Source organism: Carcharhinus amblyrhynchos, chromosome 10 (assembly GCF_965287045.1).
Source record: "Carcharhinus amblyrhynchos chromosome 10, sCarAmb.v2.hapA, whole genome shotgun sequence".
Classification (NCBI taxonomy): domain Eukaryota; kingdom Metazoa; phylum Chordata; class Chondrichthyes; order Carcharhiniformes; family Carcharhinidae; genus Carcharhinus; species Carcharhinus amblyrhynchos.
The window spans coordinates 102,926,447-103,070,625 of NC_137333.1; the positions used below are offsets into that span (position 1 = coordinate 102,926,447).

Here is a 144,179-nt window from a genome sequence, read left to right on the forward strand (position 1 = left end):
AACACTACATTCTGCACTCTCTCCTTTCCTTCTCTATGAACGGTATGCTTTGTCTGTATAGCGTGCAAGAAACAATACTTTGCACTGCGTATTAATACGTGTGACAATAGTAAATTGGATCAAAAAGAAACACATAACATGGGAAAGGGACAGGCCCAAGAAGGTTGGGGTAAGAGAAAATTGTGTGAAAATTGGGAACCAGTTGTGTTTTTAATAAATCATTCTCTGGTGCCATGTTACTAAAGGAACTCAAGCTACGGAGATAGATTCAAGTAGTTGGGATTGCTTTCCTTGGAGAAGTGAAAGTTGAGATAGAATTCGATGGAGACATTCAAAGTTATGACGGCTCAGGATGGTGTAGATAGAGAGATACTGTTCTCATTTAAGAAAGGATCAAGAACAAGAGGGCACAGATTGAAGGTAATCGGCAAAATAAACCACAGAATCCCTACAGTGCAGATAGAAATCTTTTAGCCCATCGAGTCTGCACTGACTCTCCAAGACAGCATCCCTCTACAACCCCATACATTTAGCATGTCTAATCCACCTATCTCTGGATGCTAAGGGGCAATTTTGCATTGCCAATACCTCTAACCTGCACATCTTTGGAGTGTGGGAGGAAATCGGAGCACCCGGAGGAAACCCACGCAGATACGGGAAGAACATGTCGGTCGTCACCCAAGGCCAGAATCAAACCCAGGTCCCTGGCGCTGTGAGGCAGCAGTGCTAACCATCGTGCCACTGTGTCGCCTAAAACAAAGTGGCCTGAGGAGAAATGTGGAGCACTTGGGCTCTGGCTGAGAGTATGGTGGAAGCAGCTTCAATTAAAACAATTCAAAAAAAGAGAATGAGACAGTTAACTGAAAGGGAAGAATGTGTGGGGTGAGGGGGAGGCAGAAACTCGCTGAGTTAATCATAAGAGAGCTGGTGTTGCCATCATGGACTGAATGTCCTCCTCGTGTTCTGTAACAACTCTATATCTCTGTGCTTCAGGAATTAATATATTTATTTCAGTCAAAAATGGTGCATTTGGCTGTCTAGTGTTTTGGGACATCTGGAGGCTTTTGGAGCTCAAGAAATTTCTTACTGGTCATCATCCAATAACTTCTAGTGGAAAGTGTGAGACCGGAATGCTGCCTGGATGGAATATTTTAGCTATAAAGAGAGGTTGGATTGGCTTGGGTTGTGTTCTCTAGAGCAGAGAAGACTCAGTAAGAAGTCTGACAACACCAGGTTTAAGTCCAACTGATTTATTTGACAGTAAACTCACTAGCTTTCAGGGTTAGCCCCTTCGTCAGGTGAATGGAGAGTTCTGGCCTCCAGAACTCTCCGTTCACCTGACGAAGAGGGAAACCCCGAAAGCTAGTGAGTTTACTGTCAAATAAATCGGTTGGACTTAAACCTGGTGTTGTCAGACTTCTTACTGTGTTTACCCCAGTCCAACGCCGGCATCTCCACATCATGACTACTATCGACGCAGAGAAGACTGACAGGGCAACCTGATTGAGGTGTTCAAGATGATGAGGGGGGTGGACAGAGTGGATAGGGAGCGGCTGTCCCCCTTAGTTGGAGAGTCAGTTACAAGGGGACACAAGTTAAAAGTGAGGGGGTGGGAGGTTTAGGGGGGGATTTGAGGAAACGCTATTTTATCCAGAGGGTGGTGAGGGTCTGGAATGCGCTGCCCGGGAGGGTGGTGGAGGTGGGACGCCTCACATCCTTTAAAAAGTACTTGGATGAGTACTTGGCATGTCATAACATTCAAGGCCATGGACCAAGTGCTGGCAAGTGGGATTAGGTGGGCAGGTCAGGGCCTTTCATGCATCAGTGCAGACTCGATGGGCCGAAGGGCCTCTTCTTCACTGTAGTATTCTGTGATTCTATGATTCTGGGTAACTGATGAGAACGGTATCAGGGAATGGGGGCGAAAACTGGAAAATAAACTCAAAGGTCAGCCTCTTTGCAGTGGATTGTGGAAGGGAGGAAGTTTCTAGAACATAGAACACTACAGCACAAACAGGCCCTTCGGCCCACAAGTTGTGCCGTACATCCCCACCTTCTAGGCTTACCTATACCCCTCTATCTTACTAAGTCCCATGTACTCATCCAGAAGTCTCTTAAAAGACCCTATCAAATCCGCCTCCACCACTGCATACAGCCGATTCCACTCACTCACCACCCTCTGAGTGAAAAACGTACCCCTGACATCTCCTCTGTACCCACTCCCCAGCACCCTAAACCTGGGTCCTCTCGTAGCGACCGTTTCAGCCCTGGGAAATAGCCTCCGAGAATCCACCCGATCAATACCTCTCAACGTCTTGTACACCTCTATCAGGTATCTTTCTCTGTCTGAGAGAGTCAGATAGTGTGGATTGTGAAGTGCTGGTGGAGTTGTGGGGGGGTGGTGGGGTGTGATATAGCACGCAAACACTTGCTCAGCACACTCCCAACTGGGACAACACACGGGTCATCAGCTGAGTGTTTATTAACTGTTCGCTAAATGGGGGCCTTCCGTGCAAATCTCCATTACAAAAGCTGTCACCGGGTGATTAATTAGTGAGAAACAGCTGTCCGAGGTTTGCTATTCCTCCTCACTGTTTCATTAAATCCCATTGTCCACTCTTCCCTCCTCACCTCCCATCCCCAATCTGTCCTGCTGCATCTGTGCTCTGTATCTAACCTGGGCGACACATCAGCACTAAAAAGCCACCAGCAAAACCCCTTGTTTCCATCTCTGTAACACTGCCTGGCTTTGTCCCAGTCACAGCTCATCACCTCCTGAAACTCTCATCCATGTCTTCATTACCTCAACTGTTCTAATGCACCCTTGAACATAAGAACATAAGAAATAGGAGCAGGAGTAGGCCATCTAGACCTTCGAACCTGCCCCGCCATTCAATAAGATCATGGCTGATCTGAAGTGGATCACTTCCACTTTCCCATCTGCTCCCCATAACCCTTAATTCCCTTATCAATCAGAAATCTATCTACCCGTGACTTAAATATATTTAGCGAGGCAGCCTCCACCACTTCAATGGGCAGAGAATTCCAGAGATTCACCACCCTTTGAGTGAAGAAGTTCCTCCTCAACTCTGTTCTAAACTGAACCCCCCTTATTTTGAGGCTGTGCCCTCTAGTTCTTGTTTCCTTTCTAAGCAGGAAGAATCTCTACCTCTACCCTTTCCATCCCCTTCATTATCTTGTAAGTCTCTATAAGATCCCCCCTCAGCCTTCTAAACTCCAACGAGTACAGGCCCAATCTACTCAATCTCTCTTCATAAGTTAACCCCCCTCATCTCCGGTATCAGCCTGGTGAACCTTCTCTGTACTCCCTCCGAGGCCAATATATCCCTTCGCACCACAGTTGGCTGGTTTCCCACACATCCGAATCCCGGGTGTCCTGTGTCTTAACTCACAGTAAATTCCATTCCCCTACCTCCCCTGCTCAATGTGTAGGTTTAGGGGGATTAGTGGGGTAAATATGTGGAGTTTCACAGATAAGATGCTCTGTCAGAGAGTTGGTTCAGATTCGATGGGCCAAATGGCCTCCTTCTGTACAGCAGGAATTCTACGATTCGAGTTTGTTTCTGACGTGAAACCTTGTCGTGTGATCTTTACAACTGGTGACTGGAATTCAAAAGTGAAGTTTATTTATTAGCGTCACATGGCAGCTTATATTAACACCGCAATGAAAAACCCCTAGTTGTCACAATCCAGTGCTTGAGTTTGGGTACACTGAGGGAGAATTTAACACGGTCAGTGCAGCTAACCAGCACGCCTTTTGGAGGAAATCCAAGCAGAAATGGGGAGAATGTGCAAACTCCACACAGACAGTGACCTAAGCTGGGAATCGAACCCAGGACCCTGGCTCTGTGAAGCAGCAGTGCTAATCACTGTGCCACCCAAAGTTAGCGATAGTTCTATTAATATATAAATGATGAAGCATTTTCTATAACCTGTTATGAAATATTCGTAAATGTATTTGATTTTATTCATGGGGTCACAGTGAGTGAACAAACCCTGATTCCAGTCTTATAACCCATTGAGATGAACAAGGGCCCCTCACACGGCCCACTCTCTCGCCTAGGGTGCCTGGCACTGCCTTGCAGAATGGAATTTGGAGGAGATTTGGTGTTGGAATCTCGAGAGGCCCATAATATTTAAAAAGATATTTGAATTCCCGTGACCAGTTGAAAAGATCGCACGACAAGTCGTTTCACTGTCCTATACAAACTCAAATCCTAGAATCCCTGCAGGTTAATTTAGCATGGCCCATCCACTGACCCTGAACTTTTGAAGGAAACCAGAGGAAACTCATGCAGAGACAGGGGAGAACATACAGATTCCGCACAGACAGTGACCCAAGCCAGATATTAAACCTGGGTCCCTGTGAAACAGCAGTGCTAACCACTGTGCCAGTGTCGGAGAGATGTGGAGATGCCGGCGTTGGACTGGGGTAAACACAGTAAAAAGTCTCACAACACCAGGTTAAAGTCCAACAAGTTGGACTTTAACCTGGTGTTGTGAGACTTTTTACTGTGTTTTCCACTGTAAGAGCACAGGAAGGGCAATGGGTCATTCAAACTCCTCAGTGATCGATGTCTCAACTTCACTTTCTCGTCACTGCCCCCAACAAGCGACTAGGCCTGAAAGCCTGAGTTAAACTCCAACACCCAACCTCCCAAATCTCTGCAGCTTTCTGTGTTAGCTGCACTCATTCAGAAGGGCAGCATGATGCCACAGTATGTGATGCGGGCAGCATGGTGTCACAGTGGTTAGCGTTGCTATCTGCCCCTGGAGACTCGTTTTTCAACATCTCCAATACCTCCTCCCTTTCTATCTCAACATAGGATAGGGGCAAGGGTAGGGCCTAGATGGGATGCTTTTTCAGGGAGTTGGAACATACTCTATGGGCTGTATGGCCTCCTTCTGCACTGCACATGAGGTACATGAGGAGATATTAGGATGGGCGACTGTAAATCTGGATAAAGAGGTAGGTTTTAGGGAGTGTTTTGATGGGAAGGTTTCATGAGGGAATTTCAGGCCTTCGGCCTACGCAGCTGACAACTCAGCTGTCAACAGTGGAGCAATATTGGCCTTGGAGGGAGTGCAGAGAAGGTTCACCAGGCTGACACTGGAGATGAGGGGGTTAGACTATGAAGAGAGATTGAATAGATGGGGTCTGTACTTGTTAGAGTTTAGAAGGCTGAGGGGGGATCTTATAGAGACTTACAAGATAATGAAGGGGATGGATAGGGTAGAGGTAGAGAGATTCTTCCCGCTTAGAAAGGACAGCAGAACTAGAGGGCACAGCCTCAAGATAAGGGGGGAGGGGCAGTTTAGATCGGAGTTAAGGAGGAACTTCTTCACTCAAAGGGTGGTGAATCTCTGGAATTCTCTGCCTGTTGAAGTGGTGGAGGCTACCTCACTGAATATATTTAAGTCACGGGTAGATAGATTTCTGATAGACAAGGGAATTAAGGGTTATGGGGAGAAAGCAGGAAAGTGGAACTGATCCACTTCAGATCAGCCATGATCTTATTGAATGGCGGGGCAGGCTTAAGGGGCTAGATGGCCTACTCCTGCTCCTATTTCTTATGTTCTTAATTCAAACTGGGCCTGAGCAAAAGAACAAGAATTGGGGAGGTGCGGAGATGGGGGAGGATTATTGGGCTGGAAGAGGTTATAGAGTTGGAGGATACTGAAGAGGAGGAGAAACTTGGAGAAGAACATCTATGGAAACACAGCTGCAGGAATGTGTTGTGTGATAGGTTTACCAGCCAGGCTGTTTACCTGTTGACATTGTGTGGGGGACACTCTCAGTACTGGGAGCCAAGGTGTTGATTTTACTTCTCAGAGGGCAAGAGGCAAAAAATGGATTTGGAACCTCAGGAATTTTGAAGGCAGAATATTGCCTGAATGCTGTCAGGCGCGCGACAGTTTGATGATTGATCAATTTGCGCTGTCAAAATGGAGAAGTAATAATTGACATGTGTGAAATAGCATTTAATAGTTTTCAGCTGGAAACAGAATTTCTGCTGGAAATCAATCCCTTTCCCGGCCTGTTCTCATCCCACAGAATCCCACAAACTATTTCTGCTCGTAATTTTATTGTCTATTCTCATTGTTCTTTCTTTTTGTTTTAATCACCAATGGCAAGGCCAATGATCTCATCCAACTTTTGACAATCTTATGTGTGAGCTAGACTCAAGGTAACGAACAAACTAGGCAGAGGCTGAGGTTCTGAGTGCCGGTGCTGAGGGAGTACTGCTTTGCTGAAGGTACTGTCTCTCAGGTGAGATGTTGCACTGATGTAAGAGATTCCGTGGTCAGTGTATGAAGATGGGTAGGGTGTAGGAGTTGAGTCGGCACGGTGGTTAGCACTGCTGCCTCACAGCGCCAGGGGCATTGTTCGATTCCGGCCTCGGGTCACTGTCTGTGTGGAGTTTGCACATTCCCCCCGTGTCTGTGTGGGTTTCTTCTGGTTTCCTCCCCCACTCAAAGATGTGCGGGTTAGGTGGATTGGCCGTGCTAAATTGCCCCTTAATGTCAGATGGTCTAACAGGGTAAATATGTGGGGCTACAGGGATAGAGTCTGGGTGGGATTGTTGTCGGTACAGACTCGATGGGCCAAATGGCCTCCTTCTGCACTCATTCTATACATAGGAAGCCATTCGGGCCACTGACTCTGCATTTCTATGTATGTGTTTGGGATACAGAATTGGGGGGTTGCGGGGAGATGTGGACAGATTTTCCCAAAATTTGTCAGACTGAAAACAAGTATGTATCTCTTCAGAAACACAAATGAGTAGAGTTTCTGCCACTCTGCACCATTAAATGTCTGCGTAAAGGCCTCAATATTTCCAGAAGACTCCATCAGTGGGGGCAGTTTAGATCAGAGTCGAGGAGGATCTTCTTCACTCAAACAGTGGTGAATCTCTGGAATTCTCTGCCGGTTGAAGTGGTGGAGGCTACCTCGCTAAATATATTTAAGTCACGGGTAGATAGGTTTTTGGCAGACAGGGGAATTAAGGGTTATGGGGAGAAAGCAGGAAAGTGGAACTGATCCACTTCAGATCAGCCACGATCTTATTGAAAGGTGGGGCAGGCTCGAGGAGCTAGATGGCCTACTCCTGCTCCTATTTCTTATGTTCTTATGTTATCTACACTTCCTGCTGCCTTGGCAAAGCAGCCAGTATAATTAAGGACTCCACACATCCCGGACATTCTCTCTTTCACCTTCTTCCACTGGGGAAAAAGATAAGAAAGTCTGAGGTCACGTACCAATCGACTCAAGAACAGCTCTTTCCCTGCTGCTGTCAGACATTTGAATGGACTTACTTTGCATTAAGCTGACCTTTCTCTACACCCTCGCTGTGACTGCAACACTACATTCTGCACTCTCTCCTTTCCTTCTCTATGAACGGTATGCTTTGTCTGTATAGCACGCAAGAAACAATGCTTTTCACTGAATGTTAATACATGTGACAATAATAATTCAAATCAAATCAAATTTACCCCAAATCCTCAAATTGTGACCCCTGGTTCTGGACTCCCCCACCACCAGGAACATCCTCCCTGCATCTACCCTGTCTGGCCCTGTTAAAATTTTATGAGTCTTTATAATCCTTTATGGGATCACTTGACTGCTGCTATGGGTGGGAATTTACTGTGTGTAAGTTGGGCCGCGTTTCCTACAGTACAACAGGGACTAGAGTTCGAAACCCAATTCATTGCCTGTAAACTGCTCAGGAATGTCTTGAGTTCATGAAATGCTTCATAAAGCACCTGACTTGGAACTGAGGGTGCAGGGTTGGATTCTTCCCAGGAGCTGAGCTTTGGAACAGGATTCCTGTTGGAGATGACGGAGTGTTGTGCCTTATTCAGCCTTGGTCAGTTTGCCGTGGGGTCAGCTTGTGTCTAACTTTACAGTTGAATGCGTCTCACCCTCACATTCCCCGCAAGCACCTGCTGACAACTCCCCCTACCCCCAAACCCCAACTATTCAGGTCAACTTGTGGGAAAAGGTTCTGTTATTCCTTCACATAAACATTCCTCCAATTTGACACAAATCATTCAACAACAACCTGCATTTGCGTAGCACCTTTAACACAACACCATGTCCCCCAAGCACTTCGCTGGAGTGATTATCAAGTAAAATTTCACATCAAGCCACGTAAGGTGATATTAGCACAGGGATCGAGATCTTAGAGCCATAGAACCCCCATAGTGCAGATTGAGGCCATTTGGCCCATTGAGTCTGCCCTGACTCTCTGAAACAACACCCCGTGCAGGGCCTTCCCTTTGTCATATCCCTGTAACCCCCCCACATTTTCCATGGCCAATGCCCCTAACCTACACATCTTTGGCCTCTTTTAAGTTCAAACTAAACAAATTCAAGTTAAATCAGGACAAAGTAAAAGGGGCAGCTCCCCAAGAGGAGGGGGAACAGCCCGAACAAAACCAAAAGGAAACCTGAAAACATCAAATTATAATGTGATTGTTAGGGTTGATAATGCACCCCAGCCCCTGCGGTGCCCAACGGGCACGGAAGGCATCAACTGTACCCATGGACACTGCATTCTCCCTCTCCAGGGACACCTGGCCGCGAATGTAGCCGTAGCAGAGGGGAAGACAGTCAGGGTGGACGTCCCCCTCGGTCACCCGCTGCCTGGACCCGTAAATGGAGCACTTCTCCAGATCCAGGAGCAGGTTCACGAGGAGGTCGCCATCCCAGCCTGCCCCTCTCCGCACCGGACGTCCGTCGATCAGGAGCGTGGAACTGAAGTGCAAACGAAACAGTAATAAAAGGTTCTTCAGGAAAACGAAAAGGGAGCGCAACCTAAGACACGAAACATAGACTTGGTCCACGGACTCCACAAGGCCACAGGAGGGGCAAGATTCAGAGCCCGTGGACCAGTGAATCCTACGGTTGTGGGGAACTGCTGCACGTATCAGTCTCCACCCCAGGTCCCCGATGTAACTGGGGGAGATCCCTGCGTAAAGGGAGCTCCATTGGAGACCTCCACCGCCCGATGGCAACAAAGCCCGCCAAGGTGTATCCGGGCGACAGGCGAGGACGCGGTAGTGGAAGGTGTGCAGCAGCAACAGCCCTTTGGACACAGGGGCAATTTAGCATGGACAATCCGGCTAACCTGCAGCGGGGCACACGGTCATCAATGTTGGAAGAAATAAAAACCAGTATTGTAATTTTTAAACCTGTTTGTGATTTTTATCTGTTTGTAATTTTTATTAATGATCTGGATGAGGGTATAGTTGGGTGGATTAGTAAATTTGCTGATGACACCAAAGTCGGAGGTGTGGTAGATTGTGAGGAAGGGTGTCATAGTCTGCAGGGAGACTTAGACAGGTTGCAGAGCTGGGCCGAGAGGTGGCGGATGGAGTTTAATGCGGAGAAGTGTGAGGTAATTCACTTTGGTAGGAATAACAGATGTGTCGAGTATAGGGCTAACGGGAGGACTTTGAATAGTGTGGATGAACAGAGGGATCTAGGTGTATGTGTACATAGATCCCTGAAAGTTGGGAATCAAGTAGATAAGGTTGTTAAGAAGGCATACGGTGTCTTGGCGTTTATTGGTAGGGGGATTGAATTTAGGAGTCGCAGCGTTATGTTGCAACTGTACACAACTCTGGTGCGGCCGCACTTGGAGTATTGTGTGCAGTTCTGGTCCCCACATTACAGGAAGGATGTGGAGGCTTTGGAGAGGGTGCAGAGGAGGTTTACCAGGATGTTGCCTGGTATGGAGGGGAGGTCCTATGAGGAGAGGCTGAGTGATTTGGGGTTGTTTTCGCTGGAAAGAAGGCGGCTAAGAGGGGATCTTATTGAAACATATAAGATGATTAGAGGTTTAGATAGGGTGGATAGTGATAGCCTTTTTCCTCGGATGGAGAAATCTAGCATGAGGGGGCATGGCTTTAAATTAAGGGGTGGTAGTTATAAGACGGATGTCAGGGGTAGGTTCTTTACCCAGAGGGTGGTGAGGGATTGGAATGCCCTGCCTGCTGCAGTTGTAAATGCGCCTAGTTTGGGGGCGTTTAAGAGATCCGTGGATAGGTTTATGGACGGAAAGGGATTGGTTTAGGTTAGTGGGTCATTGTTTTGTAACTAGTCGGCGCAACATCGTGGGCCGAAGGGCCTGTTCTGCGCTGTAATGTTCTATGTTCTATGTTCTAGTATTCGTGAGAGGCCAGAATTGGAAGAATTCAGAGTTCTCGGGGGGGTTGTAGAACTGGAGGAGCTAACAGAGATAGGCGGGGTGTTCGGGGGGGGGGGAGGCAGGGGATGGAACTGGAGGGATTTAAAACGTGGAGTTTCCTTTGTCCGTTGCTGGAATGGGAGCCGGCAGATCCGGCAGTCTTCCCACGTCCATGTCTTTGGGAGAACGGGATTGTGGGTGTGTGGAGGGGCAGAGGGCAAAAATCTTCAAAAGAAAATAAAAAGGCGAGCAGTGCGGGTTCAAGGTTCTGAGCATAGCAAACACTGAGCCTATTAGTGAGGGGGAGCCATTAGCTGTGGGAATTGAGAAAGTAGGGAAAGGCCTGCGATAGACTTGAAAGGTATTTCATTTGAGTAATCCGCAATGTTGAATCAGTCATTTAGATAAACCATTAACAGATCATGTTATGCAAAGGCACAGAACTGGGCCATTAAACGACAATGCATTGTGTGTATGTATTACCCAGGACACGTTTCCATAGAAACTAATGGAGGAAAAATTTCAGCTTTGAACAAACTGAACATTTAAGTAGGATTATACACTGACAAAGGAGAACACCTCGAGAGAATTTCTCACCATCAGACTCATTTCAAAGTGGGAATGGAGGAAGGGGCTTGCTTTTGTATCACACCATTCCCAACCCCAAGGCAACTCTTTACAGCCAATGAGGTACTTCAGAAGGGTCGTCACTATTGGATTATGGGCATCGCAGCAGCCAATTTACGCACAGCAAGCTCCCACAATCAGCAAATGTGACAATGGCCGGGTAATCTGTGTTTAGTGATGTTGACCGAGAAATAAACAGTTAGAGCAATGGCAGGAACTGCCCTGCTCCTCTTTGAGCTAGTGTCTCGGGATCATTGGTGCCCGCCTGCAAGGACCTCCGTTTAATGTTCCATCTTAATGATAGCATGTCCGACAATGCAGCACTATCTCAGTGGGGAGAAATGGGAGCATCCAGAGGAAATCATAATACAACAAAGGTTCACTGGAAAACCCAGGCACAGGGAGAACGTGCAAATTCGGCACAGTCACCCAAGCAGGGAATTGAACCCAGATTCCTGGCTCTGTGAAGCAGCAGTTCTGGGCTGCAGAGGAACCTGGAGTGGGAGGGTGAGAATCCGGTCATTGTAGTACATGTGGGTGCCGATGACGTAAGCAAAATGCAGACTGAGGATCTGGGGAGGGAGTATGAAAAGCTGGGAATGGAATTAAAAAGTAGAACCGACAAGGTGGTCATCTCTGGACTACTGCCTGAACTGAGTTCTAGGTTGCTTTGATATTTGTACCTATGCATTTAGAGTAGAAATGAGAGCAGTAGGTAGGGTTACAAAACTGAGGCTGCTGGATGGGGTTGAGAAACATAATCCTTAGTTCCTTAGTGCCCAAAGATGTGTAGGTTAGGTGGCCATGGTAAATGTATGGAGTTACAGAATAGGGTGTGGGAGAGGGCCTGGGTAAGGTACACTGTCAGAGAGTTGGTGCAGATCCAATGGGCCAAATGGGATTCTATGATTCTAGGATAATTGAAAGATGGGGCAGGCTGAATGGCCTAATCTTTTCTGGACCTAGGTCAGGATGATATGCCTGAAGATGGGAGTGTGGAAACACTTGGCATAATCCCTGAGATTCCAGGTGAATGAGTAATTTGCCCATTACCTCCATTCTGGCCAATAACATATTTATGCAGCTATCTAACTAGCGAAGGTACCAAAATCAGAAAGGACATAGGGACAGAGAAATCAACAGAAGAACTCCAAAAATTCTGAAAGCCACAAACCCAGGTTGTATTTTTGAGTGATTGAATTCTATTATATTTTTGGTTAATGAATGGATATTGTATTTGTTTGAACAACATTCCAGTAGAACCTTAATTTATTCAATATATTACTTGTTTAGTTAAAGCCCTGGGTTAGTTAAATAAATAAATTGTTACATATTCATTTTAAAATGAGTGTAAGATATTTCTGTTAGTTACTCGCTAAACATGACTGAAGAATAGTTCACCTTCCCACACACGTTTAACAGATTACGAGATGAGGCATTCCTCTCTGGGGTATTTGGCGTGATGTCTCAAAAGGAGACAACCTCTGTGTCTTAACATCCCGTGTTTTGGATTCCCCAATCTGAGGAAACATTTCCTCAGTAACAGCCTGAGCAAACTCCTTGAGAATTTTATGTTCCAATTCAATCCCTCCTCATTCTCAACTCTAGGGAACGTGGGACGAGTTTACTCAGTATCTCCTTAGAAGACAACTCCTGTATCTGAGGAACTAGTCTGGTGAACCTTTGTTGCATTATGCAGACATACAAAATAGGATATGAAGTAGGCCATTCAGCCCCTCGAGCCTGTTCCATTCTATACGATCAAAGGTCTGTTTGTGTTCTGAGTTTCACATTCCCATCCCTCCCGATAACCTTTGGTTCCCTTCCTAACAAGAATCTATCAACCCTCACCTTAAAAATATTCAATGATCCCGCTTCCATTGCTTTCTGAGACAGAGGGGAAAATTTTCCCACCACGGGAATTGTAGTAGGCATGGAATGGGCCATGCAAATGTCCGCTGACCTTGGGTGGGGTTTTCTGGTTTTGGGGCGAACACGGTCGGATAATCCTGCCCAGAGAGTTCCAAAGTCACACAACCGTCTGAGAGAGAAAAAGATTCTCCTCGTCTCAGTTCCAAAAAGGGACCTCTAATTTTAAAACAGGGCTCTGGGCTGAGAAGCCTCGATAGAGAGGACTCGGAGAGGACTAGAACTCGAGGGCACAACTGCAGAGTGAAGGGATGGTCCTTTTATACCGAGATGAGGAGAATTTCTTCAGCCAGAGGGTGGTGAATCTGTGGAACTCATTGCCAGGTGGAGGCCAGGTCATTCAATATCTTTAAGACAGAAATGGTGAGGTTCTTGAACAGTAAGGTGATCAGGGGCTATGGGGAGAAGACAGGAGAATGGGGATGAGAAACATATCAGCCATGATTGAATGGCGGAACAGACTCAATGGGCCGAATGGCCTAATTCTGCTCCTAAATTTTATGGTCTTATGGACTCACCCGTAAAGGAAAACATCCTTTCCATGCCCACCTTGTTCAGACCATTCAGGGTCTTATATTATTGAATGAAGTCACCCCTCAATCTTCTAAACTCCAGTGGAAACAAGTCTGTCCAACCTTTCCCCATAAAATAACCCGGTCATTCCAGGTATCAATCCAGTTATCCTCCTCCATTCCGTCTCGAGTAAGGATATCTTCTCTCAGAAGGAGACCAAAACTGCATGCAGTATTTCAGGAATGGCAAGACCAAAACTCTGTGTTATTGTAATAAGATTTCTTTATTCTTATCCATCAATTCCTTTGTAACAAAAGTTAACATTACATTTGCCTTTCTAAAGAGGGTGCAGAGGAGATTTACAAGGATGTTGCCTGGATTGGGAGGCATGCCTCATTAAGATAGGTTGTGGGAGCTCGGTCTCTTCTCCCTGGAGAGACAAAGGTTGAGAGGCGACCTGACAGAGGTTTATAAAATGTTGAGAGGAATAGATAGGGTGGATTCTCGGAGGCTATTTCCCAGGGCTGAAATGGTCGCTACGAGAGGACACAGGTTTAAGGTGCTGGGGAGTAGGTACAGAGGAGATGTCAGGGGTAAGTTTTTCACTCAGAGGGTGGTGAGTGAATGGAATTGGCTGCCGTCAGTGGTGGTGGAGGCGAACTCGCTGGAGTCTTTTAAAAGACTTCTGGATGAATATATGGGATTTAATGGGATTGGGAGTTACAGATAGTTCTTTGGCCTGGTAAGTATGGATATTGTTGGCGCAACTTGTGGGCCGAAGGGCCTGTTTGTGCTGTAGTGTTCTATGTTTTATGTTCTAATTTCTTGCTGTATCATTTTGCATTCAATGTAAGTCTGATACATAACTGATCGAAGGCTGGCAATAAGGGTTTGGGATCCGTGATGCCAACTTCCACTGAAAATCCTGGTTCTGTGAACAATACTGAGTTAATGAGCAAAACATCTCAGATAAGAACATAGCAATTCGGGGCAGAAGTAGGCCATTTAGCCCTTCTCTGACACTCAGTTAGATCTTGGCTGATCTGGTTGTGGTCTTAGCTCAATTTCCTGTCTGCTCCCCACAACCCTTGACTCCCTCGTCTATCAAAAATCTGTCTAACTCAACTTTGAATCAATTTAATGACCCAACCTTTCTGGGGAGAGAATTCCACAGAATAACAAGAGAAAACCTCACCTCCATCTCAAATGGTGGGCCACTTATTCTTAAACTGTGCCCCCTGGTTCTAGTCTGCCCCACAAGTAGAAACATCCTCCTGGTGTCAACCCTGTCAAATCCACTCCGGATCTTGTAAGTTCCAATAAGCTTAATTGAAGGATGTGTATTGTTCAGGACACTGGGGAGAATCCTCTTGCTTCTCAAGTGGCATCACGGATCTTCTACTTGAGAAGGCAGATGGTACCTCGGATTAATGCCTCATCCAAAGACAGCGTTATAAGAACATAAGAAATAGGAGCAGGAGTAGGCCATCTAGCCCTTCGAGCCTGCCCCGCCATTCAATAAGATCATGGCTGATCTGAAGTGGCTCAGTTCCACTTTCCCGTTTTCTCCCCATAACCCTTAATCCCCTTGCCTACCAAAAACCTATCTACCCGCGTCTTAAATATATTTAGCGAGGTAGCCTCCACCACTTCAACGGGCAGAGAATTCCAGAGATTCACCACTGTTTGAGTGAAGAAGTTCCTCCTCAACTCTGTTCTAAACTGCCCCCACTTATCTTGAGGCTGTGCCCTCTAGTCCTGCTATCTTTTCTAAGCGGGAAGAATCTCTCTACCTCTACCCTATCCATCCCTTTCATTATCTTATACGTCTCTATAAGATCCCCCCTCATCCTTCTAAACTCCAACGAGTACAGACCCAGTCTACTTAGTCTCTCTTCATAGTCTAACCCCCTCATCTCCGGTATCAGCCTAGTGAACCTCCTCTGCACTCCCTCCAAGGCCAAAATATCCTTGCGCAAGTGCGGCGACCAAAACTGCACACAGTACTCCAGCTGCAGCCTCACCAGTACCCTGTACAGTTGCAGCAAGACCTCCCTGCTTTTATATTCTATCCCGCTCGCTGTAAAGGCCAGCATCCCATTCGCCTTCTTGATCACCTGCTGCACCTGCAGACTGGGTTTTTGCGACTCATGCACAAGGACCCCCAGGTCCCTCTGCACCGTAGCATGCTGCAGCTTTTTGCCCTTTAAATAGTAATCCCTCCTACTATTATTCCTGCCAAAGTGGATAACCTCACACTTGCTAACATTGTACTCCATCTGCCAGGTCCTCGCCCACTCGCTCAGCCTATCCAGATCCCTCTGCATTGAGTTATTCACTCAAGCCTCTGGAGTGGGGCTAAACCCCACTCCCCACCCCACCCCACAAACTTTTACTTCAGAGGTGAGGGTGTTACCTACTGTCCCTGAGAAAAAGAGGGAGAGAGATGCACAGAGACAACCCAAAAGACGGATAACCACAAAAAATGAGAGAGGGAAAGTATTTTGAGAGACAGATTGGGAGAGTAAGTAGCCTCACAACACCAGTGCGCGGGTGAGATAGAGACAGAGAGAGAGTGAGACAAATATCGAGACAGATTTGGGGTGGCCCATTTAGGACAGAGATGAGGAGACATTTCTTTAGCCAAAGAGTGGTGACACTGTGGAATTCATTCCCACAGGGAATAGTTGATGCCAAAACATTGAATGTATTCAAGAGGCGACTGGATATAGCACTTGGGGCGAATGGGGATCAAAGGTAATGGGGAGAAAGCAGGATTAGGCTATTGAGTTGGACGATCAGCCATGATCGTGATGAATGGTAGAGCGGGCTCGAAGGGCCAAATGGCCTCCTCCTGCTCCTAATTTCAGTGTTTCTATGAGACAGGTGATCAAAAAGACAGAAAGATGTAGGGAGGTAGATTGAAATGAGTAAAGAAAGCAAATAAGAATGTGCATTTATGTAGCTCCTTCCACATCCGCTGGACATTCCAAAGCATTTCACAATGAAATACCTTTGAAACGGAGTTGCTGTAGTGACGGCGGCAGTGAGTCTGTGCCAGGTATTGTGTGTCTCCCCCCCTTCACATCCATGGAGGGGTGTAGAACCCAGCCCCACGGAACCCCGGTCCTGGCACTTCCTGCGTCTGGAAAGCAAAAAGAAAAGAGGAAAGAAAGACAGAAAGGAATCAAAAAGGAAAGACAGACTTGCATATTTCCTGACCACTGGGATGCCTCGAAGTGCTTCACAGACAATGAAGTACTATTGAAATGTGGGCAGGATACCAGGAGCAACAACTTCCCAGCAAGGTGAGAACTTGGAAAATGCCTTCAAAAATAAACAGCCTTTCCCAGTCAATGGTCAGTGAAAGCGGTGAGGCTGGGCATGGACAGAAAGCCTATGTTGAGTCTGATACCCCCTCTCTATCCGGGAAGAACCCGTGGCATTAGTAGGCCGGGCGATGGTTTAGTCTCCAGTTGGATTGAGAGGAGGGCTGGTGGGACAGCTGCCAAGCCCGCTCCAGGTTGCCTTTCATCTCTGCGATGGATTTTGGCTCAGAGTTCAGGCTCGAAAAAGTGGCCCGGTTTTGATATATGAGACTTGGCAGCGACGGAGACAGTGCACCTCCCAGACACCACCGCCTCCCACTGCTCATTCCACCAAAGCACTGAGGCTCGTGCTCAAAAACCGGCGTGGTTCTGCCTGGCAGATAGGATACTTTCTGGTCGTACGTAATGCTGGCTGCAGGGCGGGTGGGGAAGTGATAGCATCAAGGCCAAGAGAGCCTTGTGTTGGGCCGCCTTCATGCCTGGTTGCCATGGCTACCCTGCCCATCTGGACCCAATGCTGGCTCTTTATCTGAAACCGTAAGAGGAAGGGAAAGGGAGAGAGAGAGAGAAAGAGAGAGACCACATGGCGCATTTCGCATCGGAACATTTCCCTTTCATCTCTGGGATCTGGGTTCCAAATGTGCAGGATGATGAGATGGAAATAGTTTGATCCTTTGATGTCTGTGACAGCTCTGAAAAGAGACAAGTGTCTCAAGCCTGACCCTTCCCAATGCTGCACCCTTTACTGGCATCAAGTTGGCCGTCATGGAAAAGACACACAGGCCAACAATTCTTCCTAATTAGGCAGGCCCTCGTTAGGAGTCTGGCTTTACCCTCCTTCCATTTCGACTGTGGCCAGAGACAGAGAGCGAGCTGTCCAATGCGTGCCTTAGCTTCGTTTGTATTTTCAAATAAAGAACTTAAAACCTGGGCGACACTAAACATAGAAGGAGCAGGCCATTCAGCCCATTGGGCAGCACGGTGGCACAGTGGTTAGCACTGCTGCCTCACAGCGCAAAGAACCTGGGTTCAGTTTCCGATTTGTGGGTTTCCCTGCTCTCCCCGTGTCTGCGTGGGTTTGTTCCCACAGTCCGAAAGATGTGTAGGTTAGGCGGGTTGCCCCTTAGTGTCAGGGGGACTAACTAGGGTCAATGCATAGGGTTATGGGCATAGGGCCTGGGTGGGATTGCAGTTGGTGCAGATGCGATGGGCTGAATGGCCTCTTCCTGCGCTTTGGCGAATGTGCTTGGCTGAGGAGCCAGTGGTGCGAAGCTACCATCCGTGGGATTGTGACTGAACACCTCGAAGTCAGAGTCACGGCCAGAAGTATTCTATGAGAGAGCCAGTTAGATTATGACTGATGATGACCTCAATGCCACTTTCCCGCATTATCTCCCTCGACGTCATTCGTTTCCAGAAATCTATAGATTTTGGTCTTGAATAAGCTCGATTCAATGGTCGCCTGGGGCAGAGAAACCCACCAGCGTCTGAGTGAAGAAATTCCTCCTCATCTCAGTGTTAAATAGCCTCCTCCTTATTTTTATGTGATAACACTCCTGTTCGTGGATTTTTACTGTACTAACGGCACTGTTTAAATGCAGCATATTGTTTTGTAATGAAATCCTTATTCTGAAATAGGCTGAATATCCTGGCCTTGGCCTTGGAATGGAGAGATTTCTGTTGCTGCATTAGGGTACGGGGATGATGTATGGTTGAGATTAAGTCATATCGGGGAAGATTAGTGGGAGCATTCCACTGCACAAAGAAAAGATCCTTATATGTACTGCAGTGCTTTTAATATTCTTACAATGTTCCAAAGTGCTTTCCCCAATGAATGAGATGTTCAGGATGGTAAAGAAGGCATTCTTCACGGGATGTGGAAGTCACTCTCGGGACCAGCATTTATTGCCCATCCCTAATTGCCCCTTGAGAAGGTGGTGCTGAGTCACCTTCTTGGACCACTGCAGGTACGTCCTGTTAGCTGTGGGCGACTGAGTTTCAGGATGTTGACAGTGAAGGAACGGCGATATATTTCCAAACCCGGATAATGTGCGATTTGCTGGGGAAACGGCAAGTCGATGGTGTTGCCATGTATCTGCTGCCCTTGTCCATTTAGGTGGTAGAAGCAATGGGTTTGGAAGACGCTGTCCAAGGAGCCTTGGTGAGTTGCTGCAGTGCATCTCGTAGATGGTATTCATTGCTACCAAAGTGTGTTGGTGGTGGGGGGAGTGAATGTTTGTGGATGGGGTGCCAATCAAGCTTTGTCGTGGACGGTGTCAAGTTTCTCGGAGCTGCACCCAGGCAAGTGGAGAATTCCATTCGACTCCAGATTGGTGCTTGTTGATGGTGGACAGACTCTGACTTGCCACCGTATTAATATGACTGGTCCAGTTTGTTTAATTATTAACGTCACAAGTAAAGCTTACATTAACACTGCAATGAAGTTACTGTGAAAATCCCCCAGTCGCCACTCTCCGGCACCTGTTTGGCCACACTGAGGGAGAATTTAGCACGGCCAACGCACCCTAACCAGACGTCTTTCGGACTGTGGGAGGAAACAGGAGCACCCTGGGGAAAACCCATATAAACACAGAGAGAACGTGCAGACTCTGCTCAGGCAGTGAACCAAGTAGGGAACCCGGGTCCCTGTGAGGCAGCAGTGCTAACCACTGTGCACCATTTGATATCTGGTCAATGGTAACTCCCAAGATGTTGAAGGGGAAGAATTCAGCAATGGTAACCTCTCAGGGAGAGACGGTTAGATTCTTCCTTGTTAGAGATGGTCATTGCCTGGAGCTTGTGTGGTGCTAACCTTACTTACTAGCTATCAGCCCAAACCTGCATATATTTCAGGCCTTGCTGTGTGTTGACACAGACTGTACGTGAGAGGTTTAATGACTAATTTGAAAGATGGTACCTCTGTGAGCAGGACACTCCCTCAGCGCTAACACTGTGAAGCAACAGTTTAGACTGTACGTTCAAGTGGAAAATGAACTTACAATCATCTGACTCAGGGACGAAGGGGGGATTTTTCCGTCCCGCCCACCATAGGCATTATAGCGGTGGGGAGGGGCGTGGACCACGCAAAGGTCCATTGACCTTGGGCAGAGGTTTCCAGTTTGGGGGCAAGCGTGGCTGGAAAATCCCATCCCAAGTGTTCCTCACCGAGCCACAGCTAAACATCTGAGACAGACACGATGCCAAGTTGACAATAAAAGGTTTCCAAATGGAAAGAGTTCATTGCCGATGAAATGGAGCGAATGGGATTGTAAAACTACATAAAAACATCTGTCTATTATTCTGCATAGATTTGGTTCAGTTGGAAAAAAAACCTCTTTTTGCTGGTTGCTTGCAGCACAGAGATGCACCCTGAATACTTCCAACTCTGGCTTGGATGTAGGAGGCTGTCAGACTCTAGGTGAAAGTGCAAACCCTGAAAGCTAGTGGCGTTTACTACCAAATGAACCTGTTGGGACTTTGACCTGGTGTTGTGAGACTTCTGACTGTGTTTACCCCAGTCCAACGCTCCACATCAAGACTCCACATTCCCACTGGAGCAGTTGGACTGAGTTCCATCACGTTCCGAATCGCTTTAACCCCAGAACAGGGGCTGTGCTAGTCAGTGCCCATTAGGGGGAACTGGCAAATTCAGAGCAGCCCAGCATGGGCCATACTGTAGCAATAGTCAATGTGTGGCTCAGAACATGTCCCCGGGAAGCAGAGGGGCCACGTAGCTGTCACAGCTATTCCTCAATCACAGCCAATTCATTTTCCTACACACTTACTTGGCAACGTGCGTTTCACAGGGTGGACGACAGTTCCTCGCCATGGCAACCATCCAAAGGTTTAAACAGTTTTCAGCTGTGATGTAAATGAATACTGACACCCGGCACCCAAATCCCTTTTGTGTGGCTTGATTGATGTCCTTGCAGTGTTGTAGCAATCCGGCTCCTTGACACTGGCGCGAACCCCATGTTTTGTTCCATGCTGTCCCGGTGTATACACCTCATTAACCTCCCTCCTCCTCCCCCAGTCTCTCACTTCCTCACCCCAACGCTGCTGAGTCAGCTAGATGACATTTCGTCATCTTGGAGACGCAACATGATACCTTTCACAGAGGTTTCAGTGCTCCCTTTCACCCAGTTTCACTCTCTCGCCATCCACATTGCTCATTATTCTTTATTGCTCCCCGCACTCCTGTTTAAATGATCAAATCAGTGCCTAAGGTCCAACATCTCAAATCCCTCAAAGGCATCAGTCTCGCTGGGCTCCTAACTTAGTGTAAACGGAGAACGGAGTAACCTAGTTCAAGGAGAGTGTTCAAATAGTCCTCGCCAAACTCACTTTTATTGCAGCAAGTAACCCTTGCACCCTTTCTCTAACCCATCTTCCAAAGTGGCTTCCTGGAACGTATGGCGAATATCTCTACACTATCGCTGTTGTTAAGCAAATTATTCATCTCCAACATCAGGGCACTCACACCACTAAAAATCAACATGAAGTGTTTATATAGTGCCTTTCATGTGCCAACCAACATTCTGGGGGTTACCATTGACCAGAAACCGAACCGCGTAAAATATAAATATTGTCGTTGCAAGAGTAGGTCAGAGGTTTGGAATCCTGTGGTGAGTAACTCACCTCCTGACTCCCCAAAGTCTGTCCACCATCTAAGAGACGATGGAATGCTCCCCACTTGCCTGGGTGGGTGCAGCTCCAACAACACTCGAGAAGCTCAACACCATCCAGGACAAAGCAGCCCACTTGATTGCAACTCCTTCCACAAACATTCAATCCCGTCATCACTGATGCACAGTGGCAGCCGTGTGTACCATTTACAGGATCTCACCAAGGTTCCTTAGACAGCACCTTCCAAACTCAGAAACCACCACCACCTAAAAGGACAAGAGCAGCAGATACAAGGGAACACCAGCACCTGGAGATTCCCCTCACCATCCTGACTTGGAAATGTATCGCCGTTCCTTCACTGTCGCTGGGTCAAAATCCTGGAACTCCCTCCCTAACAGCACTGTGGGTGCGCCTACACAATGGACTGCAGTGGTTCAAGAAGGCAGCTCGCTACCACCCTCTCGAGGGCAATTAGGGATGGACAATGAATGCTGGCCTAGCCAGCGGTGCTCACTTCCCATGAATGATCTTTTTAAAAATGACCTCATCACACCCCAATGTGCTTCAGGGGAAATGAAGTATTTTTGAAGTTTACTCGCTGTTGTGATGTAGGAAACATCACCACCATTTTGAGCACAGCACGATCCCGCAAGCAACAATGACCAGACCATTTGTTTTAGTGATGCTTTAAGGGATAAATTGTGGTCTCTGCACAGAGGACAGCCAATTTGCTGTTGTTCAAAATCATGCTATCAGTTTGTAATACGGACTGGGAGGATAGAGAAGGCCCCGGTTTAACACTTCATCCAAAAAATAGGATTTTATGACCACGTGGTCTAACAAAGAAAGCATTTTTTCTGGTTGTGTCACAGCTTGGTATGGGTTCCTGCTCTGCCCAAGACCGCAAGGAACTACAAAGGGTCGTGAATGTAACCCAATCCATCAGGCAAACCAGACTCCCATCCATTGACTCCGTCTACACTTCCCGCTGCCTCAGCAAAGCAGCCAGCATAATTAAAGACCCCACGCACCCCGGACATCGTCTTTTCCACCTTCTTCCATCGGGAAAAAGATACACAAGCCTGGGGTCACGTACCAACCAACTCAAGAACAGCTTCTTCCCAGCTGCCATCAGACTTTTGAATGGAACTACCTCACACTAAGTTGATCTTTCTCTACAACCTAACTATGACTGCAACACTACATTCTACACTCTCTCCTTTCCTTCTCTATGAACAGTATGTTTTCTCTGTATAGTGCACAAGAGACAATACTTTTCACTGTATATTAATACATGTGACAATAATAAATCAAATCAAATCAAGGGCTTCATACAGCTGGAGGAAAATTTCTTTCCCAGATAGAAAACAGGGGAGAGTTATCAGAATGGAACAGGGATTAGTTACCGGGGGGACACTAGAGGAACAGGTAACGTTCTCTTGAGAGGAAAGATAATTAAGAAGAGGTTGGATTGAGGTGCTCAAATTCAAAGAGGTTTTAATCGAGAGAGACTATTTCCAGTGGCAGGAGGGCTGGAACCAGAAGGACACAGATTGAAGATGATTGACTCCAAGAACCTGGCGTTGGGGCAAAGGGAAATGGGATGGTGCGGTAGCACAGTGGTTAGAACTGCTGCTTCACAGCTCAGGGACCTGGGTTCGATTCCCGGCTTGGGTCACTGTCTGTGTGGAGTTTGCACATTCTCCTCATGTCTGCGTGGGTTTCCTTTGGGTGCCCTGGTTTCCTCCCACAGTCCAAAGATGTGTGGGTTAGGTTGATTGGCCATGCTAAAAATAATTGCCCCTTAGAGTCACGAGATGCGTAGGTTAGAGGGATTAGCAGGTGAAATGTGTAGGGATATGGGGGTAGGGCCTGAGTGGGATTGTGGTTGGTGCAGACTTGATGGGCCGTATGGCCTCCTTCTGCACTGTAGGGTTCTATGATTCTATTTTGAGGAACAGACATTTTTGATGGAGCATTTGAATGAGCTCCTGGCAGAGTGACAGGGGCAGAATCAGCAACAACTGCCCAAAGAAAATTGGATGGGTGCTGAAAAAGGAAGAGATCTGTGGGATGATGGGTGGGGGAGCGGGGAGGGGGGTGAGACTTAATTGGGTGGTTCTTTCAAAGAGATGCCACAGACATAATGGGCCCAATGGCTTCCCGCTGTGGTGGGTGATTGTCTGAACTGCGATTTGGAACCTGGGCCAATTTCTATCCCCCTGAGGCCAATGGCTGTGCTCGATTCACCTCTCCAACTCAGTTACTCACCGGTGACATTCGCCGAGTTGTTGAGGGTGGTGCCGTGGGGGGCGGGTATATTGGTGAATACTCAGTTTGAAGAGCGCTCTCTCAGGATGATGTTTATTGCTTTCAGCCTGACCCTCCCTGCCCGACCCACTTGAAAAATCTCGCCTCCACGCTGAAACCTGAGCCCTTCCTGTGGCGCCTTCTCAGTCAGAAGATACTAGGTGGCAAAGCAGCCCAACCTGTTCACCCCCTCATAGCAACAACTTCCTGCCTCTGTGTCCCCGTTGACTGGGAGCGCACACACCTCTCGGTGGGAGTGCTGCACTGCCAGAGGTGCCACCTTTCCAATACAACGAGCACTGGGAGTCACCTCTGCCCCCTCAGCTGGATTTGAGAGATTGCGCAGACATTATTTCCAATTAAAGCGGGGCATTCTCCCCCAATATGTCTGGCCAACATTTATCCCCCTGTCAACATCGGTAACAGGGATGACATGTTCGCTATCACATTGCTGCCTGTGGGATCTTGCTGTGCGTAAAATGGCTGCTGCATTACAACACTTTCTGATGTACTTCATTGGATAGAAAGATCTCTTCCCTTCATCCTCACCGAACGATTCTGCATCCCTGTGCTTAACAACCTGGTTTTGCATTGGTTAATCTTGTTTTCAGAACTCTGCCCAGTCTTGTCCCAGCTCGGAGGAGGGAAATCTTTATCAACCTGATGATTCACCCTTTCTGGATTTTAAAATTCATTCATGGGATGTGAGTGTCGCTGGCCAGACCAGCATTTATTACCCATCCCTAATCGCTCTTGAGAAGGTGGTGGTGAGCTGCTTTCCTGAACCACTGCAGGGACAGGGATTGAAAATGATTCACTAGAAGAATCTTATAGAGACGTATCAGATAATGAAAGGGATGGATAGGGTAGAGGTGGAGAGATTCTTCCCGCTTAGAAAGGATAGCAGGACTAGAGGGCACAGCCTCAAGATAAGAGGGGGGGCAGTTTAGATCAGGGTTGAGGAGGAACTTCTTCACTCAAAGGGTGGCGAATCTCTGGAATTCTCTGCAAGTGGTGGAAGCTACCTCGCTAAATATATTTAAGTCACGGGTAGATAGGTTTCTGATAGACAGGGGAATTAAGGGTTATGGGGAGAAAGTGGGAAAGTGGAACTGATCCACTTCAGATCAGCCATGATCTTATTGAATGGCGGGGCAGGCTCGAAGGGCTAGATGGCCTACTCCTGCTCCTATTTCTGGTGTTCTTATGTTCTTTAAGAACTGAACGTGGGGGTAGGTACATCCACAGTGCTGTTAGGAAGGGAGGTCCCGGATTTTGACCCAGCGACAGTGAAGGAATGGGGGTATATTTCCAAGTCAGGATGGTGAGTGGCTTGGAGGGGAACTTGCAGCTGGCGGTGTTCCCAGGTATCTGCTGCCCTTTGTCCTTCTAGATGGTAAAGGTCACAGGTCTGGAAGGTGCTGTCTAAGGAGATTTGGTGAGTTGCTGCATTGCATCTTGTAGATGGTACAAAAGAAAGATGGATATGTCTTGATTTGGAAATATATCACTATTCTTTGGCAGTCACTGGGTCAATATCACAGAATTCCCTCCCTAACAGTGTTGTGGGTCAACCCACAGCACGTGGACTGCAGTAATTCAAGAAGACAGCTCATCATCACCTTCTCAATGGCAACTCGGGATGTGCAATAAATGCTGGCCAGCCAGCGATGCCCATGTCCCACAAATTAATAACAATAAAAGATGCTGGTAGAAACCAGGGCGTAGACAAAGAGGTAGATTTTTAGTTCAATAAATTGCTGCAGTGTTCCTTATCGATGGTACACACAGCTGTCACTTTGCGCTGATAGTAGAGAGAATGAGTAGTGAAGGTGGTGGAGAGAGTGCCAATCGGATATGTTGCTTTGTCTGCATGGTATCGAGCTTCAGGATTATTCCCCACCAGTCAACTATCGAGGCCTTTTCCTTAACATCTCTCCCCACCGCCCCCACTTAAAACAACGAGGAGAGACTTCTTCATGGGGAGAGATGTGAAACTTTGGCTAGCTGTGGATGTTGAATCATTGAATCTGTGTAAGATAACGATTGGAAGTGTGGGTGCTGATGGAATCGAGGAGTACGGTGTAAGGGATATGAAGGACTTTTTAAAAATTCTTTTTATTCATTCATGGGACATTGCTGGCTGGCCAGCATTTATTGCCCATTCCTAGTTGCCCAAGGGCAGTTGAAGCCACATTGCTGTGGCTCTGGACTCACATGTAGGCCAGACCAGGTAAGGACGGCAGATTTCCTGCCCTAAAGGACATTAGTGAACCAAATGAGTTTTTCCAACAATCGACAATGGTTGCATGGTCATTCGTAGATTCTTAATTCCAGATTTTTTTTATCAAATTCAAACTTTTTAATCAAATTCCACCACTTGCCGTGGCAGGATTTGAACCTGGCTCCCCAGAACATTAGCTGAGATTGTAGATTAATAAATCCAGTAATAATACCACTAGGCCATCACCTCCCTCCTTCAGCGCCACTGGTATCCACGATCACATTAAATGGTGGCAGAGGAGCTAAATGGTCATTTTTTCCCAATCTATCTAAAAAATTATCTCTTTATCTACGCCTAGGTTTCTACAACATCGTCTGCACATAACCATCTTTCTTCTGACGTGAAGACCTTTGAATCATCCCTTTTCCATGTCATCAATCACGGGATTAGTGTTAGGTTCTTGATGAAGTAACAGAGTGTTGGTGGAGGTCATTCAGTGACAGATCTTTCACAGAACCAGCAGAGGCGTGTTGGCCCAAACGATTGCACCCTGGGAGACGCTGTGATGTTTTGAGCGCAGTCTGACTGTACTCACTGGTTGTAATAAAGAGTTAACTCATCAACTTTTCTATTTCACAGAAAGTTCCCTCTCCTGGAGCGCTGGGATTACGTGAGGTTTTGATGATGTAATTCTTTGATCACCGCAGTATCAAATCCGAACAAATCTGTAAACAAGATTGGTTATCACTCTAATGGTCACTTCTCGGTAGAAATCTCGCTCTTTGTAATATAATAACCACTTCAAAGAGCAAATAATGAAAAAACAATCAGGAAGACTGCACTGACGTAACCACACACTGAGAGGTTAGTCTGCATAGCTGAGACACCTCTGCCTTTATCTTCTTCAGAGCAGCCCAATGCCTTTGGCAGCTTTGAGAATGTTGGTGACAGTAAGGGCTTCTGAACTTTGTACCTCCCTTGTCGAAACCACCCCACTACGCTCTCTCGTTACTTTCAAATGCGCAAGTCTTCACTTTTTTACTTGTTCACAGATTGGTTGATTGCAATTCTCTTTCTCCGTTTAGTGGCACACTAAGGCGGACTTTTGTCTGTTTCAATATCTAATAATTCCCGGAACAGGTCGCCCAGTCTGTTGCCCGGTGGTTAATTCCTTGAGGGGTGCCAATTCACATCAAGCGTGCCTGACGAGGAGTCTCTCCCGCTCTCACCGGCAGCCACTGGCGTGTTTGGAAGGATTTACAGGTTGACACTTAACCTGTTTGACCGTGTTACGAACGCACCTTCCTTGGCCATCAGGCTCTGGGAGTACCTGGCTCAGAGGCAGGGACACTAACCCCACTGTACCACAAGCCCTTCTTTACACTTTGGGAAAGGCCAGTATTTATTGCCCTTTTCCCTTGTGAAGGTGATTCTGAGTGAACTCCTGAAGGACGACCAAATGTCTTATTACGAGTCAACCATGGATGATCAGCCATGATTGTAATAAGTGGGGGAGAAAGCCTGAAGGACTGAATGGCCTCCTCCTGCTCCTATTTCCCATGTTTCCAATCATTGCTGTGGGTCTGGAGTCACACATAGACCAGACTGGGTGAATTTGACAGACTGCCTTCTCTAAGACATTTACAACAATCTGGTAGTTTCATACCTACCATTATTGACAATTATTTTTTATTTCAGAGTTACTTAAATTGCCCCACTGCTGTGATGGGATAGAAACTCCTGACTCAGGATCGTTCATAGCCACTGTGCTGTGCTATTCATTTATTGTCTATTATCATTAGTCACAAGTATTAACACTGCAATGAAGTTACTGTGAAAATCCCCCAGTCGACACATTCCGGTGCCTGTTCAGGTACACTGAGGGAGAAATTAGCACGGCCAATGCATCCAACAGTGGTGAGCACTGCTGCCTCAGAGCGCCGGGGACCCGGGTTCAATTCCGGCCTCTGGTCATTCTCTGTGTGGAGTCTGCACATTCTCCCTGTGTCTGCATGGGTTTCCTCCCACAGTCCAAAGATGAGCGGATTAGGTTGATTGGCCATGCTAAATTGACCCCCGTGTCAGAGGAATTAGCAGGGTAAATATGTGAGGCTACAGGGATAGGACTTGGGTGGGATTGTGGTTGGTGCAGACTCGATGGGCCGAATGGTCTCCTTCTGCACTGTCGGGATTCTATGATTCTAATCAGCACATCTTTCAGACTGTGGGAGGAAACCAGAACACCCGGAGGAAACCCACACAGACACGGGGAGAATGTGCACACAGACAGTCCTTGTTCAAATTCTAGTTGCATCCGCTCCAAATTTGGAAACACATTGAGGTGTTTCTCTGAAGAAAGAACAAGCAGTGATGCGCAGCATCTTATTTCAATCTCCCAAAGCACGCCACAGCCAATGCTTCAGTCTTTAAGCCCAGCTGCTATGAGTTATCCACATCTGGCAGCCATTTTGTAGGCCTCACAGAGGTCCCCAAAACATCAGTTGAGAGAATAGATTTGGCCATTTGTTTTTGGTGGCAATGATTGAGGAAGAATGTAAAATAATCTTGTGAATAGGGCCCGAGCCATATTTGCTCACCTTTTAAGTTTAACACCGATAGAGAACACAGCAGAGCTATCACACTGACTAACAGCTACCCCGATAAGTGTTACACAAATAGGCAAGGCTGCCACTTTCAGACCTGAAGAGTGCCCAGTCTGCCCCAGTTTACCCTGACAGGGCGAGGTATCTCATTTCAGCAATAGGCAAAGCGCCAGGGACCCGGGTTCAATTCCCGGCTTGGGTCACTGTCTGTGCTGAGTCTGCACGTTCTCCACAGGCAACTCCCCAAGCTGGGAATCAAACCCGGGTCCCTGGCACTGTGAGGCAGCAGTGCCGACCACTGTGCCACCGTGCCACCCTTCATTAGCTTTCCTCGTCACTTCCTCTACCTGCATTTTGTGATTCATGCATCAGGACACCAGATCCCTCTGCATTTCAGAGCTCTGCAATCTCTCACCACTTAGAGAATAAGTTTCTTTTTTATTCTTCCTACCAAAGTGGACAACTGCAAATTTACAGAGGGATGAATGTGGGAAACTGGCCAAGATGGATCTCAATACAGATAAGTGTGAGGTGTTGCTTTTTGGAAAGTCAAACCAGAGTAGAACTTACACAGTGAGCGGGAGGGCCCTGGGAGTGTTGAGGAACAGAGGGGCCAAGGAGTAAAAGTACATAGCTCATTGAAAGTGGCATCACGGATAGACAGGGTGATGAAGAAGGCATTTCGCACACTGGCTTTTATCAGTCAGGGAATTGAATATAGGAGTTGGGGTGTTATGTTACAGTTGTTTCAGTCACTGATGAGGATGCAATTGGAGTATTGTGTACAGTTTTGGTCACCCTGTTATATGAAAGGCATTGATAAACTGCAAAGAGTGCAAAGAAGATTGACGAGGACGTTGCCAGGAAAAGTGGGCCTGAGTTACAGGGAGAGGTTGGCCAAGCTAAGGCTTTATTCCTTGGAATGGAGGCGAATGAGGGGTGACCTTACTGAGGCGCATAAAATCAGGAGGGGCATCGATAGGGTGAACAGACAGGGAAGGGAAGGGGAGTTGAAAACTAGAGGGCACAGGTTTAAGGTGAGAGGGGAAAGATTTAATGGGGACCTGAGGGGCAACTTCTTCACACAGAGGGTATATAGAATCATAGAAACCCTACAGTGCAGAAAGAGGCCATTTGGCCCATCAAGTCTGCATCAACCACAATCCCACCCAGGCCCTACCCCATATATTTATCCGCTAACCTACACATTTCAGGGCAATTGCTCTAAGGGACCATTTTAGCACAGCCAATCAACCTAACCTGCACATCTTTGGACTGTGGGAGGAAACTGGAGCACCCGGAGGAAACCCACGCAGACACGAGGAGTATGTGCAAACTCCACACAGAACAGTGACCCAAGCCAGGAATCGAACTCAGGTCCCTGGAGCTGGGAAGCAGTAGTGCTAACCACTGTGCTACCACGGCCAGAGAAATGACTGGAACGTGTTCAATAGCAACATTTAAAAATTATTTGGATAAATACACGGATGGGAAAGGATTAGAGGGATGTGGGCCAAACACAGGCAATTGGGATTAGCTGGGAGAGCACCATGGCCAGCATGAACTGGTTGGGCCGAAGGGCCCATTTCCTCACTGTATTGTTCTATGACTCTACAGGAGGGGTTTCCTGGCCGTACTCTCCCCGAAACCTGCCCGAGGTCAATGGACCTTTGCATAGTCCGCACCCCGCCCACTACGATTCCCATGACGGGCTGGATGGGAAAATTCCTCCCTATGAGTTGGAATAGATGAGTCTAGAGGCAATAGAGGAAGGGATCAGGGATTGAGCTGTGCTGGAGCAGAGTTTGGTGGTGTAATGGAGGAGGAACAAAGCATTCTTGGTGACGGAGTCCTGAGTGGTCAGAATCTTACCTCAAAGACCCAATACCAAAATTCCTTGGAGTTCAAGCTCGCGAACGGTGCGGTTCAGCCTCAACGCTGCCAGGGTGAAGAGTGGCTCAGGCACAGCTTCGATAGCAGGGACCAAAGGCAAAAGCCTTCTCAATATTTAGTTGGAGGAAGTTTCTGGCAGATGAACAGAGCTAGAGGGCACAGCCTCAAAATAAGGGGGGGGGACAGTTTAGAACGGAGTTGAGGAGGAACTTCTTCACTCAAAGGGTGGTGAATCTCTGGAATTCTCTGCCCGTTGAAGTGGTGGAGGCTGCCTCGCTGAATATATTTAAGTCACGGGTAGATAGGTTTTTGACAGCCAAGGGAATGAAGGGTTATGGGGCGAGAGCAGGAAAGTGGAACTGATCCACTTCAGATCAGCCATGATCTTATTGAATGGCGGGGCAGGCTCGAGGGGCTAGATGGCCTACTCCTGCTCCTATTTCTTATATTCTTCCGGTGGGCCAGCAAATCAGAGAGCAATTTCTACCAGTCAGCTCCCGGAAATCTGATTGGAACTTTGACAACAGGCTTGTGATGTAAACATTGGCGTTACAAGTGGGAAGAGGATAAAAAAGCAACAATACAGTTTAGATATAACGTCAGTTTCTCACTGCTATCATATGTTTCACCCTGAATAGGCAGGAAATGATAAAGGAGGTCCCACCTTGTAACAGTTACACTTCCTTACGCTCGGGAGTTAGACAATGGCAATACACATAAAGAAACTTCGATAAAAGACTTTTATCTATTTTCATGCAACAACATTTCATTTCTTTTACAGGGGGATCATGTTACAATCCAGCGTGTCATTGTCATCGGTGTTCACAAGCTGTGATCCTCTCCAGCCAGAAAGATTAGTCCAGCCTACCGAAGGATTTTAGGTTTTCTTTTGGGTGGTTTTTATTCTATATATTTAAAATCCTGCCCTGTAGGTTTATAAAATGTTGAGAGGAATAGATAGGGTGGATTCTCGGAGGCTATTTCCCAGGGCTGAAATGGTCGCTACGAGAGGACACAGGTTTAAGGTGATGGGGAGCAGGTACAGAGGAGATGTCAGGGCTAAGCTTTTCACTCAGAGGGTGGTGAGTGAGTGGAATCGGTTGCCGTCGGTGGTGGTAGAGGCGAACTCGCTTGGGTCTTTTAAAAGACTTCTGGATGAGTATATGGGGTCTAATGGGATTGGGAGTTACAGATAGTTCTATGGCTTGTAGGTATAGATGTAATTGGTGCAACTTGTGGGCTGAATAAACTAGGCTTGTACTCATTAGAGTTTAGAAGGATGAGGGGAGATCTCATTGAGACGTATAAGATGATGAATGGGATGGATAGGATAGAGGTGGAGAGGCTCTTCCCGCTCAGAAAGGACAGTAGAACTAGAAGGCACAGCCTCAAGATAAGGGGGGGGGGGGGGCGCAGTTTAGAACAGAGTTGAGGAGGAACTTCTTCACTCAAAGGGTGGTGAATCTCTGGAATTCTCTGCCCATTGAAGTGGTGGAGGCTGCCTCGCTAAATATATTTAAGATGCGGGTAGATAGGTTTTTGATAGGCAAGGGGATTAGGGGTTATGGGGAGAAAGCGGGAAAGTGGAACTGAGCCACTTCAGATCAGCCATGATCTTATTGAATGGCGGGGCAGGCTCGAAGGGCTAGATGGCCTACTCCTGCTCCTATTTCTTATGTTCTTAAGGGCCTGTTTGTGCTGTAGTGTTCTATGTTCTATGTAACACAATGACTTGTGTTTATGTAACGTGGGAGATTTCCCTATGCAAATTGATGGCTACATTGCCTTGTCTTACAGCTCTGGAGAGAGCGTGTATACTGTACAGTTGCTGTGGTAGTGTGGCCCCTTTAAGGGACCATGATGTGGAGATGCCAGCGTTGGACTGGGGTGAGCACAGTCAGAAGTCTCACAACACCAGGTTAAAGTCCAACAGGTTTATTTGGTAGCACGAGCTTTTGGAGCGCCGCTCCTTCATCAGGTGAGTGCCGGTTATTTCCTGAGGGTCACATGATCGGGCTGGACCCTATGGCGTGTCAAGGCAGAAAGTTGAACCAATCAGGGAAGGGGGGACGTATCCCGGGTCGGGGAGAATCCTCAGTTGGAGTCGGGGAGGAGAATTGTATATTCGCAGAGATAATTCTGTCTGACTCTTTTATTGTAAATACTTATCGTTGGCAATAAATCCTTTGTTATTTTGAGCCACATTGAGTCGCCCTCGAATTATTACAGATCCCTGAAATTTATATGTGGCTGGAATTGCCAACCCTTCAGGAAGAGCCTGGAGTCTCCCAGGATTGAGGATCAGTCTCCAGGACACGGCTGTGCGTGATCCTGGAGGAAAATCATTGGGACAGCAAAGAAAAAGTCATTTTCTTTGAATATTTCCCTTTACCAGATATGTAAATGTTGAAAATGGGGGCAAAAAAGACCAATTGGCTGACAGTCCAACATCATCCAATTGGCTAATGAGACCTGTTGCGTTCCAGTTGGTGTTGGAAGGGAGCGTGTTACAAGGATGGATGTGTTGGTTGACTAATGGTTGAATTGTGGGAGAAAGCCATGTGACAAAACCTCCAGGAAGACACTCCATCACAGTTGATGACCTCAGTTGTGGATAATGCAGCCCAGAACTTCCTACAAACTGACTACACCACGGGATATTCTGTTTCCCACCAGTACAAGCTAGTTGGGGTATCTGATTTGGCCAACTTGTCCAAGCCGGGAATCGAACCCGAGTCCCTGGCGCGGTCAGGCAGCAGTCCTAACCCCTGCGCTACCGTGCAAGCGGCAGGATCTTCTGGGGGCCGGAATTCTCCGCCCTCGCCCGCGGCTGGGATCATCCAGTCCCGCTGCTGTGCACAGAAATTTGGCCGAGTGCCAAATTCTCCATTCTCACCGGCAGCCGGTAGTGGGGCGTTCGAGACTGGAAAATTCCGGCTGGGATTTCCCATCTCCCCGGGAAACCCCTCCCCGGGACACACTGTCGGCGGGGCTGGAAGATCCTGCCAGCCGGAAGAGCCGGGAGGTCTCTCCCAGTGTAACAGCCCACAGCGAGACAGATACTTGATTCTGTGCTTCACATTCAAGACTGGAGCTATTCCCTTCCATTTCAAACCAATAATATTATCACTAAAAATGATTATTTTTTTGTTTAAATGAGTTTCTCTAACACAAATAAAAATAGTAATTGAAAAAAAAACAAAATTAAGAAATAAAAAAAAACGAGGGCTCGTCCGGGATTTGAACCCGGGACCTCTCGCACCCTAAGCGAGAATCATACCCCTAGACCAACGAGCCGGCCGATGTAACAATTCCCGGCCTCTCTTACAAACAACCCACAGAGAGAGACAGAGTGAATGAGGAAATGGAGGGTGGAGGAGGGGGTCTCTCTGGACTGGATTCACTCAGAGGGAGAGGGGGGATTCCGGCCTCACTCCCCCCCTCCTCAGGGGGAGGGAGGGGGACCCTCAGGCCCGGAGGGGAGGCGGTGAGAGCAGCTCCTGCAGCCTGGGCTCAGTCTGCGATGTGTCATTTCCTCTGGCAGCAGCTTCCAGTCCCGCCCCCTCTCAGCACACACACTCACTCACACACACACAGAGCACTCACACACAGCACCAAACACTCCCTCTGAACTCCCAGACTGAGTTGCACACAGACTCCCCCCTTCCCTCCCACAGCACATAAACCCCACCCCCACCCACCCACCCAGCACACAGACCCCAGCACATAGCACCCCCCCCACAGCAATTAGACCCTAGCACAGAGACCCCTCCAGCATGTAGAACCCCCCCCCAATCACGTAGACCCCCAGCACATAGACCCCCCCAGCACATAGACCCCAGCACATAGACCCCCCCAGCACATAGACCCCCCCAGCACATAGACCCCAGCACATAGACCCCCCCAGCACATAGACCCCAGCACATAGACCCCCCCAGCACATAGACCCCCCAGCACATAGACCCCAGCACATAGACCCCCCAGCACATAGACCCCAGCACATAGACCCCCCCAGCACATAGACCCCCCAGCACATAGACCCCAGCACATAGACCCCCCCAGCACATAGACCCCCCCCCAGCACATAGACCCCAGCACATAGACCCCCCCAGCACATAGACCCCCCAGCACATAGACCCCAGCACATAGACCCCCCCAGCACATAGACCCCAGCACATAGACCCCCCCAGCACATAGACCCCCCAGCACATAGACCCCCCCAGCACATAGACCCCCCCAGCACATAGACCCCCCCCAGCACATAGACCCCCCCCAGCACATAGACCCCCCCCAGCACATAGACACCCCAGCACATAGACACCCCCAGCACATAGACCCCCCCCCAGCACATAGACCCCCCCAGCACATAGACACCCCCCAGCACAGAGAACTCCCCCAGCACATAGATCCCAGCACATAGACCCCCCCCAGCACATAGACCCCCCCCAGCACATAGACCCCCCCCCAGCACATAGACCCCCTTCAGCACATAGACCCCCCCCAGCACATAGACCCCCCCTCAGCACATAAACCCCCCAGCACATAGACCCCAGCACATAGACCCCCCCCCAGCACATAGACCCCCCCTCAGCACATAAACCCCCCAGCACATAGACCCCAGCACATAGACCCCCCCCCAGCACATAGATCCCAGCACATAGACCCCCCCAGCACATAGACCCCCCCCCAGCACATAGAAACCCTCCCCAGCACATAGACCCCCCAGCACATAGACCCCCCAGCACATAGACCCCCCAGCACATAGATCCCAGCACATAGACCCCCCCAGCACATAGACCCCCCAGCACATAGACCCCCCCAGCACATAGACCCCCCAGCACATAGATCCCAACACATAGACCCCTCTCCCCAGCACTCAGACCCACCAGCATAGAGACCTCCCTCCCCAACACATAGATCTCCCCAGCACATAGACCCCCTCAACACATAGACCCCTCTTCCCAATCCAGCAAATAGATTCCTCCCCACCACATAGACTCCGCCCCCTCCCAGCAATTCCCGGCACTTAGACCCGCCAGCACATAGACCTCACAGCACGTAGACCCACCCCAGTACATAGATCCCTCTTCCAGCATATAGACTCCCCTCCTCCCCCATAAATAGAACCCCTCCTGCCAGTATAGACCCCCACCCGAGCACAGGCACCCCCCCCCCCCAGCAGAGTGACCTCTCAGCATATACAGCCCAACCCCCAGCAATGAGATCTCTCCCCCAACATATAGACTCCCTCCCCTCACGTACAGAGCCCCCTCCTCCCCCGGTGTATAGACCAGTTCAGGGTGTGGCCTTCCCAGAAAAACACCATCATATAGAGTCTATGTTATAGAGCAGGTCAGCTAATAGATCTCAATCTCTAGACCACACCAATATAAAAACCACTCCAGTAGAAAAGACAGTAGGACTAGGGGGCACAGCCTCAAGATAAAGGGGGGCGGTTTAGAACGGGGTTGAGGAGGAACTTCTTCACTCAAAGGGTGGTGAATCTCTGGAATTCTCTGCCCGTTGAAGTGGTGGAGGCTGCCTCGCTAAATAATTTTAAGACGCGGGTTGATAGGTTTTTGATAGGCAAGGGGATTAAGGGTTATGGGGAGAGGGCGGGAATGTGGAACTGAGCCACGACAGATCAGCCATGATCTTATTGAATGGCGGGACAGGCTCGAAGGGCTGGATGGCCTACTCCTGCTCCTATTTCTTATGTTCTTATGTTCTTATATGGGCCACCTCAACACCCCTGGCATATAGACCACAGTAAAATTAGATCACCCCAGCATTTAGACCCTCTAGCACATAGGCCACCCCAACATGTAGACACCACAGCTCCGTGCATAGATCACCCCAACATATATACATAGGCCATCGTGCAATATGGACCACCCCAACATGCAGACAATAACAACTGAATACACAGAGCATCAGGCTGTTCACACATTGTCTTTACTCCTCCCGGTGCTTATTTAAAATAGATTTTTTGTTTGTCTGAGGCTGAATGTGAGACGAGAACTCTGATAAAACAGAAGGAAAAGGGGGGGACAAAGAGGTGGTGGCCAGGTGTAAGCTGTAACTGTGGTCAGGGTGGTACAATGGTTAGCCTTGTTGCTTCACAGTGCCACGGACTTGGGTTCGATTCCCGCTCACTGTGTGGAGTTTACACATTCTCCCTGTGTCTGTGTGGGTTTCTTCTGGGTGCTCTGGATTCCTCCCGTAGTCTGAAAGGTGTGCTGGTTAGGTGCATTGGCCATGCTAAATTCTCCCTCAGTGTATCTGAACAGGTGCCAGAGTGTGGTCACTAGGAGATTTTCCCAGTAATTTCATTGCAGTATCAATGTAAGCCTACTTGTGACACTAGTCAATAAACTTTTCACACTGACCTAATACTGTGTCTCAGTAACAGCAACGTAGCCTGAATCGGGGAAAGTCAGCAAGACCCTGTCCCATGCAGGGCATAGGTATTTTTTTAAGTTTATTTATTAGTGTCACAAGTAGGCTTACATTAACACTGCAGTGAAGTTACTGTGAAAATCTCCTAGTCGCCACACTCTGGTGCCTGTTGGGGTACACTGAGGGAGAATGTAGGACACTCCAGCGCAGCACTGAAGGGAGTGCTGCAGTGTCAGGAGTGCTAATTCTTTAAGAGATGCTGAACAGAGCTGTCCGCTCTGTCAGGTAGATGCAATAGATCCCTCCACCTCTATTCCAGAGAAAAGTAGGTAGTTTTCCCCCCCGCAATGTCCTGGCCAACACTGCTAAAAATAAATTGACCTGGTCACCTGGGGTCACAGTGTTTTGGATGACATGCAGGTACAGTGGTTAGCACTGCTACCTCACATCGCCAGGAACCCGCGTTCAATTCTGCCCTCGGGTCACTGTCTGTGTGGAGTTTGCACATTCTCCCCATGTCTGCAAGGGTTTCCTCCAGGTGCTCCGGTTTCCTCCCACAGTCCAAAGATGTGTAGGTTACGTTGATGGGCCATGATAAATTGACCCTTAGTGCCAGGGAGATTAGCAGGGCAAATATGTGGGGTTAAGGGGACAGAGCCTGGGTGGGATTGTAATCGGTACAGACTCGATGGGCCGAACGGCCTCCTTCTGCACTGTAGGGATTCTATGATTTTATAATAATGATCAGCACCTATATCTTGCCAGCAGAATCTTATGGTCCCACTGAATGTGCACCCCTTCTTGAAAAGGAACTGATTTTGCAGCCAATATTGCAGCCCGGGGAAGCAAGGCCTCCCAAACAGCAATGATATAGGCTGAGCTACACAAGAAACAGGAGCAGGAGTAGCCCATTCAGCCCATCAAGCCTGTTCCTCCATTCAATACTGTCATGGCTGACCTTGGGCTTCAACTCCATTTTCCCGGCCTGCTCCCCGTATCCCTTAATTCCCTCAGCATCAGGGCAAAGTCCAACAGGTTTATTTGGAAGCACGAGCTTTCGGAGCGCTGCTCCTTCATCAGGTGAGCTCCGAAAGCTCACGGTTCCAAATTAAAGCTGTTATCCACTTTCCATGCCTTTTAGCTTTCACAAAGGGTCATCTGGACTCGAAACGCCAGCTCTTTTCTCTCCTCACAGATGCTGCCAGACCTACTGAGATTTTCCAGCATTTTCTCTTTCGGTTTCAGATTCCAGCATCTGCAGTAATTTGCTTTTATCTGTTAGACTTTAACCTGAGGTAGTAAGACTTCTTACTGTGCCCACCCCAGTCCAAATCCGGCATCTCCACCACTTAATTTGCAAAGAGACAAAAAAGTCTCAGTCTTAAATGTATTCATCCATAGATTCCCTACAGTGCAGAGATAGGCCATTCAGCCCATCGAGTCTGCACTGTCTCTCTGCAAGAGCATGACCCCATGTTTTAGATTCCCCAATCAGCAGAAACAATCTCTTGGTGTAAGTTTTAAATAATTTAATTTTAAAATAAGTTTTTTTTTAACCAGTAAGCATAAGAACATAAGAACATAAGAAATAGGAGGAGGAGTAGGCCACCTAGCCCTTCAAGCCTGCCCCGCCATTCAATAAGATCATGGCTGATCTGTCGCTGCTCAGTTAGGCCCAGTTTGCTCAGACTCTCAACTTTCCCCTACAACCGCTCGCTAGTTCCCATAAATAATGCCCCTGCCATTGATATTCAGCTAAGGAATGGTGTACTGGGCCTTACTTCACTGGTTATCAGAAGGGCAGCATCTGCCTCAGAGTATCAGCCAGTACGATATACTCTCAAACGTCTGTGGGAGTCTGTGTCTTGAAGACTCAACCTTTTGACACAGAATGAAGAATTCTACCGCTGAGCCAAGTATGCAAATTAAATTCTCTGCTTTGATCTAACTCCTCATTCTAAACATGTCCAGATCTGTACGTTTAATTCCTGACACTCTTTCCAACAATCCCATAGAAAAAATAATAGTGACAACATTTGTTACTGGATGGTATTTTTCTAACAACTCAGTAAAGAGGGATTTACTTCCCAGAGAGGTCCAAGGAACAGATAGATCACTGCGACACCTGTCTTGTTCCTGGTGGGAATGATGAACCTGTACAGGAAGCTGTCCAAAGCTGTTCTTTCCCAACTGAAGGAAAAAATGCTGGTATGGTTTACACACACCCACTGTGAAACGGAGCCAATGGTGTGTCTATATACTCCGATGCAGAGGTTTATTCATACTGGGTTTGCACGTATCTGTCTGCATGTGTGTGTGTGTGCCATTGTGTGTGTGCCTGTGTGTGTGTGTGTGTGTGTGTGCGTGCGTCAGTGAGTGTGTTTGAGTGTCAGTGAGTGTATGTGTATCTGTGTCAGTGAGTGTGTGTGTGTGTGTGTTGGTGAGTGTGTGTGTGTTGGTGAGTGTGTGTATGTGTGTGTCAGTAAGGGTGTGTGTCAGTGAGTGTGTGTGTGTGTGGGTGTGTGTATGTGTCAGTGAGTGTCAGTAAGTGTGTGTGTCAGTAAATGTGTGTGTGTGGATGTGTGTATGCGTCAGTGAATGTCAGCGAGTGTGTGTGTGTGTCAGTGAGTGTGTGTGTGTGTCAGTGAGAGTCAGAATGTGTGTGTCAGTGAGTGTGTGTGGGCGTCAGTGAGTGTATGTGTGTGTGTGTGTGTGTCAGTGAGTGTGTGTGTACCTGTGTTTGTGACCACTGTGATTTTGTAGTTGTGAGCTTGGTGCCATGTGTGCATGTGGATATGTGTGTGGGAGGGGGCCGATCACAGTGTGGGGGGGGGGGGGGTGATTACAGCGTGGGGGAGGGGGCCGATCACAGTGTGGGGGGGGGTGATTACAGTGTGGGGGAGGGCTGATTACAGTGTGGGGGAGGGGTGATTACAGCGTGGGGGAGGGGGCTGATTACAGTGTGGGGGAGGGGTGATTACAGTGTGGGGGAGGGAGCTGATTACAGTGTGGGGGAGCTGATTACAGTGTGGGGGAGGGAGCTGATTACAGTGTGGGGGAGGGGGCTGATTACAGTGTGGGGGAGGGGTGATTACAGTGTGGGGGAGGGGGCTGATTACAGTGTGGGGGAGGGGTGATTACAGTGTGGGAGGAGGGTGATTACAGTGTGGGGGAGGGGTGATTACAGTGTGGGAGGGGGCTGATTACAGCGTGGGGGAGGGGTGATTACAGTGTGGGGGAGGGGGCTGATTACAGTGTGGGGGAGGGGTGATTACAGTGTGGGGGAGGGGGCTGATTACAGTGTGGGGGAGGGGTGATTGCAGTGTGGGGGAGGGGTGATTACAGTGTGGGGGAGGGGTGATTGCAGTGTGGGGGAGGGGGCTGATTACAGTGTGGGGGAGGGGGCTGATTACAGTGTGGGGGAGGGGTGATTACAGTGTGGGGGAGGGGGCTGATTACAGTGTGGGGGAGGGGTGATTGCAGTGTGGGGGAGGGGGCTGATTACAGCGTGGGGGAGGGGTGATTACAGTGTGGGGGAGGGGGCTGATTACAGTGTGGGGGAGGGGTGATTACAGTGTGGGGGAGGGGGCTGATTACAGTGTGGGGGAGGGAGCTGATTACAGTGTGGGGGAGGGGTGATTGCAGTGTGGGGGAGGGGGCTGATTACAGTGTGGGGGAGGGGTGATTGCAGTGTGGGGGAGGGGGCTGATTACAGCGTGGGGGAGGGGTGATTACAGTGTGGGGGAGGGAGCTGATTACAGTGTGGGGGAGGGGTGATTGCAGTGTGGGGGAGGGAGCTGATTACAGTGTGGGGGAGGGGTGATTGCAGTGTGGGGGAGGGGGCTGATTACAGTGTGGGGGAGGGGTGATTGCAGTGTGGGGGAGGGGGCTGATTACAGCGTGGGGGAGGGGTGATTACAGTGTGGGGGAGGGAGCTGATTACAGTGTGGGGGAGGGATGATTACAGTGTGGGGGAGGGGGCTGATTACAGCGTGGGGGAGGGGTGATTACAGTGTGGGGGAGGGAGCTGATTACAGTGTGGGGGAGGGGTGATTGCAGTGTGGGGGAGGGGGCTGATTACAGCGTGGGGGAGGGAGCTGATTACAGTGTGGGGGAGGGGTGATTACAGTGTGAGGGGGTGATTACAGTGTTGGGGGGGTGATTACAGTGTGGGGGAGGGGTGATTACAGTGTGGGAGAGGGAGCTGATTACATTGTGGAAGGGGGATGATTACAGTGTGGGGGAGGGGTGATTACAGTGTGGGGGAGGGGTGATTACAGTGGGGGAGGGGGTGATTACAGCGTGGGGGAGGGGGCTGATTACAGTGTGGAAGGGGGATGATTACAGTGTGGGGGAGGGGTGATTACAGTGTGGAGGGGGGTGATTACAGTGGGGGAGGGGGTGATTACAGTGTGGAAGGGGGATGATTACAGTGTGGGGGAGGGGTGATTACAGTGTGGAGGGGGGTGATTACAGTGGGGGAGGGGGTGATTACAGTGTGGAAGGGGGATGATTACAGTGTGGGGGAGGGGTGATTACAGTGGGGGAGGGGGTGATTACAGCATGGGGGAGGGGGGTGATTACAGCATGGGGGAGGGGGGTGATTACAGCGTGGGGGAGGGGTGATTACAGTGTGGGAGGGGGGTGATTACAGTGTGGAAGGGGGATGATTACAGTGTGGGGGAGGGGTGATTACAGTGTGGGGGAGGGGTGATTACAGTGTGGAAGGGGGATGATTACAGTGTGGGGGAGGGGTGATTACAGTGTGGGGGAGGGGTGATTACAGTGGGGGAGGGGGTGATTACAGCGTGGGGGAGGGGTGATTACAGTGTGGGGGAGGGGTGATTACAGTGTGGGGGAGGGGTGATTACAGTGTGGGAGGGGGGTGATTACAGCGTGGGGGAGGGGTGATTACAGTGTGGGAGGGGGGTGATTACAGTGTGGAAGGGGGATGATTACAGTGTGGGGGAGGGGTGATTACAGTGGGGGAGGGGGTGATTACAGCGTGGGGGAGGGGGGTGATTACAGCGTGGGGGAGGGGTGATTACAGTGTGGGAGGGGGGTGATTACAGTGTGGAAGGGGGATGATTACAGTGTGGGGGAGGGGTGATTACAGTGTGGGGGAGGGGGTGATTACAGTGTGGAAGGGGGATGATTACAGTGTGGGGGAGGGGTGATTACAGTGTGGAGGGGGGTGATTACAGTGGGGGAGGGGGTGATTACAGTGTGGAAGGGGGATGATTACAGTGTGGGGGAGGGGTGATTACAGTGTGGAAGGGGGATGATTACAGTGTGGGGGAGGGGTGATTACAGTGTGGGGGAGGGGTGATTACAGTGGGGGAGGGGGTGATTACAGCGTGGGGGAGGGGTGATTACAGTGTGGGGGAGGGGTGATTACAGTGTGGGGGAGGGGTGATTACAGTGTGGGGGAGGGGTGATTACAGTGTGGAAGGGGGATGATTACAGTGTGGGGGAGGGGTGATTACAGTGTGGGGGAGGGGTGATTACAGTGGGGGAGGGGGTGATTACAGCGTGGGGGAGGGGTGATTACAGTGTGGGGGAGGGGTGATTACAGTGTGGGGGAGGGGTGATTACAGTGTGGAAGGGGGTGATTACAGCGTGGGGGAGGGGTGATTACAGTGTGGGGGAGGGGTGATTACAGTGTGGGGGAGGGGTGATTACAGTGTGGGGGAGGGGCGATTACAGTGTGGAAGGGGGGTGATTACAGTGTGGGGGAGGGGCGATTACAGTGTGGGGGAGGGGTGATTACAGTGTGGGAGGGGGGTGATTACAGTGTGGGGGAGGGGGGGTGATTACAGTGTGGGGGAGGGGTGATTACAGTGTGGGAGGGGGGTGATTACAGTGTGGGGGAGGGGGGTGATTACAGTGTGGGAGGGGGGTGATTACAGTGTGGGGGAGGGGGTGTGGGCAGCGGGGGAAGAGAGGGTGACTGAGTTCCCTGAGATATGGAATGTTTATCTGAAACTTACGTGAGTCGATGTAAGAACCTTTTCACAAAGTATTTTAAAAAATAGACGTTCGTATGTTGATTGATTATGTGAAAGGTTTAATAATTACACACTGAGTGTTACTCTGCTGCTTTATTGCTGTTTTGTTTTTGCTAGTGTCTGGGGTCACATGAATATCCTGGTGTTAAAGTGGGGTCAGGCTGGAAAATAGTTTGGGAAATGGAACAGCCCGAACTGTCCCATTCCCCCGCGCAATCGCCTCAGACCCACAAGTTTATTTGCCTCAAGTGTCTATCCAATTTCCTTCAGAAGTCATTAATCAACGCCACTCTCACTTACCTCATGGCCAGTGAGTCCCAAATCATTCCAGTCGCTGTGTTAATAAAAAGAAAAACAGTTGTGGTTATTGAGAGCAATCTGTCAGTCCCAGGACATTGCTGCAGGAGTGCAGGGGAATTTCACAGTAACTTCATTGCAGTGTTAATGTAAGCTGTACTTGTGACTAATAAGTAAACTTCTACTTTCTAAAGTTTAGTTTATTTATCAGTGTCACAAGTGTGCTGACATTAACACTGCAATGAAGTTACTGTAAAATTCCACTAGTCGCCACCTGTTTGGGTTACACTGAGGGAGAATTTAGCACGGCCAGTGCATCTAACCAGCACTGTGGGAGGAAACAGGAGCACCCGGAGGAAACCCACACAGGCACCGGGAGAATGTGCAGACTCCACACAGACCCTGACCCAAGCCGGGAATTGAACCCAGGTCCCTAGCACTGTGAGGCAGTTGTGCTAATCATTGTGCCACCTTGCTGCCCTGTTCCATTTGTGGTGCCTCAGATACTGATGTAGTCTGTGTCCATACGCAGCAAGCTATGGATAACATTCAAGTCTGGGCTGAGAAATAGCAAATAATATTCACGCTACACATTCGTGCCAACAAGAGAATTTCACTATCACCTCTTACATTCAATGGCATTATCATCGGTGGGTTCCCCTTTATCAACATCGTGGGGATTGCCATTGATCAGAAACTGAACTGGACCCAGCCATATAAATACTGTGGCTACAAGGGGCAGGTCAGAGGCTGGGAATCCTGTGGTGAGTAACTCACCTCCTGACTCCCCAAAGCCTGTCCACCATCCACAAGGTACAAGCCAGGAGTGTGATGGAATACTCCCCACTTGCCTGAATTGGTGCAGCTCCAACAACACTCAAGAAGCTCCACACCATCCAGGACAAAGGACCCTGCTTGATTGGCACCACGTCCACAAACATTCACTCCCTTCACCACTGATGCACAGTAGCAGCCATGTGTGCTATCTATAAGATGCACTGCAGGAACACCAAGGCTCCTTTTGGCACACGGCCGCTACCATTTAGAATGAGAAGGGCAGCAGATACATGGGAACACCACCACTTGGAAGTTCCCCTCCAAGCCCCTCACCATCCTGACTTGGAAATACGCTGCTGTCATTCACTGTCACTGGGTCAGAATCTTGGATCTCCCTCCCTAACAGCACACTGGGCGTACCTACATCACGTGGACTGCAGCGACTCAAGAAGGCAGCTCACCACCAACTTCTCGAGCGCAACTAGGGATGGACAATAAATGCTGGCCAACCAGCGATGCCCACATCCTTTGAATGAATAAACGAAAATTGCTGAGTCTCCACGATGCCACAGTCGATGGTGTCTTGGGCAGTCACCCACCTCACTGGTGAAGTCAGCCATGGCCTTGCTTACATTCACTTGGAGGATTTGCTGTTTAGTTGGCGGCAGTGAGGTGGCAGCTGGTATAGCTATGGATCAGGTGGAGACAGAGAACTCCAAATTCCCCTACACTCCAACGCTCCTGCCAAACGCACCCAACCTGACATCGCACTGCCATCTAATAACCAATGGGAAAAGAGAAAGACTCTTTGGCATTGTTGGGTTACTTCCGGCTGCTTGAAGAAGCTTCTTGAGGCATGAAAAAGGTTTTGTGAGGGGACGTTACAGACCTTGCCAGATGGTTTTCCCCTTTCTGGACAATCAGATGCCCAGCCTGTTCAGTCTTTCCAGTTAATTGTATTAATCTAGTGATTCCCGCCCCACCTCCAGCCAACCACCCCCTCTGCACCCCTTCCAAATCCTCAGTGTGAGAAGACCCAAGACTGGACTCAAGGGATTAGCAGGGTAAATATGTAGGGTTATGGGAATAAGGCCTGGGTGGGATTGTGGTCAATGCAAACTTGATGGGCTGAATGGCGTCCTTCTACACTGCAGGATTTCTATAATTCAATGAACTAGGTGACCAGGGGGTACAACCTCAGGGTGAAGGGACGATCCTTTAAAACAGAGATGAGGAGGAATTTCTTCAGCCAGGGGGTGGTGAATCTGTGGAACTCTTTGCCGCAGAAGGCTTGTGGAGGTCAGGTCATTGAGTGTCTTTAAGACAGAGATAGATAGATTCTTGATTAACAAGGGGATCAGGGGTTGTGGGGAAAAGGCAGGAGAATAGGGATGAGAAAAATATCAGCATGATTGAATGGCAGAGCAGACTCAATGGGCCGAGTGGCCTAATTCCGATCCTACACCTTATGGTCTTATGGTCCTAACTGAGGCTAAATCAAAGTAGTGTACAATAGGGGTGGCACGGTGGCACAGTGGTTAGCACTGCTACCTCACCCGGGTTCAATTCCTGGCTTGGGTCACTGTCTGTGTGGAGTTTGCACATTCTCCCCATGTCTGTGTGGGTTTCCTACAGGCGCTCCAGTTTCCTCCCACACTCCGAAGTTGTACGGGTTAGGTGGATTAGCCATGCTAAATTAACCCTTAGTGTCAAGGGAACGAGCTAGGGTAAGTGTTTGGGGATAGAGCCTTCTGCACTGTAGGATTCGATGAATGACAGAATAACATATTGTCACCCAATCATTACACAGAAATGAAATATATTGTCTGTGTACTCCTGATGTATTTAAACAGCTGGATATGGTCAAGGAGACTTTGTCTTGGAAACCCTCCCTGTCTCCTCTCACTAAATGATATCTAAACTCACCCACTGATAAACACAGCTTGCTAATTACACTCGCAATCCATGTTAGCCCTTCACTCTGCAACACAGGGAAGGAGAAGTGTGGAGGCCTTCTTAATTTGTAGCTCCCTCCCACTTAACCCACACATCTGCTTATCCAGCTGTCAGTGAAGTGGTTTCCCCACCTATCACTTTCTAAACCGGTACGCTTAATATCAGCATTAAGATGATTAGGACATTCCCAAATCGCGGATAAGGAATAGCTGACTGGTAACAGCAACTTATAAAAGATTGGAGCTTTCCTCACACCCAGCTTTGATCAGCTATCGGCCACTTACTAAACATATATTTTCCCACTCGCTCCAACCATTGTGATTCTGACCGGAATTTTCCATCCCCTCCGGCTGGCATGATCCTCCAGTCCCGCTGAAGTTAAGGGAGTTTTGAACAGCTCGCCACATTTTCCAGCCCCATCCCCACTGCAACAGGGTGCGGCAACAATAATCTCTCCCTCAATGTCAACAAAATGAAGGAGATGGTCATCGACTTCAGGAAGCGTAAAGCAAAACGTATCCCTGTCTACACTGGGGACGAAGTAGAAAGGGTCCAGAGCTTCAAGTTTTTAGATGTCCACATCAGCAACAACCTGTCCCGGTCCCCCCCCCCCCATGCCAACACTATAATTAAAAAATGCCCACCAACTTTCTTTGAAGACTAAGGAAATTCTGCATGTCAGCTACGCCTCTCTTTTACAGATGCACCATAGAAAGCATTCTTTCTGGTTGTATCACAGCTTGGTATGGGCTCGTGCTCTGCCCAAGAGCGCAAGGAACTACAAAAGGTTGTGAATGTAGCCCAATCCATCACGCAAACCAGCCTCCCATCCACTGACTCTGTCCACATTCCCACTCCCTTGACAAAGCAGCCGGTATAATTAAGGACCCCACGCACCCCGGACATTCTCTCTTCCACCTTCTTCCGCCGGGAAAAAGGTACAAAAGTCTGAAATCACATACCAACCGACTCAAGAACAGCTTCTTCCCTGCTGCTGTCAGACTTTTGAATGGACCTATCTCACATTAAGTTGCTCTTTCTCTACACCCTCGCTATGACTGTAACATTACATTCTGCCCTCTCTCGATGCCTTCTCTATGAATGATATGTTTTGTCTGTACAACATGCAAAAAACAATACTTTTCACTGTATGTTAATACAGGTGACAATAATAAATCAAATCAACTACATCATATGGACTGCAGCGTTCAAGAAGGCAATTCACCATGACTATCTTCTCAAGGGCAATTAGGGACAGGCAATAAACACAGGCCTAGCCAGTGATGTCCACATCCCATGAATGAATAAAGAAAATCAGGGGTCATTTAGAATCACATTGCTGTGGATCTGGAGTCATATGAAGGCTCGAGCAAGTAAGGAAGGCAGATTTCCTTTACTAAAGAAAGGTAGAATCATGGAATCCTACAGTGTAAAAAGAGGCCATTCGGCCCATTGAGTCTGTACTGACCACCCAGGCCCTATCCTCATAGTATGATGCATTTACCCTAGCTAGTTCCTCTGACACTAAGGGGCAATTTAGCATGGCCAATCCACCTAACCTGCGCATCTCTGGACTGTGGGAGGAAGCCAGTGCACCCAGAGGAAACCCATGCTGACATGGGGAGAACATACAAACTCCACACAGACAGTGCCCAAGCTGGGAATTGAACCCGGGTCCCTGGCACTGTGAGACAACAGTGCTAACCACTGTGCCACCGTGCTGCCTGAAGGTAGTGAACTGGATGGGATTTTATATTCAATGATAAATGTTATGATCAGTAATGCTTCCATTGCCAGATTTATTAATTCCAAATTCCACCAACTGCCATGAGATTTGAACCTATACCCCCAGAGCATTACCCCAGGCCTCTGGATTACTTATCCAGTAAGAAGTCTCATAACACCAAGTTAAAGTCCAGTAGGTTTATTTGGTAGCAAATGCCACTAGCTTTCGGGCCTCTGACCCTTCTTCAGGTGAGTAACCTGGTGTTGTGAGACTTCTTACTGTGTTTACCCCCGTCCAACGCCGGCATCTCCACATATCCAGTGACATTGCCACGACACCACCACTATGGTTAAATATTGTCTTCCCTGGACTGGGGCAAAGGCTGGATTGGAGTAGGGAGAACATTGCACAGCTAACTGTCATGCTGAAAGAATTGACACTGAGGTGGTGAATTACTATTCAAGACTGTACCAATACAGTCAAGTGGGCCAAGTGGGATTAAGTGGGGCAGGTCAGGGCCTTTCATGCATTGGTGTGGACTCGATGGGCCAAAGGGCCTCTTCTGCACTGTAGGATTGTGTGATTCTGTGAATACGTGGACCTGTCAACAATATAGAGTCGCAAACTCGCTGAGTGACAGTGCTGTTGAAGTGTGCCTGCTGAAGGTATCGTGTTCTGTACTGCCTGGGTCAGCCCGGGAGCTGGATTACTAAAATTAGACTGACTTGACATCAAGGATTGCCGAGGTATTTGGAGCTCACCCCGGCAGGCTTGAAGAACCGATAACCTTCCATTCCACCCCTCAGTGACAACTACCAAAGTGCTTTATCTGAGTCGTTCCAATGAGCGAGAGAAATAAATTTCATAACTGGCGGTGAACACTAATTGCTAAGTTATCGCACACTGTTCCTGTCCTGACCGACATAATCAGGGCTGGAAGACACAAATGGGATCTCGTTGTTGAAGAGACTCAAGTCCTGGAACTCACTGCCGGAGGAGGTATTGGAAGCAGATGCGATAATGACTTTTAAGGAGTGTCTTGACAAATATATGAATAGGATGGGAATCGAGGGATATGGTCCCCGGAAGGGTAGGGGGCTTTAGTTCAGTCGGGCAGCATGGTCAGTGCAGGCTTGGAGGACCGAAGGGCCTGTTCCTGTGCTGGAATTTTCTTTGTTCTTTATTTGTTCTAAGTGACGGTGTGGGTCTGGGAAAAACGATCACTGATAATTAAATTCCTATTGTTAGTGTATCTTGAAATGGAATAGAATATTGTTGAGGACTCTACTGCCAGCATGGTGGCACAGTGGTTGGCACTGCTGCCTCACAGTGCCCAGGGACCCATGTTCGATTCCCGGCTTGAGTCACTGCCTGTGTGGAGTCTGCATGTTCTCCCCGTGTCTGCGTGGGTTTCCTCCAGGTGCTCTGGTTTCCTCCCACAGTCCAAAGATGTGCGGGTTAGGCGGATTGGCCGTGCTAAATTGTCCTTTAGCGTCAGGGGAACTAGTTAGGGTAAATGCATGGGGTTATGGGTGGGATTGTGGTGGGTGCAGACCTGATGGGCCAAATGGCCTCCTTCTGTACCGTAGGGATTCGATGATCGTCAAGGCTCCAAGCGTCATCTCTGGTCTGTGTGATGTTGCCATATTGGCCCCTCCCCCACTCCTATCATGCACCGACCATGCTGCCCAACTGAACTAAAATCCCCTAACCTTCGGGCACCATATCTCTCTATTCCCATCCCATTTGTTCAGATGTCTCTTAAAAGTCATTATCGTATCCGTTTCCACTCGCCCCCCTCAGCAGCAAGTTCCAGGCACCCACCACCCTCTGTGTTAAAAAAAACTTGCCTCGTACATCTCCTTTAAACCTTGCCCCTCGCACCTTAAACATATGCCCCTTGGTGTTGACTCTTCCATCCCGGGAAAAACCTTCTCGCTATCCACTCTGTAAAGCAGTTCCGAAGAAGTTATCCATGAGGAAAAGTTGCGCAAGTTGGGCCCATGCCCATTGGAATTTAGAAGAATGAGATATGATTATTGAAACATTTATGACATTGAGTGGGTTGGATGGTCCTTCGGATCTGTGGACCCTTCCCATAGACTGGAGTCATTCTGTAGACAGCCAGTGATGGAGTAGGTCTTATTTTGCAGGTTCAACAAAGATCTGATGTCACTAGACATCCACATAAGTTTTAAAGTTTATTTATTATTGTCACAAGTAGGCTTATATTAACACCGCAATGAAGTTACTGTGAAAATCCCCTAGTCTCCACATTCCGGCGCCTGTTTGGGAACACTGAGGGAGAATTTAACATGCGCCTAACCAGCACGTCTTTTGAACTGTGGGAGGAAACCGGAGCACACAGAGGAAACCCACGCAGACACAGGGAGAATGTGCAGACTCCGCACAGACAGTGACCCAAGCCGGGAATGGAGCCCGGGTCACTGGCGCTGCGAGGGAGCAGTGCTAACCACCGTGTGGTGTATCGATCAATTGGAATAAAGGGCCAACCTCAAGAACCTCATTCCTCTACAGATCAGTCCTCGTGCTGCAATGACCTCTTTCTCATTCCCTCCTTCAGCATTGAGCCAACTCGGATGCCGCAGCTCTTCATGTGGATGGTCACTCTCTGCCTTCCAATTCTACCAACTCTGGCGTAACTTCCCGAAAAACTGAAAGACTCATGATATCACGTGCCCAGGGTCCAGCGGATGATATGGTATTGTCTCAGGAAAGACATTGGCTGGGATTTTACAGGCTCACTCATCCCAAAACTGTAAAACCCCGCCCAAGGTCAATGGATCTTCCCAGTGCCCACCCTTCACCTACTCCAGTTGGCATGTTGGATGGGACTTTCAAGAGCTGGTCATTATCCGTTTTTTTTCCAGAATTCCGAGAAGTACACCGCTCAATAGGGATGCTCATTGGTTGTGAATAACAAGGGGAGAATCAACAATCTGTTGCGTCCCTGTAACCAAGAGATGCAATTATGCTTCCTTTGATTGGAAGCTTTGGGACATTGGACCTTGTGAATTGATGTCAGCACTGACCAGTCTTCCAGCATTGGAAACATTCTGCGCCCCCTGCTGGGTGGTCCTGGCACCGGCGATGTTTCCTCACATCACAACATAACCATTGCAAAATGGCTGTGGTTACAGGGTTTCCCACCCTTTGCCCTGGCTTACCGGGACTTTGCATGGATGTGGATGCTGCCCCATGTGTCTACCCAGTAAACAAACTCCTGTGGGCTCTCGGAGGAGTCACGCTGAAATATAGCCTGCTTGATTTCTCTAAAGCTCAGTCTCCCTCACACACTGGACTGATTGAGCGAGAGTAAGTTCATCTACAAAAAGTCAGAGCTTTTCACCCCAATCATCACGTGATCACGAATTAGCTCATTCTCCAGCACCTTGTATCCGTAAGAACTAGCTAATTAATGGAGGTTGCTGAGAAATACTTATCTGATTCCCCACATCACTGGAACCTTTGGTTAAAATGTGGCCATTCTATTGCTAAGTTTATTTTCAGCCTAAAATATACGGCCTTGAGAATGATTTGATTTGACTGGTTTATTATTGTCACATGTATTAACATACAGTGAAAAGTATAGTTTCTTGAAAGCTATACAGACAAAGCATACCATTCATAGAGAAGGGAGGTAGAAACTGCAGAATGTGGTGTTACAGCCATTGCTGGGGTGTAGAGAAAGATCAACTTAATGCGAGGTAGGTCCATTCAAAAGTCTGACAGCAGCAGGGAAGAAGCTGTTCTTGAGTCGGTTGGTACGTGATCTCAGACTTTTGTATCTTTTTCCCAATGGAAGAAGGTGGAAGAGAGAATGTCCGGGGTGCATGGGGTCCTTGATTATGCTGGTTGCTTTGCCGAGACAGCGGGAAGTGTAGACAGAGTCAATGGATGGGATGCTGGTTTTAATGATGGATTGGGCTTTGTTCACGACCTTTCATTGTTCCTTGTGGTTTTGGGCAGAGCAGGAGCCCATACCAAGCTGTGATACAACCAGAAAGAATGCTTTCTATGGTACATTAGTAAAAGGTGAGCTGCTGCCTTGAACCACTGCAGTCCATTGCAATGTAGGTACACCTACAATGGGAGAGAATTCTCGTTTGACCCAGTGGCAGTGAAGGAACAGCAATATATTTCCAAGTCAGGAAGGTAAGTGGCTTGGAGGGAACCTCCGGGTGGGGTGTTCCCAGTATCTGCTTCCCTTGTCCTTCAAGAATATTGAGGACATGGGTTTGGAAGGTGCTTTCTAAGGAGCATTGATGAGTTCCTGCAATGCATTTGTATTTGGTACACATTGCTGCCCCTGTGCATCAGTGGTGAAGGGAGTGGATGTTTGTGGATGGGGGGCCAGTCAAGCGGGCTGCTTTGTCCTGGATGGTGTTGAGCTTGTTTAGTGTTGTTGGAGCTGAACCCATCCAGGCAAGTGGGGAGTATTCCATCACACTCCTAACTTGTGCCTTGTAGATGGTGGGACAGCCTTTGGGGAGTCAGGAGGTGAGTTATACACTGCAGTATTCCCGACCTCTGACCTGTAATTACTAATCCTTTTGGAAAGAGGGTCTTCAACCAAAAACATTAGAGAATTACTGTGTGCTGGTAATGGTTCTGCTCGGTCTGAACAAGCCTGGGTGGCTCCTTCAGCCCAAAAAAGGAACTGATTGCCATTTCATCACCATTTTCTCTGTGCTTCCCCCGTGCTATTGGAAGGGTATTTGTTCTGGAGATTTCTGAAGAGGAGGTTGAAGAGTTTAAAGTTTTTAAAGTTTATTTATTAGTGTCACAAGTAGGTTTACATTAACACTGCAATGAAGTTATTGTGAAAATCCCCTAGGCATCACACTCTGGTGCCTGTTAGGGTACACTGAAGGAGAATTTAGCATGGCCAATGCACCTAACCAGCAAGTCCTTAGGAATGTGGGAGCAAACCAGAGCACCCGAAGGAAACCCACGCAGACATGGGGAGAAGGTGCAGACTCCACACAGACAGTGACCCAAGTGGGAATCAAATCCTGGGTCCCTGGCACTCTGAGGCAGCAGCGCTAACCACTGAGCCACCGTGCCACCCGTAATTGAGGAGAAGCTTGGGGATAGAGAGGAGGACCCTCAGTCACCCAAGCTGTGACTCATCCCTCCATATATCCCTTCACCTGGTCAACATTCCCCTTTGCCCCCAACACCCAGGGTGACCAACTTTTCCGAAATAAGATACGGGAGGGTAGAGCTGGGGAGAGGGCTTGATCTTGATATTCATGAGAACAATATGTGGGGGCCAGGGGAAGGTTTAAAGTGACCATGTCCTGCGGAATCACACTGTTACCAGCACTCTGGTACAGAACCCAGCCTTGCTATCCCACTCAAATCATTCATCCTAGACTCACTTTCCCACAGGTTTTCTTAGAATTGCAGGACAAGAGGCATACCTTCGAAATGTGGGACATCAGTCAGAATGAGAGACCAGCACTTAAGATACAGAACAGTTGATCACCTTTTACAGTTGGTAACAACATTCCCTTGTTCCATTGGACCCAGTCCTCACACCCACCAGATTGTAGAATGTGTGTGTGTAGGCATGTGTGAGTGTCTGTGTGTGTGTGACTGTGTGTGTGCATGCACGTGTGTATGACTGTCTGAGTGTGTGTGTATGTGTGAGTGTGTGTGTGTGAGCGTATGAGTATGTATGTGAGTGTGTGTGTGTCTGACTGTGTGTGTGAATGTGTGAGTGTGAATGTGTGTCTGAGCATGTGTGTATGTGTGAGTGTGAGTGTGTGTCTTGAGTGTGTGTGTGTGTGAGAATGTGTGTGTGTGTGAGTGAGTGTATGAATGTGTATGTGTGAGTGTGAGTGTGTGTGTGAGTGAGTGTATGAGTGTGTGTGTGTAAGTGTGAGTGTGTGGCTGACTGTGAGTGTGTGTGTGTGAGTATGTGTGTGAGTGTGTATGAGAATGTGTGTGTGAGTATGTGTGTGTGAGTGAGTGTGTATGAATGTGTATGTGTGAGTGTGTGTGTGAGTGAGTGTATGAGTGTGTGTGTGTAAGTGTGAGTGTGTGGCTGACTGTGAGTGAGTGTGTGTGAGTATGTGTGTGAGTGTGTATGAGAATGTGTGTGTGAGTATGTGTGTGTGAGTGAGTGTGTATGAATGTGTGTGTGTGAGTGTGGGTCTGAGTGTGTTTGTGTATGTGGGGGTGTGTGGGTGTGAGTACGGGTCTGCGTGTGTGTGTGTGTGTGAGTGTGGGTCTGTGTGTGTGTATGTGACAGTGTGTATGTGAGTGCTATATCAGTTCAACTTGTTATTAAAGGCGCTATATGAATCCAACTTGCTGTTGACAGAATCACAGACACGAATCAGGAGAACGACCGAAGCAGAGACCTGAACTCTTGCAGAAAGGCATTCCCTCACCGAGAGACTCACAGAGAAACTTCAGAGTGAGACACTCGCTCAGAGAGACTGGCTAACATTTAAACTGACAAATGCAGAGGGAGAGAAACACAGAGACTGGGAATTACAGAGAGTGGGGGCAGCAAGGAGAGAGAGACATTGAGAGTCTGGAAGACTGATATAAAAACACAATTAGATATTCCAACTGGGGGAGGTGGGGGGGATACAGACCCAGAGAAAGAGACAGTGTTGATTGAGTTTGTAATAAAGAGTTTGTGGGTTAGGTGTTACTTCTCTCCTGCGAGACTTTCTCCTGCAGAAGTTGCGATGTTAACAGAACATTACTGAACTGATTGATCGAAACTGGGGGCTGTCCTCTCTGCAATCAGAAACTTGAAGCCAGCAGTATCTACCTGGCTCCCTGGTGTGGCGAGGAGCAAGGGGAGGGGAATGAAGGGCTCGGGGGCTGATGGTGCTGCCCGCGATCAAACATTCCAACTCTTTTTATACAGCGAAAACTCAGGGGCGCCTTTGTTATGCTAACATCAGACTGACATCATCTCTCTTCAAAGGTAGCTGTAAGAGCCCATATAAACAGGGTCTGACACCAGAGAGAGAGAGAGAGAGAAAATCTACCAGTGCATAAGACAGGAGTTGGGGGGTGGGTGGGGGGAGAGTGAGTGAGGGGGTGTGTGTGTGTGTCCGGGGACTGATTTCAGCAATAAATCCCCAACTGATGGACTAACTTTGGATTTCGGCTCAATCGCTTGGTGCGAAAATCCGCAGACATTCCCGGGATCCGCTCACTGGGACAGCGCTGGAACTGAAGGTAAGAGGGGAGAGAAAAGGGAAGGAAAAGGCTCCATTAAATTTCCTCCAAAAAAAAAGGAATTCCCAGACTGGGGGGAGGGAGGGAGAAAAATGTCCCATTTAAATTTCAACCCCCCCCCCCAAAAAAAAACCCTGATTGGAGGGGGTAAGGGAAATAAATTTCTCCCCAAAAAATAATTCCCTACTTTCCTGACTGTGGGGGGAGGAATATCCCATTAAATTCTCCCCCACCCTCCCAAAAAATACCCTCTGCTTCCCTGACTGGAGGGGTAAGGAAAATACATTTCTCCCAAAAATTAATACCCTACTTCCCTGACTTGGTGGGGGGCTGGGGCGGGGGGGGGAGGGATGTCCCATTAAATTCTCCCCCCTCCCAAAAAAAAATTCCCTTTATCCCTGACTGTGGGGAAGGGGCTAATGTTCAATTAAATTTGTTCTCAGAATTTCCTGCTTCTCTGACTGGTGTGTGTGTGTGTGTGGGGTGGGGGTGGGAGATCTATTAAATCCACAGAGAAGCAGGGATTTTTGGGGAAGGGGGTAATTTAAGGGAAAGCAAAATGTTCCATTAACATTCACCACTCCCCCCCCAAAAAAAAACCTGACTGGGATGGGGAGAGGAAATATCCCATTAAATATCCTCCCCCCCAAAAAAAAATCCCTGCTTCCCTGTGTCTGTGACCCACATTTTTTTCACCATGCTCGCTAAAGATGTGTCGCTTTTCTCCCCAGTGAAAGAATCCATAAGCAATCGCCCCGTCCCCACAAAACTTCCCAGTTTGTCAACTTTTTGTATGAGTTTCGCAGTAACTGAGGGACGCTGTACCTGTCCTGGATTTACAGTGAGAGTCAGCCCACTTTCTGCCTGCTTAATGTAACATTTTTTTTAATGAATTGCACCCTATGTTATATGTGTATGTGTGTGTGTGTGTGTATATTTCCACGCTTAATGTAACTTTTTTTTAATGAATTGCACCCTACATTATATGTGTGTATGTGTGTGTGTGTATATTTCCACGCTGCTAAGTTAAAATCCGCACTTTCCGTTGCTGGAATCCGTGAATGAAAATAAAAGTCCATAACTAGTGGAAGGTAAAATATTTCTTAAAGACAGGAGCCTAAAGAACTTTGGAGGGTTAAGGAGAGAGAGGCGCAGGGAGAAACTGGACCTCTGAGTCCGAATTCTATTCTGGAACACACACTGATTCCAAGCAGAAACTTCATTTCTAATATTTTTCCAGAATTGATTCTTTTTAGTATTTTCTTTAAAAAAAGCACACACTCTTTTTCCTGGTTATTTGCCAGGTCATTTCTTATTCGATATTCAACTGGCTGATATTACAGGAGATATGTGAGGTGGGGGGGGGGGGTGCTGCTTATAAAAAGTGCATATTATACAATGGAATTACTGCTTTCTCTCCCCAAACGCTTGCAAGCCGGAGTGGAATCGAACCTGCAAACCCTGAGCCTTTCTCTCTCAGTTTAACATTTCTAATTCAGTTGAAAGTTCCAAACCCATCCCCCCCCCACCTCTCCACGGCCTTTGCCGGAGATTATTCTCCCCCCCCCTCTTTCTCGGTGATAAATCACTAGGGTCAATATTCTTGAGTTGTGGACTGGACTGGAGCGGAGGCGAAAACTGGGTCAAGACTTTGACCGAACTTGGAATTAGGCGCAGCGTGGGGAGGGGGCTAGCAGGGGGCTGTTGGGCCGAAGGGCCGGTGCCTGAAGCTGTGAGGGTTGCGGGTGAATGAGTCTGGTGGGGTTGACCCTTTGGAGGGGGGGGCGGTTTCAGTTCCCCTTCGGGTCACTGGCTTTCTGCGTTCTTTGGAGCAAGGTGCAACTTAGTATAAACCCTTGTCTGCAACTTGCCCCCTTCAAACCCTCCGTAAACTATCACAATATTCAGCATTTCAGTGCATGTGTTGGGGAGGAGGTGGGGGGGTCTTGCTGCTATAACCTCCCCACACTCTTGACTCTTTCCTCAGGAAGAGAGGTTTCCCCATAAAGCTACACTATGTAAAACTGCTAACTTATCTTTAACATTGTGAAGCCTGGAGTGAAACTGGTGAAAGTTTACTTATTGGTGTCACCAGTCAGGCTTACATTAACACTGCAATTAAGTTACTGTGAAATTCCCCGAGTCGCCACACTCCGGTGCCTGTTTGGGTCAATGCATCTAACTGGCCCGCCTTTCAAACTGGGAAGGAAACCGGAGCACCCGGAGGAAATCCAAGCAGACGCGGGGAGAATGCGCAAACTCCAGAGTGACCCAAGCCGGGAATCAAACCCAGGCCCCTGGAGCTGTGAGGCAGCAGTTGCTAACCACTGTGTCACTTTGTCGCCCACTGGTGACTGGAGGAGATGAACTGATGTCCAGAACAGGAACGCTTTGGTGTCACCAAGCTGTGGTTTTCAGAGTTTGCAGAGTTGCTTGTTGGAGATTGGAGGGATCAGCCTTTCATCTATAAATATCCTTCACCCATTCCAAATGCAAACTTTTACTTCTAGTAAAAGTTCCAGTTACTTGTAGTGGACTGATCCAAAACATGGGGGCAAACTCTTAAAATTAGACAAAGGGTCATCCAGACTTGAAACCTCAGCTCTTTTCTCTCCGTACAGATGCTGCCAGACCTGCTGAGATTCTCCAGCATTTTCCCTTTTGGCTTGAAATTAGAGACCAGTCCTTAGTTTAAAGTTTATTTATTAGCGTCACAAGTAGGCTTACATTAACATTGCAATGAAGTTACGATGAAAATCCTCTAGTCGCCACACCTGTCTGAGTACACTGAGGAAGAATTTAGCACGGCCAATGCATCTAACCGGCACGTTTTGTGAACAGTGGAAATAAATGGGAGCACCTAGAGGAAACACAGGGAGAATGTGCAAACTCCGCACAGACAGTGACCCCCAAGCCGGGTCCCCGGCGCTGTGAGGCAGCACTGCTAACCATTGTGCCACTTAAGGTGTGATGGCAGGAAATACAAAGGGGAGTGGAAAAGTGACAATATTAAAAAAACTCTCCCCTCCCAAACCTCCATCCCCTGGAAAAAGCTAGAGGTCAGAGGGTCAACTGAACCTTTCAAAACCAAGGTGAATCAATTTTTGTTAAGGGTGCATGGACCAAGGCAAGTAAATCATAGAATAGTGGACACTTGCTAGTACAAAGGTTACATTTTACGGAAAAGAGAGATGTGTTGTTGAAGCTTTTCATTTTGGACTCATCAGGACAAATGCAAGAATGTCAAATTTCAAACGATCACAACAGTTTATACGAGGGGAGAAAAGGGTGCTGATTGGTTGGCAATTTAACAGTGATTGGCTAAGGCATTGCCATGGAGATAGCAGTGGGGAACTATAGACTCCCCAAGTTCCGGGGTAATTCAGAGAAGCGCAAGGCTTGAACATGTTCCTTTAGTTTGCAGAGGGTGGGTCCCTGTTTATGAATGTGTGCCATAGAATTGTCACGGCACAGACTTGAGTTAAGATAAGGATTAGCAATTTTTTTTTGTATTTGTTCGTGGCATGTGGGCATCACTGGCTGGGCAAGCATTTATTGCCCATCCCTGAGGGCATTGAAGAATCAACCACATGTAGACAGACCTGCTAAAGCCTGAAAGACGTTAGTGAACCAGATAGGCTATTAGCAACAATGGATGACAGTTTCATAGAGACCATTACTGAACTTTAAGTTCCAGATTTTTTTTTATCAATTGAATTTAAATTCTGCCAGCTGCCATGGTGGGATTTGAACCCATGTCCCCAGAGTTTAGCCTGGACCTCTAGTCGAGTGGCATTAGATCTTGTGACATTACCACTGTTTAGTGCCACTGAATGTTTTACGTCCATCTTTTGGGCAGTATGGACAAGTTGGGCCGAAGGGTCTGTTTCCATGTTGTAAACCTCTACGCCTCTGTCTAAGGGAGATGGGGCCTCAGTTTGTCATTTTACTCGAAAGATGGTACCTCTGACAGCGCAGCACCCCCCTCAGTTCAGTACAGTGCTAAATTGTCAGCCAAGATTATTTTGCTCAATAGGTTCGAGTTGGACTTGAATCCAGAACCTCCGTGTCCAGAGGAGAGAGAGTTAGATATTGAGCTGAAACCGTTAGCCAGAAAGTGAATGTGAGGCTATGTTGCAAAAAAAAAGTCCCATCTTAATGACTCATGTCCTTTAGGGAAGGAAATCTGCTGTCCTTACTTAGCCTGGCCTACACGCCAACATCGTTCACTCTTCCCTGTAATCACCCAGCAAGTCATTGGTTAACAGCAGTTTGAGTTAGAAGACCCACCACCAATGGTTTGGATTAAATAAGGCATTAAATCCTCGCCGTTCCACTGGGTGGAAACCTAAAACCTGTGGCTGATCTTGGTTTATTGAAAGCAGGCCAATTATGTACAATGTATAAATGCTCACACAAAACGCCTCAATCAAACTCAACGCTTCCTTATGGTGCGACTGTGCTTTGCACTCAATTAAACCCTCGTCCCTGAGGCTCTGATGCGAGATTCTCCTTCCCCATATTCGTATTTTCTTTGACTCTGACAGAAAAGTTGTAGCATAAAGTTTAATGGATCTAAGCCCAGAGGGGTCATTGTCTGTGGGACCCCAGCACACCCCCCACAGCCCCCTTGCTGGGCTTGTGCCTGACTAATACTTTCGGTGACGTCACACAAATGCTTAACGTGCTTGTACCAAACTCCGCACCTCAAATATTTTAACACAGGCCTTTTCCATTTACATTTTTCCGATAAAATAATGGAGCGGGAATGACAAAGGCAGATTAAGAGCATGAAGGACCAAGAAAGAATCCATCCTGCCAAACCGGTTGATTCACCTTTTCCATGAAATGCCAAAAGAGGAATATGATCTGAGTGGTTCTGGCAGGAATGAAATCGAGATGGAGATAGGGTGGGAAGGTGGAGTTGGGTAAAAAATTTAGCCGTGATCTTATTGATTGGCTGGAACCTAATGTCCTGCTCCTGTTCTTATCTTCTATGTTCTTATTTACATCCCCAACATGGGCAGCACGGTGGCACAGTGGTTAGCACTGCTGCCTCACAGCGCCAGGGACCCAGGTTCAATTCCTGCCTTGGGGTCACTGTCAGTGTGGAGACTGCACATTCTCCCCGCGTCTGCCTGGGTTTCCTCCAGGTGTTCCAGTTTCCTCCCACAGTCCCGGTTAGGTTGATTGGCCATGCTCAATTGCACTTTAGGTGTCAGGGAGATTATCAGGGTAAATATGAGGGGTTACGGGAATAGGGCTTAATGGGATTGTGGTCGGTGCAGACTCGATGGGCCCAATGATCTCCTTCTGCACAGTACAGATTCTATGGATCAATTTTGACCCTTTGGATCAGTATCTGAAAGAAAAGAGAGCCTTGCATTAGCAACATCTCAAGTGAGTTTGGGGGGATTAATCAGATATGTAAGTGGGTCAAAGTTGGTGGGTTTGTGGTTGGTGCAGGCTCGATGGGCTGACCTTCTGCGCTGTCGGGATTCTACAATTCTGTGAAAACTAAAAAGGAAGAAAGGGTGAAAGGTCGAGATGACATAAATGGAGTGAGAGGATTATGATGAGGAAGGGAAGGCGGTGGCATCATAGCATTGTCACTGTACAAGTAATCCAGAGACCCCGGGTAATGCCCTGTGGACTTGGGTTTGAATCCTGGCACGGTAGACTGTGAAAATTTGAATTCAGGAGAAATGTGGAGTTATAAATCTACTGATGACTGTGAAACCATTGTCAGAAAAATCTATCTGATTTACTAATATCGTATAGAGAAGGAAATCAGCCATCCTTACCCAGTCTGGCCTAGATGTGACTCCAAAACCACAGCAATGTGTGGTTGACTTGCCCTGAGGAATGGGCACTAGATGTTGCCCCAGCCAGTGAGTTAAAAAAAAACTCAGCATCAACCACTTAGATCGAATGGTCTGATTCATCTATACATTCTGTGTATAATGGAGCATAGAATTTAGAAGCACAGAGCGAGGCCATTTGGCCCATCATGCCTGTGCTACCGCTTTGAAAGAGCGGTCCAATTAGACTCACTCTCTCCCGGTAACCCTGCGCCGTTCGTATCCAGTTCCAGTTTGAAAGTTACCGCAGAATCTGCTTCCACCTGCGTTCAGACGGAGATTTCCACATCACAGTTTATTACAAGTCAGTTCTCCTCATCCCCTCCTGGAGCTCTGGTCAATTAGCTTAATCTGTGTCCTCTGGGGCAGAATTCTCCCCTTCCGCAGGTTTGGTGGCGAATGGGATTGGAGAATCTGGCAGGAGCATGTCGTTTACTGGAAGGGGATGGATGAAGACCCCAGGTGTGGTGGGCAGAGGTCCAGGTGGGGCAAGAGCGTCTCGAGGCGAGGGTGCTTGAATCGAGGAATAGGCTTCTCGAGGCTGCTAGCCTTTCCCCTCTGGGTTGCTGACACCCTGTGTGGTGTGGTGAAGACAGGCGGGTTGGAGAGAGTGGTATGAGTGCGCTGGACTGGTGTGAATATACAGTGCCGGGATCTCTGAGCCCGCCAACTGATGGTGGGCAGGCCAATCGGCTACCAACCCCCCAGAAGAGTTGTGCATAATTAATGAGGTTAGAACCATAGAATCCCCAGAAAGAGGCCATTCGGCCCTTCGAGACTGCACCAAAAACAGTTCCACCCGGGCCCTATTCCCCTCACCCACAAATTTACCCTGCTGATCTGTCTGACACTAAAGGGCAATTTAGCATTGGCCAATCCACCTGACCTGCACACTTGTGAACTGTGTGTGGAAACCGGAGCACCCGGAAGAAACCCACACAGACACGGGGAGAAAGTGTAAACTCCACTGAGACAGTGACCTGAGGCTGGAATCGAACCGGGTTCCCTGGCGCTGTGAGGCAGCAGTGCTAACCAGTGTGCCACCCAAAAAGGTTTCAAGTGCATAATCTGGCGTGAGATTGGGATCTGGTCAGCCAGGCAGGCTACAACAGAGCTGCTAATTTAGTCTCAGAATGGGGGAAACTCCGCTCTTTGTTACTGACCCACTTGCTACTGGAAACGATTATTCCCATCTACACAATCAAAATTCATTTTCGTGCCTCCATTGGAACATAAGAACATAAGAAATAGGAGCAGGAGTAGGCCATCTAGCCCTTCGAGTCTGCCCCACCATTCAATAAGATCATGGCTGATCTGTCGTGGCTCAGTTCCACTTTCCTGCCCTCTCCCCATAACCCTTAATCCCCTCTCTTATCAAAAACCCATCAACCCGCGTCTTAAAAATATTTAGCGAGGCAGCCTCCACCACTTCAACGGGCAGAGAATTCCAGAGATTCACCACCCTTTGAGTGAAGAAGTTCCTCCTCAACTCCATTCTAAACCGCCTCCCCTTTATCTTGAGGCTGTGCCCCCTAGTCCTACTGTCCTTTCTGAGCGGGAAGAGTCTCTCCACCTCTATCCTATCCATCCCATTCATCATCTTATATGTCTCAATGAGATCTCCCCTCATTCTTCTAAACTCTAACGAGTACAAGCCCAGTTTATTCAGCCTCTCCTCATAGCTCAACCCCCTCAACTTAAATCTCTCCTTAGCTCTCTTAGCAGCTCGTTGGACTTTAACCTGGCGTTGTGAGGCTTCTTACTTTGTTTACCCCAGTCCAGCGCCGGCATCTCCACACCAGGACTTTAATAAACCTGTTGAACTTTAACCTGGTGTTGTGAGACTTCTTACTGTGAAGACAGCAATCAGAGTCTTTCAAACTTCTTCACCTAACTCAAAGCCCTCATCTCGACTATCAGCAAACCTCTTCTTGCAACCTCTCTGAGGCCTTTCCTCCCCTCAGGCCTAGACATCCTTCCTACATTCTGGAGCTCGGAATTGGACGTGATACTTCAGCTGAAGCCCCGACAAGTGATGAATATCGAGTTGCCACAGTGACTTCCTTGCTTTTGTCCTCAATGCGGACAAAATATTGGACCGAACGTCAGCAACAAAGCTTCCATCAAACCAACAAAGCACAGCCCAATCCTTTCTTTTGTCTGTAACCCCCCCAGCATTCATCAATGGCAAGTGTTTCATCTGATGGGGACCAGCAGCTCAGCAATACACAAACCTTCGCATTTTCGTAAAGGGCATGGTACTTTTCACATCGTTAAGTAAGCTAATGGGTTTGCAGGTTTGCCTGCACAATTAGAATCATCAGTTCCTTGGGGCTAATCACATTTGATTTGTAATTCACATCTCGCTGGGCAGGAATTAGCCTGATTGTATTATCTCACTGTGATAACTTTTCAATATTTCCTCTTCCCTCCCGTATGGCCTACTTTCAACCTTCCCCCACAATAAACCTCCTTTTGTACTGATATTTTCATTGTCTTCTTGTGACAAATTTACTCAACCCAATTCAACACAGAGACTCCAGAACACTCTATGCATTGTAGGGTTGCCAACTCTGGCTGGGTACATTCCTGGAATTTCCATTATATAATTCCTCAGCCTCTCCCCCATGCCCCCCGCACCCCCACCCCCAACAACTTACCACCCCTACGTGCCTGCCACTGGTCAATCCTAATATCTTCCCATGGCCAATTGGAAATGGAGTGAGAAGTCTCACAACACCAGGTTAGAGTCCAACCAATTTATTTGATAGTAATCTTACAAGCCTTCGGAAACGGTGTTCCTTTGTCAGGTATATGGAAGGTTGTGGAAGAACCTATAACACAGATCAACAATTGGAAATTTCGCAGGCTCTTTTAGAACAAAGAACAGTACTGCACAGGAACAGGCCCTTCAGCCCACCAAGTCAGTGCTGACACAGATGCTTATCTAATATTTTCTTGCCTCTAAATGGTCCATATCCTTCTATTTCCTGCCTATTCATGTATCTATCCAGATACCTCCTGAACATAGTTATAGAATCTGCTTCCAGCAGCATGTTCCAGGCTTTCACCACCCTCCGTGTGTGAAAAACTTGCCCCTTACATCTCTTTTAAACTTGTCCCCCTCACTTTCAACCTATAAGAACGTAAGAACTAGGAGCAGGAGTGGGCATCCTGGCCCCTCGAGCCTGCTCCACCATTCAATAAGATCATGGCTGATCTTAATTGAGCTGAGCTATGGGCTCATCGATGACCCTGAGTAATTGACCCTTTGACCCTGGGAGAAAGATTCTGACTATCCACTCTATCCAAGCCTATGATAATCTTGTAAACCTCTGTCAGGTCTGCCCCTCACCCTCTGACTCTCCAATGAAAACAATCCAAGTTTGTTCAACCTTTCTTCATAGTCCATACCCTCCAAACCAGGCAACATCCCGGTAAATATCTTCTGCACCCTTTCCAATGCATCAACACCCTTCTGGTAGCATGGCAACCAGAATTATACACGATACTCCCAAAGTCTTATACAACTTTGTTATCCAATTTGATTAATCTTGTTTTTACAAAAGGGAGATCCTGTTGAATGTATTATTGGAGTTTGTTTGAGGATGTAACTGGGAAGGTGGATAAAGAGGAACGCGGCTTTCCAAAAGGCTTTTGATAAGCTATCACACAGCAGTGGCACAGTGGTTAGCACTGCTGTCTCACAGCGCCAGGGACCTGGATTCGATTCCCGGCTTGGGTCACTGTCTGTGTGGAGTTTGCACATTCTCCCCATTTCTGTGTGGGTTTCCTCCGGGTGTTCCAGTTTCCTCCCACAGTCTGAAAGACGTACTGGTTAGGTGCATTGGCCATGTTAAATTCCCCCTTAGTGTACCTAGGGCTGTGAGGCAGCAGTGCTAACCACTGTGCCATTGTATCTGGCGGCGCAGTGGCACAGTGGTTGACACTGCTGCCTCACAGCAGCAGGGACCCAGGTTCAATTCCCGGTCTGTGTGGACTTCGCACGTTCTCCCCGTGTCTCCATGGGTTTCCTCTGGATGCTCCGGTTTCCTCCCACAGTCCGAAAGATGTGCTGGTTAGGTGGATTGGCCCGAACAGGCACCAGAGTGTGGCGATTAGGGGATTTTCACAGTAACTTCATTGCAGTGTTAATGTAAGCTGACCTGTGACACTAATAAATAAGTAATAGGCAACATGAGTGTACCTGGAGTTGGAAGTAATGGATTGGGGATTGGTTAACAGACAGGAAGCACTTATCAAGTTGATAGGGAATGAATAGCAGAGTGCCACAAGGATCAGTGCTGGGCCTCAGCTATTTACAATCTATATTAATGACTTAGATGAATAGTTGAAGAATGATGTATCTGAGTTTGCTGATGAAACCATGCTGGGCGGGAAGGTAAGCTACGGGGAGGACACAGGCCGGTTAAGTGAGGGGACAACAAGATGGCAGATGAAGTATAACGTAGGGAATTGTGATGCTATTCATTTTAGTTGAAAGAAGAGCTGAGTAGTTTTTAAAAGGAGAGCAACTTAATGTTTAAAGTGAGTTGGGTGTGTTTGTAATGCGAAAGGTTACCATGCAGGTGCAGCAAGCAGTTGGGGAGGCAAATGGCATGTTGGCTTTTATTGGAAAGGGATTTGGGTACAGGAATAAGGAACGTTTGCGAGGGTTGTACAGGATTTTGTTGACACCACATATGGAATATAGTTTTGGTCTCCACATTTAAGAAAAGATATGCTTGCATTGGAGATGGTACAACGAAAGTTCACTAGATCGTTTTAAACTTTATTTATTAATGTCACAAGTAGGCTTACATTAACACTGCAATGAAGTTAATGTAAATATACCCTAGTCGCCACACTCCGGTGCCTGTTTGGGTACAGTGAGGGAGAATTTAGCGTATGCACCCAACCAGCATGTCGTTTGGATTGTGGGATGAAACCAGAGCACCTGGAGGAAACCCACGCAGGCACGGGAAGGACATGCAGACTCCACACAGACAGTGACCCAGGCCGGGAGTCAAACGCAGGTCCCTGGCTCTGTGAGGCAGCAGGACTAACCACTGTACCACCTTGCCAATGCTTCCTGGGAAGATGAGGTTGTCATTTGACGAAATTGGATCTAATTTCTCTGAATTTGAATGAGAGGCGATCTGATTGAAACATACAAGATTCTGAAAGGGCTTGTTAAGATAAACACTGAGAGGTTGTTTCTGCTGATCACGGAGTCTAAAACACGGAGGGCAGGATGGGCGCAGTCTCAGAATAAGGGAACAAATCATTTAGGACTGAGATGAGGTGAGATTACTTTTTAATTTGATTTATTATTGTCACATGTATTAACATAGAGTGAAAAGTATTGTTTCTTGCGCGCTATACAGCCAAAGCATACTGTTCATAGAGAAAGAAAGGCAAGAGTGCAGAATTAGTGTTAGAGTCGTAGCTAGGGTGTAGAGAAAGATCAGCTTCATTCAAAGGTTTGTGAATCTTTGGAATTCTCTGGTTTGTGGATGCTCCATTGTTGAATATATTCAAGACTGGGATAGATTTTTGTTCCCTCAGGGAACCAAAGGAAATTGGGAATGGGCAGGAAAATCAGCCATGATCGCACTGAATGGTGGAGCAGCTCGAAAGGTCTATTCTTACCCCTAGTTCTTGTGTTGATAATCTCCAATAACTTCACGAGTAATATAGTAGAGAAAATAAGAACTTAAGAAATAGGAGCAGGAGTCGGCCATCTAGCCCTTCGAGCCTGCCCCGCCATTCAATAAGATCATGGCTGATCTGAAGTGGATCAGTTCCACTTTCCCGCTTTCTCCCCATAACCCTTAATTCCCTTGTCTATCAAAAACCTATCTACCCGTGACTTAAATATATTTAGCGAGGCAGCCTCCACCACTTCAACGGGCAGAGAATTCCAGAGATTCACCACCCTTTGAGTGAAGAAGTTCCTCCTCAACTCTGATCTAAACTGTACCCCCCTTATCTTGAGGCTGTGCCCTCTAGTCCTGCTTTCTAAGCGGGAAGAATCTCTCTACCTCTACCCTATCCATCCCCTTCATTAACTTATACGTCTCTATAAGATCCCCCCTCAGCCTTCTAAACTCTAACGAGTACAGACCCCGTCTATTCAATCTTTCCTAATAGGCTAACCCCCTCATCTCCGGTATCAGCCTGGTGAACCATCTCTGTACTCCCTCCAAGGCCAATATCTCCTTCCGCAATGAGAAATGAAACCATTTTCTTTGATGCCTGATGATTTTCCCCCAGCTCTTTGACTGTAGCAGCGCCCTGCAGAATTTTAAAATTCTTTCATGGGATGTGAGTGCCACGGGCAAGGTCAGCATTCCTTACACTTAAACTGAGTGTCTCACTCGGCTATTTCAGAGGACAGTTAATCAACCACATCGCTGTGGCTCTGGAGTCACACGTAGGCCAGACCGGGTAAGGATGGCAGATTTCCTTCCCTAAAAGACATTAGTGAACCCAGATGGGTTTTTCCGACAATCGATGATAGACCATTACTGAGACTAGTTTTCAATTCCAGATTTTGTTAATCAAATTTGAATTCAACCAGCTGCCACAGTGGGCTTTGAACCCATGGCCCACAAAGCCATATGAAAATAGAAGCAAAAAACTGGAAACCTGAAACAAAAGACAGAAAATGCTGGAAAACCCAGCCAATCCAGTGGCATCTGTGGCGAGAGATACAGAGTTGAGACCAAAAGACTGTCCAGAAGGGGCTCAGAATGTGAACTTTGTTTCTCTCCACAGGGTGGCACAGTGGTTGGCACTGCTGCCTCACAGTGTCAGGGACGGGGGTTCGATTTCTGCCTCGGGTCACTGTCTGTGTGGAGTCTGCATGTTCTCCCCGTGTCTGCGTGGGTTTCCTCCGGGTGCTCTGATCTCCTCCCACAGTCCAAAGGTGTGTGAGTTAGGTTCATTGGCCAAGATAAATTGGCCCTTCGTGTCAGGGGGACCAGCAGGGTAAATACATGGGGCTACAGGGATAGGGCCTGGGTGGGATTGTTGTTGGTGCAGACTCAAGGGGCTGAATGGCTTCCTTCTGCACTCTCGAGATTCTATGATTTTTATAAGATGCTGCCAGAACGGTTCAGTTTTCCAGCAGTGACTGACTTTATCCCTGAATCATCAGCCTGGATTACTAGACCACAATGACACCATCTCCTCCTGTTGTCTCCAACCCCTGGAGACTTCAGGGAGGATTGGCATCTTGCAGAGAGCCCGCACAGACACAAGGGGCTGAATGGCCTCCTTCTGTAGTGCACCCATTCAACGATGCATTGCATGATTCTGTAATGCATCACGCCCTTATTCCTGAATGGGGATCGCTGGTATATTCACTGGAATTCTCCAGTCTCGCACACCCCTCTGCCACTGATGGCAAGGGGACTGGATAATTCCATCCGTGGGCAAGGTTCGGGAATTCCCCGAATGTGTGTATGTGGATATTGACTGAGGATGAGTTTCGGACTTGGTTATGTCCATTTTTCAGCAATCTGCTGACACTTGTTCATCCTTCAGTCGATAGGGTTGCTGTTTCACCAACCAGTCATAACATTTATAGCTAAGGGAATAGAATATAAAGTGTTGCTGCAATATACAAGGCATTAGTGAGATTGCACCTGGAGTATTGGGTACAGTTTTGGTTCTCTTACTTGAGCAGGGATGTAGAAATATTGGAGGCAGTTCAGAGGAGGTTCACTAGATTGATTCCAGAGATGAAGGGTTTGCCTTATGAAGAGAGATTGGGCAGTTCAGGCCGATAATCTACAGAGTTTAGAAGAATGAGATTGAGGTATGTAAGATGCTAAAGCATTTGACGCAGAGCAGATGTTTTCCCCTTGCGAGGCAACCTAGAGGCCATAGTTTTAGAATAAGGGTTATCAAATTTAAAACAGAGCTGAGGAAAAATTATTTCTCTCAAAAGGGTGGTGAATCTGTGGAATTCGCTACCCCAGATCGCAGTGGATGCCGAGACATTGAGTAAATTTAAGGAGGAGACAGATATAACGGGGTTGAAGGGTTATGGAGAATGGGTAGAAAGTGAATTTGAGGCCGAGATGAGATCAGCCATGACCGTATTGAATGGCAGAGCAGACTCGAGGGGCCAAATGGCCATTCCTGCTTCTAGATACCACAGAACCCTACAGTGCAGAAAGAGGCCCATCGAGTCTGCACCAAACACAATCCCACACAGGCCCTACCCCCATATCCCTACATATTATACCCACTAATCCCTCTAACCTACACATCCTCAAACACTAAGGGGCAATTTCTTAGCACGGCCAATCAACCTAACCTGCACATCTTTGGACTGTGGGAGGAAACCCACGCAGACACGAGGAGAATGTGCAAACTCCACACAGACAGCGACCCGAGCCGGGAATCGAACCCAGGACCCTGGAGCTGTGAAGCAGCAGTGCTAACCACTGAGCCACCGTGCCACCCACAGTAGCACAGTGGTTATATGTTATATTCAGTAAATTGTGTCTTGAAAAGGAAGAAGGAGTGGAGTGAAAAGGTATTGAGCTAAAATGGTGGCACTGTGTTGCAATTCATTTTGAAACATGTCACCATTTATTTTCTTTGTTTTATGCCTGGATTGTTCCCAGAATCATCGCCATTGCATCTTCCAGCACAGGAAGAGGCCATTCCTCCCATGATGTCTTTGAAAGAGATATCCACTTTCCCTCTGCTCTTTCCCCAAAGTCCTACAAATTTTCCCTCCTTCTGGTATTGATCCAATTTCTCTTTGCAAGTTGCTAAAAAATCTGCTTCCATCACTCTTAAAGACAGCACTTTCCACTCGGAGTGAGTTACCATCCTTACCTGTTACCAAGTCAGGGTGACTCCGTGGTAACATTCTTACTCAGCCATCAGAAGATTAGAAAGGATAGCAGGACTAGAGGGCACAGCCTCAAAATAAGGGGGGGGGCTGCAGTTTAGATCAGAGTTGAGGAGGAACTTCTTCATTCAAAGGGTGGTGAATCTCTGGAATTCTCTGCCCGTTGAAGCAATGGAGGCTATCTCGTTGAATATATTTAAGTCACGGGTAGATAGATTTCTGATAGACAGGGGAATTAAGGGTTATGGGGAGAAAGCAGGAAAGTGGAACTGATCCACTTCAGATCAGCCATGATCTTATTGAATGGCGGGGCAGGCTCGAAGGGCTAGATGGCCGACTCCTGCTCCTGTTTCTTATGTAGAAGATGGAGGGATTAGGTTTTTTAAATTTTATTTATTTATTATTCACAAGTAGGCTTACATTAACGCTGCAATGAAGTTCGGGTACACTGAGGGAGAATTTAGTATGGTCAATGCACCTAGCCAGCACACCTTTCGGACTGTGGGAGGAAACTGGAGCACCTGGAGGAAACCCACGCAGACATGGGGATAATGTGCAGACTCCGCACAGACAGTGACTCGAGCTGGGAATCAAACCCGGGTCCTTGGTGCAGTGAGGCAGCAGTGCTAACCACTGTGCTGCTCGTAGGTGTTGTTTACAAAATTACTTCTATTTACATCATGCATTTCACAACAATCAGAAGTCAAAAAATCCTTTACAACCAAAGAAGTATCTTTTGAAATGTAATCATTGTTGTGATGTAGAACCTCACCTTGACCAGGTGCTGTAGTATCTCCACAGCACTATAGAAGGTCATTTACTAACCAGGGTCAAGTTGATGTCAACACAGAGGGATAGGAGAACAATTAACTCAAAGCAGAAAGGTTACTCTATCAGCACCTGATGGTTCTTTGCAGTAATACATTATTGCTGTAATGTTAGCTTTATTACACAATATGTCAGAACCCAATAGGGTCATTGAGCAAATAAAGTGGGATGCGGTAGGTTGTGTGCATTCAAATGCATTCACCCTCATTTCCCCCTGAGTTCAGAACAATGCAGTGGAATGATCTTAACCCAATGGGGGTAGCAGCGGGCAGGCATTTACATGCCCTCGCTCACCTGACGAAGGAGCAGCACTCCGAAAGCTCGTGATTCCAATTAAACCTGTTGGACTTCAACGAGGTGTTGCGAGACTTCTTCCTGTGTCTGTGTGGAGATTGCACATTCTCCACATGTCTGCGTGGGTTTCCTCCGGGTGCTCTGCCTTCCTCCCACAGTCTGAAGATGTGAAGGTTAGGTTGATTGGCCGTGCTAAATTGCCCCTTGGTGTCAGGGGGATTAGCAGGGTAAATATGTAGAGTTATAGGAATAGGGCCTGGGTGGGATTGTTGTCAGTGCAGACTCAATGGGCCGAATGGCCTCTTTCTGCACTGCAGGGACGCTATGTTGAAGGAAGCCAGGGAAAAATAATGAATGCTGTAAGAATCATTTCCAATCCTCATTAGATGTAGGTGAGGCATCGAGGGTTGAAGGCCTGTAAATGACATACTATTATTTAGAAAGGGTGCGAGGGATTGGTCAGAAAACTATAGACTTTCTTTAGTGAAAAAGTCTAACTAGGGAGAATTTAGTATGGTCAATGCACCTAGCCAGCGCATCTTTCGGACTGTGGGAGGATACCGGAGCATCTGGAGGAAACCCACGCAGAGCCTGTCTTTAGTGGTGGGTAAATTATTGGAAACAATTCTGAGAGACAGGATAAACCATCACATCGATAGGCACAGATCGTTACGGGGATAGTCAGCACGGTTTTCTTAGGGGAAGGTTGTGTCTTACTAACTTAATGGAAACTTTTGAGGAAATAACAGGGGGGTTGATGAGAGTAGTGCAGGGGATGTTGTCCATATGGATTTCAACAAGCTATCTGACAAGGTCCCACATGGTTATAAAAGTAAGATCTCACGGGATACAGGGGAAGGTGGCAGGTTGGATCCAAAATTGATTCAGTGACACGAAACAAAGGGTAATGGTCAATCTTGGGAATGGAAAATGGTTTCCAGTGGTGTTACCCAGGGCTCAGTCTTGGGACCCATGCTATTTGCTGTGTATGTTAGTGATTTAAACTGAAATGTGAGGGCGTGATTAGGAAATTTGCGGATGACACAAAAATTGGCCTTGAAATTGATAGTGTAAAGGATGGCTGTTGCCTCCAGAATGATGGCAATGTGTTTGACTGAATGATGGAGAGATGCCGGCGTTGGACTGGGGTAAGCACAATAAGAAGTCTCACAACACCAGATAATCAATTATTTAACTGTCCTAGCTGGAGATAATACATATCTCTTTAACCTGTGCTTAACTCTCCACTCACATTGTCTGTACTTTGATTACGCATTCCAACCATTATTTTGTAAATTGAGTTTATGTTTATACATGCCCTGTGTGTGAACACGGCTCCCACTCACCTGATGAAGGGGCAGCGCTCTGAAAGCTAGTGGCTCGTGCTACCAAATAAACCTGTTGGACTTTAACCTGGTGTTGTGAGACTTCTATTTGGCTGAATGGACAGAGATGTGGAAAATGGAATTTAATCTAGAAACATGTGAGTTAATGCATTTGGGGAAGGCAAACAAAGCAAAACAGGAAGATATTGAGAGGGGTTGAGGAAGTGAGAGAGCTTGGAGTTTGTGTCCACAGGTCCTTGAAGGTGGCAAGACAGATAGACAAGGTGGTCAAGAAAGCATATGGAAAGCAAGGTGTTGAATACAAAAGCAGGGATCTAGTGCTGGATCTGTATGAAATGCTGGTTTTGGCCACTGCTGGAGTTTTGTAAAGAGTTCTGGTCACCACATTACAGGAAGGACATAATTACTCTGGAGAGAGTGGAAAGGAAATGAATAAAAGAGAGCTCTGATGAAGGGTCATCCAGACTTGAAACATTGGCTCCATTCTCTCTCCACAGATGCTGCCAGATCTGCAGAAGCAGTAGTAACTTGCTTCAGTTTTCAGCAGCAATTTGCTTCACTAAGAATGTTTCCAGGGCTTAAAATTTGCAGCAATGAGGAGAGATTGGATAGGCTAGTGTTGTTTCCCTTCAAACAGAGGAGGCTAAGAGATGACCGAATTCAGAGGCCTAGACGGGGTAGATAGGACGTGTTTCCCCTGGTGATGGGCTCATTTACCCATCACCAGGAGAAACACGGTGCGGGGGAAGGGGGGGGATGGGGGGGCACAGATTTAAGGTGATTGGTAGAAGGATTAGAGGGGACATGAGGAAAAGCGCTTTCACCCAGAGGGTGGGAGTGTATGGAACTCACTGCCTAAGTTAGAGGTTGAGGAACAAATGCTCAACTCATTTAAAAGGAACCTAAATCTTTGATTTGATTTGATTTATTATTGTCACATATATTAACATACAGTGAAAAGTATTGTTTCTTGCGTGTTATACAGACAAAGCATACCATTCATAGAGAAGGAAACAAGAGAGTGCAGAATGTAGTGTTACAGTCATAGCGAGGGTGTAGAGAAAGAGCAACTTAGTGTGAGGTAGATCCATTCAAAAGTCTGACAGCAGCAGGGAAGAAGCTGTTCTTGAGTCGGTTGGTACGTGACCTCAGACTTTTGTATTTTTTTCCTGACAGAAGAAGGTGGAAGAGAGAACGTCTGGTGTGCCTGGGGTCCTTCATTATGCTGGCTGCTTTTCCAAGGCCGCGGGAGGTGTTGACAGAATCAATGGATGGGAGGCTGGTTTGCCTGATGGATTGGGCTTCATTAACCACCCTTTGTAGTTCTTTGCAGTCTTGGGCAGAGCAGAAGCCCATACCAAGCTGTGATACAACCAGAAAGAATGCTTTCTATGGTGCATCTGTAAAAGTTGGCGAGAGTTGTAGCTGACGTGCCAAATTTCCTTAGTCTTCTGAGAAAGTAGAAGCGTTGGTGGGCTTTCTTAACTATAGTGTCGGCACGGGGGGACCAAGACAGGTTGTTGGTGATCTGAACACCTAAAAACTTGAAGCTCTCGACCATTTCTGCTTTGGTCCTATTGATGTAGACAGGGGCATGTTCTCCACATGTATCGTTACAGAAGGATCTGTATCTAAAGAGCTGGAACCTCAAGGCTACGGATGCTGGAAAATGCATTTAAAATGAGTGGCTAGTTTCTTGACATTCCCAACACAGTATTGAGGGAATGCTAAACTGTCGGAAGTACCGCCTTTTGGATGAGACAATCAACTGAGACCCTTGTAAGTCCAAGATACAATTCAAAGAATAGCAAGGGAGTTCTCCCCTGTGTCCTGGGCACTATTAAGTGCCATAAACCCTCTCTGCCCCCATCTCTTTTGTTGGCACAGTGGTATCAGTACAGGTTTTGGGCCATCGTTGCCCTGGCTGTGTTTGAGGAGGGGATAGTGGACCTTCTCCTTGAGCTGCTGCAGTCAGGCTGGTGAAGGCACTACCAAAGTGCTGTTAGGTCAGGTCTTCTGGGACTTAGCTTGCTTCCCGGGATGAAGAGTTTGTCTTATGAGGAAATGTTGAGCTGTTTGAGCTTATCTATACTCATTGGAGTCCAGAAGATTGAGACGTGATCTTACTGAAACATATAAGATCCGGAGGGGCCTTGAGAGGGCAAATGCTGAGAGGATGTTTCCGCATCCTCAGCAATGGCCTCGTGGTATTATCACTCAGTTGTTAATCCAGAAACTCGGCTAATGTTCCAGGGTCTCGGATTTGAATCCCACCACAGCAGATGGTGGAATTTCAATTTGATTAAAAAATATCTGGAATTAAAAATCTACTGAAGAGCATGAGCAATTGTCGAATGTCGGAGAAACCTATCCGATTCACTAATGTCCTTTAGGGAAGGAAATCTGCCATCCTTACCCGATCTGGCCTACATGTAACTCCAGAGCCACATCAATGTGTTGACTCTCAACTGCCCTCCAGGGCAACTAGGGATGGGCAATAAATTTTGGCCAGCCAGTGACATCCATGTCCCACGAATGACTAAAAACAAACTTGGGGGAACCTAGAAGTAGGAGCACAGTTTAGAAATAAGGGATCACCCATTTAAAGAGGGAGGGAGGTGGAATTTCTTTGATTGCGAATCTTTGGAATTCTCTACCCTAGACAGCTGTGGAAGCCAACTCATTGAATATAGTCAAGAGTGAGTTGGACAGATTATTGAACTCTAGAAGAGTTAAGGGTAATGGGGACCATAAAGTTGAGGCCAAGGTCAGATCAATTATAATCTTAGTAGATGGTAGATCAGGTTTGAGGGGCTGAGTGGCCTATTCCTACTTCTATTTCTATGGCCCAGTGACAATGAAAGAACAGTCATATCTGTTCCAATTAGCTTGGAGGAGAATTTTCAGCTGGCAATGTATCCCATAGAGCACAGATTTGGAAAGTCTTGTCAAAGAAACCTTGCTGAGTTACTGAAGTGCATCTTGTGAGTGGATCACACTGCTGCCACTTAGCCCTAGGGATGGAGGGAGGGAATGTTTAAGATTGTGTGTCATTATTACATAGGGCATCATGAGGAGAGTGGCATGGCGGCACAGTGGTTGGCACTGCTGCCTCACAGCGCCAAGGGCCCAGGTTCAATTCTCGGCTTGGATAACTGACTGTATGAAGTTTGCACGTTCTCCCCATGTCTGCGTGGGTCCCACGCTCCAAAGCTGTAAAGATTAGGTGGATTACTCATGGTAAATTGATACTTAGCGTCAGGGGGATTAGCAGGGTAAATGTGTGGGGTGATGGGAATAAGGTCTGGGTGGGATTGTTGTCGGTACAGACTCAATGGGCCAGATGGACTCCTGCACTGTAAGGATTCTATGGTTTTGAGCTGACTCAAAGGAGTGGGGGTGGGTGGGGGTGGCTGTGGGGCTCCCTTTTTCCACACAGAGGGTGTCTCCCTTAGCTTTGTAAATGGAGCGGGCAGGGTGCCAATGAAGGGTTGCTGTGATTGGCCCTTACTCAGACTGGGCAAGAGGGGGCAGGAGAATCAGTCCTAGTCGTGGCTTCTTTGATTGGTCCTTGGTCTGTGCCAAGCTGGCTGATAATTGGGGCATTGATCTTGGGGGAGACGGTGGCCCAATGGTCATGTCACTGGGCTAGGCCAGAGGCCCAGGCTGATGGTCTGGGGCCTTGGGTTCGAATCACACCACAGCAACTAATTAACCAATAAATCTAGAATTGAAAATTAATGGTGACCGTGACAACTGTCCTGACCTCCTGCTCCATCAGCCTCATCCCCCCATACCCCAATTGCCCCTCTCTCTAGCCTTCCTTACCCTCCTCGCCCAGGGACCCCTTGAACTGACCTTGGCCTCTGGTGGCCAGACTTAGCCCCTGGTGTCCTCATGCACTAACTCTTCCATCAGATACACCTCTTGTTGCTGTAGGAGTGACACAGACCCTATTCCCATAACCCCACACATTTACCCTGCTAATCCCCCTGACATTAAGTATCAATTTACCATGAGTAATGCATGGTAATTATTTTTGGATGAGACTTTAAACTGAGTCTGCCTTCTTGGGTGAATGTCAAAGCTTCAATGACACCGTTTCAGAGGGGAAATTGCTCTCTTGGCCAATATTTATCCAAAAACTAACATCCCCAGAACAGATTATCTGATCATTTATCTTGCTGTTGTTTGTGGGAGCTTGCTGTGCATAAATCGGCTGCTGTGCTTTCCCCCTTGCAACAGTGAACCCACAGCGATACAGTGATTAGCGCTGCTGGCTCACAGCACCAGGGGTCCCGGTTCAATTCCCCGCTTGGATCACTGCCTATGTGGAGTCTGCACGTTCGCCACCCCCACGCCCCCCCCCCCCCCATCTATGTGGGTTTGCTCCAATGTCCTCCCACAGTTCAAATATGTGCTGGTTAGGTGGATTGGCCATGCTAAATTACTCTTTAGTGTCAGGAGGACTAGCTAGTAGTGGAGTTATGGGGATAGGGCCTGGGTGGGATTGTGGTCAGTGCAGACTCAATGAGCCAAATGGTCTCTTTTTTGATTTGATTTATTATTGTCACATGTTATTAGTATATGGTGAAAAGTATTGTTTCGTGCGTGCCATACAGACAAAGCATACCATTCATAGAGAAGGAAATGAGAGAGTGCAGAATGTTATATTACAGTCACAGTTAGGGTGTAGAGAAAGATCAACTTATTGCAAGGTAAGTTCATTCAAAAGTCTGAGAGCAGCAGGGAAGAAGCTGTTCTTGAGTCGGTTGGTACGTGACCTCAGACTCTTGTGTCTTTTTCCTGAAGGAAGAAGGTGGAAGAGAGAATGTCCGGGGTGCGTGGGGTCCTTAGTTATGTTGGGATTGGTCATTGGTCATCACCAGAGCTTTATTTCCATGATTAATGAACAGTCGTTAATAAAGGCATCAGTCACATTTTCCTGTATTGCAATAGAAACAGAGAAGATAGGAGAAGGAGGAGGCCATTTGGCCCTTCAAGCCTGGTCCACCTTTCATTATGATCATGGCTGATTGTCCAACTCAATAGTCTAATCCTGCTTTCTCCCTATAACCTTGGATCCCATTCACTCCAAGTGCTATATCCAGCTGCCTCTGGAATACATTCAATGTTTTGGCATCAACTACTTCCTGTGGGAATGAATTCCACAGGCTCACCGGGTGAAGAAATGTCTCCTCATCTCCATCCTAAATGGTCTATCCCGAATCCTCAGACTCTGACCCCTGGTTCTGGACTCCCCCCTCCATCAGGAACATCCATCCTCTACCTACCCTGTCCAATCCTGTTAGAATTTTGTAAGTCTCTCCAAGATCCCACTTCATTCGTCTGAACTCCAGCGAAAACCATTCTAACCTAGTCAATCTCTCCTCATACATCAGTCCCGCCATCCCCGGAATCAGCCTAATAAAAGCAAAATACTGCGGATGCTGGAAAACAAAAACAGAGAAAGTTGGGAAAATACAGTGGGTGGGATTTTACAGCCTCGCTCTGGCGAGACTGGAAATCCCCACCCGAGGTCAGTGGAGATTTCCGTTGTTGGAACCTCACCCTCTCCGGTTCCGTGGCAGGTGAGATGGCAGAGTCTGTGAGGAGAAAAACAGAGTTAATGTTTTTATCCATGTTAATCTTCAGCATTTGGGAGAGACATACAGACTTGAAAGGTTAACTTTCTCTCGCCACAGATGCTGCCAGACATGTTGAGTTTATCCGGATTTTTCCATCGTTATTTACCTGTATTGGGCATTTTCTCCTAAAATTGTTCCATGTAACTAGAACAGTGTCTGGTTCACTCTGCTTATCACTATGACACACTGTTGCCCACACTGATGTGAGGTGATACATTTTGGAGGATCAGATTTAGCTATGAATTATACTGCAAAACCCTGAGGAACATTAACGTACAGAGGGATCTGGGCGTGCAGGTCCACAGTTGCCTAAAAGTGGCAACACAGGTAGCCAAGTTGGTTAAAAAGCGTATGGCATACGGTGGCACAGTGGCTAGCACAGCTGCCTCACAGCACCACTGGCCCAGGCTCAATTCCAGCCTCGGGTCACTGTCTGTGTGGAGTCTGCACATTCTCCCCGTGTCTGCGCGGGTTTCCTCCAAGTGCTCCAGTTTCCTCCCACAACTCAGAGATGTGGAGGTTAGGTTGATTGGCTCATGTCAGGGGAATTAGTAAGGTAAATGAGGGTTACGGGAATAGGGTATGGATGGGATTGGTAATGACTCGATGGGCCGAATGGCCTCCTTCTTACTGTGGGGATTCTATGATGATTTCATGATCATGCTTGCCTTCATCGGCCAGAGTATTGAGTACAGGAGTTGGGAAATCATGTTGCAGCTATAATAAAACATTGGTCAGGCCGCATTTAAAGTATTGTGTTCAGTTCTGGTTACCCCCTTATCAGAAGGACATGAAAGCTGTGCAGTGAGTGCAAAGAAGGTTCACCAGGATGTTGTCTATGAGGAGAGATTGAACTGGGATTGTTTCCACTAGAAAGATGGAGGCTGAGGGGAAGACCTGATAGGGGTCTACAAAACTATGAGAGGCATAGACAGGGTGGATAGTCAGAGGTTTCTTCCAAGGGTGGAAGGGTCAATTACTGGGGGCACAGGTTCAAGGTGAGAGGGGGAGAGCCTAAGGGAGATGCACGGGGAAGGTTTCTCACGCAGAGAGTGATGAGTGCCTGGAACACGCTGCCAGAGAAGGTGGTGGAAGCAGACACGTTATCAAAATTTAAGAGGCATCTGGATGGATACATGAACAGGGAGGGAATAGAGGGGTACGGACCGAGTAAGGGTAGAAGGATTTTTTTTAGTGAGGGCATCATGATCGGCACAGGGTTAGGGGGCGGACGGGCCTGTTCCCGTGCTGTACTGTTCTCTGTTCTTCGTAACCCAGCATTCAGTCAGTACTTGGTACTATAATGAAATAATATTATTAATGATTATTATTTGGTGTCAATCCCAAGAGTGATTTTAATGCTGTGAGATTTGCTCCCTGAGATTTACTACCCTCCTAGAAACTCGGAGCAGGAGTAGGCCATCTAGCCCTTCGAGCCTGCCCCACCATTCAATATGGTCATGTCTGATCCTCTATCCTAATGCCACACTCCCACGTTCTCCCATTTCCCTTAACGCCTTTAGAACCAGAAACCTATCTATCTCCTTAAATATAACCAATGATTCGGCCTCCACTCCTTCCAGTGGGAGAGAATTCCCAAACCTACCCTCTGAGTGAAGAAGTTTCTCCTCAACTCAGTCCCAAATGTCCTAATCCGTACCCTGGGACTGTGACCCCGTTGTTCCAGACCTCCCACCCAACCAGAGGAAACAACTTCCCTGCTTCCAGTTTGTTCTGCCCTGTTAGAATTTTATGCATTTCAATTAGATCCTCTCTCATTCTTCTCGTTTCCAGTGAATGTGGGCCCAGTTGACCCAATGTCTCCTCATACGACAATCCTGCCATCCCAGGAATCAGACCGGTTGTGTCCCATGAGATTGGTTGAGTGACTTGCCCTTCTGAATATCTCTGAATGATATTATTAACCATTGATGACAATCCTGTAACAACCAGGACTTCACTCCAGTGTCACACAGTTTCTCTCCAAATGTGATTCATTCGTTGTGACAAAAGCTAGAGGCAGGATATTCCAGCCCCGCCCAACATCAGATTATCCAGTCCTGCCGAAAGTCAATGGACTTTTGGCTGAGCTGCTGAACCTCTTGTGGCGAGTCTCGCCTTGATGGGGCTGGAAAATCACAGCCTACATCTGTACAGAAAGCCTTTTTCTTAACATTGCACTGGCATTGAAGTCTCCAAGGAGCTCTCTACTTAAACTTGGACACCAAAGGTCAAGGACTTATGGCACTGAGTCCTTACTGGCAGCTAAGGGTAAAAGGCCACATATCACCAAGGATGTCTACACTTACAAGAAATGGCCACCTTGAGAAATTAAGGGAAATTCTTTTTTTAAATATTCATTCATGGGACGTGACTGTCACTGGCTGGCCAACATTTATTGCCCATCCCTAGTTACCCAAGGGCAGTTGAGAATCAATCACATTGCTGTGGGGTCTGGAGTCACATGTAGGCCAGACCAAGTAAGGACGGCAGATTTCCTTCCGTAAAGGACATTAGTAAATCAGATGGGTTTTTTTGACAATTGACTATGGTTCCATGGTCATTAGTAGGTTCTTAATTTCAGATATCTTTGTTTATAATTGAATTCAAATTCCACCAGCTGCCATGGTGGGATTCGAACCCAGGTCCCCAGAACATTAGCTGAGTTTCTGGATTAATAATCTAGCGATAATATCACTAGGCCATCGTCTCCCCGATAACAACAGCTGTGTAAAAATCTGACCCCTTCATCATTGTCCAGATGTTTTGCTTTTGTGAAACACCATCACTTAAAATTAATTGTGTTGAGTTAAAATCGTGTCAGCCTTGGCTCAGTGCCATTCTTGTTCCTGTGTCAGGAGGTTGTGTATCCAAGTCCCACTCCAGTGACTTGAACACAAAGCTCAGGCATCTTTAACACTAACGTTCTAAACTTACCGCCTCTTCATCAGCTCAATAAATAAATAATTTGCATTTACGGAGGGTCTTTCATCCCCCCAAAACATGGCGGCACAGTGGTTAGCACTGATGCCTCAGAGCGCCAGGGACCTGAGTTCAATTCCAGGCTTGGGTCACTATCCGTGTGGAGTTTGCACATTCTCCCCATTTCCTCCAGGTGCTCCGGTTTCCTCCCACAGTCCATAGATGTACATTTAGGTGGATTCTAAATTGTTCCTTAGTATCCCAGGATGTGAAGGTTCGATGGATTAGTTTGATCAAAGAATGGGGTTACAGGGATAGGGCAAAGGTGTAGGGCCTAGGTAAGATACTCTGTCAGAGAGTTAGTGCAGACTTGATGGACCGAATGGCTTTCTTCAGCACTGTGGGGAGTCTTCCCAGCCTCATGACCTTGATACAGGGGTAAATATTGCTGGGGATTCTGGGTGATTCCTTCCCTTCAACGGCCTTTTTGACCTGAATGTGTAGGTTGGGTCGAGCTCGGAGCGGTGCTGGTTCATCAGTTTCAGTTACAAACACCTTCCCGCTTCTCGAATGGGCCTTGAAACCGCAGCTGTCTATCTCCAAGCTGGGCACACTGTGAACTGCTGGGCCGGAGCCTGGGGGGAGGGATGCTGCACCTCGCTGCTTTGCTGGGAGGTAATGAAGCATCACTTGGATGAGCAGCGCAGGGCTGTCGGTGCGTGTAGGACTCCACGTCAGCTCTGGCCAGTCCTCCAGGGAATTAAAAACCGGCGTTTTAATGGCATTTCATTAGTCTTTCCTCACTGACTGGCGTCGCCCACCTTCTATCTTCCAGATCATCTCTTTGTTTCTGGGACTTGGCACTGAGGGGTCAAATCGGATTGGCAGACACTTTGGGACGGCTCCTCCTGGCAGCAGAATGAGACTGGCTGTTTGTTGCGTGTTAGCTTCTGCTTGTGCCCTGCTGCTCAACTCAAGAATCTGTCATGCTATTCGATGGCTGTAAGTATCTCCATGTGTGTGCCATGCGTGTATATATGACATACATGTATGCATGAGTTGATGAGATGTGTCACACGTCTATGCATATGTATGAAGTTTGTATGTTATAGTATGTGTGCATATGTGCATGCACCACGCAGGGTTGCATTTTAAGTGTGTATTTATAATGTTCCAGTGAATTCAGACTGTGAATTGAAAACCCTTGTTGGAACCAGCAGTTACCAACATTCTTAGAACGATCCACAACCTAACAGCCCCGACTGGGAGTGAGATCCCGGATGTATGGTCTGTTACTCCGAGGTCAACTAATCTTTGCATGGTCCAGCTACAATTCCCATGGCAGGCGGGAGAGGAAAATTCCGCCCCCTATTTTGAATTGGACCTCTGCTGATAGCTCGATCATTTCCTCCCTCTCCACTCACTACCTTGAACCAGGGTATTCACTGACTCACAGAGTCCTACAGTGCAGAAGGAGGCCCTTTGGCCCACCCAGTCTGAACCAGTCACCACCCCACTCAGACCCTATCTCCATAACCCCATTCATTTACCCTAGCTCGTCCCCCCTAACACTAAGGGGCAATTTAGCATGGCCAATCCACCTAACCTGCACATCTTTGGAGTATGCGAGGAAACTGGAGCACCCGGACGAAACCCACGCAGACACGGGAGAACGTGCAAACTCCACGCAGACAGTGACCCGAGCCAGAACTTGAATCTGGGTCCCTGGTGCTGAATTGCTGTGCCACTGTGCCAATTCGAACCCACATCCCCAGGACATTAGTCAAGTTTCTGGATTAATAATCTAGCGATAATACCACTAGGTCATCACCTCGTCATCTGTTCATCCTGGACTGGATGTAGGACCATTGAACAACAGTGTAGCAGTGGAGTGAGGTGGGGGGGGCGGGAGATAGAGTTGTGGGGAGGGGGGGGGGGTGGTGGAAGGGCTTCAACATCCATGTGAAAATTAATGTTCGGCTTTCGGGTGCTGTCACCATGCGGGTGAGGAATGGGCGGGGCCAAGGATGGATCCTTAGGGAAGGGTCATCAGAGGGAACGGTGCGGGGTCAGGACCAGAAGACACTGCCAGTGATTCTCTGGCTCTGATTGGATAGATAAGAATGGAAGCAGGTGAGGGCAGTGCCACCCAGCTGGGTGACAGGGGAGTGAGGGGGGGGGGGGCACAGGAGGATGGGGTGGTCGCCGGGTGCAGACAGCTGGAAAAGAACAAGCAGGGAAAGATTTTCTCTGTCACATTCACACAGGATGACATTAGAGAGTGAAGGGATGGACAATAACTAGCTGTAATGCCTACAAACATGCCCGCAGTGGCATTCAGTCTCCAAATACCCGATACCACTAAATTAGTTAAAATCCTATCCTTGTGTTGTATCTGGGACACACTTCTTTAAAACAACAGAATGGAATTTGTAAGTTTCTTTCAATGGGATTAGTTGTGGAAATGAAAAGTGAAGGAGTTCTGTTCCATGCCCCAGGGCTGTGTTGAGTGAGCAGATCTCAGAAGAAGCTTCTTTGCAACTTGCCTTTTACTCTCCCGGAGGTTAAAATTGGCCAGCGTTCTCCTGGCCGCTAACTGCTGCTGGCAGAAGCTTGCTGCTACGCACCCAGGAGCTGACACCCAACCACAGGGCTCCATACAGGGCAGTGAGTAAAGAAGGAAGGCAAAACGAAACGAGTGTCGATCCTTTCAGGAGCTCAGGGTGCTTTACAACCAAGGAGGAACCCTTGAAGTGTAGGGAGTGCAGGCAATGTGACAGCCAATTTACACACTGCAAACTCCCACTAACAAGCAGCATGAAAATGATCAGTTCATCTTATTAATGATGTTATCAGAGGAATAAACATTGGCCAGAATTCCTTTTTTGTGTTATGGGAGCAATTTACAAATGGGGTGGAGGTAAGGGGTGTGTGTGTGTGTGTGTGTGTGTGTGTGTGTGTGTGTGTGTGTGTGTGTGTGTGTGTGTGTGTGTGTGTGTGTGTGTGTGTGTGTGTGTGTGTGTGTGTGTGTGTGTGTTGGGGGGAGGTGAAATCTCCCCGTCCCACCCATCATGGGAATCACAGCAGGCAGGGGTAGACAATGTTGACCAGGGGTGGGATGTTCCGGTGTTTGGGGGCAAGGGCAGCTGGAAAATCCCCACCCAGGGTTTCAGTTTAATCTCATCTTAAACACGGCTGCCTCTGACAGTGCAGCACTCCCTTAACACTGACACTGGGGCGCGGTCTGTATTACCAGACTCAGGGTTTACGCGTTTCCACCGCGTGTTTCACATCCGCGGGATTTCCGGGAGCGTTTTACAGCCAACGCAGTAAGTTCCTTTTGATGTGTGGTCACTGTCACAGTGTGGAAAACATAGCAACCCGCTTGTGCACAGCAAGATCCCACATACTGTGCTGTGATAGTGACCAGGTTATCTGTATTTTGTGATGTTGGTTGATAAATAAATATTGACCAGGACACCAGGGAGAGTGAGGGTTCAATATGAACCTGGACTTGAAAATGGTGCCTCAGGATCATTTATATTCTCCAAAGAGAGGTTTTAAAGTTACGTTTATTTATTAGTATCGCAAGTAGACTAATATTAACACTGCAATGAAGTTATTGCAAAATTCTCCTGGTTGCCACACTCCGGCACCTGTTCGGGCATTCTGAGGGAGAATTTAGCACGGCCAATGCACCTAACCAGCACGTCTTTCAGACTGTGGGAGGAAACTGGAGCACCCAGAGGAAACCCATGCAGACACGGGGAGGAGTTGCAGATTCCTCACAGACAGTGACCCAAGCTGGGAATCGAACCCGGGTCCCTGGTGTTGTGAAGCAGCAGTGCTAACAACTGTGCCACCATGCCACCCATTGGCTTTGTTTAACATCTCAGTTTAAGGACAGCACCTCTGACAGTTTAGCACTCCTTCAGTACTGCACTAGAGTAACACCGATGGATTTTATGTTTAAGACCTGGATTGGGACTCGAACGAGGAACCTTGCAACTCAAGAGATAAGCACCTGAGCCACAGCTAACACACGCACCCCGGACATTCTCTCTTCCACCTTCTTTCATCGGGAAAATGATACAAAAGTCTGAAGTCACATATCGACCGACTCAAGAACAGCTTCTTCCCGGCTACTGTCAGACTTTTGAATGGACCTACCTCGCACTAAATTGGGCTGCGATTCTCCCAAAAAAATTCTAAGAATTTGTATAAAACCAGAGTAAATCCCTCTGGGTTTTTTAGCAGGATTTTCAAAATGAATCTCCCACACTCTGTACACTGGCGAGGTTCGCAATGGAAATCCGGGCTCAGGGCCTATTCCCGCTGGAGAGACCGGCAGCATAGCGCTGAGCGGGTCGCTATGATGTGCTGATCTGCCAAGATTAATGTATGCACAGTAACCCGCTCTGCCAGCCTCCGGATCGCTGGCCAGCCCCCAACCACGCCCATCCGATCCCCCCAGCCCCTACACCACCCCCTCCCACCCGATCACTGGCTTGCGAGCCCACCATCGCCCGATTGTTGGTCTCCTGGACCAGCTGTCCCATCTCCCCACTCCCACTCCCAGTGGTCCTATCACACCTCCCCCCCCCCCCCCACCACCCCCACACCCCCCAACCTCAATGACCAGCCCCAGCCAGTCCCTTCCCCTGCTCTGCCACCGATCCCAAGTGCAGAGTGGCAGCAGGATCTCCCCACCATCACTGATCTCCCCTCCACACAGGGGCTGCCCCCAGTAGGCCCTGCTCCCTCTGGCCCCACTCCCAATCTTTTAAGATAGAGATATATAGGTTCTTGATTAATAAGGGGATCAGGGATTATAAGGAAAAGGCAGGAGAATGGGGATGAGAAAAAAGCCAGTCATGATTGAATGGCAGAGCAGACTCGATGGACCGAGTGGCCTAATTCTATGTCTTATGACTTTATGGCCAATGCCCGCTGCGTAGTGCCAAGGTGCCCCTTGTTTGAAGGATAAATATTAAATACCAGGAGAGTTCCTTCTGTTATTCTTCAAGTTGTTGTTTTGCACCTGTTTGGGAGAGGGTTTAATATTTCATCAAAAAGGCAGAGTTTCCAACATCCCAACTCCTTCGGCACTGAGGCGTTGGCCTAGATTTTTTGTTTAAGCCTCTGGTGTGAGAAGTGAGCCCAAAATCTGCAGACTGGGAGGTCAGAACCCTCCCAGCTGAACCACGGTCTATTGGATGTGAGTTCCTGTGTCTTCCGAGGGCCAAAGTTTGAAGGTCGTTTTGTGTTTTGAAGAAGAGTTATATCGGACTCGAAAGGTTAACTCTGTTTCTCTCTGCACAGATGCTGTCTGACCTGCTGAAGCTTTTTCCAGCGTTTTCCGCCTTGATATTTGACAGTAGCTAACCCTAGTCCTTCCCTTCCACCCAGTGCCCTGGCCAAGGTTGACTCGTCGATGCCCTTCAATCAGACCCAGAACTGCAAGCACTTGGAAGGTCTGGTCTCAGCTCAGCAGCAACTGTGTCGGAGTAACCTGGACCTCATGCACAGCATCATCCAGGCAGCACGAGAGGTCAAAAAAACCTGCCAGAAAACCTTCTCTGACATGAGGTGGAACTGCTCTTCCATTGAGCTGACACCACACTTCTCACCAGACCTGGAGAGAGGTAAATCATGATTGTTTGTTTTATTCATTCATGGGACATGGGTGTTGCTGGCTGGTTCAGTATTTATTACCCATCCCTAGTTGCTCTTGAACTGAGTGTCTCAATAGGATATTTCAGAGGGTCAACCACATTGCTGTGGCTCTGGAGTCCCATGTAGGCCAGACCAGGTAAGGATGGCAGATTTCCTTCCCTATAGGACATTACTGAACCAGATGGGTTTTTCCGACAATTGACAATGGTTTCATGGTCAGCAGTAGATTTTTAATTCCAGATTTTTTTTATTGGTGAGATTCAAAGCTGGGTCCCCAGAACATTCGCTGAGTTTCTGGGTTAATAGTCTAGCGATAATACACTAGGCCATTGCCTCCCCTGATATAATTAAAGGAAGTCAAAGAGCAAAAAACAAAGATAATTACAGCACAGGAACAGGCCCTTTGGCCCTTTAAGCCTGCACCAACCTTGGTGCCCACTGAACGAAAACCCTCAACCCTTCCAGGGACCCCATCCCTCCATTCTAATCCTATTCATGCATTTGTCAAGACGCCTCTTAAATGTCACTATCGTGTCCGCTTCCACTACCTTCCCTGGCAACAAGGTCCAGGCACCCACCACCCTCTGTGTAAAAAATCTGCCTCGTACATCTCCTTTCAACTTTGCCCCTTGCACCTTAAACCTGTGCCCCCTAGTAATTGACTCTTTCACCCTGGGAAAAAGCTTCTGACTATCCATTCTGTCCGTGCCTCTCATAATCTTGTAGACTTCTATCAGGTCTCCCCTCAACCACCATCGTTCCAGTGAGAATAAGAAGTTTCTCCAACTTCTCCTCATAGCTAATGCCCTCCATACCAGGCAACATCCTGGTAAATCTTTTCTGTACCCTCTCCAAAGCCTCCACCTCCTTCTGGTAGTGTGGCAACCCGAATTGAACACTATATTCCAAGTGCGGTTTTATAAAACTGTAAGTCTTTCCCTAAAACTCTTATCATCAACTGGGACACTCCAAAGTGTTACACAACTGGTGATTACTATTGGAATGGCAGTCACAGTTGTCATGGGAGCTAAGAGATAATGGTGAGCTAACACAATGCTTATATTACTGCCCCATAAATACACTTGTTCGGCAAATTTGGATTTACAAAAAGGGCCAGTAAGAGTCACCAGGAAGCTGCTGGATTGTCAGATAACTCCAACTGGTTCATGAATATCCTTCCAGAAAGGAAACCTGCTGTCCTTACCCAATCTGTATGAGAGTGTATGTGACCCCCAACCTCACTCCTGACAGTTTGGGTGGAATTTTACCAGCATGTCTGCCCAAGGTTTGTACGATCCCACCCCAGGCCAACGGAGAACGCCATTCTCCGAGACCTGTCGCACCCGGAATTGGGGCTGGCGTGCCGGTAAAATTCCGACCTTTGACTCGAACCTTATCCTCCAAAGTGACTTAGAAGCCAATTCCAATCTGTCAAACTGCTCTCAGCATCACTGGAGAAAATGTTTGAGTGAAGTTTTATTCATAATAAAAATATTTTTCACTAATTTATTTTTGTGCTGTTTAGTTGTATTTTCCCCAGTTGGTTTTGAAGAAATATTCATAGTTTATTCAACTATAACCTTGAACCCTGTCACCCATCAACCCATTTGCCAATCCATTTGTCAATCCACCTACCCTGATCTGTTGATTCATGTATCTGTCCACTTCTCCATTTATTCATCTATTAACACATCCGCCTAACCACCTACTCCCTCATCCAAACATTCATCCCAAATCTTTGCCGTTTAAACTTCCACTGCTCAGTCACCATCTCGTCCTAATCCATCCTTGCTTACTGTTAAATTTTGCTACATAAAATTTAGGCGGCACGGTAGCACAGTGGTTAGCACTGCTGCTTCACAGCTCCAGGGTCCTGGGTTCCATTCCTGGCTCGAGTCATTGTCTGTGTGGAGGTTGCATGTTCTCCTCGTGTCTGTGTGGGTTTCCTCCGGGTGCTCTGGTTTCCTCCCACAGTCCAAAGATGTGCGGGTTAGGTTGATTGGCTGTGCTAAGAAATTGCCCCTTAGTGTCCAGGGATGTGTAGGTTAGAAGGATTAGTGGGTATAATATGTATGGATATGGGGGTAGGGCCTGGGTGGGATGGTGTTCGGTGCAGACTCGATGGGCTGAAGGGCCTCTTTCTGCACTGTAGGGTTCTATGGTTCTATAATGTTGCTGCAAATTGCCTTGCAGTGTTTTATTCTTGTAAAAAACTTCACATAAATACAAGGCCATGTTAGTGATGGAATGGAATTCCTTGATGTTATCCACGGCATGATGGCACAGTGGGTTAGCACTACTGCCTCACAGCTCCAGGGACCCGGGTTCGATTCCTGGTTTAGGTCACTGTCTGTGTGGAGTTAGCACGTTCTCCCCGTATCTGCGTGGGCTTCCTCCGGGTGCTCTGGTTTCCTCCCACAGTCCAAAGACGGGCTGGCTAGGTAGATTGGCCGTGGTAAATTGATAAATTGTCTCTTAATGTCCCAGGATGTGCAGGTTAGATGGATCAGCCATGGACAATGTGTGAGATTATGGGGATAGGGCAGGGGAGAGGGTATGGAGAGAAAATGGGAGTGGGATACTAAACGTACATGATCAGCCATGATCATACTGAGTCGTGGTACAGGCTCGAAGGGCTGAATGGCCTATTCCTGGGCCTGTTTTCTATGTTTCTAAGATAGTCTGTCAGGGAGTCGATGCAGATTTGATGGGCCAAATGGCCTCTCCTGCAGTGTTGGGATTCTATTTTGTGATTCTATCCTGCACAACCTGTTCCCTGCTCCTCCCTGAGTGGAGGGTTGGGACTTGAACCTGTACAATGGGTGACTTCATCGCCTCTGGCTTCTCATTCTAGGTACCAGAGAGTCAGCGTTTGTCTACGCTCTCTCAGCCGCAGCCATCAGCCACACCATCGCCAGAGCCTGCACCTCGGGGGATCTCCCCGGCTGCTCCTGTGGTCCAATGGCCTCCGAGGCACCCGGACCGGGATTCCGATGGGGCGGCTGTAACGACAACCTGAATTATGGGATCGTGCTGGGATCCAAATTCTCCGATTCGCCGATGAAAATGAAAAAATCCAGATCGCAGGCGAACAAGCTGATGAATTTGCACAACAGTGAGGTGGGACGCCAGGTAAGCGAGTTGAGGATCTCTCTGTAAAACGATGGGTGGGATTTTCCAGCCACCACTCACCAACAGAATCTTCCAGTCCCGCCGAAATCAGCCCCCTCACGGTGGGACAGGTAAGCCATGCAGAAGTCTGTTGACTTTGGTGGGACAGGAAGATCCCACGAGTGACCAATGGCTGGCCACATCTGCCCTGGGAAATCCCACTGCGTGGGGGCTGGAAAATCCCAGTCTATGTTTGCAACCATCAAGTGGCCCACTAGTTGGGAGTGACTCTGGAATTATCCTACATATTGCACAGAAGCCAGTTGTTTGGCCCCTCCAGTTCATGTTCCACTCAAGCCTTCTTTGTCCAAATCCATCATCGTAATTCCCTATTCCCTTTCCCCTCGTCGGCTTGTCTCGTTCCCTTTTGAATGGGGCTACACTATTCACCTCGAACACACCCCGTCGCGGTGAGTTCCACATTCCCACCGCTCTCTGAGTAAAGAAGTTTCTCCTGGATTCCCGATTGGATTTCTACCTTGTATAGTTGACCTTCTTCCACGTAAAGAAATATCCTCTCCATACCGACTCCATCAAATCCTTCCCTCGTTTTCAACTGAGGGATGTGAGTGGCTACAGCAAGGTTACATTTCTTAGCTGTTTTTTCAGATATATCAATCATTCCCCCATTGGAATTGCCCATTCCTTAGTTGCCCTGCCTTGACTATGTGCCACGTAAACACATGAGAGAAAAAGAAAGGTTAATTGAAGAGAGTTAGGAGGAAGTTTGTGTGGAAGGGCCAGCTTTGAATCCCTACAGTGAAGAAGGAGACCTTTCGGCCCATCGAGTCTGCACGGACCACAATCCCACCCAGGCCCTATTCCCATAACCCTGTGCGTTTACCCTAGCTTGTCCTCCTGACATTAAGGGGCAATTTAGTATGGCCAATCCGCCCAACCCACACATCCTTGGACTGCGAGAGGAAACTGGAGCACCCAGAGGAAACCCTTGCAGACACGGGGAGAATATGCAGACTCTGCGTAGACAGTGACCTGAAGCCAGAATCGAACCGGGATCCCTAGCGTTGTGAGGCAGGAGTGCTAACCACTGTGCCACCATGCTGCCCTACAGCTTGTGTGCTGTAAGTATTTAGTTTGTCATTCATGTTGATATGGGACTGGAGACACAAATAGGCCAAAGCAGGCCAAATCTCCTTCCCTAAAGGATATTAATGAACCAGTTGACCTATTTCAACATTTTGACAACTTTGTGATTGCGTTCCCAAATGGCTACGTCAGGATATGTGAACTTGGCAACACCTCAAGTACCAATCTAGGCCAACTGAGTTGCTGCTGCCAATTACATCCACGAATAACAACTAAACCCAGGCTGTCAGGTGACCCACATAAAGTTGGCCAGTGAGTCCAATTATGCTCTGTCTTCTTTGGCTCTTCCCCAGATGTGAAACTACACATCAACCTGCCGAGCTTCCCCGGGAATTCCATTTCTGGAGAGTATAGAACATAGAAAACTACAGCACTAACAGGCCCTTCGGCCCACATGTTGTGCCGATCATTTCCCTCCCTACCAGACCTATCTATAACTCTCAATCCCATTAAATCCCACATACTCATCCAGAAGTCTTTTAAAAGACCCCAACGAGTTCGCCTCTACCACCACCGACAGCAGCCGATTCCACTCACTCACCACCCGCTGAGTGAAAAACTTACCCCTGACATCTCCTCTGTACCTGAAATATATAAAGAGAAGGCTTTTTAAGTCTTTAATTTTTCTTTATTCATTCATGGGACGTGAGTGTTGCTGGCTGGCCAGCATTTATTGCCCAACCCTAGTTGCCCTTGGAGGGCAGTTGAGGGTCAACCACATTGCTGTGGCTCTGGACTCACATGTAGGGAGACCAGGTAAGGATGGCAGATTTTCTTTCCTAAATTAGTGAACCAGTTTTCCCAACAATTGACAATTGTTTCACGGTCATCAGTAGATTATTAATCCTAGATTTTTTTTATTGAATTCAGATTCCACCACCTGCTGTGGTGGGATTCAAACCCAGGTCCTCCAGAACATTATCTGAGTTTCTGGATTAATATACTTGTGATAATACCATTAGGCCATCGCCTCCCATTCTGTGACCTCAGAACATCCTGAAATCATGTCCTTCCTGAAGCACAGTCAATCTTGCAATCTAGCAGGATAGAAGGAGGCCACTCAGCCCATCGAATCTGCACCAACTGTAATGTGACCAACCTGAGTGTCAGCAAGCTCCAACAAGCAGTGACATTTCCACAGTGAAGCCATTGGGGTGGTTATAATTTTTAAACTTGATTTGTCAAGAGTCAAACCCGACTGGTGATCCCGTAGCTGGTCTTGGAGAGGAGCTTCTGATGGTCGGAAGGGGTGACTTGGGAAGATACGGTTCTGTTTTGACTTGCCCCGTATCCCAGGATTCAGGTTTTGATTCTGATGAAGAATGGGTGATAAATGATGAATGATTCTTTCAATGATGTTAGATGGGGGATTGGCCAGGAGAATATTCAATGCCAAATAAGACCAAACGGAATCTTTAGCATCCATCTAACCGGGAACGGGATGGGAGTGGCGGGGATAACAGGGTCAGTTTAATGTCTCAGCCTGAAAGGTACCACCTCCCACAGTGACACACTCCTTCAGTACTACACCCTGAGTGCAAGCTTAGATTTTGGGTTTAAGCCTATAGAACATAGAACATAGAACATTACAGCGCAGAACAGGCCCTTCGGCCCACGATGTGCCGACCAGTTAAAAAACAATGACCCACTAATCTAAACCAATCCCTTTTCGTCCATAGACCTATCCACGGATCTCTTAAACACCCCCAAACTAGGCGCATTTACAACTGCAGCAGGCAGGGCATTCCAATCCCTCACCACCCTCTGGGTAAAGAACCTACCTCTGACATCCGTCCTATAACTACCACCCCTTAATTTAAAGCCATGCCCCCTCGTGCTAGCTTTCTCCATCCGAGGAAAAAGGCTATCACTATCCACCCTATCTAAACCTCTAATCATCTTATATGTTTCAATAAGTTCCCCTCTTAGCCGCCTTCTTTCTAGCGAAAACAACCCCAAATCCCTCAGTCTCTCCTCATAGGACTTGCCCTCCATACCAGGCAACATCCTGGTAAACCTCCTCTGCACCCTCTCCAAAGCCTCCACATCCTTCCTATAATGTGGGGACCAGAACTGCACACAGTACTCCAAGTGCGGCCGCACCAGAGTTGTGTACAGTTGCAACATGACGCTGCGACTCCTAAATTCAATCCCCCTACCAATAAACGCCAAGACACCGTATGCCTTCTTAACAACCTTATCTACTTGATTCCCAACTTTCAGGGATCTATGTACACATACACCTAGATCCCTCTGTTCATCCACACTATTCAAAGTCCTCCCGTTAGCCTTATACTCAACACATCTGTTATTCCTACCAAAGTGAATTCCCTCACACTTCTCCGCATTAAACTCCATCCGCCACCTCTCGGCCCAGCTCTGCAACCTGTCTAAGTCTCCCTGCAAACTATGACACCCTTCCTCACAATCTACCACACCTCCGACTTTGGTGTCATCAGCAAATTTACTAATCCACCCAACTATACCCTCATCCAGATCATTAATAAAAATTACAAACAGCAGTGGCCCCAAAACATATCCCTGAGGCACACCACTCGTAACCGAACTCCATGACGAATATTTACCATCCACCACCACCCTCTGTCTCCTATCTGCTAGCCAATTCCTGATCCAATTTCCTAGACTACCCTCAATCCCATACATCTGCATTTTCTGCAGAAGCCTACCATGGTGAACCTTATCAAACGCCTTACTAAAATCCATATATACCACGTCAACTATGGAACGGGACTTGGACTCAGGACCCTCTGACTTGGAGGTGAGTGTACAAGCTTGACTGAGCTGTGGCTGGGGGAATGTATCTGACTCAGTTCTGCATCTTCCAGGCTCTGAAGGCGTCGCTGGAGATAAAGTGTAAATGTCACGGAGTCTCTGGTTCCTGTTCAGTGAAGACCTGTTGGAAGGGGTTACAGGAGCTGAGCAGCATCGCCCAGGACCTCAAGCTGAAGTACCTGTCGGCCACCAGGGTGGTCCACCGGCCCGTGGGCACACGGAAGCAGCTGGTGCCGAAGGACATCGATGTCAGGCCCATCCGTGAGAACGAGCTGGTGTACCTGCAAAACTCACCGGACTTCTGCACCAAGAATGAGAAACTGGGCTCCAATGGAACGCAAGAGAGGTGAGATCGTTAAAAGAAAAACTTGCATTTGTGTCGCACCTTTCATGACCTCGGGATGTCCCAGAGCGCTTTACAGACAATGAAATACTTCTGGTGGTCACTATTGAATAGTAGGAAATGTGGAGGCCAATTTGTGCACAGCAAGATCCCACCAACAACAATGTGATTTGTTCTTTAATTCATTTATGGGACATGGGTGAAGCTGGTTGGCCAGTATTTATTGTCCATCCCGAGTTGCCCTTGGAGGGCAGTTGAGAGTCAACCACATTGCTGTGGCCATAGACCAGACCAAGTAAAGACAGCAGCTTTCCTTCCTAACAGTGACCCAGGTGGGTTTTTCCGACAATCACCAATGGTTTCGTGGTCTTCAGTAGATTCTAAATTCCAGAGTTTTTTTAAATTGAATTCAAATTCCCCCATCTGCCGTGGTGGGATTCGAATCCGGGTTCCCAGAACATTAGCTGAGTTTCTGGATTAACAGTCTAGTGGTAACACCACTCGGCCATCGCTTCCACTTGATAGTTTTTATTCAGTTATGGGACATGGGCATTGCTGGCGTTTATTGCCCACCCCTAGTTGCCTACGGGCAGTTGAGAGTCAACCTCATTGCTGTAGAGTCTCAGGTAGGCCAGACCAGATAAGGATGGCAGATTTCCTTCTCTAAAGGAAATTTCTTCAGGTAACCGGATCACTGGCTTTATAATGATGTTGGTGGAAGGATAAATATTTTGTCCAGAACTCTTCCGATCCTTTTCGAAATAGTGACGTGAAATCTTTGGTGGACAATTTGAGGGCCGGACAGGAGCTCAGTTTAATGCACAGTCACACAAGGAGTGTCGGTGTGGATTCCTGTGCTCCACTCTCTCTGGTGAAACTTGAATCCACAAGTTTCTGCCAAAGGGAATGACAGCACTGCCCAATGAGCACTGGCTGCCAATGATGTACACTTCCATCCATTCGATCTTCGATAGAGCACCGATTGGGAGCTCAAGTAGAATGCAGTCCAATCAATCCAAGCCCCATTTGAGTCTTGGCTGCAATGATGTCTGGGATGAAGTAGGGGTGATGTTATAGAGCTCTATGAATTAACGAGGGGCACAGATCAGCTAGATAGTCAATATCTTTTCCCAAAGGTAGGGGAGTCTAAAACTAGAGGCATAGGTTTAAGGTGAGTGGGGAGAGATACAAAAGAGGGGCAGTTTTTTCACACAGAGGGTGCTGAGTGTCTGGAACAAGCTGCCAGAGGTGGTAGTAGAGGCGGGTACAATTTTATCTTTTAAAAAATAACAAATTGTCCCTCAATTAGGCATCCCTCAATCTGGTTATAATTCCTTTATTGCGGAGTCCAATAGGCGTAGACAAAGGTCATTGGTAGAAGGGGACACTCTCAATGATAAAATGGCGGCGCGGGCTCGTTGGGCCGAAGGGCCTGTTTTCCCGTGCTGTGTTGTTCTTTGTTCTTTGTTAAAAAGCATTTAGGAAGTTACATGGGTATAGAGGGATATGGGCCAAATGTGGACAACTGGAACTAGCTTAGTGGTTAAAAAAAAGTGGCCTCATGGAGGACGGGCCTGTTTCCATGCTATTAGCCTCTATGACTCTATGAAACACTCTTGTTACGTGTTGAGAATAGAGAGGTTGAGTTTGTTCTGCTGACAGCGAAGAAAGCTTAGAGGAGATCAAATCAAAGTGTGCCAAATCGTGAAGGGTTTTAACAGACTAAATAAGGGGGAAGTGTTTCTCCTGGCAGGAGGGTCGGTAACCGGAGGACACACTTAAAGTAATCGAGGGAAGAGCCAGAAGCAACACGAGGAGAGTTTATTTTGCGTAGTGAGCTGCGACCTGGAATGTGCTGTCTGAAAGGACAGCGTGAGCAGACTCAGCAGGGATGATCAGAAGTTAACTGGATGAATACTTAAAACGGAATATTTGCAGGACCAGGGGCAAAGAGTACAGGTTTTGGTGGGGGGGGTGCGGGGGGATGGAATGGTGGAGAGAGGGACTAACTTTCCCAAAGAGCTGGCGCCATAATAATGGAGGAATGGCCTCTTTCTGTGCTCTATCCTCCTGTAGTTCCCTCAAAGAACCTCACTTCTACCCTGCAATAATCACTCCTGGGCATCTTCAGAATAATGCCACATTGGGTATTGTGCCAACCTGGTAGGGCCTCAGATTAAAATCTCAGGATTTATTTTATTTCCCCCCCCCCCCGAGTGTGTTTTTGAAATGATTTGATTTGATTTATTATTGTCACATATATCGGGATACAGTGAAAATTGGTTTAATTGGTGTCTATTACTGTAACAGGAAGCTAAGATAGATAGTGACTTGTGGGCGGCACGGTGGCACAGTGGTTAGCACTGTTACCTCACAGCGCCAGGAACCTGGGTTCGATTCTGGCCTTGGGTCACTATCTGCACATTCTCCCCATGTCTGCGTGGGTTTCCTCCCATAGTCCAAACATGTGCGGGTTAGGTTGATTGGCCGTGCTAAATTGCCCCTTATTGTCAGGGGATTAGCAGGGTAAACACGTGGGGTTACAGGGGTAGGGCCAGGGTGGGATTGTTGTCGGCGCAGGCTCGATGGGCCGAATGGCCTCCTTCTGCACTGTAAGGATTCTATGACTCGTTAGAGTGACTCATCATATAAGCAGACACAGTTTTCAAATTACACATAGTAATACACGGAGAGCAGCTGAATCACACACAAAGTGTAATGTTGGGAGTTTGATTTGGGTGGGAATTTAATGCTTTCTTTTCAGTTTCCAGTAGTTGGTGAGTTTTTATAGGAACAGGCGTAGGCCATTCAGCCCCTCGAGCCCATTCTGCCATTCAATAAGATCATGGCTAATCTGTGGCCTAACTCCTCCCTTCTCCCTTTGCCTCTGTAACGTGTCCTCGGAGGCAGAGGCCCTCTCACCAAAATCCCTTTGGTCTGACAACAGCTTTTCGACAGCGGCCGACACTCGGAGTCCCAGAGGAACTGACACGCCTGGTTAAACACAAAGCAAGGGGCTCCCTGATTGGCCCGTCGATTTGGCCCTTAATCAGGGAGCTCATATTCTAACAGGCCCACCTCAACTACCTGATTCGGTTACAATTACCTGATTTCGGTTACGAGTGGTGTGCCTCAGGGATCTGTTTTGGGGCCACTGCTGTTGGTAATTTTAATAAATGATCTGGATGAGGGTATAGTTGGGTGGATTAGTAAATTTGCTGATGACACCAAAGTCAGAGGAGTGGTAGATCGTGAAGAGGTTTATCATAGTTTACAGAGAGACTTGGACAAGTTGCAGAGCTGGGCCGAGAGGTGGCGGATGGAGTTTAATGCGGAAAAGTGTGAGGTAATTCACTTTGGCAGGAATAACGGATGTGTAGAGAATAGGGCTAACGGTAGGACTCTGAATAGTGTTGACGAACAGAGGGATCTAGGTGTATGTGTACATAAATCCCTGAAAGTTGGAAATCAAGTAGATAAGGTTGTTAAGAAGGCATACGGTGTCTTGGCGTTTATTGGTAGGGGGATTGAATTTAGGAGCCGCAACGTCATGTTGCAACTGTACAAAACTCTGGTGCGGCCGCACTTGGAGTATTGTGTACAGTTCTGGTCCCCACATTATAGGAAGGATGTGGAGGCTTTGGAGAGGGTGCAGAGGAGGTTTACCAGGATGTTGCCTGGTATGGAGGGAAGGTCCTATGAGGAGAGACTGAGGGATTTGGAGTTGTTTTCGTTAGAAAGAAGGCGGCTAAGAGGAGACCTTATTGAAACATACAAGATGATTAGAGGTTTAGATAGGGTGGACAGTGTTAGCCTTTTTCCTCGGATGGAGAAAGCTAGCACGAGGGGGCATGGCTTTAAATTAAGGGGTGGTAGTTATAGGACGGATGTCAGAGGTAGGTTCTTTACCCAGAGGGTGGTGAGGGATTGGAATGCCCTGCCTGCTGCAGTTGTAAATGCGCCTAGTTTGGGGGCGTTTAAGAGATCCGTGGATAGGTTTATGGATGGAAAGGGATTGGTTTAGGTTAGGGGGTCATTGCTTTTCTCTTAATTGGTCGGCGCAACATCGTGGGCCGAAGGGCCTGTTCTGCGCTGTAATGTTCTATGTTCTATGATTCAAGTCATTACAGCCTCCAAGATAGGAGAGTGATACTACCTATTAATTTATCTGTGTAAATTATTATCTAATTGAGTAACTAAATAAATAAGTTGGGACAGAAATGGTGCAGCTGGAAGTGTGTACCATGACTGGAACACATGGAGATCTGTGCAATGCCCTACAATCCTGAATAACTGTATCTAAAGCAAAAGAAAAATACTGCAGATGCTGGAAATGCAAAATTAAAACAAAAAACTGCTGGAAAATCTCAGCAGGCCTGTGGAGAAACGGAGTTAATGTTTCAACACAGTGGCACAGTATAGCACTATGATTGGTTAGCACTGCTGCCTCACAGTGCCAGGGACCCGGGTTCGATTTGCAGCTTGGGTCACTGTTTGTGTGGAGTTTGCACGTTCTCCCCATGTCTGCGTGGGTTTCCTCTGGGTGCTCCGGTTTCCTCCCACAGTCCGAAAGATGTGCTAGTTGGGTGGATTGGACATGCTAAATGTCCAATGTACCCGAACAGGCACCAGAGTGTGGCGACTAGGGGATTTTCACAGTAACTTCATTGTGGTGTTAATGTAAGCCCACTTGCGACTAATAAATAAACTTAAAAAATAAACTGGAAAAGCTTTCGAATCCACATGACTCTTCTTCAGAGGAATATCTAAAGAGAGTGTCTGCAACTCACACAACTTCAGCTAAGAGTTGCTGAGCTGGAGTATTGAGTTAGGGACCTAGGGGATGGTAAAGAGAGTTCCCAGGGCATCTTGTTCCAGGAGGCAGACCCCTATTAGAGACAGAAGCAAAAAATGCTGGAAAATCTCAGCAGGTCTGACAGCATCGGTGGAGAGAAAATACAGCCATCGTTTTGAGTCTGGATGATGTTTTGGTAGAGCCTGTTAGGTTAAGCAGATTGGTCAATGGTGAGGGACTTTGACTGTGTGTCAGACAGGTAATGGGGAACCAGTGTGTAGTGTGTCGTGCCTGAGCCACTGATCTGGCCCAACAAGGCTGGGGTACTTGCATCCTGTGTGGGTGAGGAGAAGGATTGCAAGGTGGATTATCAGGCACAATGGTGAAGGATGTTATTCAAGTAGAGGTAAGGGAAGGGGATAGGGGACTGTATAGTCAGGGGGATTTGATTTGATTTATTACTGTGTTTTAGTAATAGTGTGGAACCTGGTGTTGTCAGACTTCTTACATGTATTAGTATACAATGAAAAGTATTGTTTCTTGCATGCATTCAAAAGTCTGACAGCAACAGGGAAGTTCTTGACTTGTTTGGTACGTGACCTTAGACTTTTGTATCTTTTTCCCAATGGAAGAAGATGGAAAGGAGAATGTCCGGGGTGTGTGGGGTCCTTAATTATGCTGGCTGCTTTGCCGAGGCAGCGGGAAGTGTAGACAGGGTCAATGGTTGGGAGGCTGGTTTGCGTGGTTTGGGCTACATTCACGACCCTTTGTAGTTCCTTGTGGTCTTGGACAGAGCAGGAGCCCATACCAAGCTGTGATACAACCAGAAGGAAGGCTTTCTATGGTGCATCTGTAAAAGTTAGATAGATATTGTTCTCTGAAGCTGTGACCAGGAGATGCACGGTTTGTGTTAGCTGCCCACTGCCAAGGATAAGGACACCTCCTCACAGCCAGAGAGGAACTTGGAGTGATGGTGGGGTGGTCCTGTTGTCATGGCAACCAATGACACTGGTGGAGCCAAGAATGATGTGGAGAATGTGAGGAGTTAAGATCCAAATTAAAGCACAGAACATTAAAGGTAAAAAAAATCTCTGGGCATGTTACCTGAGCCGTGTGCCATTTGGCATGGCATCAAGCAGATTAAAGGGTTAAGCAAATGATTCAACGACTGGTGTGGGAAGAGGGGGTTTGGATTCACAGAGCACTGGTGTTGGTACTCAGGGAAGAGTGAGCTATTCCACTGGGATGGAGCTCCACTTGAACTGGGGCTGGGACCAGTGATCTGGCCAATTCTATAACTAGGGCTGTGGACAGGATTGTAAGTTAACTGGGGTGGGGTGGAGGGTTCGGGTGAATGAAGACCTGGAACTGAACGGAAGAAAGATCGGTGTCTCTGATCAGTAAAGTGATGTGGATACAGCCAAAGACAGTGAAATCACAGAACCCCGGCTGTGCAGAATGAGGCCATTCAGCCCATCGGGTCTGCACCGACTCCCTGAAAGTGAATCTCACCAAGGCCCACACCCCATCCCTATAACACCACGTATTTACCTTGATTAATTCCTCTAACCTACACATTTTTGGACGCGAAGGGGCAATTTTGCATGGCCAATCCACCTCACCTGCTCATCTTTGAACTGTGGGGAGGAAAGCGGAGAACCTGGAGGAAACCCACACAGACACAGGGAGAACATGCAAACTTCACATAGATACCGACCCAAGGCCGGAATATGAACCCAGCTCCCTGGTGCAGGGAGGTAGCAGTCCTAACCCCTGTGCCACCCATGTCCCACAGATCAGGAAGGGACAGACAGTTAAACAAAAATTGTACAGAGATAGAAGTAAAAAAAAGTTTAAGGTTTTTATTTGAATGCACAAAGCATTCGTAATGTTGATAGCTAGTGGTACAAAGAGAGGGAGAATGTGCAAATTGATTTTGATCTAATCACTTCAAAAGACAAGGTTATAAGATGATCAAAATAAAAGCAAATAACTGTGGATGCTGGAATATTAAACCAAAAGAGAAAATGCTGGAAAAACTCAGCAGGTCTGGCAGCATGTATAAGGAGTGAGTCCAGATGACCCTCTGACATCCCAACATATTCAAATGTTCTGACCGATGAAACCAAGCATGCCGAATGCCTTTTTCACCACTCTGTCTACCTGTGACTCAACTTTCAAGGAGCTATGAACATGTACTCCTAGATCTCTTTGTTCTGTAATTCTCCCCAGCACCCTACCATTAACGGAACAAGTCCTGCCCTGGTTCAATCTACCAAAATGCATCACCTCGCATTTATCTAAATTAAACTCCATCTGTCATTATCAGTCCACTGGCCCAATTGATCAAGATCCCGTTGCAATCCTAGATAACCTTCTCCACTGTCTATACACTTTAAGGAATTCACTTGATCCCAGCTGTCTATGCATGTCATGTGCCTCCTTCTTCTTCTTGACTAGGGCCTCAATATCCCGAGTCATCCAGGGTTCCCTACTTCTACCAGCCTTGCCCTTCATTCTCAGATGAATGTGTTTACCCTGAACCCTAGTTAACACACTTTTGAAAACCTCCCACTTACCAGACACTCCTTTGCCTTCCCACAGACTCCCCCAATTAACTGTTGAAAGTTCCTGCCTGATACCATCAAAATTGGCCTTGCCCCAATTTAGAATTTTAGCTTTTGGGCCAGACCTATCATTCTTAAAACTAATGGAATTATGGTCACTGGTCCCAAAGTGATCCCTCACTAACACTTCTGTCACCTGTCCTTCCTTATTTCCCAAGAGGAGGTCAAGTTTTGCCCCCTCTATAGTCCAGCCATCCACATACTGAATGAGAAATTCCTCCTGAATACACTCAACAAATTTCTCTCTATCCAACTCTCTAATACTACAGCTGTCGGGAATGTGGAACTGAGCCACGACAGATCAGCCATGATCTTATTGAATGGCGGGGCAGGCTCGAGGGGCCAGATGGCCTACTCCTGCTCCTATTTCTTATGTTCTGTCCCAGTCAATGTTGGGAAAGTTAAAATCTCTGACTATTACCACTCTATTTTTCTTGGAGCTATCTATAATCTCCTTACATATTTGCTTCTCAATTTCCCGCCAACCATTTGGGGGTCTGTAGTACAACCCTATCAAAGTGACTTCCCCCTTCTTATTTCTCAGTTCTACCCATATAGACTTAGCGGCCAAACCCTCGGATATATCCCCTCTCAGTACTGCCGTGATGTTTTCCTTAACCAAAAGTGCAACTCCTTCTCCTCTCTTACCTCCTGTTCTATCTTTCCTATAGCATCTGTACCCTGGAACACTGAGCTGCCAGTCCTGTCCCTCCCTTAGCCATGTTTCAGTAATTGCTATAATATTCCCGTCCCATGTAGGCATCCACGCCCTGAGCTCATCTGCTTTGTCCGTCAGGCCTTTTGCATTGAAATAAATGCAGTTTAACTAGGACTTCCCTTGCTCTCTATCTTGTTTTTGTCTGATGTGCCTAATGCTAGGGTTACTGACACTGCCTTTACTATTTAATGTGCTCTCTTTAACTTCTGTGCTGTCCTCAACCTCCTCTTCTGTCTCCTTACTGCTTTTTGTCCCACCTCTCCTGCCAAACTATTTTAAACCCTTCCTAGTGACTTTAGCAAATCTTCCTGCCAGAATATTAATCCTCCTCCAGTTCAGGTGTAACCCGTCCCTCTTGAACAGCTCAGCCCTTCCCTAGAAGAGATCCCAATGATTCAAAAATCTAAATCCCTGTCCCCCTGCACCAGCTCTCAAGCTACGCGTTCATCTGCCTAACCTTCCTATTCCTACTCTCACTAGCCCTAGATAGAAGAAATAGCTGAGGTCGATGTAAATATAGACTTAAAAGGTATTTGATTTACCAAAATTGATGTGCATGAGATTAATAAAGGGGCAGTGGCAACATGGATTCAAACCTGGCCAATGACCAGTCAGTGGAGAGATGGTAAATTACAAACAGGGAATGCTGGGGTCACTCGGACAGTCTCGAAGCAGACCCTGCTACAACTTGGTGAGATTGAGGCTAATAACATGGATGCACTTAGGGCGAAGCGAGATAAGCACAGGAAGGAGAAAGTTAAAGCAAGGTACGCAGGTAGTGTATGTATGAGGAGAGATTGACTAGGCTAGGATTGTTTTCGCTGGAGTTCAGACAAATGAGGGGGGATCTCATAGACACTTATAAAATTCAAATTGGACTAGGCAGATAGATGCAGAGAGGATGTTCCCAATGGTAGGGGAATCCAGATGTGGAGATGCCGGCGTTGGACTGGGGTAAACACAGTAAGAAGTCTGACAACACCAGGTTTAAGTCCAACCCATTTATTTGATAGTAAACTCGCAAGCTTTCGGGGTTTGCCGCTTCGTCAGGTGGATGGAGAACCAGGGGTCACAGTCTAAGGATTCAGGGTAGATTATTTAGTACGGAGGTGCGGAGACATTTTTTCACCCAAGGAGTGGTGAGTCTGTGGAATTCATTCCCACAGGAAATAGTTGATGCCAAAACATTGAATGTATTCAAGAGGCGGCTGGATATAGCACTTGGGGCGAATGGGGTCAAAGGTTATGGGGAGAAGGCAGGATTAGGCTATTGAGTTGGGCAATCAGCCATGGTAGTGATGAATAATGGATCAGGCTCGAGGGGCCAAATGGCCTCCTCCTGCTCCTATTTTCTATGTTTCTAGTGAATTGAGGAAAGATTGGGGTGTGGGGGGGATCATGTGGAGTGTAAATGCCACCGTAGACAGGTTGGGGCAAATCGTCTTTGGGACAAATAGGCTGAGTGTGTAAGTAAATAGGAGCAGAGGGGACAGGAAGAACTGGTTTGAGAGGAAGTAGCTTGTATGAATTGACGAGCTGTGGAGAGGTCATTAGCAACCTTTTGTGACTGGGTAATAATATCACAATGATACCCAACACTTGCTCAATCACTCATTGATAGTGACATTTTAATTGAAGCCTTTCATAAGGGAAAATAGTGATTAAAGACAGACAAATCTATGTGTTAATGAATATCCTGTTTCTTTCTCTCAGCCTGAACAAACTTCCAGGTCAATGGGTGTAGTCACCAACATACAAACCATTCACTTTGCAGTTACTGCCTCTCCTGTTATATCCCGCACTAACACTGCGCCATTTTCAATTCGTGACCCCACTCCGCTCGAGCTCTGTAACTTCTTCCTGTCCCACAACTCTCTCTGGGAGCGGGCTACTGAGTTGGACGATCGGTCATGACCGTAATGAATGGTAGAGCAGGTTCCGTGAGTCAGTTTAGCTCAGTTGGCTGCTGAGCGATGCTAATAGCTACTTGTTCAATTCCCATATTGGCTGTGATTATTCATGAAGACCTTGCCCCTTGCCTGAGGTGTGGTGATTCTCAGGTTAAATCATCACCAATCACCTCTAACCTCAAAGGGAAGAGCAACACATGGTGGAAGGATTAGCCGGGTAAATTGGTGAGGATAGGGCCTGGGTGGGATTGTGGTTGGTGCAGTCTTGATGGGACAAATGGCCTCCTTCTATCCTGTCGAGGCTCTATTTGGAACTATGATGACTTCACTTAGAACACGGCAGGGATTAAGGAGCCTCATCGACCCTTCGAATCACCTTTTGATTTGTTTTGTGATTTATTTTTATTAAAGGCAGCATCCCTTTAAGGGTCTTTCCCTTGAATTTGCCCCTCAGTTTGTTTAATTTACTCTAATTAGCTAATTAAGCAGGCTTGAAAGGCCAAAGGCCCCACTCCGACTCCAGCCTGCTGATTTTATAATCCACCATTGGTGGTTGTGTCTTAGGGAGAGCTCCAGAATTCTCTCCCTGAATCCTCCCACCTCGCCATCTCTATCTCTCCCCATTTAAAATTCTCTCTATCACTCTTAGAATCACAGAATCCCTATAGTGAAAGTCCATTCAGCCCATTGAGCCTGAAACCAGCCACAATCCCACCCAGGCCCTATCCCCATAACCCCACATATCTGCCCTGCTAGAACCCCTGACATTCAGGGGCAATCTGGTGTGGCCAATGCACCTAAGCCGCACATCTTTGGAGAAAACCGGAGCATCCAGAGGAAACCCACACAGACACGGGGAGAACATGCAAGCTCCACGCAGATAGTGACCCAAGCTGGGAATCGAACCTGGGTCCCTGGTGTTGTGAGGCAGCAGTGCTGACCACTGTGCCACTGTGCCACTCTGATCAAACAGTTGGTCACCTGTTCTAACAGCTCCCTTGTGTAACCCGGTGTCAGGTCTCTGACGGATTGACCCTCCGGTGAAATACTTTGGGACATTTGACCCTGTTGAGGGTGTGTGTGTGTGTGTGTGTGTGTGTGTGTGATGTAAGTGCTTACCTGGTACAGCACTGTTCCCTGAATGCCCTGTTGTGGGTAACAATGACGGCAACAGTGCAAGCAATGACTTGTTGTAACTGGAGGCTGTCTGTAGATTAATTAGTGATCACAGTCAGTTAATAGAGTCACAATGATTCTGCTAAATCTGTTCATGCAAATTAGTAAATGCATAATGATTAATGTGGGAAGGGGAGAAGGGGCTCATTATGGTTTACTGTCAAGTTGCTAATCACTTTGAATTGTGGTACATGATTAACTGTCATGGAGCAGACCCTGTAATCCTGCAGACACACTGTTGGTTATGTGGTTAAACATTTTAAATTGAGCTCTGCGAGGGGTCAAACAGACTCAAAACGTTGGTTCTAATCTCTCTGCACAGATGCTGTCAGATCAACAGATTTTCCAGCATTTTCTGTTTTTATTTCAGATTCCAGCACCCGCAGTAATTTGCTTTTACGTTCAATTCATGGCCTTTCCTCGTGGGACATGGGCGTTGCTGGCTGGGTCAGCATTTATTGCCCCATCCCCAGTTTCCTTTAAGCTGGGTGTCTCACTCCACCATTTCAGAGGGCAGTTAAAATCCAACCACATTGCTGTGCCTCTGGAGCTACATGTAGGCCAGACCGGGTAAGGACGGCAGATTTCCTTCCCTAAAGGACATTAGTGAACCGGATGGGTTTTTCCAACAATGGTCATCAGTATATTCTTAATTCCACTTTTTATTGAATGCAAATCCCACCATTTGCCGTGGCAGGATTTGAACCCGGGTCCCCAGAACATTAGGTGAGTCTCTGGATTAATAGTTTAGCGAGCATGGCACTAAGCCATCACCTCCCCTTGTCTATTAAGGAAGGGGTCCTTTTGGGTCAAGTACACCTGTTAGATTGCCTCGGGAGTAAAAGGGTCAGAATAAATCCAAGCAAAATGCTACAGATGCTGGAAAACTGAAATAAAAACAGAAAATCCTGCATTAAGACCAAATGGGTTTAGTGGCAACTGTGGAGAGGGTTAATGGGTTGGGTTGAATATAATTCTTCTTTGGAACTGAAAGAGAGGGGGGATCTTATAGAGACGTATAAGATAATGAAGGGGATGGATAGGGTAGAGGTAGAGAGATTCTTCCCGCACAGAAAGGATAGCAGGACTAGAGGGCACAGCCTCAAGATAAGGGGGGGGGCAGTTTAGATCAGAGTTGAGGAGGAACTTCTTCACTCAAAGGGTGGTGAATCTCTGGAATTCTCTGCCCGTTGGAGTGGTGGAGGCTGCCTCGCTAAATATATTTAAGTCACGGGTAGATAGGTTTTTGACAGACAAGGGAATTAAGGGTTATGGGGAGAAAGCGGGAAAGTGGAACTGATCCACTTCAGATCAGCCATGATCTTATTGAATGGCGGGGCAGGCTCGAAGGGCTAGATGGCCTACTCCTGCTCCTATTTCTTATGTTCTTATCTGAAGCACAGCATCTGTGACAATGCAGCAGTCCCTCAGAACCTACACACAAAGAGTAGGAGAGGTTTGGAACGCTCTTCCACAACTGCCAGCTGATGCTAGATCTGTCGCTATCGTTAAATCTGAGATAGATTACTTTTTTGTTATGTCGAGGGCCAAAGGACTATGGAGTTCGGCCACAGATCAGCCGTGACCTCAAATAACAAAGAACAAAGAAAATTGCAGCACAGAAATAGGATCTTCGGTCCTCCAAGCCTGCACCAACCGTGCTGCCCTAAACTAGTCTGAACTAAAACCCCCTACCCTTCCGGTGACCATATCCCCCTATTCCTATCCTATTCGTGTATTTGTCAAGATGCCCCTTAAAAGTCACTATTATATCCGCTTCCACTACTTCCCCCAGCAGCGAGTTCCAGACACCCACCACCCTCTGGATAAAAAACCTGCCTTGTACATCTCCTTTAAACCTTGCTCCTTGCACCTTAAACCTATGCCCCCTAGTCATTGATTCTTCCACCCTGGGAAAAAGCTTCTGACTATCCACTCTGTCCATGCCCCTCATAATCTTGTAAACTTCTATCTGGCCTCCCCTCAACCTCCGTCATGAGAACAAGCCAAGTTTCTCCAGCCTCTTCTCATGGCTAATGCCCTCCATACCAGGGCAACATCCTGGTAAATCTTTTCTGTACCCTCTCCAAAGCCTCCACATCCTTCTGGTAGTGTGGCGACCAGAATTGAACACTATATTCCAAGTGCGGCCTCACTAAGGTTCTATAAAGCTGCAACATGACTTGCCAATTTTTAAACTCAGTGCCCCAGCCAATAAAGAATACATGCCATATGCCTTCTTGACTACCTTCTCCACCTGCATTGCCACTTTCAGTAACCTGTGTACCTGTACACCCAGATCCCTCTACCTATCAATACTCTTAAGGGTTCTGCCATTTACTGTATAAATTACTTTACCTCATTGAATGGTGGAACATGCTGAATGGGCTGAATGGCCTACTCCTGTTCCTATGTTCCTAAACATTGACATTGGGAGCCTGGATTCTTTTTTATTTGTTCATGGAGTGTGGGCATCGCTGCCTGGGCCAGTATTTATTGCCCATCCCTGAAGGCATTTTAGAGTCAACTATATTAGTGTTGGTCTGGAATCACATGTAGGCCAGGCTGGGTAAGGACAGCAGATTTCCTTCCCTAAGGAACATTAGAATTATGTATTCAACCCTCCAGAGTGGGACTCAAACTGACTTGTAGACTAGAGCGGTAACTGCTGACACACAGTTAAAACAAGGCACAAGTACAGCCCTTGGTGCCCCGGTCAAGACCTGATCATCATCCCTCCCTGTGCCTCACTCTCCAGTAAAGACACCACTTGGAGTCTTCATGTCTGGTACTAGCAGCAATCTGTGCCAAGTTACGGGGTGGTTCTGTTGTCCTAAAACTACTCATTTACCAGGTAACTAACTCCTCCTGCATCAGGAGAGGTCTAACAAGGGTCAAAGTACCAACTCATTGCCAAGGCACGTTCTGCATGGACTGAGATTTCTATCAACCGCTGATATAACTTGCCAATTTGCACACATTCGTACACATATATCATTCTCTAACTCAACCATGGCTAAATAACACAATAGAAAATGCTTTTACAAAAGCATATCTTTTAGACAAAACTTAATTAAGATTTCAAAATCAGACTTCTGTTTGTGAGATTGAGGAAATTGACCGTTTTCCAGTGATCTAAGTGGGGAAAAAATTGCAAAACCGCTGTGGATCCTGGGAACTTGAAACGCTAACAGGTACGGTTCCAAATATTCAGCTAGTCTGACAACACCTGTGGACAGAACTGGAAAATACCACCACACTTTTTTTAATTCATTTATTGGACATGGGCATCGCTGGCTGGCCAGCATTTATTGCCCATCCCTAGTTGCCCGAGGGCAGTTGAGAGCCAACCACGTTGCTGTGGCTCTGGAGTCACATGTAGGCCAGACCGGGTAAGGATGGCAGATTTCCTTCCCTAAAGGACATTAGTGAACCAGGTGGGTTTTTCCCACAATGGGCAACAGTTTCATGGTCATCGTTAGATCCTTAATTCCAGATCTTTTTTAGTGAATTCAAATTCCACCATCTGCCGTGGCGAGATTCGAACCCGGGTCCCCAAAACATTAGCTGAGTTTCTGGATTAATAATCTAGCTACTAGCCATCACCTCGTATATGTTGTAAGTCGCATAACTGGCTGTAAGGTACGTCAGGAAACCATATTTTGACCCTCCTTGCTCTGAATCTGGAGGTGGGAGAAAGAATTCAACTGTTACCGACTGTCTCAGCTATCGGGGGGAGGCACAGAGTGTGGCAGGAGGATAGCCAGGTAGACTCACAGTTACCAAGGCTGGAACAGCGAGGGACACCATGCAAGTTCACCCATGCTCAAGAGCGGATGTTTAAAATCAAATGTTTAAGAACAAAAGAACAAAGAACAGTACAGCACAGGAAACAGGCCCTTCGGCCCTCCAAGCCTGCACCACTCATTGGCCCAACTAGACCATTCGTTTGTATCCCTCCATTCCCAGTCTGCTCATGTAACTATCCAGATAAGTCTTAAGCGATCCCAGCGTGTCCGCCTCCACCACCCTGCTTGGCGGCGCATTCCAGGTCCCCACCACCCTCTGTGTAAAACACGTTCCTCTGATATCTGAGTTAAACCTCGACCCTCTCACCTTGAACCTGTGACCCCTCGTGATTGTCACCTCCAACCTGGGAAAAAGCTTCCCACTGTTCACCCTATCTATACCCTTCATAATTTTATACACCTCTATTAGGTCTCCCCTCATTCTCCGTCTTTCCAGGGAGAACAACCCCAGTTTACCCAATCTCTCCTCATAGCTAAGACCCTCCATACCAGGGCAACATCCTGGTAAACATTCTCTGCACTCTCTCCAAAGCCTCCACATCCTTCTGGTAGTGTGGCGACCAGAACTGGATGGAGTACTCCAAATGTGGCCTAACCAGCGTTCTGCAACATCAGACTCCAGCTTTTATACTCTATACCCCATCCTATAAAGACAAGCATGCCATATTCCTTCTTCACCACCCTTCTCCACCTGTGCTGTCACCTTCAGGGATTTGTGGACTTGCACACCCAGGTCCCTCTGTGTTTCTATACTCTCGATGGCCCTCCCATTTAGTTTGATCCCAAAGAGCCAAAGTACAAGTTTGTCCAAGACACTTTACAGTCAATGAAGAAACTTTTGTCACTGTTAACACATAAAAAAAATCTGGAATTCAGAAATTGTCGATTGTGGGGAAAACCCATCTGGTTCATTAATGTCCTTTAGGGAAGGAAATCTGCCGTCCTTACCCAGTCTGGTCTACATGTGAGTCCAGAGCCACAGCAACGTGGTTGACTCTTAACTGCCCTCTGAACAAGGTCAACTAGAGATGGGCAATAAATGCTGGCCAGCCAGTGATGCCCATATCCCACAAATGAATTAAGGCAGGATTCTCTGACTGCGCGCCCCTAAAATCCGGAGATTCCCGCCTGACGTCAATGGACCTTTACATGGTCTGCCCTCCCGCCTGCTAGAATTCCAGTGGCGACCGGGATGGGAGAATTTCAGCCAATGTAAGTGTAAACCTCAGCGGTGCAGGAATACAGCTCACCATTACCTTCCCGCTTTGGGATAGGTAACGAATGTTGGCCCAGCCAGTGTCACCCACATCACATGAAGGAATAGAGCAAAACTATCTCTATTATTGACTTTGCTGAGTTGTGTGAACAGAGACTGTGGGAATCGAACCTGAAGCCAAGCCGGTGAGTGTGGCCTCAGTATCAGCAGTGAGTGAGAATCTCTCAGCCTGGAAGGTAGCTGACTCTGTTAGAACATAGAACACTACAGCACAAACAGGCCCTTCGGCCCACAAGTTGCGCCGATCACATCATCACCTACCAATCTACAGACCTATCTATAACCCTCAATCTCATTAAACCCCATGTACTCATCCAGAAGTCTTTTAAAAGACCCCAGCGAGTTCGCCTCCACCACCACTGACGGCAGCCGATTCCATTCACTCACCACCCTCTGAGTGAAAAACTTACCCCTAACATCACTTCTGAACCTCCCTCCCCACACCTTAAACCTGTGTCCTCTCATAGCGACCATTTCAAACCGGGGAAATAGCCTCTGAGAGTCCACCCTATCCATTCCTCTCAACATTTTGTAAACTTCTATCAGGTCGCCTCTCAACCTTCGTCTCTCCAGGGTCTGCCTCAGGCTGTAGGCTGTAGGCTGTAATGTCACCTTCAGTGACCTCTGGATGTGCATTCCAAAGTCCCTCTGATCTTAAAGTTTATTTATTAGTGTCACAAGCAGGCTTACATTAATACTGCAATGAAGTTACTGTGAAAATACCCAAGTTGCCACACTCATGCACATGTTCAGGTACACAGAGGGAGAATTTGGCATGAGCAATCCACCTAACCATCATGTCTTTTGGACTGTGGGAGGAAACCAGAGCACCCGGAGCAAACCCTTGCAGACACGAGGAGAATGTGCAAACTCTGCCCAGACAGGCTGCGAATTGAACCCGGATCCCTGGTGCTCTGAGGCAGCAGTGCCTAAAAGACACTTCCAAACTGGATCCGGTTCGTGGGTACCCAGGGTGGGGCTGAAGACTCAGTCCTCAAAGGCTGCTTTGAGGATTTATAGATGATGATTTGGCAGATATAACCTCTTCCTGCCTCCTGCTTCCCGAGGGAGTATTCAGGGAGAGGGATTGGAAGGGTAGTCACTGCGACATACATTAAAAGTTAATGCAATTCAATCCCAGGCTCCCCACTGGTACTAGCTGGTCAGGTTGGCCTGCGTGAGTCAGGAGCGTCTGTTCCAACACTTACATAGAAACCAGAAGCAGGAGTAGGCCATTCGGCCCTTTGAGTCTATTCTGTCAGTCATTTTGATCATGGCTGATCATCAAATTCAACATCCTGATCCAGCCTTCCCCCAGCCCCCACCCTAACCCTTGATCCCTTTAGCCCCAAGAGCGATATCTAATTTCTTCTTGAAACCTCTCAACATTTTGGCCTCAACTACTTTCTGTCGTAGTGAATTCCACAGGGACGGCACGGTGGCGCAGCAGTCAGCACCGCTGCCTTCACAGCACCAGGGACCTGGGTTCGATTCCCAGCTTGGATCATTGTCTGTGTGGAATCTGCACGCTCTCCCTGTGTCTGCGTGGGTTTCCTCCAGGTGCTCCGGTTTCCTCCCACACTCAGAGATGTGTAGGTTGGGTGGATTGGCCATGATAAATTGTCCCTTAGTGTCAGGGAGATTTGCAGGGCATACACATGGGGTTAAGGGGATAGAGTCTGGGTGGGATTGTGGTTGGTGCAGGCTTGATGCTCCGATTAGCTTCCTTCTGCGCTGTAGGGATTCTGTGTTCACTGGGTGAAGAAATCTCTCCTCACCTCTGTCCTAAAAGGTTGGCCCCTTATCCTCAAACTATGACTCTTAGTTCTGGACTCCCCCACCATCGGGAACATAAGAACATAAGAAATAGGAGCAGGAGTAGGCCATCTAGCCCTTCGAGCCTGCCCCGCCATTCAATAAGATCATGGCTGATCTGTCGCTGCTCAGTTCCACTTTCCCGCTTTCTCCCCATAACCCTTAATCCCCTCTCTTATCAAAAACCCATCAACCCATCAATAAGATCATGGCTGATCTGTCGTGGCTTAGTTCCACATTCCCGCCCTCTCCCCATAACCCTTAATCCCCTTGCCTATCAAAAACCCATCAACCCGCGTCTTAAATATATTTAGCGAGGCAGCCTCCACCACTTCAACGGGCAGAGAATTCCAGAGATTCACCACCCTTTGAGTGAAGAAGTTCCTCCTCAACTCCGTTCTAAACCGCCCCCCTTTATCTTGAGGCTGTGCCTTCTAGTCCTACTGTCTTTTCTGAGCGGGAAGAGCCTCTCCACCTCTATCCTATCCATCCCATTCATCATCTTATACGTCTCAATGAGATCTCCCCTCATTCTTCTAAACTCTAACGAGTACAAGCCTAGCTTATTCAGCCTCTCCTCATAGCTCAACCCCCTCAACTCCGGTATCAGCCTAGTAAACCTCCTCTGCACTCCCTCCAAGGCCAAAATATCCTTGCGCAAGTGCGGCGACCGAAACTGCACACAGTACTCCAGCTGCGGCCTCACCAGTGCCCTGTACAGTTGCAGCAAGACCTCCCTACTTTTATATTCAATCCCCCTCGCGATGAAGGCCAGCATCCCATTCGCCTTCCTGACCACCTGCTGCACCTGCAGGCTGGGTTTTTGCGACTCATGCACAAGGACCCCAAGGTCCCTCTGCACCGTCGCCTGCTGCAGTTCTTAGCCAGTCTTTCTGAATCTACCCTGTTAGAATTTTATAAGCTTCTATGAGATCCCCTCTCACTCTTCTAAATTCCAGTGAATTTAACTTTTACAGGAACACAAGAACAGAGTTAGAAGCTGTGACAATCCTATCTTGACAGGTTATTGGTTGCATGTGCTGCCTAAGATGTGTGTCAATGACACATATGAATGGCACTTTGTCCTTGAGAGTTTTATTGAATTCTAACATTCGCACACTTGCTAAGTTTATCTCTGTACTCTGTTTCCCATCATTTCCCGCCAACTGCACAACACGACAATCACAACAAGAAACTCTTTGTGAGGTTAGGGGTAAGTATAAAACAAGCTCTGATGCAGTATAAAGGAACGAATAATACACCGATAAGAGGATTAGATTATAAAGACAGGTTGCATAAATCTGGCTTGTATTCCCTTAAATAAAGGAGATTAAGGGTTAGGCTGATTTGAGGTGCTGAGAATGTTGAAAGGGTTCGATAGGATTGATGTGGAGAGATTATTTCCTCTGCTGGGGAAGAACAAGGGAACAGAATCTTAAAATCAGAGACAGCTTTGGAAGAGAAACCAGAGAACACAAATGTCAATAGAGGTTTGGAAGTCTGGTCTCGCCAAAGATAATGGACCATCGAATCCCTACAGTGCAGAAGGAGACCATTCGGCCCATCGAAAACAATCCCACCCAAGCCCTATCCCCTTGTATTTACCCTGCTAATCTCCCTGACACGAAGAGACAATTTAGAATGGGCCAATCAACCTAACTTGCACACTTTGGACTGTGGGAGGAAACCGGAGCACCCTTTGGAAACCCACGCAGACACATAGAACATAGAACATAGAACATTACAGCGCAGAACAGGCCCTTCGGCCCACGATGTTGCGCCAACCAGTTACAAAAACAATGACCCACTAGCCTATACCAATCCCTTTTCGTCCATAAACCTATCCACAGATCTCTTAAATGCCCCCAAACTAGGCGCATTTACAACTGCAGCAGGCAGGGCATTCCAATCCCTCACCACCCGCTGGGTAAAGTACCTACTCCTGACATCCGTCCTGTAGCTACCCCCCCTTAATTTAAAGCCATGCCCCCTCGTGCTAGCTTTCTCCATCCGAGGAAAAAGGCTATCACTGTCCACCCTATCTAAACCTCTAATCATCTTATATGTTTCAATAAGATCCCCTCTTAGCCGCCTTCTTTCCAACGAAAACAACCCTAAATCCCTCAGTCTCTCCTCATATGACCTCCCCTCCATACCAGGCAACATCCTGGTAAACCTCCTCTGCACCCTCTCCAAAGCCTCCACATCCTTCCTGTAATGTGGGGACCAGAACTGCACACAATACTCCAAGTGCGGCCGCACCAGAGTTGTGTACAGTTGCAACATGACGCTGCAACTCCTAAATTCAATCCCCCTACCAATAAACGCCAAGACACCGTACGCCTTCTTAACAACCTTCTTAACACGGAGAGAATGTGCAAACTCCATACAGACGGTGACCCACACTGGGAATGGCGCCGGGTCCCTGGCGCTGTGAGGCAGCAGAGCTAACCTCTGTGTCACCGTGCCACCTTACAATGCTGGGGAACAAATGAGCTTTTATGATTAGATCAGGACATTTTGATGGGGAAGGGTATTAAAGAATATTGGTTAACGGAGGGTGAGTGGAGTTGTGGTATTGACCATCTGTGGTCTCATTGAATGTCAGAGCAGGTTGGAGGGGTTGAATGTTCTTGATATTCCCATATATGCAATTTGGGAGGGTGGGGGAGATGGGAAGTTGGGGTAATGTCACTCTATTAGTAATCCAGTGGTGCAAGAGGGCAGCATGGTGGGACAGTGGTTAGTACTGTTGCCTCACAGCACCTGGGACCCGGGTTCGATTCTGGCCTCGGTGGCTGTGTGGAGTTTGCATGTCCACCCCGTGTCTGCCTGGGTTTCCTCCGGGTGCTCCCGTTTCCTCCCACATTCCAAAGATGTAGAGGTTAGGTTGATTGGCCACGCTAAATTGATCTAGTGTCAGGGGATTTGTGGGGTAAATGTGTGGGGTTAGGGAATAGTGCCTGAGTGGATGTGGTCGGTACATACTCGATGGGCTGAACGGCCTCCTTCTGCACTGTAGGGATTCTGTGGATTCTAATGTGTCCCAAGCTCCGGGGTAATGACCATACGAAATAAGAGGAGAAGGCCATTCAGCCCCTCGAGACTGTGCTGCCGTTTAATAAGATCATGGTTGATCTAAAACTCCCTAAGTCTACTTTCCTGCCTTATCTTAATAACCCTTAACTCCCCAACTGATTAAAAACCTTTCTCAGCTTTCCAGGTTTCCTGGGGTAAAGAATTCCAAAGATTCCCTGCTCTCTGAGAGAAGAAATTCTTCCTCAAATCTGTCTTAAATCAGTTCCCTTTCACATTGCGACTATACCCTCCGGTCCCACACTCTCCCCTGAGTGGAAACATCCTCCCAATATTTACCCTGTCTACCCCCTAAGAACATTATATATGTTTTGATTTGATTTGATTTATTATTGTCGCATGTATTAACAGACAGTGAAAATTATTGTCTCTTGTGCGCTATACAGACAAAGCATACTGTTCATAGAGAAGGAAACGAGAGAGTGCAGGATGTAGTGTTACGGTCATAGCTAGGGTGTAGAGAAAGATCAAGTTAGTGCGAGGTAGGTCCATTCAAAAGTCTGACAGCGGCAGAGAAGAAGCTGTTCTTGATTCGGTTGATACGTGACCTCAGATTTTTGTATCTTTGTATCCCGAGGTCCATCAAAGATGCCAGAAGGCAGTCCCGGGCCATATTAGAGTCCCAGGCTAGCCACACCAACCCCCAGGCAGGGCCTGTGAGACAGTTCAGTCATATCACCTCACTCTTCTGAACTCCAAGGAGTACAGACCCAACCTGTTTAATCTCTGCTCCCATGGCAGTCCCTCCGTCCCCGGGATCATATCCCCGGGATCGTAGTTTATGAGGAGAGATTGAATAGATGGGGTCTGTACTCGTTAGAGTTTAGAAGGCTGAGGCGGGATCTTATAGAGACTTACAAGATAATGAAGGGGATAGATAGGGTAGAGGGAGAGAGATTGTCCCCGCTTAGAAAGGATAGCAGGACTAGAGGGCACAGCCTCAAGATAAGGGCGGGGGGGGTGCAGTTTAGAACAGAGTTGAGGAGGAACTCCTTCACTCAAAGGGTGGTGAATCTCTGGAATTCTCTGCCCATTGAAGTGGTGGAGGCTACCTCGCTAAATATATTTGTCATGGGTAGATAGGTTTTTGATAGACAAGGGAATTAAGGGTTTATGGGGAGAGAGCGGGAAAGTGGAACTGATCCACTTCAGATCAGCCATGATCTTATTGAATGGCGGGGCAGGCTCGAGGGGCTAGATGGCCTACTCCTGCTCCTATTTCTTATGTTCTTATCATCCGAGTAAACCTCCTCTGAACCGCCTCCAATCATAATATATCTTTCCTTAAATAAGGGACCAGAACTGCTCACAGTATTCTAAATGTGGCCTCACTAGTACCTTGTACAGTTGCAACAAGACCTCTTTACTTCTACACTCCAACCCCTCCTTGGAATAGGAGCCAGCATTCCATTAGCCATTACCCATGAGTTTGAATTCCTGGTAGAACTTAAATCCAATGGATAAAATCGGGAATTGAAAGCAGTAACGGTGACCAAAAAAACCTACCAATGTTGTTGTTAAGACCCATCTGATTCACTAACATCCTGAAGGGAAGGAGACCTGTTGTCCTAACCCAGTCTGGCCTACATGTGACTCCTGACCCAGATCATTTGGCAGCATTTCTGAGCGCTCCCCGCCCCGCCATCCCCCCGATGCATTTTGCGGCAGGGATGGTGGTCCACCATTGGCTGATGGTGAGATCTTCCTGTCCCCTCACTGTTGACGTGGATTCCCGTCGTTCGCACCCTCCACTGCCAGGGGAGCAGGGGGGTGGGAGGTGCTGGGGGAGGGGGGGGGGGATAACACTACATTCTGCACTCTCTCATTTCCTTCTCTATGAACGGTATGCGGAGTCCTTGTGCATGAGTCGCAAAAACCCAGCCTGCAGGTGCAGCAGGTGGTCAGGAAGGCGAATGGGATGCTGGCCTTCATAGCGAGGGGGATTGAATATAAAAGTAGGGAGGTCTTGCTGCAGCTGTATAGGGCATTGGTGAGGCCGCAGCTGGAGTACTGTGTGCAGTTTTGGGCGCCGCACCTGCGCAAGGATATTTTGGCCTTGGAGGGAGTGCAGAGGAGGTTTACTAGGCTGATACCGGAGTTGAGGGGGTTGAGCTATGAGGAGAGGCTGAATAAACTAGGCTTGTACTCGTTAGAGTTTAGAAGAATGAGGGGAGATCTCATTGAGACGTATAAGATGATGAATGGGATGGATAGGATAGAGGTGGAAAGACTCTTCCCGCTCAAAAAAGACAGTAGGACTAGGGGGCACAGCCTCAAGATAAAGGGGGGGCAGTTCAGAACGGAGTTGAGGAGGAACTTCTTCACTCAAAGGGTGGTGAATCTCTGGAATTCTCTGCCCGTTGAAGTGGTGGAGGCTGCCTCGCTAAATATTTTTAAGAAGCGGGTTGATGGGTTTTTGATAAGAGAGGGGTTTAAGGGTTATGGGGAGAGGGCGGGAAAGTGGAACTGAGCCACGACAGATCAGCCATGATCTTATTGAATGGCGGGGCAGGCTCGAAGGGCCAGATGGCCTACTCCTGCTCCTATTTCTTATGTTCTTATGTTCTTATGTTCTTATGCTTTGTCTGTACAGCGTGCAAGAAACAATACTTTTCACTGTATGTTGGCGGGACTGGAAATCCCATGGGTGGGAACGGGAAAATAAATGATTTCTTTGGAATTAAGAAGCTACCGATGACCATGAAACCATTGTCGATTGTCGCAAAAACCCATCTTATTCACTAGTGTCCTTTAGAGAAGGAAATCTGCCGTCCTTACCCGGTCTGGCCTACATGTGACTCCAGAGCCACAGCAATGTGGTTGACTCTCAACTGCCCTCTGAAGTGGCCAAGTGAGACACTCAGCTTAAGGGAAACTGGGGATGGGCAATAAATGGTGACCCAGCCAGCGATGCCCATGTCCCACGAATGAATAAAGGAAATTAAGGGGAATTAAGGGTTATGGGGAGAAAGTGGGAAAGTGGAACTGATCCACTTCAGATCAGCCATGATCTTATTGAATGGCGGGGCAGGCTCGAAGGGCTAGATGGCCTACTCCTGCTCCTATTTCTTATGTTCTTAAATGCTGGCCTTGCCAGAGATCTCGGTATCTCATGCATGATTTAAAAAATCAATCCATTGTGGAAAGTGAATAACATTGCTCTTCAGGATCTAATTTGATTTGATTTATTATTGTCACAAGTATTAACATACAGTGAAAAGTATTGTTTCTTGCGCGCTATACATACCATTCATAGAGAAGGAAAGGAGAGGGTGCAGAATGTAGTGTTACAGTCACAGCTGGGGTGTGGAGAAAGATCAACTTAATGCGAGGTAGGTCCATTCAAAAGTCCGACAGCAGCAGGGAAGAAGGTTTTCTCGAATCAGTCGGTACGTGACCTCAGACTTTTGGTGGAAGAGAGAATGTCCGGGGTCTCCTTGATTACGCTGCCTGCTTTAACCAGTGGCGATTTCTGATTTATCCCTCGCTTTGTTTCTTTCCCACTCCCTTCTCCTCTTTTCCAGACAATGCAACAAAACATCCAATGGCAGCGACAGCTGTACCCTGATGTGCTGCGGCAGGGGTTACAACCCCTACATGGAGAAGCTGGTGGAACGCTGTCACTGCAAGTACCACTGGTGTTGCTATGTAACGTGCAAGAAGTGCGAGAGGATAGTGGAAAGGTACGTCTGCAAGTGAGCTCCTCGGCTGTCTCCCCCCCCACCCCGCCCCCCACCACCCCCCCCACCACCCCACCACACACCATCCCCCAGGTTCCTTTGCCCTCCCCACCCATTCCCCCACCCCCAATGCCCCTCCACAAAGACACGCAGGGAGATTGGACGAAATGAAGAACCTTGCCGACCTCACCCTGATGTGTCGAATCCGGTTCTCAACACGACGGACCTGTCCCAGCAACCTGGGCTGAGCGACATTCCTTCAGAAAGCCTGGCCCTGTTTCCCACTGGATTTGAAGAGGATGGGAAGCAGGGAAACCTCAATGAGGAGACACGGTCGCTGCGGCGCTGACAACTCTCTGGTCTGTCCGGATGAGGTTCTGTCCAGGCTTGGGGGAAGGAGGCACCCACTCGCTTTAGCACCTCTGCATGTCCCCCGCCCCCCCCACCTCCCCCCTTCCCCTTTCCCTATCCCCTTACTCACTTGAGATAAAAAGATAGCTGGGGGAGGGGGGTGGGGTTGGACAAGTTTTAAGGATCGGTGAATTTTGGCCAAGGGAGGTTTGGGTTTTGTCTCAATCGCTGGAGGAACCAAAGAGAGCAAGCAATGGGCGGGTAGTGGACGTGCAGTAGAGAAGGTGGAAATCCGGAATGCAGGAAGTTACAGCAGAGTGGAAGCAGGGGAAGGGGGAGAGGGGAGAGGAGAAGGGTGAGGTGCAACCCCTGTGGATATAATCTCCCCCCCGGAAATGGCCCTTCTAATCTGGTCCTGGCAAAAGCTGGCGCAGTTGAACACAACAGGTTCAGGGATGCATCCCGGTTTCACCTTTCCGGGTGCAGGAAATCGCACGTCTCCAGGTTCCTCCGAGACCTCTCCGGGTACAGGATCGGAATTTCAACACGGAAACAGAACATTTGCCGCTCTCCTGAACAGTGGCCCTGGCATTGTTGGCAATGGCTTTCCCACAGTACCCCAGCAGTGACTGTAAATATATAATCTGTACATAATCTTTTCTATTACTGGCTACCAAATAATTTTTAAAAATCTGAAAAACATTAATATTTATAAGACTTTAGAATTTTTTTTTGCGGAGACTTAAATATAAAGGTTTTTGTGAAAACAGTGTCCTATTTTTTTTCTTTGAAAGACTTTTAAATAAATACATTTTTAAAATGTCAGACTATTTCTTATTTTGTTACTTAAATTCGTAAGCTTATCCAGTAATAGTGGTCTTATCTCTCTTTCTCTGTAACTCTAACCCCATCAGCGATCCCTAACGCCTCCACTCTATCGCTGCTCAGAAAGGTATTTTCTCTATTACAACCAACGGATATTACACTGTCACTGACACCAACAAGCGGAGCTACACACTTCAATGTTAGCTGGCCAGAGGAATTCAGCCATGGTTTTATCATGGAATCCTACAGGAGGCCACTCGGCCTGTCAACTTTGCACCAATCACCGTTCAACCCCGACCTTATCCCCATAGCCCCAGTGCATTTACCCTAGCTGGTCCCCCTGACACTATGGGGCAATTTAGCATGGCCAATCAACCTAACCCGCACATCTCTGGGCTGTGGGAGGAAATCGGAGCACCCGGAGGAAACCCATGTAGACACGGAGAGAACATGCAAACTCCACACAGATAGTAACCCAAGCCAGAATTGAACCCAGGTCCCTGGTGCTGTTGAGACAGCAGTGCTAACAACTGTGCTACCATGCCATTTCTATATGTTCAATGTTCTTCATTGCTGTCTGGGAGAAGGGTGTTCCAAACACTAACAATCTTCTGAGAGAGAAGGAAAATTTCCTCATCTCCCTCACTGAGGAATGAGGGCTCATAATCATAGAACCCTACAGTGCAGAAAGAGGCCCTTCAGCCCATCGAGTCTGCACTGAACACAATCCCACCCAGGCCCTAACCCCATATCCTTACATGTTATTACCCGCTAATCCCTCTAACCTACACATCCCTAGACACTAAGGGGCAATTTCTTAGTATGACCAATCAACCTAACCCACACATCTTTGGACTGTGGGAGGAAACCGGAGCACCCGGAGGAAACCCACGCAGACACGAGGAGAATGTGCAAACTCCACACAGACAGTGACCCGAGCCAGGAATCGAACCCAGGACCCTGGAGCTGTGAAGCAGCAGTGTTAACCACTGTGCTACCATGCCACCCCCAAATGGCACAGCGGTTAGCACTGCTGCCTCACAGTGCCAGGGACCTGCGTTCAATTCCCGGCTCGGGTCACTGTCCGTGTGAGTCTGCACATTCTCTCTGTGTCTTCCTCCGGGTGCTCCGGTTTCCTCCCACAGTCTGAAAGACGCGCTGGTTAGGTGCATTGGCCATGCTAAATTCCCCCTCGGTGTTTCCGAACAGAGTGTGGAGACTAGGGGATTTTCACAGTAACTTCATTGCAGTGTTAATGTAAGCCTACTTGTCACACTAATAAATAACCTTATGTTATCGTTAAGAGGAGCAGAATCAGTATTTCAAAATGCTGAGGCGGGGAGGGGTGGGGAGGTAACAGTATATTGTAGGTAACAGCGGGCAAGCTGTTTCGCCCATTTACCCAAGGCAAACCTTAGTGTCAGGTTGATAAGAGGCCTTAAAACCGAAAAAGCTACACTGACCAGGGAGATCTGGAAATGAGGTTGATCAGGAATGATTCACTTTCTGGGCGAAGGAGTGGACCCTTGGCCCCTCTGCGCAGTGACAGTGGGGGGAGGGGTTGTCTAAACGGACCTAGTTTTAGGCAATCGCAATTGGTAAGGAGCCCGTAACAGTGCTGTGTCGAATGAAATGATGTCAAGAGTTTACACTGCTGGTGCGGCCAAACATCTACACTCATGCTCAGTCTTTCTAACACAGTGAGTGTAGATGAGTTACCAGACTAACATAATCGAGAAGCATTAAACCATTGACTCATAGAGGTTTACAGTGTGGAGGCAGACCCTTCAGTCTGCTTGTCCATGCTGCCCTTTTTCATTTAATCACTAAGCTCGTCCCAATTGCCCACATTTGGCCCATATCCCTCTATTCCCATCTTACCCATGTAACTGTCTAAATGCTTTTCAAAAGAAAAAATTGTACCCGCCTCTACTACTGCCTCTGGCAGCTTGTTCCAGACACTCACCACCCTCTGTGTGAAAATATTGCCCCTCTGGACACTTTTGTATCTCTCCCCCTCTCACCTTAAACCAATGTCCACCAGTTTTAGACTCTCCTGTCTTTGGGGAAGTATATTGATTATCTAATCATTGAACCAAACATGGACAGGTAACCAAAAACGAGGTCAAAGATTTTATGGATCAATTTAAATTCTGAGCGTTACATGTTGGGAAGGATGCAAAGGTTTTCCAGAGGCTACAGAGGAGGCTGAGCAGGATTGTACCAGGGATTACACAGAGAGACTGGAGAAACTGGGATTGTTCTCCTTCGTATAGAGAAGGTTGGAGGGAGATTTTATTGAATAATGAAGTGTTTTAATTTATTAAATAAGGAGAAACTGGCAGGAAAGTCAGTAACCAGAGGACACAGGTTTTTAATATAATTAGCAAAAGAACCAGAGGGGAAGATGAAGAGAATTTTTCTTTGACACCAGGAATTGCGATTTGGAACATGGTAATATTCAATAATGTCAGTAAATGAGGAGGAGAGAGTCTGAGTTATGGGAAAAGAGCAGAGAGGGAGTGGGACTTGTTAAAGGGCACTTTCAAAGAGTAGACACTGGCAGGCCAAGCGGTTTGAAGGGGTTTGAATGTCCAGCCTCATCCCCAGATCAGCATCAGATGGGCACAGTTATCCACTGACTGAATGATCTCCAGAGAGAAATTCTGGCAACGTAGCGGAGAAATAGCTTCAAAAACCCAGACCGCTAGCCTGGAAGAACAGACAAAGGAACACCGCCAAGAAATTTAACGCATGAATCAAAAACACAGTAAAACTGCAGTTCAGAATAACTGATTGGAAGCTGTTGTGACACAGCTCATTTAACCGGTCATTCAGCAATTCATCTGGAGTACTGAACACTCACACACGCACTCACACACACACACATACACACTCACACGCACACACTCACGCTCACACACATGCACACACACACGCACACACTCACGATCACACACGCACTCATACATACACACACACACACTCACACATACACACACACACACTCACACACACATACTCACGTTCACACACACACTCACACACACATACACACTCACACACACACTCACACACACACACTCACGTTCACACACACACTCACACACACATACACACTCACACACACACTCACACACACACACTCACACACACATACACAGACTCACACACACGCACACACATACTCACACACACAGACTAACACACACACACTCACGCACACTCACACACACACTCACACACATGCACTCACACACACATACACACACACACAAACACACACATACACACACACGCTCACACACACACACTCACACACATACACACACACACAAACACACACATACACACACACACACTCACACACACACACACACACACTCACACGCACACACTAACACACACACACACACTCACACACACAAAAACACACACACACTAACACACACACACACAGAGACATCTGGTGGTGCGCTCTCAGAGCTTCTATCACAATCAGTGAGCAAGATATTTGTTTAGAAACTTTATGAAAACCAGAGTACATTACATTTTCCTGAGATGTGTGATGCCCTGGAATCTCATGGGTTGCATGGTGGCACGGTGGTTAGCACTGCTGCCTCACAGTGCCACTGACCCGGGTTCAATTCCAGCTTGGGTCACTGTCTGTGTGGAGTTTGCACGTTCTCCCCGTGTCTGCATGTGTTTCCACTGGGTGCTCCGGTTCTCTCCCATAAGACATGCTGTTTAGGTGCATTGGCCATGCTAAATTCTCCGTCGGTGTACCCGAACAGGAGCCAGAGCGTGGTGACTAGGGGGATTTCACAGTAACTTCATTGCAGTGTTAATGTAAGCTGACTTGCAACACTAATAAGTAAACTTAAAAACTTTCAAAATCAACATGGGAGTGAAAACAGAGTCCTCTCTGATGAGCCCATGACAGCCTACTTGAAGAACCTCCTTAAAAATAATGGTGGCTCGTGGCACAGTGGTTGGCACTGCTGCCTCACAGCGCCAGGGACCCAGGTTCAATATCGGCCTTGGGTCACTGTCTGTGTGGAGTCTGCACATTCTTCCCGTGTCTCTGTGGGAGTCCAAAGATGTGCCAGTTTGTTTGATTGGCCATGCTAAATTGCCTCTTAGTGTCAGGGAGATTAGGAGGGTGAATGTATGGGGATAGGACAGGATCTGGGCGAGATTGTAGGTAGTGCAGACTCGATGGGCCGAATGGTCTTCTTCTGCATCGTAGATTCTTTGATTCTATGAAAAATCCATTGAACTCAACAACAACAACTTGTATGATATATTTTATTATTTTTTAATGTGATCTCGGGGCAGCTGACAAGTCCAGCATTCATTGGCCACTTCTAGTTGCCTTTGAGACGATGGTGGTGAGCCACTTTCTTGAACCACCGCAGACCGTCTGGCTGGAATTTTCTGGAAGGGTTCGGTACAACTGGGTGGCTCGCTCAACCATCTCCGAGGGCCGTTAGGAGCCAACCATATTGCTGGCGGCACAGACAGGGCGGGGAAGGATGGTAAATCTCCCTCCCTGCACAACGGAATCAGAGTCACTGTCTCCAAAGTGAACTTAAATTCCCACAGATGCCGTGATGGGATTTGAACCCGTGTCCCCCAGGGCAGAGGCCTCGGGATGGCTCATTCAGTGACATACCACGAGGCCAACTTGAGGAGCTTTACTGGTAGAAAAATGATCTCAGACTAAAAGAGCCACAGAACCCTACAGAGCAGAAAGAGGCCCTTCGGCCCATCGAGTCTGCACCGAACACAATCCCACCCAGGCCCTACCCCCATATCCCTATCTATTTACCCACTAATCCCTCTAACCTATGTATCCCAGGACACTCAGGGGCAATTTAGCACAGCCAATCAACCTAACCCATGCATCTTTGGACTGTGGGAGGAAACCGGAGCACCCGGAGGAAGCCCACGCAGGCACGAGGAGAATGCGCAAACTCCACACAGGCAGTGACCCGAGCCGGGAATCGAACCCAGGACCCTGGAGCTGTGAAGCAGCAGTGCTAACCCACTGTGCCACCGTGCCGCCCGTTTTCCTTTTTTATTTCTAAATTTCAGACACCACAACCAGAGAAGGAGAAGCAGGAGGGACGACTGAAAGTTTGGTCAAAGAGGTGGTTTTTATCAGCGAAATCTCACACGGATTCTCCTTTCTTTGTCTTTCCTGAAGCTAAGGTCTACACTCACTTAAACAAAGAGCCATCCAGAGGACCCACAAAGAAATCTCTGTCTTGACTGTTGGATAACGTACGCACTGAAGAAAGAGCTCCGGTGGCCATTCCAGGCGGGGGGACCCCCCCCCCCCCCCCCCCCCCCACCACCTCCAGCGTGAAGGATCAAATCTGTATGACCAGTCCCGTACCAGGGTTACGTACAGGAAAAGGCAGCTGAGAATGTTTATCTTGGCATTAATGATCGCTTTCTGCAGGGCGTTAAATAACCATTCGCCCTCTGTTGCTGTGCCGATGGCCGTATTATACAGAGGGGTTTGCTCTCTAAAGGTTATAGGTCCCATTGACATCCGGGGAAGCAGTGGGGTCCAGCGGATAATGGTGGTTATAATGCAGCAGGCGACGGTGCAGAGGGACCTCGGGGTCCTTGTGCATGAGTCGCAAAAACCCAGCTTGCAGGTGCAGCAGGTGGTCAGGAAGGCGAATGGGATGCTGGCCTTCATAGCGAGGGGGATTGAATATAAAAGTAGGGAGGTCTTGCTGCAGCTGTATAGGGCATTGGTGAGGCCGCAGCTGGAGTACTGTGTGCAGTTTTGGGCGCCGCACCTGCGCAAAGATATTTTGGCCTTGGAGGGAGTGCAGAGGAGGTTTACTAGGCTGATACCGGAGTTGAGGGGGTTGAACTATGAGGAGAGGCTGAATAAACTAGGCTTGTACTCGTTAGAGTTTAGAAGAATGAGGGGAGATCTCATTGAGACGTATAAGATGATGAACGGGATGGATAGGATAGAGGTGGAGAGACTCTTCCCACTGAAAAAAGACAGTAGGACTAGGGGGCGCAGCCTCAAGATAAAAGGGGGGCGGTTTAGAACGGGGTTGAGGAGGAACTTCTTCACTCAAAGGGTGGTGAATCTCTGGAATTCTCTGCCCGTTGAAGTGGTGGAGGCTGCCTCGCTAAATATTTTCAAGAAGCGGGTTGATGGGTTTTTGATAAGAGAGGAGATTAAGGGTTATGGGGAGAGGGCTGGAAAGTGGAACTGAGCCACGACAGATCAGCCATGATCTTATTGAACGGCGGGGCAGGCTCGAAGGGCCAGATGACCTACTCCTGCTCCTATTTCTTATGTTCTTATGTTCTTAATTTATTGGAGGGAGTAGCTGAGGTGAGGTGGGGATGGAGGGTAAATTTGAACCTTTCTGGTTCTCCAAGTCACTGCTGCATCTATTTGTTAAAGTTTATTTATTAGTCGCAAGCAGTCTTACATTAACACTGCAATGAAGTTACTGTGAAAATCTCCTAGTCGCCCCTATTTTACAAAACCTCCGAGCACCACCTGGCTGTGTAAACTTCCCCCCAACCCAGAGAAATAGAAATAGAGTTTATTTATTAGGGTCACAAGTAGGCTTACATTAACACTGCAATGAAGTTATTGCAGAAATCCCCTAGTTGCCACACTCCGGCGCCTGTTCGGGTACACTGAGGGAGAACTGAGCACGGCCAATACCTTAGCCAGAACGTCTTTCAGACTGTGGAAGGAAACCGGGGCACCCGGAGGAAACCCACACAGACATGGGGAGAATGTGCAGACCCCACACAGACAGTGACACAGGAATTAAACCTGGGTCCCTGGTGGTGCTAACCATTGTGCCACCTTTAGACAAAGAACAAACAGACAGAGAAAGTTCTACCTGTCCAATGAAGGACAGATTATAAGTGATCTTCTCTGTCATCAAACCAACCCGTTTAATCCCTGGAAGAAACCAAACAACAGCTCGTCATGTTACCCTGAAGATAAAGTTCTATAAAATCCCAAAACCCAGGGGCTGAGTGAGTCAAACCCCAGGATTTCAGATACATGTTCACAAAGCACTGCGCTGAATTCATGTCCTTTGCAATCCACAGGTGATGGGAATGGGATCAAAGCCATTCCGCCCCTCGAGCCCACACAGTCATTCCATCAAATCCTATCTGCTCAGCCCCACAAGATGAGGCAGGAGCAGGAGTGGTCCATTCGGCCCATCGAGCCTGCTCTGCCATCATGGCTGATCTTCTGCCTCAACTCCACTTTGTCACCTGTTCCCCGTAACCCTCCCTAAGAGACCAGAAATCAGTCAATCTCCGGGTTTAAATATATTCCAGAATGAACACCCGCAGCCCTCTGAGAATTCCAAAGATTCCCAACCTTTGTCCTGAAGCAATTTCTCCTCATCTCAGTCCATGCTGGGCGGCACGCTAGCACAGTGGGTTAGCACTGCTGCTTCACAGCTCCAGGGTCCTGGGTTGGATTCCCGGCTTGGGTCGCTGTCTGTGTGGAGTTTGTACATTCTCCTCGTGTCTGTGTGGGTTTCATCCCACAGCCCAAAAATGTGCGGGTTAGGTTGATTGGCCATGCTAAGAAATTGCCCCTTAGTATCCAGGGATGAGTAGGTTAGAGGGATTGGTGGGTATAATATATGGGGGTAGGGCCTGTGTGGGATTGTGTTCGGTGCAGACTCAATGGGCCGAAGGGCCTCTTTCTGTACTGCAGGGTTCTAATGTTTGGCCTTTTATCCTGAGCCTACACCCTTGTGTTTCACATTCCCCGAGCAGTGGAAACACTCAGTGTCCCTCTGTCAAACCCCTTCAGAATCTTTGAGGTTTCAATGGGATCATCTCTCTTTCTTCTAAACTCCCCCTCATCCCAGGGACCAATCTAGTGAATCAACGCTGTGCTGCCTCCCGGCATGGTGGCACACTGGTTAGCACTGCGGCCTCCCAGCGCCAGGGATCCAGGCTCCATTCTGGCTTTGGGTGACTGTCTGAGATTTGCATGTTCTCCCCATGTCTGTCTGGGTGCTCCGGTTTCCACACAACACATGCATACACACACACACACACACACATGCATAGACATACACATGCACACACACGCATACATACACACACGCACATGCATACACACACACACACATGCATAGACATACACGTGCACACACACGCATACATACACACACGCACATGCATACACACACACACACATGCATAGACATACACGTGCACACACACGCATACATACACACACGCACATGCATACACACACACACATGCATACATACACACACGCATGTGCACACACACATGCATAGACATACACATGCACACACACACATACATACACACATGCATAGACATACACATGCACACACATGCATACATACACACACACACGTGCACACACACACATGCATAGACATACACATGCACACACGTGCATACATACACACACGCACGTACACACACACACACATGCATAGACATACACATGCACACACACGCATACATACACACATGCATAGACATACACATGCACACACGTGCATACATACACACACGCACGTGCACACACACACATGCATAGACATACACATGCACACACATGCATACATACACACACGCACGTACACACACACATGCATAGACATACACATGCACACACATGCATACATACACACACGCACGTGCACACACACACATGCATAGACATACACATGCACACACGTGCATACATACACACACGCACGTACACACACACACAAACTGGCACTTTACCACCTTGCCCACCACAGAATCACTGTGGGTGACCTCAGTGGGGATTCCTGGTCTCGCCTGAGGGAGCCCCTGAAATCTCACCCATAGAGTGATAGATGGAGGTTTACAGCATGGAAACAAGTCCCTTCGGCCCAACTTGTCCATGCTGCCCTTCTTATAAACCCCTAAGCTAATCCCAAATGCTCGCATTTGGCCCATATCCCTCTATACCCATCTTAGCCAAGTAACTGTCTAAATGCTTTTTAAAAGACAAAATTGTACCCACCTCTACTACTACCTTTGGCAACTGGTTCCAGACACTCACCACCCTCTGTGTGAAAAAATTACCCCTCTGGACACTTGTATCTCTCATCTTACTCACACTCACACACACACACACACACGCACACGCACACACACGCACACTCACACACACGCACACGCACACACACACACACACGCACACACACACACGCACACACACACACACACGCACACACACACACACACGCACACACACACACGCACACGCACACACATGCACACACACACACACGCACACGCACACACACGCACACACACACGCACGCACGCACGCACGCACACACACACACGTGCGCGCGCGCACACACACACACACACACACACACAAACACACACACACATGCTCACCCACACACAAGATGCACACGCACCTACGGACTGTCAGTCACAGGGGAATATTTACAGTAGACATACAATGGCACCAGCCAACAAACACACTGCGGTTTGAACTTTCTCACCGTGCAAACACTTTCATTTTAATACTTTAAAATTCAAAAAATTGAGAGCTGTCAGCAATGAGCAATGGAACATTATTTCCCATCCCTAGGTTTTGTGCCTGGTGCTTTGAAACTCAGTGTGATCTGAGTTAGACGCAGAGTAGAACCCTGCTGAGCTCCAATTAACCCTGATTCAGACACAAAAAGGGACTTGCATCGAGAGTGTACTTTTCAAAACATCTGGAGATCCCAGAGAGCGTTACAGCCAATGAAATACTTTCGTTGCAAAGTAGGAAACATGGCAGCCAATTTGTGCACAGCAAGATCCCACAAAACAGCAATGTGATCGTGAGCAGATAATCTGTTTCCGTCACGTCAGTTGAGGGATAAACATTGACTGGGAGGATGAGGCAAACACCCTGTTCTCCTTCAAAGAGTGGCCAAAAAATCACTTCCATCCACCCTGAGAGAGCACTTGGCTGAAAACGGAAGGGAAATATATGGAGAGGTCGCTCACTATCCCACAGGAAAACTCAGGTTAAAAACATCGTGGCTGCTTTGGCAGCTCTTATGGATTGGCTTTCTTCAAGGGTTCCCTGTCTCTGGTGATATATCTCCAACAGAAACCCTATTTATTACATGTAAATGCGGCCAGAATTTTACCGCCTCGGGAATCGGAGCAGGTGAGGGGCGGACCATGGAAAGATGCATTGACCTCGCGTGGGATTTTACGATTTCGGCATGAGTGAGGCCGGAAGATCCCACCCATGGAGTTTGATTCAAAGAGTAGGAAAAGAGCTGAAGAGTTTAGCCTGTCTTCCCATGAGCAATGTCCAGGGCTGGGCTGACAAGTGGCAAATAACATGTGTCACATGAGTATTAGGCAATGACCATCTCAACAGGATAGAATCTAACCATCGCCCCTTGATATTCAATGGCATCACCATCGCCGACTCCACTAGCAACATCCTGGGGGTTACCACTGAACGGAAATTGAATTGGACTTACCATATAAATATTGTGGCTACCAGAGCAGGTCGAAGGCTAGGAATTCTGCAGTGAGTAACTCACCTCCTGACTCCCCAAAGCCTGTCCACCATCAGCAAGGCACAAGTCAGGAGTGTGATGAAAATACTCCCCACTTGCCTGGATGGGTGCAGCTCCAACAACACTCAAGAAGCTCAACACCATCCAGGACAAGGCAGCCCCACTTGATTGGCACCCCATCCACAACATCCAATCCCTCCACCACCAATGCTCAGTAGCAGCAATAAGTACTATCTACAAGATCCACTCTGCAAACTCACAAAGGCTCCTTAGACAGCACCTTCCAAACACACGGCCACTATTATCTAGAAGGAAAAGGGCAACAGATACACCATCACCTGCAAGTTCCCCTCCAAGCCACTCACCATCTTGTCTTGGAAATTGTTGTTGTTCGTCCATCGTCATCGATGAGGACCTCGACACCATTAGTCATTTTAAGGCCTGGAAATATATCGCCGTTCTTTCACCGTCACTAGGCTAGAATCCTGGAATTCCGTTCCTAACAGCACAGTGGGTGTGCCTACACCACAGGGGCTGCAACGGTTCAAAAGGTGGCTCACCACCACCTTCTCGAGAGTACTTAGGGATGGGCAATAAATGCTGGCCTAGCTTTGAACATATGAGAAAGAAACTAGCAACAACAACTCGAGTTCATATAGTGCCTTGAACTCAAGTTAAGGAATCACACTTCAACAAACGAAGAGGTGGCATGGTGGCACAATGGGCAGAACACTGGCACAGCGGTTAGCAATGCTGCCTCACAGCATCAGGAGCCCAGGTGAACTTGGCCTCAGGTCACTGTCTGTGTGGATTTTGCACATTCTCCCTGTATCGGCATGGGTTTCCTCTGGGTGCTCCGGTTTCCTCCCACAGCCCAAAGTTGTGCAGGTTAGGTGGATTGATCATGATAAATTGATGCTAGTATCAGGGGATTAACAGAGTAAATGAGAGTTATGGAGATTGGGCCTGGATGGGATTGTGGTCGGTACAGACTTGACGGGCCAAATGGCCTCCTTCTATACTGCAGGGATTCTCTGATTCTATGGTTTTAAGGCACCTCACCACCACCTTCTCAAGTGTACTTAGGGATGGGCAATAAATGCCAGCCTAGTCTTGAATGTATGAAAAAGGAATTAACATCAGCAACAACAACTTGCATTCATATAGTGCCTTGAACTCAAGTCAAGGAATCAGGCTTTAAAAGCAAAAGGAGAGGTGGAAAAGGTGGAACAAAGATGAGTGGAAAAGCAAATTGTGCAGAGGGTGTGGAAAGTCTACAGAGGGATCTGGATAGGCTGAGCGAGTGAGCGAGGACCTGGCAGATGGAGTATAATGTTAGCAAGTGTGAGGTTTTGGCAGAAATAATAGTAGGAGGGATTATTATTTAAAACGCGAAAAGCTGCAGCATGCTATGGTGCAGAGGGACCTGGGGGTCCTTGTGCACGAGTCGCAAAAACCCAGTCTGCAGGTGCAGCAGGTGATCAAGAAGGCGAATGGAATGTTGGCCTTTTATAGCGAGGGGGATTGAATATAAAAGTAGGGAGGTCTTGCTGCAACTGTACAGGGCACTGGTGAGGCCGCAGCTGGAGTACTGTGTGCAGTTTTGGTCGCCACACTTGCGCAAGGATATTTTGGCCTTGGAGGGAGTGCAGAGGAGGTTCACTAGGCTGATACTGGAGATGAGGGGGTTAGACTATAGAGAGAGACTAAATAGACTGGGTCTGTACTCGTTGGAGTTTAGAAGGATGAGGAGGGATCTTATAGAGACGTATAAGATAATGAAGGGGATGGATAGGGTAGAGGTAGAGAGATTCTTCCCGCTTAGAAAAGATAGCAGGACTAGAGGGCACAGCCTCAAGATAAGGGGGGGGCGCAGTTTAGATCAGAGTTCAGGAGGAACTTCTTCACTCAAAGGGTGGTGAATCTCTGGAATTCTCTGCCCGTTGAAGTGGTGGAGGCTACCTCGCTAAATATATTTAAGTCACGGGTAGATAGGTTTCTGGTAGACAGGGGAATTAAGGGTTATGGGGAGAAAGCGGGAAAGTGGAACTGATCCACTTCAGATCAGCCGTGATCTTATTGAATGGCGGGGCAGGCTCGAAGGGCTAGATGGCCGACTCCTGCTCCTATTTCTTATGTTCTTATAGGTGGAAAGGTCTAGGGAGGGAATTCCAGAACATGGTATGTAGATAGTTGGAAGCCCTCAGTGGTAAGAAACATATAACTGGGAAAGGGCAGGAAATCAGAATTAGAGGAACGCAGATATCTCAGAAGGTTTGTGGGGGTGGAGGAGGTTTCAAAGATAGGAGTGGACGAGGCCCTGGACTGAATTGGACCCCGGGTTGAGAGGGTTAAAATGGCTGAGTTAGCTGTGTCATGGATGGCAGAAGTCACGCACCCCGTGACGGTTTCAAAGGTAGCGCAGATATGCAGCAATGAAGCAACTATTGATGCAAAGCTCCTGATAAAGCTGTATACAATAAAGTGCCCAATAAAGCTGGGTGAAGTTAATAGTTAATGGGAGTTTTAAAACAAACCCGGTCTACGTTCAGTGAGACGGGGGCAATGTTGGAGGAAATGATATCCTTGTTACTGCACTGGGGCATTGAAGTATCTCACACCTGGAGGACCCGGGGGGGCACTGCCAGCTGGATGAAACTGTACGCGAGGGCATTCTGTCTGGCACACTGCTCACTGCCAGTGCACCGATAGGATTGTCACAGGATTTCCACTGACTCCCACTCTCTGACATTTATAGAAACATCATACTGACTTCCGAGAATCGCTGGAGAAGCCCCACTATTGTTGCGATTTTTTTAGGCGCTGCCTGAAAGACTGGTGGAAGCAACTCCATTAGTAGCTTTCAGAGCAGCAATTGAAGAGGGACGTAAGTCGGGATGTTTTCTCTTATTCATTCGTGGGACATGGGTGTCGCTGGCTGGGCCAGCATTTATTGCCCATCCCTAGTTGCCCCTTGAGAAGGTGGTGGTGAGCTGCCTTCTTGAATATAAAAGTAGGGAGGTCTTGCTGCAGCTGTATAGGGCATTGGTGAGACCGCAGCTGGAGTACTGTGGTGCAGTTTTGGTCACCGTACTTACGCAAGGATATTTTGGCCTTGGAGGGAGTGCAGAGGAGGTTTACTAGGCTGATACCGGAGTTGAGGGGGTTGAGCTATGAGGAGAGGCTGAATAAACTAGGCTTGTACTCATTAGAGTTTAGAAGAATGAGGGGAGATCTCATTGAGACGTATAAGATGATGAATGGGATGGGTAGGATAGAGGTGGAGAGACTCTTCCCGCTCAGAAAGGACAGTAGAACTAGGGGGCACAGCCTCAAGATAAAGGGGGGGCGGTTTAGAACGGAGTTGAGGAGGAACTTCTTCACTCAAAGGGTGGTGAATCTCTGGAATTCTCTGCCCGTTGAAGTGGTGGAGGCTGCCTCGCTAAATATATTTAAGACGCGGGTTGATAGGTTTTTGATAGGCAAGGGGATTAAGGGTTATGGGTAGAAAGTGGGAATGTGGAACTGAGCCACGACAGATCAGCCATGATCTTATTGAATGGCGGGGCAGGCTCGAGGGGCTAGATGGCCTACTCCTGCTCCTATTTCTTATGTTCTTATGTTCTTGAATTGCTGCAGTCCACATGCTGTGGGTTGTTCCACAATGCTGTCGAGAGAGAATTCCAGGGTTTTGATCCAGTGACTGTGAAGGAACGGCGATATATTTCCAAGTCAGGATGGTGACTGGTTTGGAGGGGAACTCGCAGGCGGTGGTGTTAGAACATAGAACATTACAGCGCAGTACAGGCCCTTCGGCCCTCGATGTTGCGCCGACCAGTGGAACCAATCTAATGACCCTCTAACCTAAACTATTCCAATGTTATCCATATGCCTATCCACTGACCATTTGAACGCCCTTAAAGTTGGCGAGTCCACAACTGCTGCAGGCAGGGCATTCCACGCCCTTACTACCCTCTGAGTAAAGAACCTACCGCTGACATCCGTCCTATAAGTATCACCCCTCAATTTAAAGCTATGTCCCCTATGGTGTTAGCCATCACCACCCGAGGGAAAAGGCTCTCACTGTCCACCCTATCTAACCCTCTGATCATCTTGTATGCCTCAATTAGGTCACCTATCAGGTGTTCCCCATGTATCTGCTGCCCTTGTCCTTCCAGGTGGAAGTGGGTGTGAGTTTGGAAGGTGCTGCCTAAGGATCTTTGGTGAATTGTTGTAGTTCATTGTGTAGATAGTACACACTGCTGCTACTGAGCATCGGTGGTGGAGGGGTTGAATGTTTGTAGATGCCAATCAAATGGGCTGCTTTGTCCTGGATGGTATTGAGCTTCTCGAGTGTTGTTGGGGCTGCCCCCATCCAGAGTGGAGAGTATCCTACCATGGTGGAGAACGAACAGGGAGTTACGGAATAGCTCTCTCAGATGAGAACCGGCACATGCACAGAGGCTGAGTGGCCTCTTTCAGGTGTTACATAAGAACATATAAGAACGTAAGAAATAGGAGCAGGAGTAGGCCATCTCGCCCTTCGAGCCTGCCCCGCCATTCAATAAGATCATGGCTGATCTGAAGTGGATCAGTTCCACTTTCCCGCCCTCTCCCCATAACCCTTAATTCCCTTGTCTACCAAAAACCTATCTACCCGTGACTTAAATATATTCAGCGAGGTAGCCTCCACCACTTCAACGGGCAGAGAATTCCAGAGGTTCACCACCCTTTGAGTGAAGAAGTTCCTCCTCAACTCCGATCTGGTTACGATGGTTAGTTGACCTGAGTTCGATGTGACTGCACAGCTGACGAGGCGGTTGCCCAGTGTGGTTAAGTCAGCCGCATTGCTGTGGGATCCGGAGACCCAGACTGGGTAAGGGCAGCAGGTTTCCTTCCCTGAAGGAACGTTAGTGAACCAGTGGGTTTGTACAACAACTCGGTGACTTCACAGTTGAATCCCAGATCCTTATTTCCGGATTCCAGCACCGTTACTGGGTGGAAGCACAGAGGCTGTGTAGACGGGGGCGGGGAGGGAGTGGGGGCTGGGGGTGGGGAACGGGATTACAGTCACTCTCTGAGACAGGAGTCTAAGTGGAATTGCTGGAATGAATCGAATAGCGACACTGCTCTGCCTGGCCATATGTTGGAGGTGGGGTGAGACTTGTAGGTTTTTAATTTAACTCATAAACTACAGCAAACAGTCTATTTGCCCAGCAAACAAAACCTCTGCTGCACACTCATAAACTAACAAGAGTCTCAAGCTCATATCCTAGATGTGACCAAGAGGCTTTTCTCTCCTTGGGGATGCAGACTGGAGGATGGGGGTCAGAATACAAACGATTTGCAGTGGCCCAGACTGACGGGAGATTTAATTCCCTGTAATCATTTCCATTCTGACTGGGAATAGTTTTTTTATTTATTCTTTTGTAGGGTTTGAGCATCACCGGCAAGGCTAGAATTTATTACCCTTGCAGAGGTGATGTCCCCTTCTAGATCCACTGCAATCCATGAGGTGTAGGCACACCCACGGCACTGTCTCTATACGTTCCTTAATAGGACCAGCACCTTCTGCTCCGCAGGAGGGTGGCACAGTGGCACAGTGGTTAGCACTGCTGCCTCACAGCGCCAGCGACCTGGGTTCGATTCCCAGCTTGGCTCACCATCTGTGGAGATTGCACATTCTCCCCATGTCCGTGTGGGTTTCCACCAGGTGCTCCGGTTTCCCCCTACAATCCAAAGGGTTAGGGGCATTGGCCGTGCTAAGTTGCCCCTTAGTGGCTCAAGATATGCAGATTAGGTGGATGAGCCGCAGTAAATGTAAGTTGCGAGGGACACAGCCTGGATGAGATATTCTGTCAGAGAGTCAGTGCAAACCTGATGGGCCAAATGGCCTCCTTCTGCACTGTAGAGATTCTATGAGATCTTTACTGATTATCTGTAGCTTAACGTCAACCACCTGGCTTATCCCCACATTCATAGAATCAGTGCAGTGCAGAAGAAGGCCATTCGGCCCATCGAGACTACACCAACCACAATCCCGCCCAGTCCCTATCCCCGTAGCCCCATGTAACTACCCTGCTAATCTCCCTGACATTTAACACCCTTCCACCACCAGGCTCTAAGAGGGCATTGGCGATGAATTTCCATTGGATTTGTCCATGATTCCTGCAGTGGTTTGCTCTTGTCTTCTGCAGTGTGACTGACCAGGGAACTCTCCCACTCCTCCCGCTGGCAATCAGACAGATTGGAAAGGTTTACAGGCTGATAATTGACCTGTTTGGTCACATGCGTTGTAACCTTTCTATGATGCTATGGGAGTGAGCTGCTATGTACTAAAGGGATTGAGAGGGTGAAGGTGTTGGTGGCCACATTGGAGTATGGGTTCTGGTGAATTCCTGTAACACGACACAGATAATGTTTCGCTGGGAAACCTTCAGAATTAGTTGCCCCAAGCTGGAGGAAGGAAATCAATGGTCCCCAGACAATTGTGGCCAGCACGGTGGCACAGTGGTTAGCAATGCTGCATCACAGCATCAGGGACCCGGATTCGATCCCCAGTGTGGGTCACTGTCTGTGTGGAGTCTGCACTTTCTCCCCATGTCTGCGTGGGTTTCCTCTAGTTGCTCCGGTTTCCTTCCACAGTCCAAAGGCGTGTTGGTTAGGTGCATTGGCCGTGCTATATTCTCCCTTGTATACCCGAGCAGTCACCGCAGTGTGGTGATTAGGGGATTTCCACAGTAACTTCATTGCAGTGTTAATGTAAGCCTACATGGGACTAATAAATAAACTTTCTTCCCAATTGGACAGAATCTTCTGTCCTCATTTGTGACGAGCGGTGATGTGGGAAGAGCATTTACTGGGGCAAATGGCAGAATTCCTGAACCCCGCCCTCTATCCACCTTCACCAGAGTTAGGTTCTGGGCAGGAAGGCTCAAAAAGGTCAACATTAAAGGCCAAGTAATGACCAGTTAAATGTCTCATCCCACTGCCATTGGCATTAACCCAACACCAAGTCAGACTGTTGCAGCTGGCATGACAAGCAAACATGTGCCAGTCACTTGTAAGGGAATGGCAATGGCATAGTGGTGTTGTCACTTGACTAGTAACCCACAGGCCCAGGCTGATGCTCTAGGGTTCGAATCCCACTGCGGCAGATTGTGAAATTTCAATTCAATTAAAAGCAAATCTGGAATTGGAATTGATGAGAATGAAACCATTGTCGATTGTCGTAAAGACAACTTTCTTCACTAATGTCCTTTAGGGAAGGGAATCGATTGTCCTTACCCAGTCTGGCCTACATGTGACTCCGGAGCCACAGTGATGTGGTTGACTCTCAACTGCCCTCTGAAAATGGCTGAGCGAGACACTCAGTTCAAGGGCAATTAGGGATGGGCAATAAATGCTGGCCCAGCCAGCCATGCCCACAGCCCCCTTCAACAAATAAAACAAACCTCCTGCAGGGGTGGGAGGTCCTTTGATTGAGGCACCAGTCATCAGAAAGAAGGAGGAATTGTTTAGAGTCACCCCTCTGTCCTCGCTTTCAATCCCCATAATCTCATTTCCCTTGCGACCCACCAACACCCATCCCACTCCACATTCCCTACCGGTAACCTTGGGCCTCTGGGATCCTGGGAATCTAGGGTGTCTCCTTCCACCAGAAGCCACAGTCTCCTCAGAGAGCCTTTGACTGGCTGACAGCCTCCATTAGGTGGGAGTCTTGATTCCGGGCAAGGCCCACATGTGGCCTCACACTCACTGTCTGATTGGTATGTGCATGTTCCCACAAAAATGAAGGATAGAAATGGGAGGATTCGGGAACCATGGATGACAAGGGAAATTATAAGCTTAGTCAAAAGGAAAAAGGAAGCATACTATAGGTTTAGATCTAAAACCAACCAAGCCCTTCCCTTGAGGAATACAGTGAAAATAGGAAGGAACTCAATGAGTACTTTGTGTCTGTATTCACCAAGGAGAAGGACACGATGGACATTGAGGTCAGGGATAGGTGTGTGAATGCTTTAGAGAACGTCACTGTATCAATGAAGGATGTATTGAGTATCCTAAATGGCGTTAAGGTAGACAAATCCCCGGGACCGGATGGGATCTATCCCAGGTTACAGTGAGAAGCAAGAGAAGAAACAGTTGGGACATTAACAGGCATCTTCACATCCCCTTTGACCACAGGCAAGGTTCCAGAGGACTGGAGAAGAGCCAATGTTGGTCCCTTGTTTAAGAAAGGATGCAGGGATAATCCAGGAAATTCTAAGCTGGTGAGCCTGATGTCAATCACTGATTGCTGTGCAGACACATGGATTTGGGCCGGTGTCTGTGGGAGTTTGCACATTCTCCCCGTGCTTGCGTGGGTTTTCTCCGGGTGCTCCGGTTTCCTCCCACAACCCAAAGATGTGCTATTAGGCTGATTGGCAGTAATAAATTGTCCCTAAATTAGTTTCCCTCAATGTGGATGGCCATAAAACATTAGATAAGGGTCATGGGTGGAGAGGGTACTGGTGGTGTTAAGATGGCGGCGTGGGCTCGTTGGGCCGAAGGGCCTGTTTCCCGGGCTGTTTTTGTTCTTTGCTCTTTGTTCATTAATAGTGGAGAAGCTTTTGGAGAAGATACTGAGGGACAGGATATATGCACATTTGGAAGAAAATGGACTAGTTACTGACAGGCAGCATGGTTTCGCATGGGGAAGGTGATGTCTCACCAACTTGATTGAGTTTTTTGAAGAGATGACGAAGATAATTGATGAGGGAAGGGCTGTAGGTGCAGTTTATACGGACTTTAATAAGGCATTTGGCAAGGTAGCACATGGCAGACTGGTACAGAAACTAAAATCACATGGGATTCGGGGTGGGCTGGCCAGATGGATACAGAATTGGCTTGATTATAGAAGACAGAGAGTAGAGGTGGAAGGGTGTTTTTCAGAATGGAGATCTGTAGTTAATGTTCCACAGGGATCTGTTGTTTGTAGTGTATATAAATGATCTGGAGGAAAATGTGGGTGGTCTGATTAGTAAGTTTGTGGATGACACGAAGATTGTTTGAGTTACTGATGGCGTTCTGGATTGTCAGAGGATACAGCAGAATATAAATAGATTGGAGACTTGTGCACAGAAATGACAGATGGAGTTAAATCTGGACAAATGCAAGATGATGCATTTTGGTGGATCAAACTTAGGAATGAATTATATATAAATGGCAGGACCCTTAGGAACATTGACATACAGAGGGATCTGGGCGTGCAGGTCCACAGTTCCATAAAATTAGCAACATAAGTGGCCAAGGTGATTAGGAAGGCATATGGCATGTTTGCCTTCATCAGCCAGGGCATTGGGAACAAGAGTTGGGAAATCATGTTGCAGCTACGTAAGACAATGGTTAGGCTGTGTGCAGTTCTGGTCACCACATTATCAGAAGGATGTGGAAGCTTCAGAGAGAGTGCAAAGAAGGTTCACCAGGATGTTGCCTGGTCTCGAGGGTGTTGACTGTAAGGAGAGGTTGAATAAATTGGGATTGTTTTCACTGGAAAGATGGAGATTGAGAGGCGATCTGATAGGGGTCTACAAAATGATCAGAGGCATAGACAGGGTGGATAGTCAGAGGCTTTTTCCAAGGTTGGAAGTGTCAATTACAAGAGGGCACAGTTTCAAGGTGAGAGGGCAAGTTTAAGGGAAATGTGCAAGGGAAGTTTTTCACACAGAGAGTGATGGGTGCCTGGAATGCGCTGCCAGAGGAGATGGTGGAAGCAGGCACATTAGCAACAATTAAGAGGCATTTGGATGAGTATATGAATAGGGAGGGAGTAGAGGGTTACGGACCGAGTAAGAGCAGGAGGTTTTTTTAGTTAGGGCATCATGATTGGCACAGGTTTGAAGGGCCTGTTCCTGTGCTGTACCGTTCTTTGCTCCTTTGTTCTTCGCTTTAACAGGCCTTCCTGGAAAGAGGCACCGTGGCTCTCGCTGGCTCTCCAGAGAGCAGGCGCGATCCCTAATTCTTCAAAAAGAATCCACCTCTAATCCAGGGGTCACAGTCTGTGAATACGGGGTAGACTGTTTAGGACGGAGATGAGGAGAGATTTCTTCACCCAGAGAGTGGTCAGCCTGTGGAATTCACGACCACAGAAAACAGTTGGGACCAAAACATTGAAGGTTTTCAAGAAGGGGTTGGTTAAAGCACTTGGGGTGAAGGGGATCAAAGGATACAGGGGGGATGGTGAGATCAGGCTATTGAGTTGGATGATCAGCCATGATCATAATGAATAGTGAAGGAGGCTCGAAGGGCTGAATGGCCTCCACTGCTCCATTCTCTATGTTTTTATTCAATTATCTTTTAAAATTGTCATGTCTGCTTCCATCCCCCTCGTGGGCAGTGAGTTCCAGCTCATTCCCACTCGCTGTGTAGAAACATTCTCCCTCACATTCCCCCTGTATCTCTCCCTCAAAAGCTTAAACCTGTCTCCTCCTGAGTCCCTGCATCGTCAGCCAATGAGACCGCTTGTTTTTGCCTCCCTTAGCCAATGCTGCCGTTGTCCCACCTCAATTTACCTACCTGGTAAATCCCCCTCTGCACCCTCTCATGGACCCTCACATCCTTCCTAAAGAGTGGTGACCAGAACTAGACTCAATACTCCCACTGGGGCCTTGCCAGAGCTTTAGAATGGCTCAGAGTAACTCCCCTGCCTTTGTACACAGCATTTATTACCCATCCCTACTTCCCAAGAGCGGTTGAGAATCAACCACAATGCTGTGGCTCCAGAGTCACATGTAGGCCAGACCAGGAAAAGACGGCAGATTTCCTTCCCCTAAAGGACCCCAATGGGATCACCATTGCAGATGTCAGAGCAGCTTTCTTGAAGGTCAACCCATGGAAAGTGACTGGCCCAGATGGGGTACCCGGACGAGCACTCAGATCCTGCGCGGATCAGCTGGCGGGGGTATTCACAGATATCTTCAATCTCTCTTTACCACAATCCGAGGTCCCTATCTCCTTCAAAAAGACAACTATCACCCCGGTGCCTAAGAAAAGCCAAGCAGTGTGTCTTAATGACTATCGACCTATGGTTCGAAAGGTTAGTCATGGCACAAATTAATTCCAGCCTCCCGGACTACCTGGATCCACTACAGTTCGCCTACTGCTGCAACAGGTCCACAGCGGACACCATTTCCCTGGCCCTGCTCTCAACCCTGGAACACCGAGATAACAAGGACACCTATGTCAGACTCCTGTTTATTGACTACAGCTCAGCCTTCAACACTATTCCACTCATCTCCAAACTCCATGGCCTGGGTCTCGGCACCTCCCTCTGTGGCTGGATCCTGACCTTCCTAACTCCCAGACCATAATCAGTAAGGATAGGCAACAACACCTCCTCCACAATCACCCTCAACACCAGTGTCCCACAAGGCTGCATTCTCAGCCCCCTACTATACTTGTTGTACACCTGTGGCTGTGCGGCCAAGTTCCCCTCGAATTCAATTTTCAAGTTTGCTGACGACACCACTGTAATGGGTCTGATCTCAAACAATGACGAGACAGAGTACAGGAATGAGATAGAGAATCTGGTGAACTGGTGCGGCAACAATAATCTCTCCCTCAATGTCAACAAAACGAAGGAGATTGTCATTGACTTCAGGAAGCATAAAGGAGAACATGCCCCTGTCTACATCAATGGGGATGAAGTAGAAATGGTCGAGAGCTTCACATTTTTAGGTGTTCAGATCACCAACAACCTGTCCCGGTCCCCTCAAGCCAATACTATAGTTAAGAAAGCCCACAAATGTGTCTACTTTCTCAGAAGACTAAGGAAATTTGGCATGTCAGCTACGACTCTCACCAACTTTTATGGATACACCATAGAAAGCATTCTTTCTGATTGTATCACAGCTTGGTATGGGCTCCTGCTCTGCCCAAGACTGCAAGAAACTACAAAAGGTTGTGAATGTAGCCCAATCCATCAAGCAAACCAACCTGCCATCCATTGACTCGGCAAAGCAGCCAGCATAATTAAGGACCCCACACACTTTGGATATTCTCACTTCCATTTTCTTCCTTCTGGAAAAAGATACAAAAGTCTGAGGTCATGTACCAACCGACTCAAGAACAGCTTCTTCCCTGCTGCTGTCAGATTTTTGAATGGACTTTCCTTGCATTAAGTTGATCTTTCTCTACACCCTAGCTATGACTGGAACACTACATCCTGCACTGTCTCGTTTCCTTCTCGATGAATGGTATGTTTTGTCTGTATAGCAGCCAAGAAACAATACTTTTCACTGTATATTAATACATGTGACAATAATAAATCAAACCATTAATGAACTAGATGAGTTTTTCTGACAATTGACAATGGTTTCATTGTCATCAGTCGGAACTCAATTCCAGATTTTTTTATTGAATACAAAGTGCACTACCTGCCATGGTGAGATTCGAACTGGATCCCCAGGACGTTAGCTGAGTTTATGGGTTAATAGTCCAGCAACAATACCACTAGGCCATCGCCTCCCCCGATGTCTCTATTTATGAAGACCAACATCCCATATGCTTTGCTAACCACTGTCTCAATAAGTCCTGTCATCTTTAAAGAACAATGTGCATGAACAGCCAGATCCCTCTGTCTTAGATCTGTGCAATTGTCTACGTTGCCTCTCCCCGTCCCTTCCACCCACATCCATCAATTGATTCTTCTGTGTTAAATTTAATCAGCCTCTTGTCTGCCATTTCCCCTAGCTGATTCTCCTAGTTTTCCCTTGGGGCAAAGAGAAAGGAGAGGGGAATGTGATAGAGGTGGACAAAATAATGGCTTGTTTAGTTAAGGTAGACAAGGAAAATCTGTTGCATTTGATTGTTCCTCACTGTCTGACAATAGTGATACCATCGCCAATCTTTGCAATGTTATTCGGCATTCTAATTTCCAAGTTATGTTGTGGATGTTGTCTACGTGGATTTCAGTAAGGCTTTTGACAGGGTCCTTAGTGGCAGACTGGCGCAGAAGGTGAAGTCGCATGGGATCAGAGGTGAGCTGGCAAGGTGGATACAAAACTGACTCGGTCAAAGTGGCGTTTACTTTCAAATAAGCCTATTGGACTTTAACCTGGTAATGTGAGACTTCTTACTCGGTCAAAGAAGTTAGAGGATACTAGTGGAAGGATGTGTTTCTGAATGGAGAACTGTGACAACTGACATTCCTCAGGGATCAGTGCTGGGACCTTTGCTGTTTGTAGTATATATAAGTGATTTGGAGGAAAATGTAGCTGGTTTGATTAGTAAGTTTATGGACGACACAAGGTTGGTGGATTTGCAGATAGCATTGAGGACTATCAGAGGATACAGCAGGACGTAGATCAGTTGGAGACTTGGGCAGAGAGATGGCAGATGGAATTTAATCCAGACAAATGTGAGGTAATGCATTTTGGAAGGTCTAATACAGATAGGAAATATACAGTAAATGGCAAAACCCTTAGGAGTATTGATAGGCAGAGGGATCTGAGTGTACAGGTACACAGGTCACTGGAAGTGGCAATGCAGGTGGAGAAGGTAATCAAGAAGGCATACGGCATACATGCCTTCATCAGCCGGGGCACTGAGTTTAAAAATTGGTAAGTCATGTTGCAGCTTTATAGAACCTTAGTTAGGCCGCACTTGGAATATAGTGTTCAATTCTGGTCGCCACACTACCAGAAGGATGTGGAGGGTTTGGAGAGAGTACAGAAAAGATTTACCAGGATGTTGCCTGGTATGGAGGGCATTAGTTATGAGGAGAGGTTGGAGAAACTTGGTTTGTTCTCACTGGAGCGACGGAGGTTGAGGGGAGACCTGATAGAAGTCTACAAGATTATGAGAGGCATGAACAGAGTGGATAGTCAGAAGCTTTTTCCCAGGATGGAAGAGTCAATTACTAGGGGGCACAGGTTTAAGGTGTGAGGGGCAAGGTTTAAAGGAGATGTACGAGGCAAATTTTTTACACAGAGTATTGGGTGCCTGGAAC

General features: G+C 47.7%; 1 protein-coding gene and 1 non-coding gene across 2 annotated transcripts; one reads left to right on the plus strand and one right to left on the minus strand.

Moving 5' to 3' along the window:
• Window positions 1-33,493: 33,493 nt before the first annotated feature.
• trnap-agg (transfer RNA proline (anticodon AGG)) lies at window positions 33,494-33,565 on the minus strand. The gene has a single exon. It is a non-coding gene; the product is annotated as a tRNA-Pro (tRNA).
• Window positions 33,566-54,541: 20,976 nt separating this feature from the next.
• Window positions 54,542-118,446, plus strand: wnt11 (wingless-type MMTV integration site family, member 11). The gene is made up of 6 exons (XM_080197984.1): window positions 54,542-54,661; window positions 81,271-81,437; window positions 85,845-86,080; window positions 88,966-89,243; window positions 93,236-93,528; window positions 118,272-118,446. The coding sequence occupies exons 2-6, from the start codon at window positions 81,355-81,357 to the stop codon at window positions 118,444-118,446; spliced, it is 1,065 nt and encodes a 354-aa protein (XP_080054110.1). The 5' UTR covers window positions 54,542-54,661; window positions 81,271-81,354.
• The last annotated feature ends 25,733 nt before the right edge of the window (window positions 118,447-144,179 follow it).

Excerpts from the sequence above, each read along its gene's own strand:
- wnt11 (XM_080197984.1), top strand. The coding sequence starts at position 81,355 with ATGAGACTGGCTGTTTGTTGCGTGTTAGCTTCTGCTTGTGCCCTGCTG. Across the intron at positions 86,081-88,965 it reads CTCACCAGACCTGGAGAGAG|GTACCAGAGAGTCAGCGTTT; the intron begins GTAAATCATGAT and ends TTCTCATTCTAG. Across the intron at positions 93,529-118,271 it reads TCCAATGGAACGCAAGAGAG|ACAATGCAACAAAACATCCA; the intron begins GTGAGATCGTTA and ends CCTCTTTTCCAG.